This window comes from Argentina silus, assembly GCF_951799395.1.
Source record: "Argentina silus genome assembly, chromosome: X".
Lineage (NCBI taxonomy): Eukaryota > Metazoa > Chordata > Actinopteri > Argentiniformes > Argentinidae > Argentina > Argentina silus.
Window position 1 is genome coordinate 34895153 of NC_139653.1, and position 131737 is coordinate 35026889.

Below are 131737 nucleotides of genomic sequence, written 5' to 3' on the forward strand. Positions count from 1 at the left end.
GTAGGATGGGCAAAGTTGTGATACTGTAGTAGGCCTAAAATGAGTGTGGGTACAGGGTTTAGGATTTACAATAGGAGATTGGGAACATAGAGAAACTAATGTTAGAGTTTTTATATAGGGCAGGAACAGCTCGACCACTAGCTAGCAGCACCAAGTTCATCCACAGACCACCTATGCAGTGTCAGGCAATGTCTACCAACCTGAGTGTATCTCTGTGGTTCTGCTCCATTAACTCTGACTGTTTACACAGATTTCAACTATGAATGTCAAGATATTTATGTTTGATTCCAGTTTAATTTTCCTTGTGTCATTCAATGTTTAATCCTTTTAGCTCTGTTTCTCAGCATTGAGATGTCAGAAAACTCTCAGTCAGTTTGTGTTAACACTAAGCCAGAGAGTAGGAGTGAGCAATGTGTTGGTTGGTTGGTAAAATGGCTGTTTGAGTTTCTCTGCTGATTCCTGTCAAACACACTCTTTGATCTGTCTTCAGAGTGTCAGTCGGCAGCCATGTTTGTTTGGTCAGATAAGTAGCCCACCTGGGTCATTACCTCTAACGAAGTGACTTGTTTTGATTTGGCTTGAAATCTAATCCCATGGATGAGATGAGGAAATGTGTTTCTGTTTTGACTGTGGTGGGTTTTAGAAGGTGTGAGCTTGGAGGTAATTTAGACTTTGATAGGTGAGGCTGAGGTAGGGGAGGTTAATAGAGGTTTAAATCCCAAGGAGGTCTTTCTCTCCCAAACTGTGAGACTGCGTCTACAGACCTGCTCCATCGTAGCCCTTCCTCTGTTTTACACACACACACACACACACACACACACGCATGCACGCACACGCACACACACACACACAAACACACACACAACATTCCTCACTCTCTTATACATACACACACTGATTCTCTCTCTCTCCTCGCTCTCTCTGTCACACACACACACACACAAACACACAAACCATTCCTTACTCTCTCATACATACACACACCTATTCCCTCTCTCGTCTTATCTCTTTCTCTCTCCCTTTCTCTCTGTCTCATACACACACACACACACACACACACACACACACACACACACACACATATGCACACACATGCACACACTCCTGTGAGTCATTTAGGCACTGGCCCCGGTTCAAGAAAACCTCAAAGAGAGTCTTGTTGGCAGGAGGCTCCAGAGCTTCACCTCTCGGTAGAGGTTAGCAGGAACACATTGTGTCTCTCCTCTCCTCTTCTCTGCTCTGCTCCATCACAATGGTTAGATCATCTGTTGTTCTACACTGAGGACTAGGAGTGTAGCACAAAGTCCTCAACATTACAGTGGGAAACCAATAGGGTGTTCATGAACAGACTATTGTGGTGTTGTTACTTAAGTCCAGGGCTTGTTAAGGGAGCGATCGATTATAATAATGAGACAGGGGAGCAGTGGAGAGTGGCGGCTAAGCACTTCCCATAGGCTTCCTCTGGGTGATGAACACACAACGCCACCAAAATACACACCACCTTCCGCACTGGGCTAGTGAGAGAGGAGGTGGAAAAAGGGGGCAAGGGGAAAGGGGGGAGGGGGGAGGAGGGCGCTCCTGCTTCATAATTTTAGACAATGATCTGTATCATACAAAGTGAGGAAGCCACCCCCCTTTTAGCACATTCTCTCTCTCGCCTCTCTCTCTCTCACTGTCTGTGTATATGTGAGAGAGTTTATTGTGTGTGTGTTTGTGTGTGTGTGTGTGTGTGTGTGTGTATGTGTGTGTGTCTGTGTGTGTGTATATATGTGTGTGTGTGTGTGTGTGTGTGTGTGGTAGCCCGTCCCCCACTGTCGCCCGTCTCACACACACACATACACACACACACACACACACACACACATCCCTCCCAAAGCTTAATCCATGCGGGTGGGGAGGTAGAGGAGATGAAGGGGGTGGCCCCTGTTTATTTGCTCAATCCTCTCTCTTCTTTCGGGGAGGAACAAGAGCCACGTTTGAGGCACTGCATGAGGGCTGTGGGTACATCCTTCTTTTTCATCCCATCCCTCCATCCCCCCTTCTCCTGTCCTCCCCTTGCTCATAAGGATTCCATTCAGAGGAGGTTGTATTTTGTTGACGTATCCATGCAGGCCAAGATACAAATGATCCAGAGTAACCCAATGAGATCAAACTGGGAGAACCAGGGGGGGAACCCTCCCGTCAGCCTACCCAGTGCAGATGCATCGACATTGGGATGGACCGGGTGACCCTCCTCCCCTGATGAGCATATTTCTGTGAGTCCTATGCTCCCCTATTTAATGGTGAAATGCTTACAGACACATACAGTATACTCTCTCTCTCTCTCTCTCTCTCTCTCTCACACACACACACACACACACACACACACACACACACAGACACTCACTCACTCACTCACTCACTCACTGTGTGCGATGATGTCTTCATCTGTGTGTTAATGCCCCAGATAGTGATTCCTGCCCAAGATGACCCATCAGCTCAAGCACCACTACCACTAAACAAAGGTAATCAATTGTGAAGGTGATCCTCACGACTGTCCTTGACTTTACTTAATTATATTCCATCTCAACAAGTGTTGGGTCCTTAGTCTCTACTGAGATTTCATAAATTGATAATAATCAATAATAATTGACTGGATTTCTATATAGCGCTTTATGTGTATGTGGGGAAACTCACCTCATCCATTATCAATGTGTAGCAACTTACATTTCAAAAGGGGATATATTCAAACAATATGTCAAACAAGGGAGTTTAAAAGAGAGCTGTTTCCTCATCACTCATCACGGCATAATGTATTACCATATTATCATTAGGCCTATCTGTTCACAGTTATTCCACTGAGACAAAAACTCAGTGGAACTATACTTTGATGCATCATCCTCTGATGTAGTGTTATACTGTATATTCCTCACCATGCTCACCAGCACAAAGGTGTAGTGCATCAGGATTCCTCACAACCAGTCAAATGTTTGTGAGTACATCTTTTGATAATTTTGTCATTTGTAGAAGAGACTGCGTCAAATGCAAAAGAATAACATCAAACTAATGGCAGTTTTATATTGCCTATTGATTTGGGTCACCTCAAACATACTGTAAGCAGTGATAGAGCAATAGGCAATAAAGACCCACAGAAAAAGTGGTACTGTATAATATTCAAGAATTGCTTTCAGGTGAAACGGCAGATCATATTAATCAAAATTCTGTAATGGCGTTGGCGTTGGCTATGCAAGGTGTTATTATTATGATTATTAGGATGATGATGATGATGATTATTATTATCATTAATAATGATAATAATAATTCCTCATCATCAATATCATCATTCGTGAAATAAGCGTGACATTAAATCCTTAAATATCCTTTCATACAAAAATATAATTATGCATGATAACAATACATATTCGTTTTTCGTCATCCATTTCTTTCATTTTAAACTAGGCTGCTGCAAGTGACTGATTTCACTCCAAGTTGGGCTTTCACTCGGCGGGTTCGCCCCGGTCCCCGGCCTGACCTGGCGGATCTCGTCCTCCGCATTCCTCCCGCGCGCAACTATCATAAACATCCTCGCTTTGGACCGAGGGCAGGAAGTGCGCGAGGACAGGAATTTCACTCTTTCAAAGTGTATTAGAGCTGAGGGCCCGTTAGAGAGATGGTTCTGTCGTGTCCAGTTTATTATCCTATACACGTAGGCTATGTGCCACACACACACGCGCGCAATTACGCGTGTTCTGTCCAGTGTTGGTGTTATTGTTATTTCTCTGTATCATTATGGGTTATAATGGGGATAGTTTATTATCGTTGTTCAAATTATTATTCTGACTTCTACTTACAGAAAACTATAACAACCTCATGCATTTACAAGGCGATATCTCAATGTATCAGTACTATCATTAAAGTGTCTGCGAAACAGCCACACTGACTGCATACCGATGTCAGCTGTGGGGTTGTTTTACATTGTATCTTTTTATTACAGTAAGCGTTTATTCACCGATGATTGTTAGGGATCAAGCGAGAATTTGAGAGGGACTTTAGCGCGTGTGTATTTATCTAAGAACAAAACATACTCTAACTAGGCTACTCTATTCCTGTAAGTCTATCTCTCTTTCACTTGCGCACATGTCGATGTGCTGTCTATATGTTTAATGTTATTGTTATCTGAATTAGTACCAAATCCTGTAATAGGCTAGGCCTATTTTTAGGTTCATCAATACGCATCGTATATATAATGCTGAATAATTTCATACAACAGACATTTGCGTACGCACAACTAATCCGTTGTTTATGAAAATCAGGCCTTACATTAGAAACTTCACATCCATCATGGATTTATCTTTTTATTCTAGATATTTCCATTCCTCATGATCTGGCAATTAACTTATGGTCTATACGAGCCAGGTTCAGTTGTCAATGTCCCTCAACTCTCTCCTCTAGCCGATTCAGTTCTTTACCCTCTTATTTTGTCAACCAACACTTTACTTCGACCTCTTTTATCCAGTTTAAAATCTGATATAAAGAAAATAATGACAATCGAATTAACATTCCTTAGCGCCATTTTTAAGCTAAGATAGTTCGGGTTACACACTGGCCTCGCGCTCACGGTGTTTGCAGATTCTTAACATGTTTATTTACAGCTTGTTGTGACGTGACGCGCGTGACTGTGGTAGCTCTGGCCAGATGTCTTGCGCAGGTGAGCAAGGTGTGCCACTGCCCTGGAAAAAGGATACAATTCTTCTGCAGTCGCTTAGAGGAGTGATTCCAACGTCAAGACTTTATTTAGAAAAGGTATGTTTTAAATATTGTATAACCTAATGGGTTATTCCGAAAAATATGTGCAGGAAACCACGGGCTTTTGAGGGTTCCATATAGGCTACTTTAACAGTGGAGTCATTTTGTCAAGAGATTCCTTGAAATCAAACCGTTCTGACTTAGCAAAAATATGCAGGGCCGAGGTCTAATAAGAAATTGTTGTCATATAGGCTACAGTATATGCTGAATGATTTGTGGGAAAAGCCGAGCTAATAATAGGTTATTAAGATGTATATTTTTCTTTTTCTTAAAACAGTATTCATACAATATTTTAGCAATAGCGGCCTGCTATACTACAAAACTATTACCATTGTTATCACCAAAGATGATATAATAAGTAACACTAATAGTAATAAATAATGTTGTGATAATCTGTCTTTTCAATTACTGTGAGTTCAGCACGTATCTTGAGAGTTCAGCACGCATCTTATCCTCTTTTCTGATCCAGTGCAGCTCTACAAGTTATATATCCTAGTCCTCGTGGATTTGGGCGCAAGGGAACTTGAAGAGACCACAGACTTTCTCCGGACCAGTAAAGAAGACAAAACAACTCCCGAAATCACGAGGTATTACTAAACACACGCATATTGTCAGTCGGACCCAACAAAAGGGTTGATTTTTGTGGTGTCTTCTTTGTTTCCACTCACTTATAAACCACCTCACCGCATCTATGCCGCTTTATTTAAGCAACATGTAAATGAAGAATTAATCCACCTCTATTTTAAAACAAAATAAAACCAAGCAACAAAATATTTTTCTTGGCTTTTCAAATGTGTTTGTTGTCCAAATTAGTTTGTTTCTTTTCCTCAGTATAACCGAAAACTAGTTGGGCATTTTAATGAAGTTATGCCGTTTCATCACATGAAAGACTAAAGTGAAGCCCATCTCTAAACATTTGACATGCATTAATTGCGAAATAGGCCTAACATCAAAATAATTTAATTCATATGGTTCTTTCATTACGGTTTGTTGTATATTTTCAAATACACAAACTTCAGATGGTATTTGCCTATATATTGTTATAACCAACACGAATTGTACAGGTATTAATGCATTAGTGCATTGAACACTTTAATTAGACTAGTAATTCTAATTTTAGCAAATGCGCATAGACAGTCCAAACACAGGCCTATCTGAAATCCGGAGTCTGAAATCGTTCGATTTTTCCCACTCATGAGTTTAAAGTAATTGCACGCTGAGAGATGGTTGGCTCTCCTCGCGGTTCAGCTGTTCCCTTGCGAGCCGAGTCTTCTCTCCAGTGGGCCGGTTGCGGGCGATGACACACATGCCAGCGCTGTTCGACCTGCACCGGCACACATAGCACGGAAATACCCACCAGGAGAAAGCCGACGGGACCCGCATGGGTGGCCAGGGAAATGTATATCCCCTCCATACACCTCCCTCGCAATGCAAGCTAATTAAGCGGCACTATCAATCCTGGTTATCTGAGGCTGTGGACAAGCGGGCAGTAGCTAATGAGTCTTCAGCATGTAGGCTAGTCAAACTGAATACATTACCATAATGTGGTAAATCTGGTAAATCTGGGGGTCGGCCTTCAATTTGGGGCTTTTAACGTGCTACACTGACAAGTAGTTCTATAGCCTAATATTTATTTTTAAACGAAGAAAAAAATCATGGTTTTCATATCGAATTATGCAGGCAAAATATTATCATCCATGAACAATATTATTATTTTGTCGAAGGTAGCTAACCCAAAACATGTGACGCATAACTGGCTATTTCATCTCCACATCAGTGCTGTGCAGTTCCATGCAACATTGACACGTGCCTTGTTGCTCGAATGAAGGCATATACTGTAGGCTAAAACATTAAAAGAATTACCTTAAAGTTGTCTTGCTTTTAATCGTTTCTTTTTTATATGGCTGTCCCTACCTTCTCCTCTATTTTCTATTCACTTACAACGAGTCGTATTTTTATATCAAAATCGACAAATGTTATTATTAACGTGTGTAGTTATGAAAATTAATTTGATTTTATGACGTGTAGAGCGAGATTCTGATCCTAGGCGACTGTAGCGGAGGCGGAACTCGTGAAACGCGCACAAATCACAAAGCAGTACGTCGCGCAACGCACGGGAAACTACGACGCACTGATGTCTGCCTGTAGAAAAAAAGAGAAAAGGGTTGGGCTAGTGAGGAACCAAACCACAACCTGGGTTGCGCCTCCATCAGAAACCAGTGTAGAAGAAACTTTGCTCAACGAAGAGTGCATATCAAGTCCTGAACTGTGGCACAAACGACGGATTTCTCTGCCCGTTAAGCGATTTGGAGCCAGCTTTTGAGTCCTCTTGTGGGGTGCATCTCGGCGTGCTACGGTTATTGTTTTTCACCTATCCATGCTGTGCCGAAAGTGCATATAATCGCTTTCCTTTTCTGTATTTGTGCTGTATTTGTTTTTGCTTTAGTGTGCGTAATGATGGCCACTTACCAAAATGCCGAGGACGAGGCAATGGCCTTGATGGTCCACGACACCAATACGGCAAAGGAGAAAGAGCGACCTAAAGACGAACCGGTTCAGGACAAGAGTTCGGAGAAGACGGATCCGTCCCAGAAACCCCCGTACTCATATGTCGCTCTCATTGCCATGGCGATTCGGGAGAGCTCCGAAAAGCGCCTCACACTATCTGGTATTTACCAGTACATCATCACCAAGTTCCCTTTCTACGAGAAAAACAAGAAAGGTTGGCAAAACAGCATCCGACATAACCTAAGTCTAAACGAATGTTTCATCAAGGTGCCCCGGGAGGGAGGCGGCGAGAGGAAGGGGAATTACTGGACCCTCGACCCGGCGTGCGAGGACATGTTCGAGAAGGGGAACTACAGGAGGCGGCGTAGAATGAAGCGGCCGTTCAGACCTCCACCGACCCACTTCCAGCCGGGGAAGTCCCTCTTCGGCAGTGATGGGTACGGCTACCTGTCCCCTCCGAAGTACTTGCAGTCCAGCTTCATGAACAACTCATGGTCACTGGGCCAGCCGCCAACCCCGATGTCCTACACGTCCTGCCAGATGGCCAGTGGCAACGTGAGTCCCGTAAATGTGAAAGGACTGTCCGCTCCCTCTTCCTATAACCCGTACTCCCGAGTGCAGAGCATGACGCTGCCTATGGTGAACTCTTATAACGGTATGAGCCACCACCACCACCCGCACGCCCACCATCCTCAGCAACTGAGCCCCGCCACTGCGGCACCTCCCCCGGTCTCTTCCAGCAATGGAGCGGGCCTCCAGTTCGCCTGCTCCCGCCAGCCTGCCGAGCTCTCCATGATGCACTGTTCATACTGGGATCACGAGAGCAAACACTCTGCATTACACACGAGGATTGACATTTAGTTACTTGCAAATGGACTCAAGAGACTGAAAGAAGTCTATTTTTTCAAACCACAAGCGAAGCATTATTTAGACCATTTTGATTCAAATAATGGGCTGAAAGCATATTGGGAAAATATTCAAGAGTGGATGCTGAGAGAATTTTTAAAAACTGGAACAATTGAGGTAAAGGAGCCACTGGGACGCACGAGGTAGCAGAACTTTTTGAGGGCCATTTCGTGAACCCAGGTTTGCCTTGGACGGAAGGCCGTGCTTTTATATGGTAGTCTACATTTGTAAAAATCCGACTAATTCCCAATTCAGGGGGATAGCAATTCGACAACTAATTCGATTTGTGTGTGATGGGTATGCGTAATGAGTTATGTCAATTTTACGTGATGGCACAACTATATATGTACATGTATAATTGCCAATTGAAACATGAAAACAAAACGTCGCTCGTTTTGGAATTCAAAACACTGCCTAAGCATGTGATAATTGAATTACCACTTCAAACCAATAACGTGCACTGAGCGGACTTCAACAAGACAAGGTGAAATGATGATTGCTGTTACCTGTTTTTATATCGTGTCAAAGTTCTTACACGGGGTGCAGGTGGGGAGCACCGTCAGAGCAGATAAATGAAATATATTTTACATTGACATTTTAGGCATTGTGACCCACCAGTGATAGAGATGGTTTAGTTTTCAATAACATCAGCCAATGCCAGATTTTTTTTAACCTTTCTTATTTTTTATAAACGTAATTATTTTGTCTCTCATGTTGGGACCATGTTAAATTAGCACTTTCCCCTCCTTTCTAGTTTTGTGAATTTCTTAATAAACTGTATTTCTTTCAAAGTAATATATTGGTCGTGAAGTAATTTTTATTTGTTCGAACTTTATAAACCACTTTAGGATATCTATTCAATCAACTAAACGACAATATAATTTATATTGTCATAACTACTAAGGCCAAAGGCTCAATATGCATTATTACTATATTTGTGTCCGTGAAAGTGCTTCAACTTGTCATGCACAAAGTAAAACTCTAAATCGTGCAGAGGCTTCCCTTATAGATTATTATTATGCTATCGGGCATAATAACCTCTATTTGTTCGATATGGACATACATAATTGTTTTGTTGGAGTTGGTCGACGCGCAAAAACTATGATCCTTATAGCTCATATTGAATGAATACAACATACTATAGCCAAGGCCATATACAACTGGATTTGCATTGCATACGAACCATCCGCCAAAATGGAAATTAAGTGCCATATCAGAATACATACATTTTTCGAGTTTCCGCTGTGTCTATTTAGTTTGCCAGGAGAGTGTAAAACTGGAAAAGAGCAAAGAAGGGAAAAGCTGTGACGCTGTGAACTTCTTAGTTTTTAGTGTTGTTTGGCAGTCGTTGCTCAAGGGGTGAGTGCTTGCGAGAAATGGATGCTGCTGAAGTGAGCAGTCGCCATGACAATATTTCAGTAACCGAGTGCTTTCTGTGTAGCATATTGTGTGTTGCATACAAATACACAGTGCTTATTTCTTCATAAGCAATCCCTGGAATCTCTGTCATCTCTGGTCCAGAATGTTTTTTTGAGGTTGGAGGCGGTCAGGGATAAATTCAAAACGTCTCTTTTAAAAAAAAAGGTTTAAAAAAGATAATAGCCTGTATATTTAAGAAAATGCGTTCGCACTAAATTCGATGTTGATCACTGCAATAAATCTAAGGATTGGGGTAGACAGACGTGAATATTTTACAATGTGTTTGAGATGTTCGGCTTCCTAATATGTTGTTAAGTGCGTGCTTTGCCATACGCATTTAGTTTTGGGCCACCAATTCCTGATATTTCCAATATATATAAAGTTAGCATTCCAGCCACTAAAGAATACTATGCGGATGCATTAAATTTCAGACAATTTAAAATAGGCCTACGATCAAACAGTGGATATACAGTCACTTGGATATACCAACCACAACACAGAGCCATAAACAAAAAAGCTCCGCTTTTAAAACAATAATTTGAAATTAAGCTGACGGGGTACACCATTGAAGATTATGTTTTGTTTGAAACCACGGTAGATGTTATACGTGCACTTCCCCGTGATGCCCAGACGGGTCGTGCAGTCCCCGGGGGCAGTGACGCTCTTGAAAAGAGAGATGTGGTGACGAGTGAAACACCGACTATTCTCAACCCTCTTCCTCCTATTATCACTTTCACAACACATAGGCCCACACTAAGTGAGCGATTCGGTGACTCGTTATAAGGATTGATCATCCCATGGTAGGCCTATCATTTGCACTGTAGGTTATGTTTTGATCAGATACCACTTTGGTTTTGATTATTGTGAATATCATTCATATTTATATTACCATTGTTATTACAGTGCTGAGCCAATCAATGGCAGTAATTCTGCAATTTATTTCACTGGCACAGGACGATTTAACCTTTTGTTATTGATTATTTAATTAGCCTATAGCCATGCGTAAATCTTTCACGACCTGTTACGTCCACCCTCGAGGTTTGGTGCAGACTGTCAGTCCAGTCTCCTTACATGACGTGACTTCAGACCATACTGAAGCCATACCATTTACCTTGATCCACCCGCCACTCTATTACAACTGTCAAACAACGCCATATCATCCTCCCTTGGCCTCATATCCGTCTCATTTCTAGACATGCATATTAAGCATACAACCTATAATTGAAATGTTGGGTTTGTGGTGGGTCCTATATGCTACATTATACACATGGGAGGTCAATATGAGATTCGTGAATTAATATACAACGTTCTGTTCGCCACATTCACGACTGTTACGCATTAGGCCTTTTTTAAGACTCGGTCATAGGCGAATCATCTTGGCTTCTATAGAAGACAATATTTCAGTAACCGAGTGCTTTCTCCTAGCTACCATGTGAAAAGCCGAATAAGTGAAGTGAATAAGCTCCTTAACTGCTCGGTAACATGCTATGAGTATGTGATTAGAGTGATCTCTTGTCTTCCCCCTTATGTTCCAAGATAGATAGGGCAATGACGTATCCCAATCTTCTAACCTATGGCTAATTTCAAGTGAACCAACTCAAATGACTGTATTGGGAAAATGTTTGCTTTACGGTTTCGTGCGTAAAAGGCGTAGAAGAATAATTTCCTGGAAATTCGATGTTATCGAGCTTCTTTCTTTTATTCAAGCTGCTGTGGGCACCATTCGTTAAGCAAAGATGACAGTTTAATATCGTCAATGGATCACAGCCTATAAATGAAATGCATGACTTATCGAGTGTTGTTTCCAATTGTAGACGACGCCCTGAGACGACTGTAGACAAACTACCGATAAAAGGTGTAGCGTTTAGTGTGCAATTGGACTATACCAGTTAACGGTCCTTAATGTATTTTAGATAATCATACGAAAATATATCCTACGATTACATTTTGTTGAAAATCCATTACATTTTCCACAAGATGCCTATTATGGGCCGACACAAGTGGAGACTAGATAGAGTTAAACTACCGGTAAGCCTATAGGCTACGCCTTTTGCATCCCTCGACTATCATCAGGCCCATTATGACCAGTATTTCTTATGGTCTGGTAAATATCAAGCATTAAGAACTAGTCTACAGTCTTAATTAAAACTCCAAAAGAAAATAACGCATTGCATTTGACAAACTGAGGGGATAAATTACTTTGAGCATGTTTTCTAAGTTGCTATGCAGATGGTTTACAAGGCCTATTGTAAAATGTGGTTTGTCGACATTATGTCTGTTCCTTTAACATTTCTTGATTTAGCACATACTAATCCATTATAGGCCTGAAAAGTGTCTGCAGAATCTGCATAACATTATTACAATTGTGTGTAATTACTAAAACAATTATTGTATTTCGTTTGGGGAATAAAACTCACAGAGACAGAAAAAACATGGCGAAACGTTATGTAGTCATGTTCAGCGAAGTCAATTGGCGATCCGTCCCATCCACATGCCTTGTAGAGCGAACCGGAACAGCGCGTGTAGCACCTTTCACCACCGCGCGGCCGCATCGACTGACATCTCTATCCTCGGTGCGCGAGGGAATGACAATACAAGGTTGGAAAGTAGCTGTGTATATTTTCTGCTTCCTCACATTAATGTTTTGTAAACAACGAGGAGATAAGGGCCCGTTTGCAAGGGCAGTGTATTCTAAACAAGCTTCTAGGAATAATACATAGACATGTTTCACGAGAAATAAGGCATGTTTCAGCATGTTTGTTGTTGTCGATATGATTAGTCTATTGTTAGCCTATTATTATCATTAAAAGTGATAATAGGCTATTTAACACAATATATTTGTTTTAGAGGTGCAAGAACAGCTAGGCTACAATTACTACAGAGACTAGCTTATCTGTAAGATTCTGCGCACTTCTAAGTCAAGGTTTTTCAGGCAAGCCTACTATTTTTCGTTCTTGCGCCTGATTTATGCATTGCCTATACATGCGATGGTCAAGTTTCGTTTTGTGTATTTACGATCGTTGAAGTCATGTTTTAAGATAAACAATACACTTGAACAAAATGTTGCATTTTAAATAATATATTACAATAGGCATTTTTCTAAACAGGCACCCAAACAGATTTACGCACAGACATAGGCCTACACAAATACACACACACACACACACACACACACACACACACACACACACACACACACACACACACACACACACACACACACACATAGACGTGCGCTCTACATCTCTGTCTCCGCATGTCTTTGTTCAGTGGGAGTAAGGCAGGTGTGCATTTGAGCAGAAAGGTTGACAGTTCAGCCGGGCGGCCGGGAACAATGGGCCTGCATGCAGGATGTCCCCGGGGCTGCGGGAGATAAGACGAGCCCGAATCAGGAATTCCTCGCTACTCGAAAATGGTCAAAAATAGTCTGAGTGTCACACTACATATGGGGAACAGGAACAGAGGGACGGTCGTTGCTATGACTGGGTTGGAAAACAGTGTTGGCCTTTCACTGTATATTCTCCCCCTTTTAATGCAGTTACAGTTGCCTATTGAAAATTACCCATACATGCATATATTTTTAATATATGTCATACAACGTGTGTCGGCCTTTCCATTTATTTGTGAGAGTTTACCGTGCTTCCAGAAATCACAACCCTGAGGAAAAATATACTTAAGGCAGGCCATGCCCTTCTAAATATGAACAGTTGCCCAGGCCTGTTGGCCTACCCTCATGCAAAACTCAAAATGATCTCATCACTTTAATAGGCCTACCTGAGTCAATTTGCCTACATTTGGGTTTTTTTGTAATTCAATGAAGTCTGCATTCGCACATGGGAAAAGTGCAGAATCTATTGAAGTGCAGAGAGGGCATTAGGCTAAGCCTACTTATACTGGGCTGCAGTGATATCTCTGGGCACAGTGCACGCAACTGTGCCAAGCCTTTGCATAAAGTGTATCAGGGGTCAACTGTGTTTTACTATTGGAGAGACATTTTTTCTCTCTCTCAGCAAAATATTGATACGCTATTCATGATGAGATTATCATAGAAAAATACTCGGAGGACCGGCCAATAAAGAGTCCAAAGTGAATGTTTGCAGACTTCCGTTGAGGTCGTTGAAAATACGTCTTTTTGAGGTCACATTTCAAACCCATTTCAACATGTTATATTAATTACACTTTTATACAATTCTAACACCCCCCTTTCTATAGGCTATCTATCTGTATAGGCTACTCTAATATAGGCCTACTGCCCTACTCTTCTATCTGTAGGCCTACTCTACCACCATACACAATTGCATCAACACACAATGAAAATGCAGTCAATCCAAACTCAGTCAAGTTTGTGTTGAAACAATAACATGATTTTAAAAACGATTTCGACCAATGTCCTTCTGGAATCAACGGGTCTGCGAAATATCAACGCCTGAGGATCAAACAAGCAGCAAGATTTAGCAGGGCAAAGATGTAATCGCCATAGAGGCATAATGTTGTAAAGGCAAAGTATGTTTTAGCCTATCTGCTGCCTGCGTATCTTTAGCCGTATAGCATCCTCCTCTATACAGTCCTATGAACGGAAACAATCAGAGACTTTGTTATGTAGGCCCTATCAAAATAAAAATGATCCTGCCAATCCAGTTTGTAAAAAAAAAAAAAAAAAAAATCACTCTGATTGTTCCTCTGGTGGTTGTCTTCTTTGGCGGGCATAAAGCTTGCCAAATGCGCCTTCCAAAAAATAAATAAACGCACGTTTCAACTACTGGACGGGTATAGTATGAAGCGAGCTAAGGGAGTTTGCGAGCTAACTTTAGCTCCAACTCGGATTTGGTCAGTTAAATCGCTAACTTCCTTTACTTCAATTAGGCCTACTTTACAAGGAACATTTAGCAAGCTTAATGCCCGTCGAAAGGGACAACCTCCCGACAAACTATCAAAGACAGTGAAAGAATGATTATGTTACAAACTCTGTCTTGGCGGGGTCTGGACTCTATCTGTCCATAACGACTGTATAGAGGAGGATGCTATCTCGCTAGCACATCTCATGCTTTGATTAGGATTTCAACCTAGTATATGCGCGGTTTTGCAATCATATCCTATTTTCTCTGATTTTAGGTTATGGGACTTGACATATCTGCTTATCTAGCGAGGTAGCCTAACCTAGCCTTGTTTTCACAACGCCAGACGGCGTACTTTGGGCGTACTTGGTGGCTATCTTACTCTAGCTGGCTGTTGGCTGCCCTGTGAGCTCGCGTGATAAATGGTAGCGTAGGCTAATAAGATCGTCTTGACTAACAGCGTGAAAAGCGTGCGTATAGGCTGGTAAAGCGAATGTATCATAATAAAGAATACCATGACATTGAAGCTTCCTGGGGACAAACATAGCAAGTCTGTATTGGAAGCGCCATAGGAGACTAGTAAATAAAGCTATTTTAGCTAAACAATGTTTATCTTGGTAAAACATTTTTGTTTGATATTCAGAGACGTGTACTGGCAGTAATGTGGCTAACGTGACCAGTCGCTAATATACCTGAAAAACGATCTAAAATCACACTGTCTCCGTTTCTGGGATGATGGGCAAAGCGAAATAATTAACACAGTCAATTGTATTACAGTGGGATCAAGTTTGACAGCCAAATATCTGCATTATTCAGTGTTAGTTAGTCAGTGTTACAGCGATGCGCGGTTGTTTGGGTGTTTCCAGTGACGTTCCACTTTACTACCGTATTCCCTTTACTTGCATAGAAAGCAGCTAGATAATCCCTCTTTCGTTGTGTTTAAAATTTGAAAGATGCGAGTCGCGTGATCACTTCTCATAACAATAATAGATTTCAGCAAAGTTGTGCCACCTGACAGGAAGTTATAGCCAACCCCAAGCATGTTGATAGGTAGGTTCCCAGCAGACATATATGGTTCCCACAAGACATGTCCATGTTCCTAGTCCCCATTAAACATGTCCATTAAATACGTTTAAAACGTTTTGGAGATATATTTATCTAATTACTACATGTCTAAACACTTATTATATTGTTCATTCATGTTCATTCGATAGCCTGTTTTGTTCATTTTCGAAGACGCAGTGTGAATGTCGACATTAGGGCCAAATTAGGGCCCTCATCACGCTTATCTCAATGGTGTGCAGTTAACGACATGGACATCTCTACGTAAAGTCTAGGCTATTGGTTGGACAAATACATTGTTCCCAACAATCACATTATACTATGTGAATCTTTGAACAGACAAAATATAAGACATATTCTTCAATATGCACATTTTTCAATATAATGCTCTCAACTATAGGAACAATGTATACAAGAAACAAGCAACCCGATCTCCAAATTAATACGTTAATATCAGATCGTTTCTGTAGTCCAAATAATACGTTCTGTGTGAACGACGCTGGTTCGAATCACGCTTGTGTGTGTGTGTGTGTGTGTGTGTGTGTGTGTGTGTGTGTGTGTGTGTGTGTGCGTGCGTGTGTTGAGAATTGACGAGCAGGGGGAACATGCGTTACATTCAAAGTTATAAGTATGTATGGGGGGGGGGGTTCTATTATTTATTTATTATTTCATGATGAGGTGAAAAGGTTTAACATAGCCTACTGTGTGGTTTTGTTTTTACATGTCTTTCCGTTGCGCGCGCAGTGAATAACCGTGATTGTAATCCTTTGTTGGGCTCTCAGGGATGACAGATTATAATCAACAAGACGAACGAGGTCAAATCATTCTCACAGAACACATTTGACCCTCGCGTCCAACCCATCTCCACCCCTCCTCCGTCAGGCGTACCTGGACTCCGGCGGGAACGCGTTCGTGTGCCTTTCTCCGCATCGTGAGGTGTGCGACAGCTGCGCACGCTAGGGCACTGTCGAGGTGACCCGGCCGCCCGAGTCACACACAGGTTGCCGGTTTCCCAATGCTCGCACACAATTGAATTCCTGACATTCTTGTGAATGTTTGAGATTGAAGCGCAACCGTTTCCATTTGTACGCGGCGCACATCACCCCAACCCCATTGAAAAGGAGAGTGGGGTCACCACTGTTTGGTATACACCAGCTCGAAACAGGAAAATATGCAAAGATTTGATTCGCAGAAAATCCGGCAATTGTTAAAATCAACTTGAGTCACCCCAACCCCCCACCCCACCCCACCCCCTCTTTCAGCAGAAATATTAATTTGGTCCAAGCGCTTTGTCCTATTTGACTTTGGGAATCATCCTTTGGTAAATTTCCATTGAAACCTACTGTTTTTTTTATCTCAATGACAGCCCCGAGAAAGAACAGATTAAGCCTCCAGGAAATAATTATTCTATAAGACAAAATAATCATGACGTAGTGTTTTGATACACCAGGATAGTTTATAAATAGGAAAACACACACGCGTTTGTTGACAGGGCCCCTGGCCAAAAGAAGACAGAAGGTCATAAAATGTCTATAAATAAATTACTATAAATACGCAGGATGAGTTGTCATCCACTCACGGAGAATGGCTGACCGTCTGCCCAGAGTAACATCAGGCACCGACCTCTCTTTGCACCCCGCCACAATGGGGCCACCGAAATGTCACCACGCGTCATTGTCAAAGCACGGCACGCGTCTCTAAATAGGCCGCTGCAGAAATGCAAGGTAACGCTTAAAAGGAAGGTATGGATTTAAGTTAATAATAAAATTAAAAAATCATTTTTTTCTAAGCCATTTGCACTAATGGCTGCATGACATTAAATGGTGGAACTTCATTATTGTCAAATAGGCCGACAACTAGGCCTATGCATAGCCTTAGTTGTAAGGCCAGGCCCCTAACTAACACGGTTAAAGGCTCTTTAGTCCCTCGTGGCAGCTCCAGTGTTTCCCAAAAACCATTGTTCACTACGTGGTGGGTTAAAACTCGTACTCGAAGCATTATGTGAAGCATCCGTTAGACCTAACAAAGGTTCTTCTACGTTAAGCATTATTTCCACCTCCGTGTTGTTTTCTCTTCAGACATTATTTTGGCGTCTCGAAATGTGTTTGTGCAAGAGCCGCCCATCATTGACTTTTATAATATTACAGTTATTGTATTGCCACAATGTGATGATGATTATGGCTAATACTTTGTTAACAAATTGACATATGCTACTGATTTGTTTTATACCTACTTTGAATTACCCAATAGGCTTGCAGTAATCTATATCATAAATACAATCTATAATCAACACATAACCTTAGCCTACATAATACATATTTATGTGTAAAGACAGGGATGGCTTCATTGAAAATGTATTTATTATTTATGCATTGACCGATCTTGCCTTCTTGAATAATCGATTATTAATGTATTGAGTGCGCATCCTTGCAATCAACGAGACAGTAGTAACGATTGATCTTAGTGTGATCTCTACCGAGGTTGTTTGGGAAACACTTTGAGTTCAATCACGCTCATGTACGAACAATGTTAAATATGATCGATCTTTCTCGTTGTAGGGAAACGGGACCTTTATAGGGTAGCCTTATGATTTCTGCATGATATTTTAGGCAACGAGTTAAATTTAGTAACCTCATTGCTGTATAAACATAATGCGATAGACGATTAAGTGTTCACCTTTAGGCATCCTTTGGCAAGTACTTTACCTTTGAACAGCGTAATTGGCCCGGCTTGTTTGTGAATGAAAATGCGATAAAACCCAACGAAACCTTTTCCTTTCTCTTGATTATGAGCTCTAAATTGCTTTGTCGGTTTTTAGTTGTGAGTCCTTTTCCCATGGTGGCCGGTGATGGACTCTATTTTTAAACTCTTCCCCTCCTTGTGCTTCGGGTAAAAACTTCCGGTGAGTTGGCATGGAAGGCCTATACTGTAATTTCCACATTTACATTCATCAAATGTTACACCAGAGGCCGTTGGGGCCCATTAAAGCCCAACACAAGTACATTGTGATGTTATTGTTTATTTCTGCTATTTGTCCATATGCATCTGGATTGGGAACTATCACAAGTTACAGGAGGTACACAAATGTTTATCACTTTATATACATCTTGTTTCTGCATGGTGCCATCTTTGCCACAACAGCAATGTCATCCAGTTTCAACCAAGATACTAATGCATACTAATCCTTTAATGCAGACATATAAGTTTGTTGACTATAAGGCTAAAGTCTGGTAAGAGTTTTCACCTCACTCAGTATCCCTGAAGGAATGGAGGCTACATGTTTACATGCAGATTATGCCCATAGTCGTAGGGCACACTTCTGACATGTTGTAAATTGCCTCATTGTGTGTTGACAAGCTTTATTAAAGCTCTAGGCTCCAGCACATCTAGACCAGGGTTGGTCAATGACCTGAATGTAGAGACGTGGCACTAGGTAATTGGGCAAGTCAATAATGATAATGGGTATTCTAGCAGCATGTTGATTACAAGATTATTTACATATCATGACATGTTATGTCAGTTCTTATAGGTCCTTTATCTCAATATGCATAAGCTTCGTACCCTCAGAAAGAATGACGAAGTCTCTCAAGTGATTCAGTCTCTCAATTGGTCACATACTGGCACGAAACAGGAAGTTTGCCTTTGGCCTGACCTTGGGTCTCCGCCTTCCCAATCAAGCGTTTACCCCAACCTCGTCACATCTCAGATCTCAAACACACTACAATCCAATTTCAGCTCCAGAACGTATTCCTTTCAAGCAATTACATACCTCTTGGCAAGAGCTCACAATTAAACAAATGATTATATTTTGATACCCATAATTATACGCATTCGCATGAGGTCCCCTTTCAAGTTCAATGTGCTTTTTATTACACGCTTATCTCCCGTGATGAGATTATGTAGAGAGCAGGTTTGGATTGAGTTAGGGTACATTTAATCAAATAAAGAATAACTCTGTAATGGAAGCATGCTGGACTCAGTACTACACTTCTCAGGGCATTCCCTTTGAGCCCTGCTTATGTTAAGCAAATTTCAGACAATGAGGATATTATGAGGGGGGCTGGAAGGGAGTGCCCTACAACCCTGCCTGCCTATGTAGGCCATTTGACACATGACATATGACATACGTATAACACAGCCCTGACCTGCATCACAGAGGGACTCCTTTGAAACACAATCTATTTCATTAGTCATATTCTTTGCATGGCTTGTAGTAGAAGGCAATGGTTTGGAAACCCTTATGAGGGTAGAATATCACAATGAACTTTAAACTATATAGTTTAATTGGGGTGTGTAAGTAAGTAGAGCAGTCTCCAAAATTGTTCACCTTTTCATTAACCTATGTTATTTTTTTCAATACTTCCTGTGAAATCACTTTTAATGTAGATTCACTAAGTGAGAACTAGGGACACCTCTGGCTTTAATTGATCTATATGCCAAGGAAACGGGCCCCACCTGTATGAGTCTTTGAGTTCAAGGTTCATGCTGCAACTTTGCTGCCATATGAATGCTGTGTATGTACTGCCCTCATGTGGTATAATAATAGGTATTACACCTAATTATAACTTGAGCACTTGGTGACACGCCCAATATAATTCTAGTCCTCTTAAATGTGTCTTGCACTGTTCAAAACTACATATTTCAAATGCTTCATTGAGTGAGTGGTTCCGTTTCAAACTAAATACAGGATGGTGTTATCTCCTGGAACCCTCACTCTGCACTCAAGGGATCAAACTATCTAAGTCACTGTGTGTGTGTGTGTGTGTGTGTGTGTGTGTGTGTGTGTGTGTGTGTGCATCCAGTTGCATAATGCCCACACTTTGGAACATACTCCCTCCATACTTCACAGGCACAGAGACTCAAGGAACGTCTGGCACATACCACATATACAGAGACATGTTATTTGACCCTGATGCTGGGACAGGATAAAACAGAAGCTGAATCAGAACCAAACGTCAGTGTCCTGCTGTTTTACTGCAGCCCTTCATTGATAGGCTACCATTACACTATAGTGGCTTTAAGGAATAGTTCTCTTTTTACACCTATGTGTTACACCAGATAGATGGTTCCTTACCCTGGAAATCCATGGTTCAGAGTTGTAAATAGGCACTACTAATTTGAGCCACCGCGAAGAAAAAAATAATGGGAGTGATAGAGGCAAGTCAACTAAATTCAAAATGACATGGCCAATTCAACTCAAATCAACTCTTTGACTTGTTTGGGAATTACCTTGAGGTGACTAAGTAGACCTAGGCCAATTTTTAAACTCTTAAAGGCCCAATATGTAGGATTTAAGATTTTTTGACATTTTGTAAATCTAGGTTTAAAACTAGTCAGAATTGTGTTGCACCACCTAATTTTAAACCTGGTTTAGTAAATTTAAGATTAATGCATTCATCTATGATTAGTATGATGTTGTGCCCTCCATATGGAATACAAAATATAAACTAACAATTTAAAAAGTAATGAATAATTACAAGTAAGATGTCAAAGTTGTTGAAAATAATTGTTAAAAAAGCTGTCAAATACAGTATGTGCTTCCATGTCTCGTGGACTGGCTGATTTGATCATAAAATGTATTACTTTTAGCTGCTGTTTATTGCACCCATGCTTTATTGTTAGCCCAACCTTTCTATTTCCACTCCTTGGTGAAGTGGTACAGCACATCCTTGGTGAAGTGGTACAGCACATCCTTGGTGAAGTGGTACAGCACATCCTTGGTGAAGTGGTACAGCACATCCTTGGTGAAGTGGTACAGCACATCCTTGGTGAAGTGGTACAGCACATCCTTGGTGAAGTGGTACAGCACATCCTTGGTGAAGTGGTACAGCACATCCTTGGTGAAGTGGTACAGCACATCCTTGGTGAAGTGGTACAGCACATCCTTGGTGAAGTGGTACAGCACATCCTTGGTGAAGTGGTACAGCACATCCTTGGTGAAGTGGTACAGCACATCCTTGGTGAAGTGGTACAGCACATCCTTGGTGAAGTGGTACAGCACATCCTTGGTGAAGTGGTACAGCACATCCTTGGTGAAGTGGTACAGCACATCCTTGGTGAAGTGGTACAGCACATCCTTGGTGAAGTGGTACAGCACATCCTTGGTGAAGTGGTACAGCACATCCTTGGTGAAGTGGTACAGCACATCCTTGGTGAAGTGGTACAGCACATCCTTGGTGAAGTGGTACAGCACATCCTTGGTGAAGTGGTACAGCACATCCTTGGTGAAGTGGTACAGCACATCCTTGGTGAAGTGGTACAGCACATCCTTGGTGAAGTGGTACAGCACATCCTTGGTGAAGTGGTACAGCACATCCTTGGTGAAGTGGTACAGCACATCCTTGGTGAAGTGGTACAGCACATCCTTGGTGAAGTGGTACAGCACATCCTTGAGAACTATTTTCATGTTGCTCCCTCCACAGCAGATATGCTGCCATTTTATCATTTCAAACCCCCCTAAGTGGCAGTTTAGAATGACTCCTTCATGAAAGTTTAAATGTGTGATTAAAACAATGGAGCAACAATATTTTAATTGTTGGCTTAATTTGAAAAACAATCTAAGATTAGAGGAAGGATTATATTTAAACAAAGATTGAGTTAAAACTAAGTTTAAACTTTTGTGCAACCTGATTAATAGATAAACTTTATTTACTCCAGTTTAACAGTTAATCCATGTTGGTGCAACCCACATAATGTCCAAATTAATTACTTCTCAGATAACATGTTTAGAGATGCTTTTCTATTTCAAAATGAATAGGAGGAAATCTACAGTGATATCATATCCCTCAGTACATCAAAGCCTCCCTTGTCAACCAGAAGTTTTTTCCACAAAGGAATTCTCTTGCATACGTCTGAAATCATCAAGTAATAAAGTCATGAAATTAAATAAAGTGAAATGGAGCAAAATTCTGTATGGTTCCAGAAGAACATTTGTAGTGTCCTCATCTTCATCACCAGGGGGGGACAGAGCTCATCAATTAGTTGGACACAGTCGCCCTGCAATAACAGTTCATAACAAGTTCTGTTACTCTGAAGCCTTTTCTCAATTGTTATGAACACGACTCCTCGCGTCATCTCCTCCAACCCACACTCGTGGCTTACTAAAAACGCATTGGAGGAGAATATCTAGGTTCCTCCTCTTACATATTCTCCTCCGATTCTTTTTGAGGACGAAAGAGAGGACGCGAGTAGTCGTGTTCCTGACAATTGAGAAAGGGCTAAAGCCTTTGCGTTTGCTGTGTTATTAAGTTGTAGGCCTACCTGACCCATTGTAATGTTCTGAGAATCCGAGTAGGTTATAGTAGACTACGGCCATCGTATAGTGGGACAAAGATAATCATATAGTAGTTTAATCTATTTTCACAAACAGCTTGTCACATGCAAACAGTATTAGGACTATATTATCATTAGCCTATGCATTGAAGCCTAAAAGGCTACCCATGTAATATGTCGGTCTACCTAGTAGCCTAATCGTTCTCTCCCGAAATGGTAGTGAATAAATCTTCAAGGCTATCCTTGTATTTCGGTTACACATTTTACATACAGATACATTTATCAGAATATATTATGAGAACAGTGTCATAGCCTTGTCATCTCGGCATCTGTTGGCAACCAGGCACCAACAGGTACAGAAAGCCCTAACATAGAACGAGCTCAACACGCAACCCCCTCTGCTTTCCCAAAAGAATGCAGGCGCCTTCGGTAACATTGGAATGTTTCAAATTCCACTCGCTTCGCTTTCTTTTTCGTCTTAATTCGTTGGAGAGGTTATAGATTGAACTTTCTATTTCCGGGTGAAATCACGGCCCAGAAGTTTTATGCCGGGGATCTGTGGATAGGGGAAGCGAACCGCTGCTGCAAGAACTACGCGTTACGGGAGGGGGAGACAGGGAACGGACTGAGGGAAATAAAAAAAGAACAGCAGCAGAGCGGTGTGTTGTTCATCTTCTGAAAAACAGGAAGCATAGCTGATCTGCCCACCTGTGCCGCATTGTCCTGCGTGGAAGACGCCAGACTCACGGCTCTCCTTGTCAAACTATTCGGTCCAGTTTTTATTTATCCTGTAGGCCTTTGTGGATTCCACAGAAAGAAAAAAACCTCTGAACTATTTCCTCATTCGAATGGTCAATATATTACGATTCCTCGCAGGAGAGTAACTCAAGGTAAGTCCCTGGCTGGCACAATCGCTCACGACTTGACCGACAGCGTCGACCGAGGTGGACTTCGATGATAATGATGATGACAGGCCTGCCCTACATTATCGACACATCACAACAGGTTATAGAAATGATGCATTGATGCACTTGTCGGTTTATTTAGAGATACATATTAATATGCTAATTTCGATAACAAATGGCAACATTTTCCAAACGAAAGTAGTGATCCAGATTGTTGGCGTTTTGATAATTCAACTTGGCTAAATAGTTGAATCTGTGCTACTAGTTATTAGTGTTTCTCCTGGTGAATGCTGCCACTTGAAATTGGAATGCTAGGCTCCTTGATAATGCACCCTCTCACACTTCTGTAAACGTAGCCTACACGTGTATCCTACACTGCACCACTCGCACTTTAATGCTGCGTTGCCTAAAAAAACACGGGGAAATCAGACATCGTACCTTAATAGCTGGTAATATGATTGGAGAATGTTTACAGTTGGTCTAATTGCCACCTTTTATAGCATACTGTGGGCTAGAATGTCATATCAAGGTATGTTTTGTAACTTCTTGTTTCAGTAACAGTTCTCAAAGGGAGGGCAGTCTTGCCATGGTGGATGTTGAAGTAGCCTATACCACGGTGGAATATCGATGACAGTCGCTAAAATGGCATGGTGTAAGGACGTTGCCCTTGCGGTAGCGTATTCAACCCGACGTGGCGTTTGATAAACTGCCTGAACCGGGAAGTAGCCTAGGCCATGTAGAGAGAGGATAGGAGAGGGTCGAGGATTGCCAGTTTTACCTGGGAAGTCCGTCTCGGGGGTTCAGTTGTGACTGCTTAGTGACGTAGCATACCGCTGTCGCGCCATGACCTCGAGAATTGAATAGTAAATTCAAAATAAGGCTACCTACATTTTCCATCATATTTTGTTGCGAATTGACGTATGAATTAGACTACTCTTGCGTGAATGTTCAGAGATGGCACTACCTATGATTTCAATAGCCTATGTTTTTTGGTCATATCATTAGAAAAGCCTTATCCATGTAAATTAATTTACATTAACTCCAACCATCATAGAACCGGTTTCCCTTATATTTTATTAACCCTAAAACGAATGCATGTTTGAGCATGTCTGACATCTCTCCTTTCCCTCTTCTGATTTGTACATAGGCCTTCTTCTAATGGCTAGGCAGAAGATAATGGTTTAAAGTGGACATTAATCCTCACTGAGTTGGATGTGTGTGTCTGTGCATTTGTACATTTGTGGTCGACACAGCCTTGTGGGTTTTTACTCTCTCAAAAGGGCCCATCTTTCCTCTCCATTCAAGATAAGACAACGGAAATTACACTCACTACAACTCAGAGATGTCCGTGTGTGTGTGTGTGTGTGTGTCTGTGTTTGTGTGTGTCTGTGTGTCTGTGCCTGTGTGTCTTCCTTTTGCGCTGGTTTTGTGAATCAGTGCCTGGCTCAGACCCAAGCACCATGTGACAGTAAGTCAGTGGGGCTGGCCGGCGGGACGAGGGAGGCAATGATGTCACGGGTCAGGGGACCGGCAGGGACACAAACAGAGATGCAGTCACACTACTGTGTGTGTTTGTATGGCAAGTGTTGACCATTTAAACCCCCTACCCCCTGGAGCACTAATACACGGGGTCTGGGGGAGAGGTCGTGGTGGTGACTGGAGCCATGAATGGAGTGATTCTCTGTCATGTGAGAGGTCTCTGTGCCTCAGAATGTTTGCATATACACTAAATACACACTTCACTCACACACACACCACACACATATATGACTTGTGTAGTTTGTTTTCTGATCTCACATATAGACATGCAGTCATTGCTGGGCTGTAGGCAACACACAAACATATACACTTTCAAGTGTGCACCTGAGGGATGGACATGATTGCAGAACTAAGGGTGCAATATGTAACATTCAAGCTTTCTAATGGTTGTAATGACTATGTTTACTCAGTAGTGATCAGGGAATGAGATCCCTTGAAATAAGTGTTTCATTTACCAATGCTGTTTTGGTCCCGAAAAGCAATATCTAAAATGGAGTGTCTGGGATGCGACACTCGGTTTGTATGAAAAACATGTTGCTACTGTCCAGGGGAGTTGTAGGAGAGTGGATTACCAACTTTCTGTCTCTGGTGGCTGCCTGTTTCGAATCGTGCATGCATGCAGAAACACAACAGCAAATGTCTGACATGGAAGTCAATTTCAGGGGGTTATATTATTAATATATTATTAGGGAGGATGTTGCAGGTTTCCAACAGACTTACACCCTGCTCCTTTAATGCAATTCTTGCATTTATAAGTGCAAACAATTATGATTGTAGATGTAACCCCATTTTCTCAGATTTGCCCACCCCCTATAAATGAAGTGTGAAATTAAATATGAAGTGTCATAGTAAGGTATTGGATGCCATTATTGAGTTGATATGGTATACACATACACTCACCGGCCACTTTATTAGGTACACCTGTTCAACTGCTCGTTAACGCAAATATCTAATCAGCCATTCACATGGCAGCAACTCAATGCATTTAGGCATGTAGACATGGTCAAGACGACCTGCTCAGTTCAACCGAGCATCAGAATGGGGAAGAAAGGTGATTTAAGTGACTTTGAACGTGGCATGGTTGTTGGTGCCAGACAGGCTGGTCTGAGTATTTCAGAAACTGCTGATCTACTGGGATTTTCATGCACAACCATCTCTAGGGTTTACAGAGAATGGTCTGAAAAAGAGAAAATATCCAGTGAGCGGCAGTTCTCTGGGCGAAAATGCCTTCTTGATGCCAGAGGCCAGAGGAGAATGGCCAGACTGGTTCGAGATGATAGAAAGGCAACAGTAACTCAAATAACCACTTGTTACAACCAAGGTATGCAGAAGACCATCTCTGAACGCACAACACGTTGAACACGTCGCTGCAACATTCAGATGGTGGATCCATCCTGCCTTGTATCAACGGTTCAGGCTGGTGGTGGTGGTGTAATGGTGTGGGGGATATTTTCTTGGCACACGTTGGGCCCCTTAGTACCAATTGAGCATTGTTTCAATGCCACAGCCTACCTGAGTATTGTTGCTGACCATGTCCATCCCTTTATGACCACAGTGTACCCATCTTCTGATGGCTACTTCCAGCAGGATAACGCGCCATGTCACAAAGCTCACATCATCTTAAACTGGTTTCTTGAACATGACAATGAGTTCACTGTACTCCAATGGCCTCCACAGTCACCAGAGCTCAATCCAATAGAGCACCTTTGGGATGTGGTGGAACGGGAGATTCGCATCATGGATGTGCAGCCGAAAAATCTGCAGCAACTGCGTGATGCTATCATGTCAATATGGACCAAAATCTCTGAGGAATGTTTCCAGCACCTTGTTGAATCTATGCCACAAATAATTAAGGCAGTTCTGAAGGCAAAAGGGGGTCCAACCCGGTAGTAGCAAGGTGTACCTAATAAAGTGGCCGGTAAGTGTAGCTATGCACTAATACCAACCATTTAGCCTATTGTAACTTTATAGCTAAATTGAACAACTAAGGTCTACAAAACTAGATCCCTCCAACCACAGAATTAGTTTTTGCCCTTTAAAAAAAATAAAAATAAAGTGTGTGTGGCAGTATTGTATGCAACACAGTAGGTATTTTCTAATCAGACAACAAGCCAGTCTGCCCCATGTTGGGCGGGGTGGTTCTCAACCCCCTCTGAGGTAAGGGGAGGAACACTGATAACGCTGAATGACGTCAGTCCCTAGACAACTTAACAATGCAGCCCTTTACACAACCGTACATTTACTCCCAAACTGTGGCCTCTCCCAAGAAACTCCATGACGGAATGAATAGACTTATGAAAAGACCTGTGTCCTATCAAATGGTTGTGCTCCAATACTCTGAAATGACTCCCTGTACGGGCCTGCCCCCACTTCTAACACTAAAAGGCTCTCACTGTGTTTTCAACCATTAAGTCCTTATTGATCAGTGTGGTAGTGAAGGAAAGACAGCAAGTGAATGACATAAGTCAAGACAGTTGACAGAGCCATTGTGAGTGACCGGAGGGGAATTGATGTAGAAAGTGGAGTTGGATGGATTTAGAGAGACCAAAAAATCATCAAAGTAAAAGAATATCATATTAAGTAACAGAACATGGAAATATCCTTAGCTATCAAACTTATTCGCTGACCTATCGTGATTTGATCTACTTGAAGAGGTCGGGATGCCCTCTATCGGAAAGATGCTTGGCTAAATGTGACGTGTTGCTTCCCTTTGACTGCATAGCCTTGTAACAACTTTTGCTGTCATCATTGGCTCTATAAGCAAAGTAAGATTTCCCTTCTGGCATCCTTTTTATCAACAAGCTGGGGATGGCCAGCATCGATGCTTGAGACTTCCATCCTTCTCTTTCCTCCTGGCCAACGCCGCGTGTCTGATTGTTTAGCATTGTCTTTCCCAGCCACACACACCCACTATGCATGCAGAGTGCACTGCCCCCCGTAATCGTACTGCATCAGGCATTGATGATAAAAAAAGAATAGTCACACGCAGTCAACATTTTTTTCAAAGCAGGGTATCGTGATACTTTTGTAGAACCGGTACATTGTGCAACACTAGTATGTGTGCATGCATGAGTGTGACTATTCTAGACCCCAGCCTCCGTACCAGCTGGGTTTTGATTTACAAATCCCTCCACCTCCTCCAAGACACCTGCTCCCTCCTGGCTCTCTCTTTCTCTCCCTCTCTCTCTCCACACACACAGCTCCATGTAGTTCTGATGAGATGTGTGTGTGTGTGTGTGTGTGTGTGTGTGGGGGGGGGGGGGTCTGACACTCAGCTGGGGTTGTGTGCGCGTGTCTATCCATTAACAACACATCTAGGCCTTTGCCATACACACAGGCACTATGTATACTGTACACATATCCCTATTCACAAACTATTCACAGAGAGAGGGAGTACAGTAGTTGGTGTTCCTTTTTGAATGAGATACCTGCGTACTTTTAATAAACTGCTCCCACTCACCATCCCCCTCTTCTGCCCCCTCCCTTGCTCGTTCCCTCTCATACATTTCCTGCACAGTCACAGTTCTAAAGTAGTCACCCCTCTCACTGCTGTTGATGGCTTGTGTAACATCCTCTTCAAAGGCCAAAATCTAAAGGGAAGCCGTGTGTGTGTGTGTGTGTGTGTGTGGGGGGGGGGGTGGTCTGGTATATATGCAGAGATACTGTAGAAATGGTGAAGAATGGTTGCAGAATAAGTGAGTGGGAAAGAACAGCACATGGAATCCTCCACTTTCCTGCACAACAAGCCAAGACCTGCCAAGGAATCCAGGAGAGAAACCGAGGAAGGAGGAGCGATGAGCAGGGAGAGAAAGAGAGAGAGAGAGGTAAACTGGAGATACAGCTATGGAGGAATTACTTATGATATGAAAGCGAGGAGCACACAGGTAGAGAGAGGAAGAGAGGTAAACTGATTTATGTAGAGAATGTAGAGAAAATGAAATAAAAGAAACTGATAAAGGTAGGGAAAGGAGAAGGAAAGTGAAAGAGATGGATGTGTAATGAAAGGAGTTTTGAGTTGGAAGTAGAGACAGCAGAGACTGAAGTATTTTAGTGGAAACAGATGAAAGAGTGGAAGATAAGCAGACAAAGGTAGAAAAAGAGATAGATGGAGGTAGAAAAAGGGATGAGTTCACCTAGCCTGGAGGTTTAGACTCTGCTCTCTGTAACCTGAGCGGGAAAATCTCTCCCCTTCTCACAATGGTCATGCTTACTTCAGACTGGACACCCCTGTCTGTCTCTGCAATAGTTACACATACATACATACATACTGAAACTCTTTCTGATGCAGTTATACATGCAACTAACCAGAAACACATACAGTGCATTCGGAAAGTATTCAGACCCCTTCACTTTTTCCACATTTTGTTATGTTATTCTAAAATGGATACAATTATTTTTTTCCCTCATCAATCTTCACACAATACCCCATAATGACGAAGCCAAAACAGGTTTTTAGAAATGTTTGGCAATTTATTAAAAATAAAAAACTGATATCACATTTACATAAGTATTCAGACCCTTTACTCAGTACTTTGTTGAAGCACCTTTGGCAGCGATTACAGCCTCAAGTCTTCTTGTGTATGACGCTACAAGCCTGGCACACCTGTATTTGGGGAGTTTCTCCCATTCTTCTCTGCAGATCCTCTCAAGCTCTGTCAGGTTGGATGGGGAGTGTCGGTGCACAGCTATTTTAAGGTCTCTCCAGATATGTTCGATTGGGTTCAAGTCCGGGCTCTGGCTGGGCCACTGGAGGACATTCAGCGACTTGTCCCAAAGCCACTCCTGCGTTGTCTTGGCTGTGTGCTTAGGGTCGTTGTCCTGTTGGAAGGTGAACCTTTGCCCCAGTTTGAGGTCCTGAGCGCACTGGAGCAGGTTTTCATCAAGGATTTCTCTGTACTTTGCTCCGTTCATCTTTCCCTCGATCCTGACTAGTCTCCCTGTCCCTGCCGCTGAAAAACATCCCCGCAGCATGATGCTGCCACCACCATGCTTCACCGTAGGGATGGTATTGGCCAGGTGATGTGCGGTGCCTGGTTTCCTCCAGACGTGACGCTTGGCATTCAGGCCAAAGGGTTCAATCTTGGTTTCATCAGACCAGAGAATCTTGTTTCTCATGGTCAGAGTCCTTTAGGTGCCTTTTGGCAAACTCCAAGCGGGCTGTCATCTGCTTTTTACTGGGGAGTGGCTTCCGTCTGGCCACTTTACTATAAAGGCCTGATTGGTGGAGTGCTGCAGAGATGGTTGTCCTTCTGGAAGGTTCTTCCATCTCCACAGAGGAACTCTGGAGCTCTGTCAGAGTGACCATTGGGTTCTTGGTCATCTCCCTGACGATGGCCCTTCTCCCCCTATTGCTCAGTTTGCCCGGCGGCCAGCTCTAGGAAGAGTCTTGGAGGTTCAAAACCTTTTCCATTTAAGAATGATGGAGACTACTGTGTTTTTGAGGACCTGCAATACTGCAGAGATTTTTTTTGTACCCTTTCCCACATCTGTGCCTCCAGTAAGGCAGAGATTTACAGCATCCTGGGGAGCTCTGAGAACTCTATACATACACACTCACACACAGTCCTCCCACCTGAGGACAACCTCACAATGGGCCCTAAAAATAGAGAGAAACGGGTAAAGGCCACGGGCCATCTCACATACACCAGGGGATACAGAAACACACACCAACTGTGTAACGCGTGAGTATAAGGGAATACTAATGATCATAACTTGGATAATACTGATAATATTGATTGATAATGCCCTGAGTGACCTCTGTGTGTGGGCCAATGTCTATGTGTGCCTGGCTGTATAAATGTCCTGGTATGGGTGTGTGTATTGTGTTTGGTGCCCGATTGACTCCGTTCTTCCACCTCTGCTGGCCACTTGGCACCGCCACCTCTACTAGGACGTAGTGATCGCTCTGCTCAGTCACCGCTCTTCTCTGTCTTGGGAACTCAGTGGTGGAATGAGCTTCCCACCGCTGTCAGGACAGCGGAGTCACTACCTATCTTCCGCCTTAGACTAAAGACCCATCTCTTTAGGGTACAGCTGGGCTCTTCCTCCTCAGACCTCTCCACCCCCTAAAATAAAAAAAAGATTAATAAAAGTTTCTTCCTTTCTGTAGCACTGTCACTGCCGACGGCACTAGTTCTTATTAAAGGTTTTACTGACGATGACTGTTGTTATAGTTGATTCACTTACTTAGACAAATGTAGTTATTGTAAGTGTCTTTGGGAAAAAAATCGTCTGCTAAATGACTTAAATGTAAATGTACTGCTCTTTTGTTTACAGCGATGATGACGCAGGGCCCTCTGTTATGGTCCCTTGATGGGGCTGCGTGTGTGTTGCTGCATTCCTATGCTGTGCTTTTATGTTTGTGCTCTTTTTGGTCCTAAAACTTAGTTTATTTACTTGTATGTCAATGTGATCAATGTCAGTTAACTAGGGGAGCCACTGACTGAAAGGGCATTTAGAACTTCACCACTGACAGAGCAAGGCAGCGGAGCAACCACTGTAGTCTGAGAGCCACATGACTTTAGGATAGTGTCACTGCAGGGCTTTCTTCCTGGTCAACAGGCCCTTGTCATTGCACTGGCAGGGCCAGGTAGAAAGACTGTGCCACAGGGTCCTGTGGGGACTCTGTGGGAGTGCAGTTTTACAATGTAGTCCCTGGGCCCCAAAGCCCTTCTACCCATGTCCACTCTGAACAGGAGTAGTTGGCATATAAGATGGGGGGTGGTTGGAGCTCTGTAGGAATGTATTGGGGGATGTAGGGGAACATTTTCAGGGGTATGTAGGACCTCCTGCAATGGTGATAAGGGTTACAGTTGAAGGAGTGGGGGTGACAGGATAAGAATAAGAGGTGTTAGTGTGATGGGGTAAATTTGGGGCAGGGAGAGTTTGTCAGGGTTTATGGAGATGGGGGTGATTGGAGGTGGGGGTAGGAGAGTGACACGTGTCATTTTAAAATCCTGCATTCCCCGCATTTCAGAGAGGGGATGGGTGGGGGAGAGGGAGGTTGTGTGTGTTTGTTTGTATTGGGATTCGGAGTGGGTGAAAAGAGGGAGTGAGAGGGACTCTGTGCCTTGGTCTACCTTGCAGTAAACTGTTTGCACAGTGATAAGGATGGAACAGTTTACGAGTTTCGAAAGGTGGCAGATTTGGGGGGAGATTCTAGCATTTTGTTTGTGTGTGTGGGAGGGGGAATTACTGCTTTTGTGTGTCCATCTGGTTTGAGTTGGAGGCACTGTTACAAAGGTCTTTGTGTGTGTTGTGCTCTCTAGCCAGAGTCAAGAGCAATGTCATATGTAAGTACTGACATGCTCAATGTCGTGTGTGTGTGTGTGTGTGTGTGAAGGGTTTCTGTCTGCGTATGCTTATACGCTCTGAGCTCAATGTAGCACTGCTAGCCTGCGTCATCACCACTGCTTTGTGTATTGTGCTATGTCCAGCTAGCTTGGTTCAGCTAGCACCAGCAGCCTGCCCTGCTAGTGTGGTATTCAGTGGAGAGGGCTGTATTATTTCAGCCTGTGGATCACGCTTTATAAACAAGGCCTCTTTTCTGTGGTCTGAGGAGGCAGCTTAGACGCTGCTTCCAGGAATTCCAGTCAGATCTCCCTCTCCTCTCCTCGTCTCCAGTCCAGCGCTGTGCTGTTTCAGACATGGTTCAATACCTTTGGCCCTGGATAACATTTGCCTATGGCCTTAGTGTGCTGCTTAGCATTTAGCATTACAGCTCCCTGGTACAGCAAGGCAGACCAATACACACACACACACACACACACACACACACACACATGCACATGCACACACACACACACAAAAGGACACAAACATGGATGTGATACAAGCTTGAACTCTTTCACACACCAAGACATTACACACACACACACACACACACACACACAATACCTTTAGGACATGTGATACTTGTAGCTCCCAATGAATCCATCTAGTCAGTTAAACATTGACTCTCCAGACTTATAGATCTTATCACTGTGTCGAACGGCCAGACAGTTCCTGGAATGAGTGAGTGAGTGTGTGTGTTCAATCCTATATCCTTATCTGGAGAAACCCAGAATGGCTAGGAGGAGTAGAGAAGTATGTGTTTTTGAGTGTTGTTTTAGTTTCTGTCTCTCTTTTTTTCTCTCTGAAATGTTCCACCCCTGAACAGGTGTAGTTCATCTTGACCATGTGTCATTGAACACACACACTCGCACACAGAGTTAAACAATTAACAGAGGTAAAAAACGTTGTTTTCCTTGGCTTTAAAGGGTCACACCCTCGTAAACAAGATGGCACATCTTTGCCAGTGGGAAAACACAGGAAGCTACTGCAGCCCTCCCACTCAAGTTTGATTCCCTAGTGTGTGTTGCATGTCTTAAGTGTGTACGTTCAGACCGTGTGTGTATGCGAACAATGTGTTTATTTACCATACCACACTGTTTACTTGTCCATGTCTATAGTTCAGTGGATATTCTTTGAAGAGGGAGAAGCTGACGATACAATGCCTCGCCATTAAAATGTACTTTGTATCTGTGATGCACGTACATACTATACAGTACATACTATACAGTAGGCCGTGAACAGATTTTCAGACAGACTTCCAGTTATGGCACAGTGCTAAGCAGACTGTTGATTTTAAGTCTGCAACTACATTATTAAAAACACTGATACAAGATCACTAAAACCCTTCAACATAGTGTGTACTACTGTTATAACCTACAGTATGAGAACTGCTAAAAGTGTACAACCCTGCAGAGGTTTGCCATTTGAAGAGTTTTGGCCTGCAAGAGTTGTGAGAACACATCAACATAAGCTAAATCTCATCTGCTATTGTGGCATTAAAGGATAGTTCACCCCCCTAACTCAATATTTATCCAATGTTATGCTTTTCAACTTAAAAGCTATCCTAATTTTAAGTCCATATTCTTTGCCATCCATTCAGTAGATGCTGCTATACAGTACAATGTTATACATTAGCAGAAATCCGAAGGCTCCAATCTCAAATGAATGAAAAAGCATAATGGCATAATGTAATTGCATCTAATGGTTACATTCAATAAGTTAAATTAATAAAATGTGTATTACAACAATCACTTAACCCCGTCATATCTGGTATGTTATGAGAAACTCTGATGGGGTGTGTTTATCAGAGAGCAATGTGATTTGACAACAGTGGATTGTAGCTGTCTGTATGAGTGTTGAAGGTCTGACACCTTTTTGTTTAATTGCCACTGCTCTTGTAACCTGCACTCTCTAGCTCTGTGAGCAGACTCTTATGACAAATATATCTCCTCAGCCACAATTGAAAATGTGATATTCACCCTGACCTTGAGTGAAGGGTGAGAAATGGAGGTTCGGAGGGAAGAGAGAGAAAGCGAGAGCCGTCTCCTACTTGTAGAGATTGCACTTTCCGTTGTCTTATCTTGAATGGTGAAGAGACGGGGCCCCTTATGAGAGAGTAAGACCCCAGAAGAGTTGAAGGGTGATGCATTTACAGTCTCACAAGTACAGAGTAAAAGTCTGCCCTTCCCTCTCCCACTCCCCTGCTATCAAACATTCACACACCTTCGATTCATTCTATGCACCTGGTCTCTCACACAAGTCATTCATGCTCATTCACTCTCTTTCACTCACACACACACACACACATTCACACTCTCTTGATGTCTTTTCTTCTGTTTCCTCAGATGCAGTGCTTTTCCAGCTCCCCAGACACCCCTAGCATGGAGCAGAGGCACAGGGAATAAGAGCCTCCAGAAGACAGCAGGTAAAGGAGTGTGTGTGTCTGTGTATGTGTTTTATGGACCCTCCCCACCAAATAGGTGTGTGTGTGTGTGTGTGTGACTGACTGACTGACTGACTGTATCTGAGCTGGAATGTATTGCGTTGAGTGCGCTGGAATCTGGGACAGGTGTCCTGACAGGCGGAGAATGTTGGAGGTCTGCCGAAGTTTGGGGGGGAAAGCTTACAGATGAATGCGATGTAGCATAGCCAGTGTATAGCTTCTCTTTGCTGGGTAACTATCGATTATTGGCCCAGCTTGTTTGTGTTCCACAGCAGCTTTGTTGTTGTATAGAGTTGGTCATATGTTATTTTTCTCCAAAGCATTACCACATCTTGTCCCTAAATTGGGATATGACCGTGACTATGGAGAATCCAGCCTCATTCTCATTAAAAGCCCTGTTTCCGGTGCTTATTGTGTCTGGGTTCCTAAATACACTTCCTGTCAGGGCCCACCTGAGCAGATGGACACAGATGGTTTTGGACAGCAGTCAGTGTTTTTTGTATTGTTTTGAGTATGCGTGTGTGTGTGTGTGTGTGTGTGTGTGATACTATCTCCTTAGGTCTGTTGGGATGCCACCAACTTACTCAGGATAAACTCACTCATTAGTTTCATACAGAACATGAGAGCTACACAAATGGAGAGAATGAGACGTACAGTATTAATGAGAGTGAGAAGGCCCCCGTGTGTCTGTGTGTGTGTCTGTGTGCACTGTAAATAGAGCTGCTTGTATACACAGCAAAGTAGTGTTCACAAGTAAATGATGGTATTGCCTGTCTATATTTCTGTCTCTTAGCCAGAGGTACTAAACCAAATGAACTTTGATCAGTGTACTCAGTGATCAGTATCCTCATGAGAAAGATTATGTTGCCTGGAAGTGTGCATGCACATGTGCATGTTTAAAGTAGTTTTATTGTCATGCACACGTCTGCCTCTCTTTCTCATCCTCCTCCCTCTCTCCATCTCTGCAATCCAGCTGAGCCTAGGTAGCCACGCAGGTACATCCATCCATCTTTCAGCAACCTCCTAACCTGTTGTCAATCAATACACTCCCCCCCCCTCTCTCTCTCTCTCTCCTTCCCTCCCTCCCTCCCTCTCTCTCTCCCCCTCCCCCTCCCTCCCTCCCTCCCTCTCTCTCCAGCTGAGCTGTGCTCCTGCTCCAACTCGAAATGATGTGGAAAAAATAACCTGATTCAATTATCCACGGTTTGGCCTGTCTCTTTGATCCGGCCTCTCTTCCCACCTCTCCGCCATTACCGCTGAGCAGATGACATTTTTATGACATTACGAGGCCCGGCAACCTTTCTTTTCCGGCCAAGCACAGAGTTTTTTCTGAGCTTTAACAGTTAGTTAAGTTATTTTTCACAGTAATACTTGAGTGGCGTGTCATGAAGTGGCCTGTCATGAACCCTTCTCACACACAATCCTAGGAAGCCCTACCCTGGTGCCTATTCTGTTATGGTGGTATTAATGCTCCACTACAATGTCCCCTCTGCCCATGCCCAATGCAGTTTATTGTACTGCATGAGGTTAGCCAGTACTTTTACAGGACAATAGCTGATCTATTTATATAGCTATATGTATTGCGCAAAAAAGAACCCGTAGCAGATGCATGATATGGTTCTCAGTACAACTTAGGGTTAGGGACTCAATCCTCTGTTGTCCAGCAACAGTGAGGGTGGAAGAACAGTCCTTATAGGGTGCAAATGTATACTTGTCCAGATGACTGTATGACTGGTGCAGGACCCACTGCTGGTGCATGTTACTGTAATACAGCCTACGTATCCCATTGTACTGTCACAGACAGATAGTGATACTACAGGAAGAGAGTGAGTTCACAGAGGACTGGACAGCTGCAGAGAGACAGACGGATGAACGAAAGGATAGACAGATGTCCCAGTATCGCTTGCTAGAGCACAGTGTCCCTGGCAACCGAGTCACCTCTATGGAGAGACGACTGGAGCCAAGGCATCACGCACGCACGCACACACACACACACATGCACGCACGCACGCCCCTGTTTATAGTTTTACCTTTGTTTCAAGAGTGAGAGAGGTGTGTGTGTGTGTGTACTATATTCAAGATAGCTTGATGATATTTTTATACATTTGTTTCTAGCATTCTAAGTTCCTCTGTTACCGTATGTCACTAAGCATTATCATTAGGAGTGGAGACAGTTCCAGAGTTCTTGACTTACATTTTTGATCTTCCAATTAGAAGCCACTTCCAGCTAGTGTTGTGCTTTGACTGTGACCTTAGTATACATTTCTTTTTCATTATTAATCACACTGAACAACCTTGTTCCTGCCTTACTAGTTTTCACTTATTATATCAGTACTAGTCTTCATCTCCATACTGTGTCTCTCCTTTGTCCAATACTGTGTTTCTCCTTTGCTGGTGAAATGTCACTGATATGGAAAATTGTAAGCTGGTCAACCACCATACTGGTGGTGGTCAATAGCCAGACGTGTTGCCTCCCACGAATTGCATATGCTCCCGGCATACCGTCTGTGCCCTTGTTTTCTTCTGTGTTCTATAGACGAAACGGGAGGGACATGCACACAAAGGAAATCTGGCTATCGTTATTCCTCTGAGCCTCCTCCTGTGATCCCTCCATTTAATTCTGAACCCACCTAGCTAAACTGTGTGTCTGTCTGTAGAAGACCCACCCAGGAAGATTTTTTTCTTCCTTCTCAAACTTCTCAGATGCTTGATTTGTTGTTTCCAATAGTAGTACAGACGACTCAAGACTAGTGGCAAAGAGACTGTCTATCTATGCTTTGCTATGTCCCAATAGCCTAGAATGACTTCCTTTTTTGTCACCTGTCCTCTGCTATCAAAGGATTTGAAAGTTGATCACATCATGTTCCCAAATTTAGCCCTAGAGGTTATCTACCTTCTATATAGTTCAGACTCTGACTTTGAGATACACCCCATGTCACATTTCCTCTTTGGTTGTCATAGTTTCCACATTTTTCTCATTGAGGAGGCAAACTTCCTCAATTTAGTTTTTAAAAAAGCCTGTTGTGTCAGTGTTGAACCTGTTTTCTTAACCCCTTAAAATACCATCGTGAAGACGCAACCACGGTCACAGCAAAAACGGGAAGGCATCAGCCACTTCCAGTTAATGGGTGTCTGCTCAACTCTCATTGGGTGGTGAGAAGAGGCGGCACTGTACCTAAAACCACATTGAGTCTTGGTACTCAGAAGTTGTAGCGCCAGTTCTAGAGAGAGGGATAGGGAGACAGAAAAAGGGTGAAAAAAACGAGATTGGAACATGGTGTCTAGAGAGATGTCTGTTTCTTTTTTCTTCTTCTCCTGTTTTGTAATCTGATAAGGCCTGTCTACTTTGCATATGTGGTTTTTCCCTGGAGTGTGCGTGCGTGTATAGGAGCTTGCTTTGAATAATGATCTTTGACTTTGATAAAAAAGGGGAAAAAAAAGGAGTTCTCTTGAGTAACTGTCATTCCAGTTAAGTGGGGAGTCATTACTGATTCTCAGAAATCTATTTATTCTCCTCCTCCTCATTGGTCACAAGGATATTGTTTATTATTGTTTGGTGTGTCTGCGACCTCTGTGGTTATGTATGGCTGTGTAGGTCTAAGCTTCAGAAGGTGTGAATGGTATACCCCACTGTGTGTGTGTCACTTGTCGTGTGACCTCTTTGCCCTCTAGTCCCAGTGTTTTGCCGGGCTTCAATGCCCTGTTGGGCTTTTGTGGTCAAACTGTCGCTGTAGGGGTGTGTGATGAGGCAGGGTGGTGGTAAGGGATGGGGGGGGAAGGGGTGACACAAGGGCAGTGTTTGTGTGGGGCACGGGACTGCCCTCACTGATGCTTGCGCACACACACACACACACACACACTCAGGGACTGTGTAGATCTGACCAGAGACAGAGGCCTATTGTAGAGATCCAGCCCACCCGCCACAGACACACATTGTATCTCTGCCTCCCATTTCTCTCCCTTCTTTTTCTCTTTGTCTCTCACCATCTATCGCCAGATTTCCCTCTCCCTCTCAGTCTCTGACTTTTGCCCTCCTCCACTCACTCATCTCCTCTTCTGACCACTGTCATTCTTTCCCTCTATCCATAGCCATGTCGCTCTCCTCTTTGCACTTGTCTCTTCGCTTGACTCTCTCTCGCAATTTTATCTCTATTTCATCTCTTTTCTTCCGATTTCCTATTAAACAATTCTAATCTTGAGCTTGATGATTAATCTGATTAACACCCCTAGTGCCTCAAGAACATTGCTGTTCTTACACCTTTTAAGTTATGCACCAAACCAACTTAAAAATGTCCAGAAAACTCCAAATTAAACTATTCAACTTTTTGTAATTGCAAAATGTCATTTGTTTACGAGTTAAAAACAAAACTTAACTGAAATTGAAACTTGCCAATTTTGTGCCAACTTGCCATGGCGGCCATTTAATTGCTTAGCAACCAGTTGTAGATTAACATGAAATTTGTTTTATAAACTCAATTAAACAAATGTTTTCAAAATAACACTTGTAAATTCAATACCTCATGTTGCCTAAAGTCCTACAAATGCATTTTCACACCATTTGGAAGATATTAACTATCATGAGTGCTGGCTACCTACCTTGCTGGCTAGAAGGTTTCATGTCTCTAGCTAGCTAGCTCTGTGTTTGACGAATAGAGACTAGATAACATGCCGCCCATCAATCTAGAAATAGAATAAGTCAATAATGCCACAACATATTAAAACACTGAAGATGCAAGTTAATCAATACTGATTTTGGGTGTCTAACTTAAAAAATGCTATTTAAGTTATAAGTTATTTTGTTGCCTATATTTTCCTTGGCCTACCCTTGGGGGTCTATGATTTGGTGTTAGATCATATTGTTTGTATTGTATTTTTGTTTATATTGTTTAGTATTATTTAGTTGTGAAGCACTTTGTGACATTTGTCTATGTACAAAGCGCTATACAAATAAACTTGATTGACTGGTTAAACACTAGAAATTATGAACCCTGTAAAAATGACTTTGATACCTATTATACTTTTTAAACTGTTACACTTTTAACTCCAAAAGTCAAATTAATTTACATAGAGTTAAAACTGAACTTAACTGAAATTGGAAATTATCAAATTACAAGAAGTTTATGGCAGCCAGTAAACTGCTTAGCAACCAGTTGTAGATGAACAAGAAATATATTTTATAAGATGAATTACGCAAATGTTGTCAAAATAACACATGCAAATTCACTGATAAACCGCCAAAATAACTATAACTTTGGAAGATGACTAATATCACTAGTACTAACTAATATCACTGCAACTAATGTTGCAAGCTTGGTTTCATGTCTAGCTAGCTAGCTCTGTCTCTTACAAATAGAGTCTAGATAACATGTGGCCTATCAATCTAATCTAGAAATATAGTTAGGTCACTATCAAGCCAGGAGTACAAGCTAGTTTTCTCTGTGGGACACAGTAAAAACACGCAATTTTGCCCAGTGCTGACTAAATCCACCATTTCCAGTAGCCAACACTCAAGTCTCCATTGCTTAGGTAATGACGATGCCTTCTACCCCTACAGACCAAGTTCCACCTGTGACAAACTATTTAGCATACCCCGTAAAGTCTCTCTCACTTTTTCTTTCTTCAACAACTTAAGTATATAAATAACATTTACTGTTGAATTAGTTAAGTAATTTAAGGTTTAATTGACTGCTCTTACACTGTTGAAGCTACGAACATCAAACCAACTTCATCATTTTCAGAAAACTCTAAATTAAGAACCCTGAATAAATAGTTTTGATACTGTTCATATTGGAGAACAACATGGATTTTAATGGTCATCAAAAACTTATTGATCTTACTTGAAGATATCTCATAGAATTATATAAATATAATTAAACTCCACATATATACTTTTAGCCAGCTGAGCAAGCACATCAAGTTTCTGCTGAAACTTCTATTTCTAGTTAGAATTGCCGTGTGTTTCTCTTCTGACTGTGTAGTGAATCAGACTCCATGGAACATCCCACTGGCACATCTGACTCACTAGTTGCTGTCAATCACGCATACAAGTCAATCCCCCACATAAACTCTGACAGCATAAGAAATAGGCCTAGAAGATTAACTCAATGCCCCATCCCCATCTTAATTATATAGAGATAGTAGAATTTAATTAGCACCATGTTTATTTTTATAAACCAAGAATACATGATTTAGAACCTGTGTGTGCGTGCATGTGTCTCCTAGTTTATGAGTGGCTAAATGTGCCTACAGGGAGGGGTGGTGTGCCAGACTAGTAGCTCAGAACGGATATGACACACACACACACACATACACACACTCTCTCACACACACACACACACACATACACACACTCTCACACACACACATTCTAAAACAGCATGACTCTGTTTTCATTAAAACACAGTTTTTACACACACACATGCACACACAGTTTTGTGTTGAATACACCCCTCATTAATGCAGTGGTATGTTCTCTAATCTATGCTGTGTTATTCCTGCAATTATTGAACCCTTTCTTGACTCCCTTACTGCACTACATGAGGGAAGAGTAGATGTGTTTTATAGTAAGCTTGAGAGCTTAACAGGCAATCTACAGATCCCAAAACACTCAAAAGACAATACTCCCACTTACATACAGCCACTTCAACCAGTTACATAATTATGCTGAACATCTCTCCCCTCTTAACGTAAAGAACAATTTTTAAGACACCCAAATCAGTATTGATTAACGTATCTACAGTAACTCAATATGTCATCGCATTTCAGAGTATTTTGAGAATTTGAGTTTTAATCAATTTTATCAGGCTTTCAATGGTTCTCACCAAAATCAAACGCTGTAGGGTATATCACTCAAATACGTAATAAAAGGTGCACAAACACAAATTGCCAAGATCATGGCAAGCCACCAATCGAGGAGCAATAGATTACATGCTCTTTGCGTTAAAACACTCATCTCCATGTAGTTAGCTTTCTGGCTTGCTAGGTAAGTATAAAACAATGATTTTCTTACCTTTTCAATTATAATTGTAATGTTACCTGGTAAAGTAACTTCTGGCCAGCTAGTTTTCAGCAGATGCAAGTCAGGTACCTAGCTGTACCACAGCTGCTCTCGAAAGATCACTGGAAAACTTAGTGACTATTTACTGAATATGTTTGTAAAACTAAATAAACATGCATCATGAACTATTAGTGAAGTGTGCATCGCAAACAACATTGTTTGGGCTACACGGGATGCAGTGAAGTCCTGTCTCCTAAAGTTTAGCTTGCACTTAAATCTCACCCATGCACAAAAACTCTTGACTTTTCTTGTTCGAGTTTAAGCAACCAACACAAACACACAAATTGACCATCTTTCATGACAAGTTCTATGCTACACATCTTGATGCATTTCAATGACAAAATTTCAGTGACTTTTTCACTTGAGGTGGGCGTGGCTTACCGAATTGCCTCACTATTTCTGTCCTAGTGATCAGAAAAATTAAATACACTGATGTTTTCTTTTTTTAACTGTCATCCACAGCACACCACCATTAAATTTTTACAAAAAAAACTTGCTCTTTATCTGTAAAAAAAAATATATAAAAAAAGAAGAAAGTTGCCCTTTTTCTGTACACACACAACCTACACTGACACAGCACACACAAGCACACACTGCTACAGCTATACAACTATCACACGTATACAACTATCACAACTGCACCCGCTTTCTGCAACCTTCTTTCCCAGTCTCAATATGACTATGTATATAGGCCCATGCGCTTGCCACTGTAGCCATTAGTGAGTTATCGTCTGGAGGATTAAGCAGTGCACTCAGAGCAAGCTGTGCAGAGCATGAAAGGGATCTGTTGACATTTACTCCCCCACTCCCTGCATCCCTCCACCCGCAGGGCGGTAAGTGGCAGTGCCCATGCTCAACCATTAACCCAGCGACCCAGCACAGCATGCCAGCCCAGCCTAGCGCAGAATGAGGGAGCTCAAAACTGGCCCTCATGATGTCACAATATAGAGGTCATGGTGTCAATTGAATCTTTATGACGATGGATTCTTTATGATCACATTTGATGCTTTTCGATGTCACAGTGAGGGGTTTATCATGGTGCTGTCCCTCCCTCTCATCTCCTAATTGGAATAAGAGGATTGAGCTCTTGTGACTGGCTGTCCAGTCATAACCCAGTCTTTATGGCCATATAAGTGCCTGCTGACACACAGCAGAGAGTAAAGAGAGAGAGAGAGAGAGAGAGAGGTAGTAGAGAGAAAGAGACTATAGAGAGATAAGGGAGAAGGGGGAGAGAGGCCGAGAAAGAGTTCCAAATCTAATATCCTGCTCAGTGGGTTTACAGCCTAATGCCGCTCTCTCATATCTGTGCCACTTTCTCTCTTAATGGACACAGATCAGAAGATAGGGTGTGTGTGTGGGGGGGGGGGGTGTGTGCAAATAGTCAGCCTTGTACGTATGCTATCTCCAGCACATGTCCATGCAACCTCTAACGTATTCCGTATGCAGTACCCTGTACAGTCCTCTTGGGGTTATGTACAGGAGGTCAGTGCCATTCAGCTTTCAAGTGCAATGATTACGCTACAGTAATTTGTGAATTCCTGTATTGGGGATTTTCCCCCTGTTGGGGGATTTTCTGTTCCTTCCTTCCTTCCTTCCTTCCTTGCTGTTGTCATCACTTATGTCCTAAGCCACTGTACATCCAGAAGTGGAAGTCTATATTTCTGTCATACTTTAGCTGCAGTGAGGATGTGACTATCTCACCCACTAACAAACCCATCTCACACATGCAGCTGTTAGGTCAGCCCTCCCACTGAGTAGGAACCAGTGTCATTGTGAGTCAGAGACATCAGACCTGCCACTACTGTGTCAGTGCTCACACTCTGATCTTGATGCCAAACTGACCCGGGTTCAATAATTGCAAAGATTAACACAGCACAGATAAGGGAATATACCACTGCATTAATGAATGAGGGGTGTGTGTGTGTGTGTGTGAGAAAGAACTCATTAACACCACTACTGTATTTATTGAGGAGGGGGTTAGATCCCCTTTGTGAACTCATTGTGGTATTTTTAACATTGGGTGAGGGGGTGTCATAGGGTGCTTAGTCACAAAGTATGACCTCATATACCAGCACCCACCACCACCCTCAAGACACACACACACACACACACATACACACACACACACACACACACACACACACACACACACACACACAGCCCATGGTAGAAGATTAGAGACTGAGGGCAGAGAGCTTAAAAAGACAGCTGGGTAATATTTTATTGGCCATAATGAAACTGGCATGAAAGCTTTAGAGATGTCAATCTCAATCGAAGAATTGTGTGTTACCATGGCAACAGTCTTTCCCCTTTTCACTGACCATAATGGCGCTCACTCCAAAACTGTGGTACAGGAGGTCTGGTGGTTATTGAGGTATGAATGAAGGTGCTGATTTGGAATTGCATTTTTATGTGAGGGTTTAGGGATGTTCTATTTCTGTAGTGACTCTCATGCTGCTATCACATAATTCCCAGTCCCTCTCTACACGCAGGCTACACTCAAATCCCATCAGATTTCTCTCAAATGTTTTTACCTAAGGCAGAATCCTGACAAGATCCATATGTGAAACTCTCACATACATCATGCAGATGTTAATGGGAGAATTTGAGCTTTGTGTTTAAGCATTAAATTTAATGTTAAACTTAGCATTGATATTACCCTATTTCTTTCACACCTTCCCATACCCTCTAAAACATCTAAAAGTTAAAGAAAAGTGTGGCTGTATCTAACCCTTTAGCAGATACTGAGTGTGTTGTCTAGCCCAGCTAGTGGTAAACACATAGTTATAATATATGCCATTTAGTTGTGATGTGGTTCTTCAGGCTCCCCCTCGGGTTCGTCCTCTGTTCTCAGATCAGATCGACCACTCTCTCTGTGAAATCTGACACGGCATCAGACCTCTGGCTGCCTTCCAGCATGCATCCCATAACCCTGTGTGTGCGTGCACGTGCGCCACACACCGCAGGTGCAGACGCAAGTTGGTTGCCAAATATGTCGTTCTATCCTAACATTGCATTGTAATTGCAGTACAGGTCTACTGATGGTGAGCTCTGTGTGTCTCCTACCCAACCATGATCAGGTTAGCTGTCACCATGTCAGACTCAAACACTAGGGTGTCATATTTCCTTCTATGTGTGTAACTCTGAACCTCACACTCTCCTGCATTGTATGTCTGATAGTCATTTAACTGCGTGTTTGTCAGGGTTCTGCCACTCATGCGTCACAATGTGCCTGTGTCTTACCCCCGCGTCTGGCTCAGTATTAGTACTCTCCCTTTAAAGACACAATCTGGGATTTGCTCTGCTGTTCAATTGTCATTTAAATTCTTATAATTAAGGAAGGACTTTTTTACCTTTTTAAGATAGAATTAGATTGCTCAGTTCAAAGTCGTAGACTGTGTGCATTGGCATTGCTGATAATGGTAAGAGGCTAAGATTGAGGCGCATTAGATTGAGCCAAAATGGAGAACCATCTGCATCTCACTTAAAGCACTTAACATAGAGAGGAAAGACCATTAGTGGGAATGGGGTTGTAATGGCTCTGTGATATTGAGCCACAATGGAGGTTAAACTGTGGCCTGTGCCTGAGCACTTAACACACGCAGTTCAGGAATAGGTATTTAGAGGAAGGCAACCAGACCCTTGATGGTGCATTGTGGTGAGACAGAGCCAAAATGGAAACCAGGCTGTGGTTCTTGACCAGTGCTGCTGAAGCACTTACTAGAGATTATATTCGTGTGTGTGTGTGTGTGTGTGTGTGTGTGTGTGTGTATGAAATTACACTTTTCAAGGGACATTAAAAACCTGCCAATTTCTAAACAAATCTGTTTTGATGCACAGGAGGATTTGAAAAACACTATTTGATAATCGTTTAGGCGACGGCTGGAGGACCAAGAGAGGGGAGGAATTGGAGCAGGTTGTCAAGTGTGAGGGGAGGGGTTGGTGACCTTTTGTTCTTATGTTTGCTTAGGGGGCATTCCTCTGAGGACTGGCGCTCACCCAAGCATGGCCAGTCAGTGGCTCCAGAGAGGCCTCCCCCTGGGGGTGAAGATGGTGTACTACAGTCTCATGTACTAAACCTCAGATTAACCAACTGGGACACCTTCGTAAAGGCGATCAGACAATAATGTCTATGCTTAAGCAATGACAAACAAGAGGGTGTGGGTGAGGGTGTTTTTTGAGTGTAGCAGCATAAGGATGACAAAAACAACCATCAATGATCCATTACTGTCAGAATCCTTCCATTGATCTAGTAATGTTTTCATTATTGAAATAAACATTTTAAAAAAAGCTACAATATCCTGAAGAGTGTTTATGGCGTATGTTTACATCTTGCAAGTGAAAGTGATGAGGTAGCCGTGCCATTTATTGTGGACAACAGAACGGCTGGATTACTTCTCTGCCAATCACAATGCTTCATTTGATCAACCCGTCGTATAATCCTTCATCTGCAATGATCTGAAAACACATGATAGATGGTTGACAGGTAAAGTGGATGACAACTTGTAAATTAGCCTTTACCTGTTTCATCATTGTTTCTTGTGTGCAAAAGAAGGAAAAGAGAGGAGGAGATGACCCATTAGACTATTGGGATGCACACAATATGTGTTTTTACCAAATCTGAATGTTGCAGCTGGCACTCTTCCTCTTTTGTTGATCTGGAGTGTGGTCTCTACTCCTTACCCTATGTTGTGTGGTAATTCTGCACGGTCAGTTTTATAAACAGTCATGGTGGTGTTTGTTGCAGGTCCTTATGGTTGAGCTTGAGTGTGGTCCCTGCCATGCCTCCTGCCATGACGGACCTCCTGGACATGTGGGCAGCCCACTCACAGCTCTCAGGAGAGGACCTGGTCACTGTGGACTTCCTGCTCCCAACAGGCATCTACATCCAGATGGATGTCCCCCCAGAGGCCACCATCCAGCACATCAAACTGGTAAGTGTGTGTGTGTGTGTGTGTGTGTGTGTGTCTGTATGTGTGAGAGTGTAACTTCATCCCTTCTGGTTATTTTCTCTGTTCAATTTGAATGAACCCACAAGGGACAAAAAAAATTAACAAGTTTGATTAGTTTCAGATCTCAAATACAATTTTGATTTATTTGGCTGAGCTGTTGTTGTTCTGTGTCCCACGGCTGCATGACTGATGTCTCTGAGCTATTGTCAGTCAGTATCATAACAAACAGTTATGGGCTGCAGTCTCTGGCCAGACAGACTTGTCTAATGCTTGTTTTGCCAGAGTTGGCTGCTGCTGTTTGTTTGTGAGCACACTCACTGCATGCAAATAGCACATGACCTCATCCATGAGCCCTGGCTGCCAGGTGGACAGGGTGTGATGGAGGTTAGGGGCCATGGCACTTACATGTAGTATTAATTCAACAAAGATTTGAGTTGTTATTGTATTTTGGTTGGGGAATTAAGTTTTAATAATGCAAATGTCCTATATGGTGGATGATAATTGTTTTCGCTGTGGGGCTGTGCCTGGGGTATGGACCTCTAACCATCTCTCAGCTTGTATTTTCTTCTCATATCACACACACACAGACACAAACACAACCACAAACAAACACAAACAAACTGTTTTTCCTTATACAGGCTTTGTTAAACTGTGCCTGGAGTTTTTTTAGACGGTTCTGTAAGAGTGTGAAAAAAACAGTATGTAATGTTTGCTGTTCTCATAATCACTATTGGCTCAAGTGTTCCTCCACATAGCCCGACGAATGCTTCTATTCACAGAAGTGTTTATCAATATTGGGCACACAGACTGTAGCCGTTGACATATGATTGAGCTCCTATATCTTTTTTCTCAGAATCCGTCTCATCCTGGTATTTGCCACTAGGCTGCAGTCTGGTTACCTGTTGGGGAGCTGTGTGGTGGGGCGATTCATTGGAAAAATACTTCCTTTGTGCCAGGTTAGAGAGGAGAAATGGAGAAAGCGTCATACAAGTTATAAACTGTCCACATGTGGGATAGAACCAGAGAGGGAGAGGGGAGAGACAGGAAGTTAGAGAGGGGAAGACATATATAAGCTGTAAGATGTCTATCTTAAGCTTAAGGAAGCAAGTAGCCCCCTGATAGAGGTCCTGCCCGCCTGCAGGCCACCCACAACACTGTCTGCGGTCTACTCCTAACACAGACCCTGAGTTATGACTGCTTATGTGCAGTGGTAGGGTGGAGGAGTAACAAGATGTCTCCCCTGCACTGACAGAACATGGGCATGATATTAACAACTGGGCAAAATAACACCCAACCCCACACTTCCATGAAACAGTTCCCTCTTTCACTTATTTATGAAGATGTGGAAGGATAGAACCCTCTCTAGCTCAGTTATTTAAAAAAAAAAGTTTATTCCAAAAAAGTTTATTCCAAAAAATACTCAACATGGACGTTTGGTCCATGCTGGCCATCATGCCGTCTCCCCCTTTTTTTAATTAAAATAAATACTGATTTGACTTCCGTTCAAATTCAGTTCAGGACCTGTTGTAACCTGTGCTGGTGTTCTGGCTTGAAAGAGGGGATGCCATTCTAGAGACGGGTAGTAATGTGGATTATGGCAATAGCAATATATTGAAATGTGTTTGCTAGTATGTAATACAACTGTTGTAGTACAAACTACAGTCATCTGTCATATGAATATAGTACAGCCAAGTAATCCAATCTATAGTTCAGTGAAAACTAAATGCCAGCTTTGAGTGTTTTGTTTTGCCTTGACTTTGACAGTCTCTTCTTTGAGAAGACAACATATGATTTTATGGTCTGTAAGTTGGTTATGATTAGCTACTGTTTGTCAGAAGGATCAAGTTGTTTTCTAAAGTGAGAGGTTGCATGACTCCTTGTAGCCTGTCCCCCTCTTTATCTTTCTAGACTCATTTAGCCTCAAGCTCTCTCTCTGTCTCTCTCTCTCACACACAACCACACACACACACACACCCTGTGACTGGTCCATGGGATGTGATTCATACCACGATTGGTTTGTGAAAACATGGTTCACATCCTGATTGGTTCATCCAGAACCTGTGTCATCCTGTTTGTTCCTAGTCATGCAATGCTGACATCATATGACAGGGTGCACTGTTGTTTTTGGCTGAGGAAAATGTGGCCCTCTGTAAGCGCATTTTCAGCAACAGTGTGCTCTTTCACTCCCGATTCCCGCTCTCCAGCGTAATTTCACAGCCTCTCTACCACCTAGCCACTCTGGTGATGATTATTCCCTGTGGTAATCAAAGTTGTATCCATACAGCCTATTAATGATGTTGGTCACTGCTACTATAGCTGTTAAATTGTCTCTTCTTTTGTAACATTTAGAACAATTGCTTGCAGTGAGGTCTGTGCACTCGTTTCCTACCCCATGAACTGAAAAGAGAGAAAGATGCCCACAGCAGAGATGTGTACTAAACTGCCTGTCGTTACTTGACTAAAGTGCAACAGCACATTTGTCTTGTTGTTTTCCCCAAGTGGTAGGGCTGCTAATTCGCCATTTCAGTAATTATCATCAATGTAAAACAAGTCCCAAGATCCCCATGGCACTGCAGCCACCCCGTCGTAGGGGTCTCAGAAGAGCAACACGCATACCGCCAAGGGCTGTGAGGGCCCAGGGAGCAGTTTGGCTCCCCCAACCTAGACACTGTTCTCTGGTCGGGGGATATCCCGTCACACAGGCACACTGTTTGTTCCAGGTGTAGCTCACAAGCCCCCAAGCCCTGTTAGCCCCTTAGTGGGCACGGGCCAGTGGTAAGAGAAGCTTCTGCAAAACAATCAATTGGTCTCCAGGCCACATGCCCCGTTTTGGGACTTGTCGCTGGTTCTCGTGCGCTTACAAATGCTTAATTGAGCCTTTGGTGACTGTCAACTTTGAGTCTTTGTCTTATAAGACGGCTTTGTTGCTAGCCTTGACCACGGTCAAGCGTGGGAGCGCTCTCCATGCGCTCTTACTTTATCCTTCATGCAGTCAGTTTTCCCCTGGCGACTCTAGGGTTACGATACGCCATGTTCATTCCTGATGTAATTTCTGACATACAGCAGTCGCTGCTTCTCTAGATGATGAGCATCTGAACACTCTGCTCGGTGCGCTCACTACGCATTTACAAGGACAGATCTGAGGCGTTCAGGGGAATTCTAGAGGAATTGCTATGTCTTGGGCTCTGTTTAAGGGCATCTCTGTTTCAGAGTTGGATTTCCCCTCGCACTTTCCTGAGATTCTACCGTTTGGATTTCACTATACTATACCTTCTTTTGGGCATACGGCCCTTGGCGCTGGAGTAGAGTGAACTGGGTACATTTCCATGTACTCACTCAGGTTTTCTGTCCGGGCTTTGGCCATAAAGGCATTGTGCAAATGTCCTGATATTGTGCATATGTCGAACCGAGTTGTCTGAAAGAGGACATTAGGTTATGGTATATAGGGTTTGCATGGGTGCGTGTCCCTGTTACGTCCCTTGTGTTGTAGGCGAGTGGGTTCTCCTGTCGTGCTGTGTTTTGTGTTCCCGTCTGTCTCCTCCTCTCACTCTCATACAGGTGTCCGTCCACGATTGGCTTGTCAGTCCTATCCGTCATCATTCGTGCTCCTGTTCCGGACCAGTCAACCGCCCGTCCGTCTATTTAAAACCCCTCCTGTCCTCTGTTCGGAAGTCGTTGTCTGTCGTGTGTGTCTATTGTTGAAAGTGAAGTACCCAAGCCACGTGCATATTTAGCTGTTTCTTGTTACGGTTTAAAACTATACACGGTATAGTGTTTTGGTTTTCACGCGAAGGGACAAAGGGGCTAGCTAAGCTGCCCAAGGGTTTACTTTGCATCACATAGCCGCATCTCTTTTATAAACATTAGGCTAGGAACGGGTGTCCCTCGTGTTTTTTTTTTTTTTTTTTGTAGATCTTGTGTGGTAAGGTAGCTAGGACTTTTTTAATCAGCTCTTTTCTTTGGCACCGTACACACATCCCTTATTCCCTTGTGGCGATCATTTTTTCAAACAATAAATATTTTTTTCATTTTAGTGCCGGTTCATAGCATTTGTGTTGCAACGCAACGCACAGCAGTCTCGCTGTGTCATGTTAGTCCCTTAGTTTACTCTAGACAGAAGGGTCGTAACATAAATGGGGGCTCGTCCGCCTTGATAGATTTATTGTTTAGGCAGAGGTGTTGTGTGGTGGCATTGCGCTACGAACGTTTTCTATGGTGGTGTGCAGGGTGACTGCTGGTTGGTTTTGTTTGGTGCATAGTTTCCATTAGGTTAGTTTTCCGCTGTTGTAGAAATGGCTTCTTTTGATTTGAGTATTTTTTTGGAAGATCCATCTCTGGATCGGCTTAAAGCCTGTCGAAAGGCTGACTTATTCGTCATAGCGACACACTTTGATTTAGTTGTGCCGAAGACAATTGTTAAGAGCACGTTTGTTGAGCTTGTAGTGGGCGGGTAGGTAGACAGGCAGGTGTTTGGTGGAGGTGAGTGTGCTACTGCTGTTCCCCTCTTATTAGGGATGAAACAGGATGTTGAGGTTGTTTCTGCGGAGGATGATAAGCCCCCTGCTACCTTGGCCCGACTTTTTCTGGTCCAAGTGGTGATTCTCGCCTTTTAAAATACGTCTTGCCAGTTTACAGATTGAGGTGCAGGAGAGACAGAACCAGGCTGAGTACAGTCACCGGCTAGAGGTCCGCAAAATGGAGATTGAGGCAGAGAAACAGGTAAATCTACGTAGAGTAGAATTAGAAGCTGCCAATGTGGAGCGTTCTACGCCTGCTCACTCAGACACTCTGAGAGTTTCTGACAGTTTTGATGCGAGTAAGCACATAGCTTTAGTACCCCAGTTTCGGGAAACTGAGGTTGATTCATACTTTGCCACATTTGAACGTATCACAACCTCTCTGAGGTGGCCTGAAGATGTTTGGGCTCTTTTGCTGGAGTGCAAATTGACTGGTAAAGCTCAAGACGATTTGTCTTCTTTATCCTTGGAGGATGGTTTGCGTTACGAGGTGGTTAAGAGTACTTGATGCGTATGAGCTAGTGCCTGAGGCGTATAGGCAGAAGTTTCGCAATCACAAAAAGTTGGCGAATAGGACTTTTATGGAGTTTGCCTGTGAGAAGGAAACCCTGTTTGGTTGCTGGTGCAAAGCTTCAGACTTTAGCTCCATGTGTGAGTTAATCCTACTGGAGAAGTTTAAGAACAGCTTGCCTGAATGTTTAGTGATGTATATAAACGAGCAAAAGGTTGTGTCATTAGCACAAGCACCTGTGCTTGTCGATGAGATTGTATTGACACACAAGCAGGCATTTGTATATCCCCGTTCTGACGGGGATATACAAATGCCTGCTTGTGTGTCAATACAAATGCTAGGACGCAGTCTAGTCCGCCGCGACCGTTGTCTCCACGCTCCAAAGAGGAGCGGGAGTGTTTTTATTATCATCAAACTGGACATGTCATTGCTGGCTGTTATATGTTAAAGCGCGGGCAGACCCAGCCCGTTGAGCGACCAAAGGAGGTTGGTTCAGTGCAGATGTTGTTGAATCCAGTGACAATGATACCTGAAGTGGCTAGTGTGGATGACTCTTTGAATCCCAGTTACAAGCCATTTATGCTTGATAGAATGGTTTCCCTAAGTGGAGAGTTGTTGGACGTCCAGTCTATCATAAGGGATACTGGAGCTGCACAGTCTTTTATTCTGTCCAATGTATTACCTTTCTCTGATGACTCATTGTGTGGGTCTAGTGTGCGCCCGGCTCTACCTAGAAAAGGTGTCACATTTAGGTGTGTTTCAGGTCGTTGTGCCTACACGAATACCGTCAGTCTGTTTTATCATTGGGTCGTGATCATCTTTAGTCTGGTCACTTAGGGGTTACAAAAACCTACAATCGAATTCTGACACATTTCTCTTGGCCAGGATTAAAGAAAGACATAGCCAGATTCTGTCGCACATGCCATATCTGTCAAGTCACTGGAAAACCAAATCAGGTTATTCCACCTGCCCCACTTCACCCAATCCCGGTTATGGGTGAGCCGTTTGAGCATGTACTGGTAGATTGTGTTGGTCCTTTACCAAAAACCTGGTAATCTGGTAACCAATTCTTGCTAACAATAATGTGTGTTGCTACACGGTACCCCAAAGGTATTTGGGACCTCTTAGGAAATTAACCTCACAGTCTGTAGTAAAAGCCCTGATCAAGTTTTTTGCTACTTTTGGTCTCCCAAAGATACTACAGACAGATCTATGCCAGCATATGCACTCACTGCAATGTAAGTCGCTTTGGATAAAAGCGTCAGCTAAATGGCATATATTAAGGCAGTGTTTTTCAACCTTTTTTGAGCCACGGCACATTTTTTACATTGGAAGAATCTTGCGGCACACCACCAACCAAAAATGTTACAAAATGACACTCTGTAGCCTGATACAATAATATCCGTAGACTCATCAAGTTGCAACGCAAATTTCCTAATGATGTGTATCTTTCCCAAAACATGACTTTCGATGTCTGTAGACATGTCATCAATACGCCTGGCAATTGTGTTATCTGAGAGCGGGACTTTAGCTCTGTCTTTAACCGCGTCAGGGCCGAGCATCTCGTTGACAATGGCTTTGCAGGCAGGTAGTATTAATGTCTCTGCCACAGAGTGGGACTTTTTTGATTTAGTTACGAGTTCAGCAACTAGGTAACTAGCTTTGAGGGCTTTCTCATTTACCTTTGTGGTTTTTCTCATAAAAGTTGCCTGTTTCTCTGTGTTTTCACGCAGGCAAACAAAATAGTCCATCGGCTTGTTTTGAAGCGACGGGTGTTTCGTTTGGAGATGGCGTTTAAGCTTGCTTGGCACCATGGCGCTGTTGGACAGCTTCTCGCCCACACACCAAGCATAATGGAGTCGGTCTCATCCCCGGTGAAAGTAAATCCGAACGAAAGATAGCTTTCGCTGTATTGCCTCGAGCTCACCTCTTTGCTTTCTTTTTACCACCACTCATACTAGGGCCTTCACCTGGGTCAGAATCTTGTCCAGGGCCCAGTTCGGAGTTTGCATTTTTCCTTTTTAAAAACTTCTCCATCACTGTCACCACGACCTGTCTCATGCGTCACTAATTCCCTTGTCTCTAAGAAGGAATGAGGCAATTAGCTACCTGCTGCCACCCGGACGAATATTACATTACTCTGCCAGTCACTATATTACAGCACAGACACTCGACAATGGCATATTATTTGCAGATAATAATTAATAAATGTTAATTTAAAAAAAGTGAAATTGGATAATTTCTCACGGCACACCCAACGATCTCTCACGGCACACTAGTGTGCCGCGGCACAGCGGTTGAGAAAAGCTGTATTAAGGTACTAACTTCCTTTCGGGCATATATGAACAGGTATTGAAGTGTCTGTCCATTACCCACAGAAGCTCAAGTGCTTACCACCCTGAGACCCAGGGGGCGCTCGAACGTTGACATCAGACGTTTCAGTCTTTGCTGCGAAAATATTGTACAGTCATGAGAAAAAGTTAGGACACCCCCCAAAATATTAAGTTATTCTCTTAAAAATATGGACATATCAATATGTTATCTTCTTTCTAACAATGTCTATAGATAAAGGGGATGTAATTGAACAAAAAACTATGAAAATGTAACTTTGTAATCATTTATTTAACGAAAAATTAACAATAATGCCAATTCCTACTGAGGAAAAAGTTAGGACACCCTATGCCCTAATAGCTAGTATTGCTCCCCTTGGCTGAAATAACCTCAATTAGACGTTTCTTATAACTGTCTACAGGTCTCTGACATCAATTGGGAGAAAGTTTTTCCCACTCCTCCTTGCAGAATTCTTTCAGCTGTGTGATGTTCGAGGGGTGTCTTGCATGCACAGCCAGTTTCAAATCAATCCACAGCATCTCAATAAGATTAAGATCCGGGCTTTGACTTGACCATTCCAGAACTCTCAATTTATTTTTCTTGAGTCATTCCTTGGTAGATTTACTGGAATGTTTTGGGTCATTGTCATGTTGCATGGTCCACATCTGCTTCAGCTTCAACTTTCGAACAGATGGTCTCATATTTTCCTCAAGCACCCTCTGATACAATACAAAATTCATAGTGGATTCTATGATGGTGAGCTGACCAGGCCCTGCTGCAGAAAAGCAGCCCCAAACCATGACATTTCCACCCCCATGCTTCACAGTTGGTATGAGGTTCTTGTTCTCAAATGCTGTCTTGGTTTTGCGCCAAACATGTCTACTCTTACTGTGCCCAAATAGTTCAACGTTGGATTCATCTGTCCAAAGCACATTGTTCCAGAAGTTCTGGTCTTTCTCTAGGTGTTCTCTGGCAAACTTTAGTCTTGCCCTGATGTTTTTTTTTGACAGCAGGGGTTTCCTCCTTGCACACCTCCCATGTAATGCAAACTTGTTCAGTCTCTTTCTTATGGTGGATGCATGTACTTTGACATCAATTGTGGCAAGAGATACCTGTAGGTCTCGTGATGACATTCTGGGATTGTTGGAGACTTCTTTAAGCATCTTTCGGTCAGCTCTTAGGCTGAACTTGCTTGGGCGGCCTGACCTGGCCATGTTGGTGGTGGTTTTAAATGTTCTCCACTTGTAAATTATTTTCCGGACAGTGGAATGGCCAATTTCGAATAGTTTGGAGATCTTTTTATATCCCTTCCCAGACTCATATGCATCTACAATTTTTCTTCTGAAGGCCTCAGAGAGCTCTTTTGATCTCGCCATGGTGATGCAACTCACTTCAACAATCAAGAGCAAACCAAACTAAATATCTGAGGTTTAAATAGGACAGGCTCCTCCAAAATCCTCTGTAATGATGTTCTAATCATTTGCACCTGATGTGGTGCTCTTTATTATAATTTTAGGCATTTTAAGTGGAACTAAATGTAGGGGTGTCCTAACTTTTTCCTCACAAGAAGATTGCATTTCTATTAATTACATTTTACCAATAATTTTTTAAATAATTTGTTTCAGTTGTATTTGTTTAGTTATATTACCTCAATTTTTCAATATTGTTCAAATGAATATCAAATGTCCATATGTTTGAATATGTTGAAGAAGACAAAGGTTTTCATAGGGTGTCCTAATTTTTTCTCATGACTGTATAGAGACAGGTAGAGATTGGGATGATGGTGTTACCCTAGCGCTGTTCGAGTCCCTAGGTTTCAGCCCAGCTGAGCTTGTATTTGGGAACACAGTAAGAGGGCCTTTGAAAGTTTTAAAGGATCAGCTTGTGTGTGAAAGTTTGGCCTTGAAAAAAAATGTGTTTCCGTGAATTCCATGAGATACATGGGGCTTGCAGCGTTGCTAAAGAAAGTCTCTCCACTTTCCAAACGAAGATGAAGCGTCAGATCGATCGTAAAACAGTGGCAGTGGTTTTCCAGTGACTTGACAGATATGGCATGTGCGACAGAATCTGGCTACGTCTTTCTTTAATGCTGGCCAAAAGAAATGTCTCAGAATTCGATTGTAGGTTTTTGTGGGGAGTTCAGAGAACCAGGGTTGCATACCGTAACCCCAAGTTTTTAACTTCTCTCTGGTCTCTCTCCTTCATTCTGTCCTTTTTTGGCTGCGTCTTGTCAATGTTGGTAGATAGAGAGGCTTATTTCCTTATGAAAAGCCACACGTTTCTAAACAATAAAAAAGCTATCAGGACAGCTTACACCTGTTCGTGCCAGATGTCCAATGCGGCATAAAATGGCTAGATTGCAGGGCTACCTACAAGCACACATTCCTTATTTTCTTGATTATTGACATTCATTTAACAAATCCTTGAATACAGACCAAAGTTAATTAATTTAATTTAATTTAATTAATTTTGCACTGAATATAATTTACTCAGGATTTAATTTAACTCCACCCATGCACCCACCTAGGGCTGGGCGATATTGCCTGAATATCATATATATATCACACATCACATTTTGTTTCTTAATAATATAGTTCTAAATATGTTTCATGAGTATGCATAACTTGACTCAATGCATAGCTCACTTCAAAACATTACCAACAGATACATGGTATACCCCTAAGCATTTAAACAAGAACATGTGCCTCTTAAGATGCCATCTTCAGACAGTCACAGGGTCCTATAATAGGTTGAGCCGACACTGCCTAATGGTGCACAGTGTCAACCCTGTTGATACATGAACTGAGTCCTATTGCTCTTACAGATTTTAGCCATAATCTCTGTGTGTCTCTTTGTGTAGTTCTTATGTGAGTCATAAAATTGAATAACTTTTTTTTGGGCCATTTGGGGAGTTTTTCAGTCTCTCTTTGTAGATCCTGTATCACTGTCAATTGTCAGCCATATCTCATGCATTTTTTAACTGTATTCTGTCAGTCTCACCCACCTGGGTTGTCCATGGCATCAATTTTGTGCCAGACTGACCCCACAAGCCTCTTTGTAACTGAGCCCCATTTTTCTCTGTAGCTTCTTAACAAACTTATCGGTCAAACTTATCTCTCCCTAGCTACTATGGAAACAGGCGCAGTCATACCCTCTGTTCCCTTCGCTGGGGGAGATGGAGGGCCACATGTTTGAGTGTGTGAACCAGGCAGCGGTGCATGAGGAGCTGGAGGACGAGACGCGGCGCCTATGTGACGTCCGACCCTTCCTGCCCGTGCTCAAGCTGGTGACACGCAACTGTGGCCGTGCTGAGCGCCTGCTCGACTCCAAGATCGGCGTGCTCATTGGAAAAGGTGACACACACAAACACACACACACACACACTTTTGACTTATATGACCCTCCCAAGATAGTATAGAGTTTTAAGTCGAATTTTAGTATGGCGTTTTGAACCCCACTGCTAAGCACTTACAGATGGCCCTCTTTCCATTGTGTGTGTGTGTGTGTGTATATATATATATATATATATATATATATATATATATATATATATATATATATATATATATATATATATATATATATATATATATATATATATAAACAATCTCACACACAGACACACCACCACAACCACCACCACTTTAGCACTGTCTCCAATATATATTGATATACTCTTTGTCTTAAATATCAGATCACGCACCATATCAGTTGTCTTGTGTCATCAGCATTCTCAGACCCAGATCTGATGGGTCTGAATAGACAGGCTTCTGATGTCTGTTACATCACACATCATCTGACATTATCTCTGCTGGTGATACAGCCTGTGTTGAGTGGAGGAGGCAAGCCAGACCACCACTGTAGAGAAAAGACCCCCTGGGTGGAGCTGTCAGTCAGTTGAGTTGACACACACACATACACAGACACATACACTCTTGTCCTCTTGGCCTGAGGCACTGAGCGGGTGAGGACAGAGATAGTGGGGGGGGGTTATTGAGGTCCACTAGGCTCCTGGCCAGACAGGCCTCTTCAGAGGGAAAGCAGGTGGTGATAGTAATCGAAGGGGACCCATCCGATATTGATATTCTCCCTCTCGGCTCCACTTTTGTCAGATGTGATCTTTTAAAGGCTTTTGTCAGTAAGCGGTTCTCAAAAAGGAGCCCTGAGGCCTAGGCTGGCCAGCCACGTACACACACACACACAAATGCATTCCAGAGGCATCCTTTGAGAGCTGAGGGTCATATAAATGGTTTTAAATGTCAACATGTTGTTTTCATTATCTAGAGCATTGTGTAGCTCCAAAAATAAAGGGCTCGTTCGCACACTGAGTTAGTGAGCAAATGAATTTATGAACTACATTTAATACCAATGGCCTTTAGAATTTAGAAGAGCACAAGAGGAAAAACTTCAGATTGGGTTGTTATTGGTAATCCCTTATAAACATCCATTGCCACAACAAGCATCAAATGTCACAGAGGTTGTGCATTTTACATGATAGCCGTAGGCCTCACTCCTCACTTTTACAGCAGTGATGTTAGAATATTCATGGAGTCTTTACGTAGTGCTTGTAAAGTGATTATGAATGTTAATGGACTGTCTCAGCAGGGCACCCGGAGTAGGACACACAGTTGGACCATGGTCCAAAATGGCTGTGTAGACTCATAAGATGTCATGAGCACTTATGTATTACAAGTTTTGTGGCTCACTGTTGGTGAAAAAAGAGATTGACTGAGGAGTTCAGCTGAATGTGTAGTGTGCCCTCTAATTAAGCCTTTACACAGTGCTTATGAAGCTTCTGCTCCTTGCTGGCAGGTCTCCATGAACTGGACGCGCTGCCGGACCAGGAGGTGAAGGACTTCCGCAGTAAGATGTTCCGCATCTGTGAGGAGAAGATGCAGCGGGTGCAGATGATGACGTGGAGCGAGTGGCTGCAGGCCTGCTTCTCCCCGCAGCTGGAGACAGGGGGAGGAGTCAGCCCAGCCCCAGATGGACTCAATGACAGGCAGACAGAAGTCAGCCTCAAGGTCACCATGCACTTCGACCAATCCCAGGTAAGTACAGACTTTGTCTAGATCTGTCTAGATCTGTGTATCTGTCTGTATTCTATATGCATATGGAAAAATTAAATCAAGAAAATATATGTAGAATATGCACACAAGCACACACGCACTCTCATATATTAAATTATGTATACTCACACATACCTCTGTGTACATCCTACCTGCACTAATACACACACATGCTGTGCTTATGCACACAAACAGACCCCACTCATACAGGTGTGGACACAAGCACCTGGATATGCATTCTTTTTCCTCTGCTCCGAGTTCTTCTAATAGTAGTGTGTCACATGACTGAGCCAAATGGACTGGCGGAGTGACAGCCCTAAGTGGGTCACCATCCACCACAGTCCTGTCATCGTCACTGAAACTCAGGATCTCACACACACACACACACACACACACATACACTGAGACAATTGGTGGCATCCCAACAGACTTCAGCAGATCAGCATCACACACACACACATGCATACTCAACACAAAAAAACACTGACTGCTGTCCTACTACCAAAACCGTCTGTGTCCATCTGCTCAGGTGGGCCCTGACAGGAAGTATATTTAGGAACCCAGACACAATAAGCCATAATAAGCACAGGAAACATGGCTTTTAATGAGAATGAGGCTAGATTCTCTGGTCAACCACATTGGTTGGTTGGCCTGGCTTTCAGTTGATTTCATAACATAATAGCTTCATTGTACCAGGTATTTGTCAAGAAGTTGCATGGTAATTGTATGCATTCACTTGATTACTTGATAATGCAGTTGTGTTGAATTCTTAAAGGTAAATATGGTAAGTACCCATTTTACCATATCATTTTTTATTACTCCAGGGTCAACACTAGCTGAAATTGAATAGTGAAATTAAGCATTACCAGTGTCATTTTGGCTTGATCACTCTGGACTGTGTCATGATGGTGCAGTAGGTAGTTATGACACCCTGAATGGGCACTGGTTGCTGTAACAGGCAAGTAGGGTGGTCCACTGCAAGGCAGGCTGGGAAGGGGTGGGTACAGAGAGTGAGGAATGGAGAACCGAGCTGGCTTAGTGTTTTGCTGGTGCTCCAGAAGTAATGGAAGCTGTTGTATGAACTCAGTGACACCAGTTGGGTGTCTGTTAGTCTGTTTGTTTGTCTCTCTGTCTGCGTTGGGATTCTCTGTTAAGCCCTGTCTGTGTAGCAGCGGACACACACTGCAGGATAATCCCTCTGCTTGCTGCCTTTTTTTTTCTTTCTCTCTCCATTACACTCTATCTATCTATCTATCTATCTATCTATCTATTTATTTATCATTCTTATCTCTATCTCTTCCTATTGAGGTAGAAAGTGATGTCTATAGTTGTAATAACAGTGTAGCCTCACCCCCGTCCCCTTTGTCAGGACACGGCCAGTCTGAAGGTGTCTCCCAGCACCACGCCCAGTGAACTGATGGAGCAGGCGTTGAGGAAGTGGCTGACCACCCACGGGCCCGAGGAGGAGGGCCGCCGGGGACAGTACGTGCTGCGGGTCAGCGGCAAACTGGAATTCCTCTGTGGAGAGCACCCCCTTGCCCAATATAAGGTGGGTGTCTATGAACTATGGCCACTTGTTGTAGCCATTACATCACACGGCCCTCATCTATTACAGAGTACACCACTGAGCACCACTGATGAACTCAACTCAAGTACGACTTGTACCCTGTGGTGGTGACCTTAGATCTCCATTGAAACAGAAACATTGTATTCAGTACCTTAACCATCCCTGAATGATTAAAGTCATAAATAGTGAACTCCTCCGGACCGGAACGGTTAAAGCTCCACATCCCAGCCAGTGTCATGTTCCAAGGTCAAATCATCTGTTAGAAGCAGTCATGTTAGGGTCTAGGAATGTCTCATGTTTAACCGTAAACTTGACTCGGTGGACCAGAAACAGTCAGCTGATGTCCATATAGCCTTATTAATAATAGTCACTGTTCCTGGAACACAGTTTTGCAACTCGCTGAGGTGTGCGTGTGCGTGTGCGTGTGCGTGTGCGTGTGTGTGTGTGTGTGAGAAAGTGTTAAGAAGCAGGAATCTTGTGATCCAAAGGCTCAAAGCTATTAACACACACAGCATGTCTCTACATTATTTTCCATGATTTGTGTGTGTTTATCCAGGTCTTTCATTTTGTGTGTGTAGTCTCTGTAATAACAGTACATGCTGTCCTCTCCTATCTCTCCAGTACATCCGGGCATGTGTGCAGGCTAAGGAGTGTCCCCACCTGACCCTGGTTCACGTCAGCTCAGTCCAGGCTATGTTTGACAAGGAGATCTCAGCCATCGGAGCTGTGGTCAACCGCAAGAGCTCCAACCCCCCCTTACCCCTGCCCCCCAAGAGGAGGGGACCCTCGGTCAGTGTGTGTGTGTGTGTGTGTGTGTGTGTGTGTGTGCGCGCGCGCGCGTGTGTGTGTGTTTGTGTTTGCATGCTCTTTGAGGAACTCAACGTACATGTACCATCAACCGTGTGCGCTTTCTCCTCAGCACACGCTTTTGTGTGGTAGCATCCTTGGTGTGTTTGGCTGGGTCTGCCCTGTACTCTACCCTCCTGTCGTCAAACATCTCTAGCCGCTCCCAGTAGGTGCCCCGTTTGATCTGCCATCTCGTTCTAAAGGTCAGGTGGAGTCGAATTGGTGGGTGCTTGTTAGAAAGGTCAGCTATGGGGCCTAATTGCTTAGTGTGCTTGGCCACAGCAGGGGCGTTGGGTTTTATATAACAGGTGTCAATCATCAACACTTTAAACCTATTTTAACTGCATTGAAAACATAGGACAGGTGAAAGCAATATGGTGGATGAATAATTGGAATATGATTTCACCAGTCCAGGTGTTTCATGTCTGTGCAGAAGGAAGAGGAAGTCACTTGATGCTATTGAGATACTCTTTTAAAGACTGAGGGCTCCAATTTGCATGTGAAAATGGGTAGAATGTGAGCAAAGTCGGCCATCTTTACCTTAATATTTCTAATAGACATAATCCAATGGGAGCTTTGAATACCGCAACTAGCCTTTCCATGGTTATGCAAATTAATTTTCAGACTGTTTACTAAAACTCTGGTTGAATAATTAGTTTTCTCAAAAACATTGTTAAAGACAAGGTACAGTAAAAATTGTGCTGCAGAATATTCTTGCCTTGAGAGATGAGGAGGGAGGGACATTGAGGGGGATGGAAAAAGGGAAAGAGAGATGGCAACAGGGGAAGGGAAAGAAGGAGAGGGAGAGAGGGGTTGGCCACATTGTCTCATGTCAGAGAGCACAACTCCGTCTACACTGATTGTTAGTGTCATTGATTGTCTGTTGAGGCTCAGAGCGCAGCGCAGGAATGACGCCACCTGTTGTAAGACATTGGGGTTGAGAGAGAAAGACTTGAACACAGAGAGATGATGAGGATGGGGGAGGGGGATAATGATACATATGGAGGAATATGAAGAGAGAGACAGTGAAAGAGAAACAGTGGTCAGACATCTTGTGGTAGTGGGACGATGGTTAGAGAAGTGAGATTTATGTTCAGTAAAAGACGTACGATCCAGTTTTAATGAAGCAGACATCCTTGGTCAGAGCATAGTGACAGCCAGACAGAAGAGAGGATGGGAGAAGGACAGACTGTTCTTGTGGTGGTACAGTAGGAAGCACATGGTGTTACCATCATACTGTAGGGTTCTGAGTCTTGATGGGTGTGATGATACAGAGAACAAACGACACTTGAATCCAATTCAGGATTTATTAACAACCGGTCGGGACAAGCCGTATACAAGCTTTAACAAATTACATGACTTCCACACACAGTTACGTATATACTGACGGAGAGAGGGAGTCTTCCCCATCTCAACCTATTGAAATCATGCATAAGGATTAGGAACCTTTTAAGGCACACCATAAAGAACCCAAATGTATATAATGATTAATGTGTCACAATAACGTAGACCAGATGTGGTCATTCAGAGGACAGGCTATACTATACTGAATACCACATAAGTATACAAAGGCACAGATGAGGAAACATATTTATACTGACTAGTAGGGTCCAAGTATCAAGAGGACCCAGAGGCTTGAGTGGAGAAACATATTCACCAGGCTACACTCATTTCCAACAATACACACACACACACACACACACACACACACACACAAACTCACACACCCTAAAACACACTTACACATACTCTTGCATACATAAAAAACATACTTGTACTCATACACACACGCACGCGCACATAAATGCTCACATAAATGCTCAAACTCTCTTACACACATATGCACGCACACACATACTTGAACTGTATTACACACACACACACACACAAATGGTCAAACTCTAACACACACACACACACATGCACACACAAACACCCAGTGAGCAGCAGGAAGTGTGCTAGTTAGTCATGTTTGTGGGCTGTAGCTGAGGGCAAGTCATGTGATGATGTTTTTCCTGCCGAGTGCTGACCCAGGCAAATCCACTCAGCTATCCAATCACCCATTTGACCCACCCAACCTTCGTGTGTGTGTGTGTGCGTGTCTGTGTGTCTGTGTGTCTGTGTGTGTGTGTTCTTCCTGTAGATTGTCGCTCTACTTTGCTTGCTTATGTTCTTTCTTCTTACCCCCCCCCCCCTTTATGTCTCCCTGTAGCAAATGCACCAATGTGTGTGGGAGGTGGCCACTCAGTTTAAGATTGTCCTTCTGAAAGGAAGCAAGGTGAATGCAGAGGAGACGGCCAAGGTAAGTTCATCAGCATTGACCTTTAATCTCCTGTCTGTACTGGGGTCAGGAACTATCACTATGGACTGAATCTAGGACCTCAGTCTGCATATACATGCACAGAAATAGAAGTGGTTTACCACACTGCAATTGATCTAGTATGGTATGTCCCATTTAAATACTTAAAAAAATCTATCTCTCTTTCCTTTCACCCCTCCAAGAAGCAATCACTGATCTAACATCACTGATACCTCTGATGAAAACTGGGGAGTGTCCTGCTGATTGTCAAGAGATTTATCGTCGTTGAATGGGGAGACCACTCACCTGCAGTTAAAACTCATATTAGTGGTACTGTACTGTAGCCCTCATAGTCACCTCCTAAACTAATGCTCTCCCTCCCCCCTCCCCCCTCTCCAGGTGCAGGTGCGAGCGGGGTTGTTCCATGGTACGGAGTTGCTGTGTAAGCCAGCAGTGAGCAGCGAGAGCAGTGGTCGCTCTGAGCATGTGTGGAACGGCTCGCTGGATTTTGAGATCGCTGTGAGTGACCTGCCACGCATGGCCCGCCTCTGCTTTGCTGTCTACGCCGTCATGGACAAAGTCAAGAAGCAGAAGTCCACCAAGAATGCCCACCCCAACAAGTACCAGACCATCCGCAAGGCCGGCAAAGTGGTAGGCCGATGAAACACACACACACACACTCACTCTATTCTCAAGGTCAGTGTGTACTTGGTGTGTACTCTCAGCCCTAATACACAGTTTGTCCATTCTTTTGTCCTTCTCTCCAGCACTACCCCATAGCCTGGGTGAACACTATGGTCTTTGACTACAAAGGACAGCTGAAGACTGGAGACATCAACCTCCACAGCTGGTCTTCATTTCCTGGTGAAGATCACATGCACGCACACACACACACTTGTACATATTCCCATACACTTAAATTAACTTCAATTCTAAATCTTTATTTATTCAACAAGGGGCAATTATGTAGATAGGAGTGCAAGCACACAGAAACAACATACAACAGTTTACACAGGACAGAACACAACAGCAACACACCTATATTATCAGACATTACAAACATGATGAGCATTTGATAAAAGCAGTTAGGTAAAAAAGCAGATAGTAAATATATAGCGACTCTGCTCTTCTGTGCAGTGTCTAGCAGTTATTGACCAGTTTAATGGCTTCAGGGACAAAGTGGAACTTCCCGTCCTGTTTCTTTCCAGAGTTTTGTGCCAGCACATAGAAGAGAAGGTTAAATACTTTCAATACAACAGCTGTAAAATGTGGATAAAATGTTATTGTTGATTCCAAACGAGTTAAGCTTCCTCTAGTCTCATTCCCAGACAAATGCACAAAAGGTCTGGTAGACCAACACATCAAATTTGGCCTTCATTAAGCCAATAGAGAGAGAGTTGAAAACAGATGGCGCATAGCCTTTGGCTTTACTTCATATCAATCAATCTCCCAGCACTTCCCACCTAGTGCTTGCACACCACACAAGTCTGATTCGGAGCTACGCCTCGCAGCCATGTGATTAACTGAAATCAAATAATAATGAATACTTTACTCACTAAATTCACTCCCACTAAGGCCAGGTTTCAGTCATTATTCGTTATTCCAGGCTTATATGCGCTGTGCGTAATGGCCTGGGTCCATGTGTCTGTCCAGGCCGAGGGAGGAGGGACACTTTAACTGTGTCCTATGCAAACTTGACAATGTGGTGGTTTTCTTGGCTACTATGACGGTCATCTGTATATTGAATAAATAACAAGGGGGACAGGACACACCCTTGTGGTGAACCGGTGGAAGTGCACAGAGTGACTGGTGATGTGCCATTAATAGACACTTTTTGTGATCTCTTAGTCAGGAAGTTGATCATCCACAGAATTAGCTACAGTTGAAATGGGTTAGCCATTCATAACTGTAAGGTAAATTTCAGAAACCCGCCAGACACACACACACACGGGACAGTTTGTCTCATCCACTCTCCACATCCATTCTCCACATCATTACGCATTCATTGACTGTCCACTTTCAGTTTTGTTAGCAACATCACTGGCCTTTATGCAGACACACATACTGTAGCCTGCATACACACATGTGAGAAAATATCATAACTCACTGAAAACAAGGTCTAAATAGACTGACAGAAAAACTGTCTCTTTTTCAGAGACAGGGTGTGCAGTGGCAGAGTTATTTTATAATAGTGTCACATTGTGCCTGTGGACGTGAATATATAAAGAAGAATATATAATTTTCATAGACATGTCATATTGGGTTTAAGAGCTAAAGAATAAAAACATTTGAATAATAAAAGGTGTGGATTTTTCTTGATCCACCCCTAATTAAAAATATATACATTTCATAGACGCGTCACACTGGGTTTAAGAGCTATTGAACAGTGAAGTCCAAAACTATATAAAAAAATCAAAACATTTTGAATAATAAAAGGTGTGGATTTTTCTCGATCCACCCCTAATTAAAAATATATATATATCATAGATGTGTCACATTGGGTTTAAGAGCTATTGAACAGTGAAGTCCGAAACCATACTAGAAAAGGAAAAAAATAAAAGGTGTGAATTGTTTCCATCCTCCCCTGACTCAGAATATATAATTTTCTTAGATATGTCACGCTGGGTTTAAGAGTTATTGAAGAGAGAAAAACAAGGTCATTTGCATGTGGATAGATGAATACCAGCACAAACAAAAGCTGTGGGAATACTCATGGTAAATAGATGGACCAGAGGGAGACAGCTAATCGCTCTGTCAGATTCTCATCATTGATCGAGTGATCAGTCTTACACCTTACTCTTATTCTCATAGAGACATACCCGCCCCCTTGTTCCTTGCTGGAGTTTGTCCCTGTCCATGCGAATCAGAGTGTCAAAACCATGAATGAGTAAATCCTTGTCCTCAACACGGCTCTCCAGCGATGTTTCAATGAAGGCAAGGATAGGTGCGTTCCTGTACTCCTGCAGGTAACCTAGACAGAGCGCACATTTCCCAGTTTTACAGAGGTCAGGAGCTTCTGTCTGTTTGACTGCTTCCGTTTTTTGTCTCAGGCCACCCTTCATTCGTTTCCTTTTGTCCTTTTTCCTGGTATTATTTTCTTGGGGCTCCGAGTGTGGGTATTTGCGCTGTAATTCCAGGGGTATATTCCAAAAAGGGATTAACGAGGCTCATCCATTCTGCAGGCTTAGAATAAACTGTCTTCTTAGGTCAGGTAAACACCTGCCATAGTCCCAGACATAGAATGAATGTAACCCCACTATACAGCCAAACAGTACAGCGATCAGAAGTCTCTAAGAGTTCATTTTAAGAGTTTGGTTGTGAGAAAATATCCAGTAGTTGAAAAATACACAAGGGCACAAACAATTGTCAGTCCATTAGCCAAAATCAAACGAGCGAAACAATTTGCACTAGCAAGCCCACGAGTCTGCCACAGGAGCAGCGACCTGGAAGTTGATGCATGTTTTAAATTAACTTGCAATGGACACAATTTGCATATATGCTGTTTCAATGATGTGTGTGTTTGTGTGTGCGCCTCAGATGAACTTGAAGAGATGCTGAACCCCATAGGGACCATCCAGACCAACCCGTACACTGAGAACGCTACAGCCCTGCACATCCACTTCCCAGAATACTCTGCAAACCCCATCATATTCCCCCCCTTCGACAAGGTCAGAACTCACCCTTACAGCTGCTTACACACCCAGAGAAACACAATCACATGAACTCACATTCCCATGTTTTAACACGGTTGTCATGGAGACTAATATTAATTAACGTTCGTGTCCAGGCAGCTAGGTCTTATTAAAGATGGCTTAAAAGCCCCCATAATGCCCTTATGGCATGATAAAGTACAATAACTTGAGATATAGTATTTCAAATGCAGCATGTCAAGTACTGATGTGTGTGCGCGTGTGTGATCCTCCCCTGCAGATTCTGGAGAAAGCCGCAGAGATCGCCCGAGCGAGTGACTGTGCGCCCATGGTAGTGAGTTTTATCCATAGACACGCACAGGCTCGTAAACCTTGCTTACACACAGGCATACTCTCTCTCTCTCTCTCTCTCACACACACACATACACACACACAAACTTGTGGCTCTCTCTCTCTCTCACACACACTTGCTCACATACGCATAGTCTCTCACGCGCACACACACACACACATGCTCCTTTATTTCAGATCAGCAGGCATCAGATGACATATTTTGTGGGACAAAGACACCAAATGCGTCAAATATTTCCATGCTTGGTTTCCAGGGAAACCCAGTGCTGTGTGGTTTGGCAGTATGTAGTGTCACAATGTGCCTCCCAGAGAAATCAGTGTCTAAGATCAGATCTGTCCTACTGTTCCTCTCACCCCGTTGATGCCCCATGTGGAACGGGATGGATATGCTTCTGTAACACCATGTGATGTTGAGGAATTGCCAGAGCATGCGTGTGTGCGCGTGCGTGCTGGTCTGTACATTGATGGACCTGTTGCTATTGGAGTTCTTGTTAGCCCCCTTACCACAATGATATTGCCCCATAGACACTGATATATAATTGTTGTGTTTTACCCCCTATTGGTCAAGGTTAGGATTGAGGTTAGGGTAAGCCTAGATATGTGCCTGTGGCTATGGCCAACTTCTGTCTCTAGCACCCCCTTGCTGCTCCTTGCATGTGTGTTTTCTTGCCATTTGCTACCCTCTGGTGGTTATTGTTACTGCACCTCGACAGGGGCGGGGTGGTAAGAAGTTCCACATCGAGCTGAAGGAGATCATGGAGCGGGACCCCCTGTCTCAGCTGTGTGAGAATGAGAAGGACCTCATCTGGACACTACGCTACGACTGTCGTGAGAACTTCCCCCAGTCGCTGCCCAAGCTGCTTCTCTCCGTCAAGTGGAGCAAACATGAGGATATGGCCCAGGTACATTACCTACCTACCTACTCAAAAGCCTCTTTGTACCTCCTCAAGGATGTGAAAAGACTAGGACTAGCTCAGCTCTATTGTTTTACACTCATGAACACTTTATTAGGAACACTATACTAATACTGGGTAGGGCCTCCCTTTGCTTTCAAAACAGCCTCAATTCTTTGTGGCATTGATTCCACAAGATGTTGGAAACATTCCTTTGAGATTCTGGTCCATGATGACATAATTGCATCATGCAATTCCTGCAGATTTTTCAGGTGCACTTTCAAGCTGTGAATGTCCCGTTCTACCACCTCCCAAAGGTGTTCTATTGGATTCAGATCCAGTGACTGGGAAGGCCACTGAAGAACACTGAAGTCATTGTCATGTTCATGAAACCAGTTTGAGATGACTTTTGCTTTGTCACATGATGCATTATCATGCTGGAAGTAGCCATTAGCAGATGGGTAAATTGTGGCCATGAAGGGATGCACATGGTCAGCAACAATACTCAAATAGTCTGTGGAGTTCAAGCAATGATTGATTGGTATTAACGGGCCCAAAGTGTGCCAAGAAAACGTTCCCCCACACCATTACACCACCTCCACCATGAGAAGGTGTACAGGTGTTCCTAATAAAGTGCTCAGTGAATGTATAATATTAGAAGCATGCTCTAATATCCCCTAATATGTACCTCCCCCTCTAATGCGCACACACACACAGCTTCAGGCCTTGCTACAGATCTGGCCCAAGCTGAGTCCACGAGACGCTCTGGAGCTGCTCGACTTCAACTACCCAGACCAGTACGTCAGAGAATATGCTGTGGGCTGCCTGAGAGATATGAGGTACCTACTTCTACACACATGCGCGTATGTATGTGTATATACAGTGCACTGCGTAAGTAATTGGACAGTGAAGCATTTTTTCTTCTTTTGGCACTACACTCCAAAAGGTTTGATTTTAAATCAAGCAATTACTGAGGTTAAATAAGATATATCTAATATCTATAAGATATTCTCAGCTTTTATTTGACGGTATTTGTGTACATATTGGTTTCACCATTCACAAATTACATTTGCATTACATTTTTGGCATTTAGCAGACGCCTTTATACAAAGCGGCTTACAACAAATACATTTGTCTAAGTAAGTGAATCATCTATCCATCAGTCATCATAACAAAAAGTAATACATGCTAGGACCAGTGGCTATTGGCTGTCACAATGCTAGAATGGAAGATTTATTAATTTATTTACAGTAAAGAAACTGTACAGGGGGTAGTGGGGATGAAGAGGTCCTTAGGAGGGACAGTTAAGATGTAGCCTGAAGAGATGGGTCTTCAATCTACAGCGGAAGATAGGTAGTGACTCTGCAGTCCTGACAGCAATGGGAAGCTCATTCCACCAGCGGGGCACCAGGACAGTGAAAAGCCGTGACCGAGTAGCATGACTGCTGCATCCACGTAGAGGCGGCAGAGCCAGACGGCCAGCCGAAGTGGAAGAGCGGAGTGATCAGGCAGCCAGTGAAGGGTGCGAAGGAGGAGGGTGACATGGGAGAATTTGGGGAGATTGAACACCAGACGGGCGGCAGCATTCTGGATGAGCTTTAGAGGTCTTATGGCAGAGGCGAGGAGCCCGGCTAAGAGGTGCGTTGCAGTAGTCAAGGCGAAATATCACAAGTGTCTGGACCAAGAGTTGTGTTGCTTCTCTGGTGAGGAATGGACATATCCTTCTGATGTTGTAGAGGAAGAATCTACAGGAGCGTGCTGTCGCTGTGATGTTCGCCTCACAGGATAAGTGGTTGTCAAGGATCACCCCAAGGTTCTTAGCTGTCTAGGAGGTCACAGTAGAATTCTCTACTGTGATGGAGAAGTCTTGGAGAGGGCAGGCTTTCCCAGGGAGGAAGAGCAGCTCAGAATTACAACACTTTTTATGCATAGTCCCCCTATTTTAGGTTACCCAAAAGTAATGGGACAATTGGCTTGACAGGTGTGTTCCATCACATAATTTGTGCAGGCATAAGAGAGCTGTTAATGTCTAGTATTGATTCTAGGCTTTGCATTTGCATTCAGAGTTTTCTATTGGTGTCTGTCAACATGAGGACCAAATAAGCATCAATGAAAGTCAAGGAAGCCATTATTATGCTGAAAATCCCTCAAAAATATCAGAAACATCAAAACCTTAGGCTTAGGCTTGGAACATCATTAAAAAGAAAAAAAAAGCAGTAATCACAAACGGGCTGGTAGGCCAAGGAAGACTTGAAGACAGTCGATGACCGAAGATTGCTCCCCATAATTAAGAAAAATCCCAAAACAACTGTCCCAAAGATCAGGAACACTATTCAAGACAAAGACTGTTTATTGGCCATGCAATCAATTCTCATCAATTGTTGGAATGTAATTTTTTGCGCACACCCCCCTGAGATAACACACACGCACTGCACACCCCCCCCCCTCCGAGACAACACACGTGCACACCCCCTAGGGAGAACAGAGCTGTGGGCTCTGGGCACAGGGTCAGCCATATTCCTGCGCCCCTGGAGGTAGGTGTGAATGTGTCAGAGACTACCATTTGCAGAATACGTCACCAGCCAAACTACAGACGCTTCACTGCAAGGTGCAAACCGCTAGTTATCCTCAAGAACAATGGTCAGGTTACAGTTTGCTAAAAAGTACCTAAAAAGCCAGCAGAGGTCTGGAAACAGGTGTTGTGGACAGATAAGGATAATATTATCATGTACCAGAATGATTGCAAGAGGAGAAAAAAGGACCTGCCCAAGATTCACAGCATACCACCTCATCTGTGAAACATGGTGCAGGGGTGTTAGGTTTGGACGTATAGCTGCCACTAGAGCTTGTCTTAATTGATGATTGTAACTGCTGACAGCAGCAGCAGAATGTAGGCAGTTATTGCATGTTGACCAAATACTAAACATGAATGCTTAATTTTTATAAATCCCATTACTTTTGGGTACCCTAAAATAGGGTGACTATGCATAAAAAGTGTTGTACTTTCGAATGGTGAAACCAATATATATACAATATATACAAATACCATTTAAGAAAATCTGAAAATCTCTACTTTAACATAATATTACTTGTTTGATTTAAGAAGAAAAAATTCCTTCAATAAGTATTCACCCCTCTGGACTTTTTCTCCATTTTGCTGTGTTACAACCTGACTTTTAAATAGATTTAATTGAGATATTTTGACAATGATCTACACAAAATATCCCATAATGTCAAAGTAAAAAAATTAAATTAAATTTTTTCAAATGAATAAAAAATAAAATGATGAAATGCCAGTCTGTAGACTTTCTATAGACCCATTTTGATTGACTGTGTGTATGTTATTCTATTTTTTTCCCCCTCTGAGCCATTCAACTTGTTTAGATTGTTTTGTATGTCTCCTCAGGCCTCAGTGTAGCATTTCTGAGCAGTTTTTTCTGTCTCCATTCACTTGTAGTGACAACCTGATCCACACAGTGTGTAATTGATTCCTATTCAAATCGGTGACCCTACAAAAGCAATGATTTTCATTCCAAAATCACATAAACTATTATCCTTGCACTCAGATGGACTCAATTCAACTTATTGAGTAACTTGTTGAAGAAAGTTTTGCAACTGATGTAATTTTAGGAGTCATATCAAAGCAATCATAGCAAAGTGGGTGAGTACTTATTGACTCGAGACATTTCAGCTTTTCATTTTTTATGAATTTTTAAACATTTCTAAAAATCTTTTTTCACTTTGACATTATGGGGTATTTTGTGTAGATCAGTGTCAAAACATCTAAATTAAATCGAAATAAATATTGAAATTCCCCACCCCTCTCTCTCTCCCTCAGTGACGATGAGTTGTCCCAGTATCTGCTCCAGCTGGTGCAGGTGCTGCGTTATGAGCCCTACTACGACTGTGCCCTCACACGCTTCCTACTAGAGCGATCCCAGGGCAACCGCAAGATAGGACACTTCCTCTTCTGGCACCTTAGGTGTGTGTGTGTGTGTTACTCCAGGATTAAAGGGAAACAACTGCAAATTTAGGGAATTTGTCTGTGACTTCATCTCTCTGACTCAGTGAAGTCAGCGTGCACACCTCTCACTCAGGGAGAGCAGAGCTAGAGTTAAAACAAGAGCAACGTCACAGGGTTACACTCCTAGTCTCTCACTGCAACTCTAGATGCCACAGACTATATTCAGGAAGTCCTATCGATTCTGAGGTATGGCATATGTGAGAGTGAGAGATGTGTGCCAGACAGTCCTCGAGTCAGAGAGGTTAAGGCACACAGACAGATTTTCCAAATTTGAGTTGTTCTCCTTTAACGGTAACAGTTGCTGTCCCCTTCAGGTCAGAGATGCACATGCCAGCTGTCTCGGTCCAGTTTTCCCTTATCCTGGAGGCTTACTGTCGTGGCAGCATCCCTCACATTGAGGTCCTTAAGAAACAGGTACAACCTCAACACACACACACACACACACACACACATACACATACACATACACATTGGTCCTGCATGAGCCTTGAGTCACCCATGTCCTCTCAATCAAATCACTTTTCTTCCTTAACAGCTCAAAATGGGTCAGTAAATAATCAGTGGTCTACACACTGTCATTTCTAACAATAATTTTCTTAGTTTCTTGGTTCAGAGAGTCTAGAGACCGAGGGCTTGACACACAAAGGGCCTAAGTGACATTTTCCAAATTTTACAGGAGAGCCAAAACAACATGTTGATTCTTAGCCAATTGTATTGTGATGGGTCCTTGTTTATACATTCTGTTTCAATGCAGTTATGGATCTAAATTAGCTCCTTTCACCACTTGATAGATCACATCAAGAGATTTCTATTCATATATATATAACTCATTTTGGCCCAAACTGTCACAGGCTCTTTGCGCCAAGACCTCAATTGGAACTGCAACACCGTCCTCTCTGACAGTTCAGAATATGGCTATTTTTAGGGAGACTGAGTGATAGCAGTGTACCCTTTACCCCCTTACCCCTGACCTCTACTGTGTTAGCTCTGACAGCCGCTCCCCTGGTCACTTCCTCCCTTCCTCTCCATCTCTGTCCGCCAGCCCTCTACTTCCTGTTTTGGAGAGCATACTGTGGGGATATCACAGAAAGTAGAACTAATGTTCTTGTTCAGAGAGGTTGACCTGAGCTCAACGATGCACAGATTTGTTAATCTTTTGATTGTATGGATCTGCCAATGCACAGGTTATCTGAAAGTTGAGATGATTTGAAGAGTGAATGAACTGTAGCCTACAGGAAGTAGCTCAGGACAACCCTCATAGATTGATTATGTTTACTTGTACACTCTATGTATAGGGCTTGTCATATGCATGGCCATTACGTTGTTTCTAAGTTGGTTCTACGTAGAGTTGTAACAAGGTCATCTCCCGCCTCAGGTGGAAGCTCTGAGCAAGCTGAAGTCTGTGAATGAGCTGATCAAGCTGGGCTCCATCAAGAACGCCCGCAGTAAGACCAAGGAGGCCATGCTGACCAAAGAGGCCATGATGACTTGTCTGAGACAGAGTGGCTATACAGAGACCCTATCGGACCTGCACTCCCCACTCAACCCCAGTGTCCTGCTCTCTGGCATCAAGTAAGATATGGGGGGGTAGAGGGGAGGGGAACTTGATGGGTGACTTTCGAGTAGCTTGTTTTTCACTTGCTCTTAAACACGTCTCTCTCTCTCTCTCTCTCTCTCTCTTTCTCTCTCTCAGTGTTGAGAAGTGTCGGTACATGGACTCCAAGATGAAGCCCCTCTGGATCGTTTACAACAACAAGCTTCTGGGGGGAGATACCCTGGGCATCATCTTCAAGAATGGAGATGGTATGAGATGGGTGGGCGGGGGGGGGGGGGAGCAATGGATGGAGGTTGGGGGAGAGGAAAAGTGCTAGGCCATAACGGAGGGATGTGTGTAAGAAGAGGTTGAGGATGGAAGAATGGACGACAGATTGTATGTGTTATTTTTTGTTATTCTCTCTTTCTCTCTCTCTCTCTCCCTGTTCAGACCTGAGACAAGATATGTTGACCCTCCAGATCTTGAGGTTGATGGACCTGCTATGGAAGGAGGCTAATCTGGACCTTAGGTGTGTGTGTGTGTGTGTGTGTGTGTGTGTGTGTGTGTGTGTGTGTGTGTGTGTGTGTCCTCAGGCTGACTTTGTGTCAGGCTTGTTTGTTTCTGCTCTCTGCAGGGAAGGGGAAGCTCTCTTGTGAGGTACAGGGAATGGGGTCTTCTAAATCATCCCCTGCTAGCCTGACCTCCAACAACTCAACACCCCACATCCATATATACCCCCTCTCTGCTTCTCATCTTAACCACACACACACACACACACACACACTCCTTTGGAGAGGATTGTTTTGACAGTTGAGCAAGGAAGGAGGAAGGCCTTAGGTTACAAGGACAAAAGGTTTAGAGCTCCGTGATCATGATGAGAATAGTAACAATAGTGAGGACATATTACTCCCATTGCGTCATAATCCCTGGGTTTAAGATATTTCACTAGATAAAACTATGAGACTGAAACCAAGTGAATAGCCAGTTCAGCCAGTGCCACTTTCATTATTTCACAAAGAGACAATAATATCACTGATGGTGAGAAGGATTAGGAACACATGAATGTAGGAAACCATTTCATCATTTTCCATCATAACCATGTCTGTACAGAATCGTGCCTTACGGCTGCCTAGCTACGGGGGACCGCTCAGGGCTGATCGAGGTGGTGTCGTCGGCAGACACCATCGCCAACATTCAGTTGACCAGCAGCAACGTGGCAGCAGCTGCAGCCTTCAACAAAGATGCCCTCCTCAACTGGCTCAAAGAAAAGAACTCTGGGTAAGGTAATACCTTGGTACTATGCATTAGGCAAACCTACCAAAAAAAATTGAAACCAAAGTCTGTGCTCTAAGGTAGTGCCGTCTCCATTTTTTGTTTTCTCTTGCTTCGTGCCTAATGGTCACAACCCTGGCCAGCAGGTTTGTTCCACCAGTGACTGTCCTCCCATTTGCTGAAGGGCAATATTTTACTGTCTCTGTGTTGGTTGTCTATAGTGATGCTCTGGAGCGGGCCATAGAGGAATTCACGTTGTCGTGTGCAGGCTACTGCGTGGCCACCTATGTCCTGGGCATCGGAGACCGCCACAGTGACAACATCATGGTCCGCAGCACAGGACAGGTAAGTACAGTCTGTGGTTCCATACAGTACAGTACATCCTAGTACACCCTATATCCTAGACTGGGGCCAGTTGTATCCATCGATCATATTCATTCATTTTGTTAACGAATATCCAAGTTTATAATCCAGTATTCCTCCGCGCTGCATCCGCTAGGCAGCCCTGAGTGCAAAAATAGAGAAAAATTTATAGGAAATGTGTTGATTGTTACTCAGAAAGGTCTATTTCAGCAATTATCCTATTAAAAGAGACCTATCTCAGTTTGGATTTGAAATCAAACCATTACCATTTAGAAATTACAACCCTAAAAAGTACCTAAAAGAGCCTGCAGAGTTATGGAATAAAGTCTTGTGGACAGATGAGACAAAGATGAACAAAACATGTACCAGAGTGATGGCAAGTGTGAAGAAAAAAAGAAACTGCCCAAAATCCCCAGCATAACACCTTAATTGTGAAATATGGTGGTGGGGGTGTTATGGCTTGGGTGTGTATGGCTGCTACTGGAACTGGCTCACTTGTCTTCATTGATTATGTAACTGCTGACGGCAACTGCTGACAGCAGCAGAATTAATTCTGAAGTGTGCAGAAACATCTTGTCTGCTGAAGTATGAGCAAATGCTTCCAATCTCATTAGACGGCGCTTTATCATACAGCAAGACAATGACCCAAAATATACTGCCATAGCAACTAGGCAGTTTTTCAGGGCCAAAAAGTGGAATGTTCTAGAGTGGCCAAGTCATTTTCCAGATTTAAATCCAATTGAACATGCATTTCATTTGCTGAAGAAGGAACTTAAGGCAAAAAGACCTCAAAAACAAACAACAACTGAAAATGTCTGCAGGCCTGGCAGAGCATTACCAGAGAATATATTCAGCGTCAATACTTTTGGAACACTGAAATAGGGGGAGTATGTTTAAAAATTTTGTACTTTCTAGATGGTGAAACCAATCAGAAAAAAAACTGAATTGAATTATAGCTGAATTATCCCATAGTAACTGTTTGATTTAAAATCCGAACTGTTGGAGTATAGAGCTAAAAGAAGACAAAAATGCTTCCTCTTTCCAATACTTACGGAGTGCACTGTAGATTGGTCTCTATGTTTCTGCTGTGCTCATTGTCTTTGCATTTCAGCTCTTCCATATAGACTTTGGGCATATCCTGGGTAACTTCAAGTCTAAGTTTGGGATCAAGAGGGAACGTGTACCTTTCATCCTCACTCATGACTTCATCCACGTCATCCAACAGGGGAAAACGGGGAACACAGAGAAATTTGGCAGGTGAGTTTCTGCTCCCTCTGGTTGGAAGTGGATGAGTGATAAAAACAATTGGTTGCCTAGCAGCTGACAGTTGCCTTGATAAAATATAATTTCTTTGAATTTTATTCTCTACTGTGTATGCGTGTGTGTCCACCCTAGTTTCCGTCAGTACTGTGAGGAGGCCTATCTGATCCTGAGAAGGAACGGGAATCTCTTTATCACACTGTTTGCTCTCATGCTGACTGCTGGACTGCCTGAGCTCACCTCTGTCAAAGACATCCAGTACCTAAAGGCAAGACACACACATACTCACGCTCTCTTTCAACCAAGCCATACAAGTACCACAGTTACCTAAGAATACAGATGATGCATTTGATTTCATATTTATTAATTTGAGTCTTTTCAGTGATAATAGTTTTCATGCCATGAGGAGAACTGTAATGCATCTCTGAATTTCTGCATTGACTGAATTAAAATGTAATTGTCCCAAACCCCTAGAAAACATAGCAGTTGATGAGGGTGTCCTATGGGCTGCAGTTTACATATGCCACAGAGAGATTATGGAGGGTCCAAAGTCATGTATGGGGTGATGTTTGTTGTGATAAGAGTGCCCCTTCTCCCTCCCCCTCACTGTGCAGGATTCTCTGGCCCTGGGGAAGACCGACGATGAGGCACTGAAACAGTTCCGCCAGAAGTTTGATGAGGCCCTGAGAGAGAGTTGGACCACCAAAGTCAACTGGATGGCCCACAACGTGGTCAAAGACAACCGCTCATAGAGAAGACACCACATCCTGCAGGGCCAGGGTCAAAGGTCAGGAAGGTTGGGGTTACCTCGGGCTGGAACACACTGAAGGTGAGGGGTTGAAGTGTGCCAAGTTGTGGGAACTGACAACCAGGATTGTTCCTGGGCCCTAAAGAAGAGAACCTAGAGGACTATCCCAAATCCCATACACACACACACACACACACACACACACACACACACACACTCTTACAGGCTTTCAATGACCCCACAACCTCTCACACACCTTCCCCCTTCTTGCCTTGTCTCTTGAAGCTGCTCCTAGCCTGCCCAGCAGTCCTGTAGCGTCTCCCCTATCATGTGACATATCTGTGGATTTGTGGGTAATGTGGTTGCAATTTTTGCACGCGCTCTGTGGGAGTTGGAGCACAGCACCTGAGGAAGGGTGTGGCCTCCAACCCCCACTGTAAATGGACCGTCCCCATGGAGCCTGGACTGGACTGAACCAAAGGGGATGGGGGAAGGGGTGATTTCGCCCACGTACTACTGTATCAGCAGGACTTCTGATATGCCTTGGAATGGAAAGTTTGACAGACAGTACAGATTAAGAGTGGGTGTTTAATGACTGAAGACAAAAGTGTCTCACCCTGTGTCTTAAAATGACGCTAAAGCGTGCACATGCCCAGAGGATAAGCGTCTTATTTGAGTATTTCTCGCGATGCCTCCTGCTTATCTTAGAAAGTGTGCCTCAAAACATCGGGAAGATTGTATTTTGTTTTGTTTTGTTTTTGTATTTTTATTTTATTGCCGTTTAAGATTTTATTCTATCTGAGATGTATATGTGCCAGACTACTTTACTACTTTAAAGAGTGTGTGACAGAGGGATGAAAGAAAGAGACATATGCCCTGAACCTCTGGTCCAAGGTTTTGAGTGAAGGGGCCAATTGGACTATTAAACACTGGAACCATTTTAAATATGAAGAGGTTTTTTTTTTTTTTTTTTTTTTTTTTTAAACTAAACCTTCACTTTATTTTCCTGCTATGGAATGTCACTGTAACGTTCCTCTGTTCAATTTTATCAAATCACTGTCATTGTTGGACAAACAGAATCATTTCAAAATGTTATTATCACATGCGGTTTGTGTCTTAAACCTGGACTTGCCTAAGGATGTCCGACTTGGTCTTTCAAAGCAACAACTGCTCACACAATAATAACATCAACAAATAAACTCACTGAGAAATAACCGAAGCATGTAACATGTGCTTTAGAACCAAACAAAGAGTCCTTTCATTTGTTTTTTGTTTTTTTCTGTGTTTTTAATCATCTGTTCAGAATTTTAAATTGAATGTCTGTGCGAATAATGTGCAGCTCTTTTAAGTGTATTTGTTTTTATATCAGCAGGTGTTGGGGGGAGTTTAGGACCTGTGGGAGGGGTTTGCCAGCAGAGGGCGTTACACTACTTCCTGGTTTCGTCATGAGTTGCTCTTCCAGCATTTGTGTTTGATTTTGTGCAATATCCGTATATGAGTGTATGTAATATATATATATATATATATATATATATATATATATATATATATATATATATATATATATATATATATATATATATATATATATATATACACACACACACACACACACACACACACACACAAGTATATGAACCCTTGGGCCACCAAGCCTGAGTCTATAATGGTTGTCACTGTGGGTTTCTGTGTGATGCTGCTGTATTTCGCACCGCTAGCCTTCAAAAGTCCTTCAGACACTGAATATTGTACAGGCTTTTATTGTTTTTCTGGTTTTGTTTTCATAGGAATTTTATTAAAGTTATTTTCCATCGAAAAGCATTTTCCCTTTTGTATTTCATTCTGTGTGTGGTTACATGCAGTGCCAGTTCGCCTCTGTCCCTGAAAGATGTGGTGTATAACTATTTGCCTTACTACTTGCCAGGGCACTATGACGAGTGCAGATTTGCTTCCTGTGGCTTACTGTTATGAATGCAGATTGATTCCAGGCTCTACATTCTTTCCTATGTGTGTGGGCCAAAATGTCATAGTGCTGGTGGTAGTGTGCGCCATAGAGTTATATCTCTAGAGAAGGCACATGCCATCTTCTCCATTAATTACATTTGTGACAACATGAGGGGTGCCATGTACTCAACTGGGTTCGGACTTCCAATGAGCTGGGGAGACGTCAGCCAATTGGATCAAGCCTCTTATTCGATAGGTTTATTTAGATTGTCAGGTGCATGATGCCATCTACTGGTGCCAAGTTGAACACCCCATGTAATCACAGGTAATTTAGGGGAGTACGCAGAGCCGGCTCTTCCTATATGCAGAGTACGTATTTAAATTGAATGTTGAACTGAGTAGCTTCTAGGTTCTCACGGTTGCATGGGCTTCTAAGGCATGGTGAATCACTGTGGTGATTATTCTTCTATCCTTATCTCACACTTTCTGATTTAGATTGGATGACTTTGTTTACCCACTTCATACACTTAGTTTGATAGAGATAGCAGAGGAACTCCATTTTAATTCTCGAGTAATAGTGCTTGTATCCCTACCCTTCAATGTCCTGCTTTCTGTAATGCCTACCACTGACGATTCCGACAAACCGATGTTCATCATCGAGGAGGGAAACCTATGACCAGATGCCGGTCATCCAATCTCCGGCTCCTGCGCCGCAATAAACATCTTCCTTCCTCTAGTGCACAAACGGTGTGTTTTCTCAGACGTGGGATTTTCAGTGAATAAGTGGATGTTATACTGGAATTGTGCTTCTTACAGCTTTTACGGGTTTCTTAGGCGTGGTGAATACACTACTCAGTAGTACCGTTTTCTTTCCGGCCTATGATCTCACACTCACTGATTAGGAAATGGATTATCACTTGTTTTACAATCACTCTCAAACATTCTATGAACGGCGGTTCGGTAGACTTTGGTAGGAACTACCATTGTTATTTCTCAAACTAATACTGCTTTGACCTCTTTCTTCAATGTCTCTACGGGCAAGTCTACCGAACCGCTGTTCATAACGGAAAGGGAAACCCATCACCCGAGGATGGTTCGCTGCCTGTCTCCAGTTCCTGTGCCAACATTGTGGACTGTCCCCGGACATATACACACCTCACTCCTTCCGCATTGGTGCGGTGACCTCAGCAGCTTCAACCACTGACATATCAACTGCCACTTTGATGAAGATGGGTCGTTGGTTCTCAGCTGCTTATGAACGTTACATTAGGTTGAATTCAGAATAAATTGTTAAAGCTCAAAAGGCACTGAGTAGTGTTGCTTAGCTCGCATGGCAATGGTGCATATTCAGTACTATGTATAGGAGTATGTGATGAACAGTTATTCTAGCTGCCGGTGGTTGGGACTGATTTGTGTCGTGACAGGTGTTCTCTTGTTTCTATGGTAGGTCGTAGACATGCTGTTTCTAACACAGCTTCTACATGGGATATAGTTTAGTTGAGGTCACATTAATGTTAGAATGACCCCCATCTGATCCAGGTTGTCAAGCCCGTCCCTGCACGTGCGTGCGGGGGGACATCGGGTGGGTCACCCTGCTAAGCAGGTACCGGTTGTTAAATTGGACACACAGTTTTAATTCACATAGTACTAGAATGACCCCCGTCTGATCCAGGTTGGTCCAGCCCGTCCCCGCACGTGCATGCAGGGGACACTGGGTGGGTCACCCTGCTAAGCAGGTACCGGTTTCAGATAGGACACACAATCTTAGTCGTATCGGGGGTTAGAATTTTATGGGCTCCCCGCTATGTATATTATTTGTATTATAAAGTTGTTTAATTCAAGCACAGGAGCTATAATCTAATTTTACATTTCATTAAAACTATTTACATTAACAACTTTCGTGTCCTGACTGAATTGAAGTATCACCTAGGTTCAGTCAGGCATGGCAAGGAAGACGCAGCTGAATGTCAGGGATGGACAGCTGTTTTCACTTTTTCTGATCATGTCACATGTTCATGGGACAGGCTATAAGAGCTAATCATGTTAGTTCCACCAGAGCTGAGCAGTCTTTCATATTGCCCGTTCATTTGAGCTTCCCACAACCACCCCAGCTTCCACCTGCAGGTTAGCGCTGTTATTACCTACCTAGGGTGTGTTTGAATGTCATGTTCTCCCCGCTTTGTATTTTATTTGTATTTCAATATTGTTTATTTCAAGCGGGGGGTTAGAAGTGTATAGACTCCCCGCTATGTACACTGCTCAAAAAAATTAAGGGAACACTTAAGGGACACATCAGATCTTGATGAACGAATTATTCAAGTTGAAAATCTTTACTGATGTACATTGTATCATTTGTTGAGAACAAAATGACGTAACAACGGTCAATGGAAACCAAAATCATCAACCCATTGAGGGCTGGATTCAAAATCACCGAAAATCAAAGTAAAAAATTCAAATCACAGGCTGATCCAACTTGTGTGAATTTTATCACGGCAACTCATGATGTGATTTAGTAGTGTGTATGGCCCCCGCGTGCCTGTACGCACTCCCGACAACGTCTGGGCATGCTCCTGATGAGTCGGCGGATGGTGTCCTGGGGGATCTCCTCCCAGACCTGGATCAGGGCATCAGTGAGCTCCTGGACAGTCTGTGGCGGTACTTGGTGGCGTCGGATGCACCGATACATAACGTCCCATAGGTGCTCAATTGGATTTAGGTCAGGGGAACGAGAGGGCCATTCAATGGTATCAATGCCTTCTTCATCCAGGAACTGCCTACACACTCTGGCCACATGAGGCCGGGCATTGTTCTGCACTAGAAGGAACCCAGGGCCCACTGCACCAGCGTAAGGTCTGACAATGGGTCTGAGGATCTCATCCCAGTACCTAACAGCAGTCAGGGTACCGTTGGCTATGACATGGAGGTCTGTGCGACCCTCCAAGGATATGCCTCCCCAGACCATCACTGACCCACCGCCAAACCGGTCATGCTGGATGATGTTACAGGCAGCATTACGTTCACCACGGCGTCTCCAGACTCTTTCACGCCTGTCACATGTGCTCAGTGTGAACCTGCTCTCATCTGTGAAGAGAACAGGACGCCAATAGCAATTCTGGTGTTCTCTCGCGAATGCCAATCGAGCTGCACGGTGCTGGGCAGTGAGCACAGGTCCCACTAGAGGATGTCGGGCCCTCATGCCACCCTCATGGAGTCTGTTTTTGACAGTTTGGTCAGACACATGCACACCAGTAGCTTGCTGGAGGTCATTTTGTAGGGCTCTGGCAGTGCTCCTCCTGTTCCTTCTCGCACAAAGGAGCAGATACCGGTCCTGCTGTTGTGTTGATGCCCTTCTACGACCCTGTCCAGCTCTCCTCGTGTAACGGCCGGTCTCCTGGTATCTCCTCCATGCTCTTGAGACTGTGCTGGGAGACACAGCAAACCTTCTTGCGACCGCATGTATGGATGTGCCGTCCTGGAGGAGCTGGACTACCTGTGCAACCTGAGTGGGCTGCAGGTACCGCCTCATGCTACCAGTAGTGACAAGGACACTAGCAGAACACAAAACTAGAGAAGAATCAGTCAGGAAGGATAAGGAGAGAGCAATTGTCTGTGGCCACCACATGCAAAACCATTACCTTTTTGGGGGTTGTCTTGCTTTTGCCTCTCCAGTGCACCTGTTGTCACTTTCATTTGCACCAAAGCAGGTGAAATTGATTCACAATCACTTGTCCTTCCTAAATGGGCAGATTGATATCCCTGAAGTTTAACTGACTTGGTGTTACACTGTGACGATTAAGTATTCCCTTAATTTTTTTGAGCAGTGTATATTATTTGTATTGTAATGTTTAATTCAAGAAGGGAACTATATCAGAGCAGAGCCGTCCTTTACGCCAAATCTAATTGTACATTTCATTAAAACAATTTACTTTAACGACTTAAGTGTCCTCACTGAACTGTGCGTAGTAGTAAGGGGAAGTTATTTTTATGACTTAGATCTTTTCGTGTAATCTTTCGACTCATTTCATTAATTTGATTCAGTAATACCCAGAGCACGCAGGACCCCTACCAGTGAACGATGAACTGAAAACTCCAAAGAGTCATGACTACAAGCCTCTCATTCACCATAGGGGAACGCAGGTTTATTCCTTTAGAGCTGTCACTTATAAAAGTGTGCTTCAAAAACAGTTAATTTGTGATTGCTAGGCATACAAATATAAACATGTATTTTTGCTGCCTGCAGCAGGACCTATTTTCTGCACACACATGGAATTAGATAGTTGGTGGTTGGAGCACGTCTCCGAGCCGCTGAATAATTGCGATCAGAAGCGGTTGCAAGGTGCGGGGGGGTCCGACATCTTACGACAAAAGTAGGTTGTAGTAACCCATAATAGGTTGAACCGACTCTGGGAGTACGCCATTTAGTCGTTGTAACTCTACATGCTGCCCTCACTAATGGAGTAGGCAACCATATTTCCAGTCACATGTACGCGCCATCATGAAATAGCTTAGCTGTAAATTTGTCAGAGGCTTTGTGTAACTGCAGCTCTCTTTGACGTGTTTTCAGCAATCACTGGAGCTCACTGACAGCTTATTTGTGATTAATATGTCCAGTCGACGTATGAGTTTTTTCCTGTTACTAATAACCCAATTACATTTGGTGCTCAAGCATAGCTAACCGTCACCATAGCTTTTCAATACACCTTAACATTTAAAATGTCATTGAAAATTAGGATTCTGTGCAAAATAGTTTTTTTTTTTGCGCATTTACGCAATCATTGCCATTGTCACAGCATTGCCTTAGGTTAGTATTATTTTATTATTATTATTGTTGTTTATCTCGTCCATTACTCTGGATCCAAAGAGAGAGTGGGTGGGTCTTTTCTATTGCCTTCCATTCACAATGAAAAGTATTTTGCGCGTTTGCCTCCTATACTCTGTATGCAAGTGAAAATAACGATTTGTTTTCTCTTTGTTGTGGTAAATGGTGGTTGAGTCAGGATCTTTTATCCCTCTTGGGTTGAAGTGCTCATTGTAGCCAGATTCACTTGATTTGAACTTTCCTCATGTATTCACCACTATAACACAGTGGGTCAGTGTGATGCTGTATGTGGTTGTTCCTCCCTTCTGACATGTGATTACAGTTTTAGGGATTGTGTAATACAAAAGCGGTAGTGTAAAATGACTGAATAGTTGCCCTTTTGCTAAGATTAACAGACTACTTCCGTTTCCTCATCACTCTTGGGCTTAAATCAAACAGGTTTGATTGTACAATGTTTGGTTAGATTTGCTTGTGATGAAAGGATGACCAATTTTTGGAACAATATCTTCATGATGTTATCTCAGGATTCAGTTGGTGGGCCATACAAATGATGCTAACATAAGGTTTCCAGAACAGACTCCTGTAAGTGTACATTGTTTATCTAGTGTATAATCCTTGTTCCATGTCAATGAAGCCAGTGTCTCAAATGAAGCCATCAGCTCACATGAGCTACTTGAATTATCTGGGCTTGCAATCAATTACTTCTCAAAGAAGAAAAAAAACAGTGTCACAGAGTTCCTGAGTAGGTTTACATTAACACATCCTTGAGTCAGAGCCTCTTGATGTCACTGAATAACAGGTGGTTGATTGTAGCAGGACATGAATTTATAATAAAAAAAGGTCACAGCAACAGGTGCCAATGAAAAACCAGGAGATGTGCGTTTGTGGCGATGGGCCAGTGACGCATCCTTGACACCAATTTTCTTTTCACTTTCCTCCGTGTTCATAATGGGTTGTATAGTTGCATGCTATCCCGTGTTGAATGGTAATGAGTTTAGGGCCTCAATTTCAAGTGTGAAAGCTCAATGTGATTGGCTGAGATTATGCCTTCTGTTGCTGCATCATTAATGTAGATCTACACTCACTGAGCACTTTATTAGGAACCTGTACACCTTCTCATGGTGGAGGTGGTGTAATGGTGTGGGGGAATGTTTTTTTGGCACACTTTGGGCCTGTTATTACCAATCAATTATCACTTGAATGCCACAGTTAATTTGAGTATTGTTGCTGACCGTGTGCATCCCTACATGGCCACAATTTACCCATCTTCTAATGGCTACTTCCAGCATGATAATGCACCATGTCACAAAGCAAAAGTCGTCTCAAACTGGTTTCATGAATATGATAATGAGTTCAGTGTTCTTCAGTGGCCTTCCCAGTCACCGGATCTGAATCCAATAGAAACTTTTGGGATGTGGTAGAACGGGAGATTCATAGCTTGAAAGTGCACCTGAAAAATCTGCAGGAATTGCGTGATGCAATTATGGCATCATGGACCAGAATCTCAAAGGAATGTTTCCAACATCTTGTGGAAGAATTTAGGCTGTTTTGAGAGCAAAGGGAGGCCCTTCCCAGTATTAGTATAGTGTTCCTAATAAAGTGTTCAGTGCGTGTATATTACTGGCATTAACTTGACGTAGTTATTTCACTTAGCTATTTCCATTTAATGTCCAAATGGAACCATAATATCAATTCTATTTGCCTTGTTGTCATGTTCAAGAGCAGAAAAGCTTGCAAGTTGATCATGGCATCAAATATAAGGGTACCAATTGTTATTACTCATAGTCAAGTTTTTTGAAAAACTCTGAATCTACAAATTGTTGTTATTTTGATTTCAGGCCCTATATACATACGTCCAACAGAGGGAGCCCTACTACTACATGTTTATGTTGCATAAGGACCTCTGTTAGAGCGACAGAAAGTCAGTCAGTTCCATCCAAGTCAGATTTTAACCATTTCTTCCCTGTAACCCTAAACTTTACCAAAATCAACAACCAATGGCATTTCTGACATTGTGTCATTCTTGTGATATTCCAGGATAATCTGCATACCAAAGGAAATGAAAGTAGATCAAATGCTCATGGCAATTGGTTAGTTTGTCCCCATATAGTATCCTTTGGGAATTCCTGATTTATTAGTAAGTAAGCCATCTTTCCAGAGGCAAACTTAACACTTTTACTGTGTGATATGATTCTCAGATGGTAGGTGGGACTGTAGTCTTGGTTTGGGTGTTAAGGGTCCCAAAGGTGCAAACCCACAAGATTAAATGTCCACTTGTGACCTTTTCACTTGTTGGCTGGCATCAGATAATGTTGTGGGGCCAGCTGAGCATGCTTTTAACAACCCAAACTGTGCTGAAAAATGTAATGTAAAAGGAAAACATATGGGCCAGCACAATACGGCTTGGTCTGGCCTGGTAATCTGAAAACGACGTTGAATATACTTCACTGTTTGTTGGTTTGAAGGGTCATTGAAAATTTCTCCACTGAAAACATACTAGAGTGAAATACACTAGAGTCTAATGAACCATGTCATATTTGGCAAGGGCTTCATTTGCTACAGCATCAAACTATGATGATAGTAATACTATGGGTGTACTATGTGAAATAATCTGTGCCGTCCTTTCTATTTAAGTACTGATGTGCTATAAATGGACAGGATTTCTGGTAAAATAAATCTATTCACTTGCTAAGGGCACTTCCGCCTTGACTCACCACATCCTATGCTTATATAATTCCATCCACCCTTGGAGTCCACTCTGTCCTAGTCTAGAACAGCGTGCGTGTGTGCGTGGGCATGAGCGTGGAGTGAAGCATGCTCAGCAGAACCCTGTTCTCACACCACATCACCTGGCATCACCCCAGCAGACAACAAAAGTGTTAGTGTTAACCCTATAACCTCATATTATCTTCTATGTAGACACATTTCACAATAAACCAATACAAAATGGTTGTAAGCGATTGTAATTGGTGTCTTGGGTTCCCAAACGAAAAACAAGTATAATTTTTGTATTTTAAGTATACTAAAGTATGCATTAATTTATGATGTACTTATGTGTTATTTTGGAACCACTAAAGTTGTACTTAAATATATTAAAGTAGTGTCTAGTAATATTCAAAGAGTAATAAGTATACTTAAGTGTCTTAAAATCTAAGTGGAATTGAAAGCTATTGTCAAATAGTATTAAAGGCCCAAATCAGTCAATTTGACCTTTTTAATTTACAGTATTTTAATATATTACATCCTGGGGCTGCACAATGTTATTGCACGATTCAAGTCCAAAAATTGCCATTTAGGTCAAATGTGTATTTGGGGCAATACATTTTCTTAGCTCCTCCCTAAACGATTTCCCACTTGCCGTGACGTATGACATTTCAGACAGTTCTGTATATAACGTGGCTAGCCTATTTGTAAAGTTAGCGCACAGAGTTAAATATAACCCTCCAAACCGCTTTCACCGGCTTTTTTGCGGACAAGCTAATTTGATGGAGAATTGCTCCTAGCTATATTTATCGTTACTTTTGCAAATAGCTCTGTGAATGACTAACATCACCACTCGGTGCTTCCGTTCTATGACTATATTTTTCAGGAAAAAACAGGAAGCAAAATTGGTTGACATGGGGCTTTAAGTATAATAGAAGTGTGTTAATGTGTCATTGGCATACAGTGCCTTCGGAAAGTATTCAGACCCCTTCACTTTTTCCACATTTTGTTATGTTATAGACTCAATTTAATGGATTAAATTCACACACAATACCCCAGAATGACCAAGCGAAAACAGGTTTTTTGAAATTTCAGTAAATTTATTAAAATTTAAATACAGAAATACCTCATGTACATAAGTATTCAGACCCTTTGCTATGACACTCTTAGCTAAAATGTCACCAACAAATCTCTCTAAGTTGAATTGAGTTCATCTTAATGCAAGGATAATAGTTCATGCAATTTAAGTTATACATTTTGTTATACTACAGCCTTATTCTAAAATGGATTAAATTATTTTTTTTCCCTCATCAATCTACACACAATACCCCATAATGACAAAGCCAAAACAGGTTTTTAGGAATGTTTGCTAATTTATTAAAAATAAAAAATACTCAGTGCTTTGTTGAAGCATCTTTGGCAGCGATTACAGCCTCAAGTCATCTTGGGTATGACGCTACAAGCTTGGTACACCTGTATTTGGGGAGTTTCTCCCATTCTTCTCTGCAGATCCTTTCAGGCTCTGTCAGGTTGGATGGGGAGCGTCGGTGCACAGCTATTTTAAGGTCTCTCCAGAGATGTTCGATTGGGTTCAAGTCCGGGCTCTGGCTGGGCCACTCAAAGACATTCAGAGACTTGTCCCGAAGCCACTCCTGCGTTGTCTTGGCTGTGTGCTTAGGGTTGTTGTCCTGTTGGAAGGTGAACCTTTGTCCCAGTCTGAGGTCCTGAGCACTCTGGAACAGGTTTTCATCAAGGATCTCTCTCTGTACTTTTAACTCTGCTCCATCCATCTTTCCCTCGATCCTGACTAGTCTCCCAGTCCCTGCCGCTGAAAAACATCCCCACAGCATGATGCTGCCACCACCATGCTTCACCGTAGGCATTCAAGATTCAAGATTCAAGATTCTTTATTTGCCACGTGCATATAAGTATACAGTGAAATGCAAAAGTGACAGTGCCACAGAGTAGTGCAACAATACAATAGTTTTAAAATACAATAAAATAAAAATAGAAGTACTAAAAAATATACAGTATGGACAGTATAAACAATATGAACAGTATAACCAGTAAGCAATATAAATAGCAGATGGATGATTATGTGTGTGCATATGTGTTAAGATGACAGTGCATGTGTGAGTGACTTGAGGGGGGCACTGGTGGGGTCATCATTGACGATTCTGATGGCGTGGGGGAAGAAACTCAGCCTTAGCCTCTCTGTTCTTGCTGCATGACAGCGGAGGCGTTTTCCTGACCGCAGCGGCTGGAACAGTCCATGTTTCGGGTGGTGAGGGTCCTTCATAATCCTGTAGGCTCTGGTCCTACACCTCCTGGTGTACAGGACATGGAGTGGGGGGGTTGGAGCTCCCATGGTTTTTTCTGCCAGGCGTACCACCCTTTGCAGAGCTCGCCTGTCCTGGGCCGGGCTGTTACCATACCAGACGGTGATGTTGCCAGCCAGGATGCTCTCCACAGCTCCAGAGTAGAAGGACTGAAGGATCCTCCGGGAGACTCTGAATTTCCTCAGCTGCCTGAGATGGAACAGGCGCTGCCTTGCCTTTCCCACCAGATAACTGATGTGGGTAGTCCAGGTCAGGTCTTCTGAGATGTGGACTCCCAGGTATTTAAAACTGCTCACCCTGTCCACAGCAGTTCCTCCGATGTCCAGCGGTGTGTAGGCCCTTAGTTTTTGTGCTCTCCCGAAGTCCACAATCAGCTCTTTTGTCTTGGAGACATTCAGGATGAGACTGTTCTCCTGACACCAGAGTGACAGGTCCGCCACCTCGTCCAGGTAGCCTTTCTCATTGTTATCTGAGATCAGCCCCACCACGACCGTGTCATCCGCAAACTTGATGATGGAGTTTTCGCTGGACTTAGCCACACCGTCGTGGGTGTACAGGGAGTAGAGGAGGGGACTAAGGACACAGCCCTGGGGGGACCCAGTGCTCAGTGTGAGTGAGCTGGAGGTGTGTCTACCCACCCTGACCACCTGTGGCCTGGCTGTCAGAAAGTCCAGGATCCAGGCACACAGGGGAATGTTCAGTCCTAGACCAATCATCTTATCAGCCAGTCTGGTGGGGACTATGGTATTGAACGCTGAGGCATGGTATTGGCCAGGTAATGAGCGGTGCCTGGTTTCCGCCAGACGTGACGCTTGGCATTCAGGCCAAAGAGTTAAATCTTGGTTTCATCAGACCAGGGAATCTTGTTTCTCATGGTCTGAGAGTCCTTTAGGTGCCTTTTGGCAAACTCCAAGTGGGCTGTCGTGGTTTTTACTGAGGAGGGGCTTCCGCCTGGCTACTCTACCATAAAGGCCTGATTGGTGGAGTGCTGCAGAAATGGTTGTCCTTCTGGAAGGTTCTCCCATCTCCACAGAGGATCTCTGGAGCTCTGTCAGAGTGACCATTGGGTTCTTGGTCACCTCCCTGACGATGGTCCTTCTCCCCCTATTGCTCAGTTTGGCCAGCCGGCCAGCTCTAGGAAGAGTCTTGGTGGTTCCAAACTTCTTCCATTTAAGAATAATGGAGGCTACTGTGTTCTTTGGGACCTTCAATACTGCAGAAATGTTTTTTTTACCATTCCCCGGATTTGTGCTTCGACACAATCCTGTCTTGGAGGTCTATGGACAATTCCTTCGACCTCATGACCTGGTTTTTGCTCTGACATGCACTGTCAGCTGTGGGACCTTATATAGACAGGTGTGTGTCGTTCCAAATCATGTCCTGTTAATTGAATTTACCACAGGGGGACTCCAATCAAGTCGTAGAAACATCTCAAGGATGATCAATGGAAACAGGATGCACCTGAGCTTAATTTCAAGTGTCATAGTAAATGGTCTGAATACTTATGGAAATGTGATATTTCAGTTTTTTATTTTTAATAAATTAGCAAACATTTCTAAAAACCTGTTTTCGCTTTGTCATTATGGGATATTGTGTGTAGATTGATGAGGGGAAAAATTAATTGAATCCATTTTAGAATAAGGCTATAACATAACAAAATGTGGAAAAAGTTAAGGGGTCTGAATACTTTCTGAATGCACTGTATATAATAAAAGTACACTTCAGTTAGAAATGCATGGGTATGTATGTTTTTTAAACATTTCATATTCATATCATAATGTTGATACATTCAAACATTTCAGAAACATATCATATTGTTGATGCAACTCAGTAACCCTTGCAGCAGGTCAACCACCAAGCAAAGAGGCCCATGGGCTTCATACTTTTACATGGGACTGAATGGCATACCCTTTCTTGGCCTTCATTATTTAAAGTTATGGTTAGCAACTAAATATACATAATTGAGGGATAGCATGCAACTATACAAACTGAAAGGTAGCACAGTTCATCTATAATCCAATCATACAATGAGCATTGAATCAAATAAATTGTAACTGTAACAACTTACAAATTGTAAGTGTTATTGTTTATCAAAACTTAAATTTCAGGCAGGAATGCTGGGTAATATGTAAATTACATTACTTATGTAAGTGCCCTGCATAAGTAATGGGACAGTGAAGCATTTGTTTCTTCTTTTGGCTCTACACTCCAAAAGTTTTGATTTGAAAACAAGTAGAGATGCTCAGCTTTTATTTGATGGTATTTTTGTACATTGGTTTCACCATTCAGAAATTACAACACTTTTTATGCATAGTCCCCCCTTCAGGTACCCAAAAGTAATGGGACTATTGGCATGACAGTTAAAATATCTGAAAAAATAAATCTGAAACATAGACAAAACCTACTAAATTCAACAGTTTGGAACATCATTATAAGGAAAGAAAGTACTGGTGAGCTCCACAACAACTGTCTCACAGATCAGGAACACTCTCCAGGAGGTAGATGTGAATGTGTCAGAGACTACCATCCACAGAAGGTTTCACCAGCAGAACCACAGAAGGTTTCACCAGCAGAACTACAGAAGGTTTCACCAGCAGAACCACAGAAGGTTTCACCAGCAGAACTACAGAAGGTTTCACCAGCAGAACCACAGAAGGTTTCACCAGCAGAACCACAGAAGGTTTCACCAGCAGAACTACAGAAGGTTTCACCAGCAGAACTACAGAAGGTTTCACCAGCAGAACCACAGAAGGTTTCACCAGCAGAACTACAGAAGGTTTCACCAGCAGAACCACAGAAGGTTTCACCAGCAGAACTACAGAAGGTTTCACCAGCAGAACCACAGAAGGTTTCACCAGCAGAACTACAGAAGGTTTCACCAGCAGAACTACAGAAGGTGCAAACCACTAGTCCACAAAAAAGGATGATCACTTACCGTTTGCTAAAGAACCTAAAACCTAAAGTACCTTGTGGACTGCTAAGATTAATAATGTCATGTACCAGAGTGATTTCAAGTGGAAAGTTTGGAGAAAAAAGGATCTGCCCAACATTTACAGCATACCACTTGATCTGTAAAACATAGTGGAAGGGGGGTGTTAATGTTAGAGTGTGTATAGCTGTCATTAGAAGTGGCTAACTTCAGAATGTATTCTGTAGTGTACAAAAGATTTTGTCTGCTCAAGTACAAGCAAATGCCTCCAAATTCATTGGATGGCACTTCATCATACAGTAAAACAATGACCCAAAACATACTGCCATAGCAACTAGAGTTTTTCAAGGCCAAAAAGTTCTTGATTAGCCAAATTCAATATTCAGATTTAAATCCAACGTAACATGCATTTAATTTCCTGATGATAAGATTTTAGCAAAAATAACTTAAAACAACTGATGATGGCTGCAGTACAGGCTTGGCAGAGCATCACCAGAGAAAACACCCAGCGCCTTGTGGGATCAATGGGTAGCAGACTTCAGGCAGTTATTGCATGCAAAGGATTGTCGACTAAATACTAAACATGAATGCTTAATTTGGACATTTGATAAATCTGTCCAATCATTTTTGGGTACACTGAAACAGGGGGACTATGCATAAACAAGTATTGTAATTTCTGAATGGTGAAACCAATATGTACACAAATACCATCAAATAAAAGCTGATAATTTCTACTTTAACCTTGTTTCATTTCAAATCCAAACCTTTTGAGTGTACAGCAAAAAGAATAAAAAATGTTTCACTGTCCCATTACCTATGCAGAGCACTGTAGTTAAGGACATGACAATAAAGTATACTTTTTGTAAGCATACTAAAGTGTAGATTAAGGACATTACAATGAAAGTATACTTTTTATAAGTTTACTAGAGCATAAAATTAAAGTATACTTAAAGTATACAAAGTCAGTACAACTTTAGTGTACTTTAAGTAAGTATAGACAAACATGTAGATATTCTAAGCACATTATTGATATTTATCTATTTTCACTTAAGTGTACTGTTGATTGGCCTTGCTTATACAACAGAAAATGTGATATAAAAACGTTGTATAACAAAAACAAAAAAGCTTGACTCAACTACAGTCGTACACAAAATTGACTTAGTGCTGAATGTGAAAGGTCTGTAGATGGATAAAATCATATTGCCAAAAAATGTGCACCATGTTAACGTTTGTTGGTTGGTAAAATCAAGAGAGTGAAACCTACTTACTCTCTTTGGTAAAACTAAAGGACCATAAGTCATCCCTTCCTGCAGCACAGGAGCCAGTAGGCCTAAAAGTGATGTGCGTGGGTACTGGCTTCGCAACAGCTGCAGCTGTTATGCAACTTTCAATTAATACGTAACGTTTATGACAAGAATGACGACCAACACCACCAACCCCTTCCATTAAGGAAGCAGTTGCCATTTGAGGCGTCATTTTGTTGAAATTGGTTTAGAAGTAGGCTACTTATTCAATCGAATTGCTTTGCTTTAATATATTTATATATTAATAAACATTCGAGGGGATGCATGCCTGAGACGACAAACCTGAGTGACAATGTAGATATGTCCATCCCATTGGTTAACCTATACAAGAAGAATGTAACAACTCCTCAAAAAGTAGGCTGGTTACAAAAAAATTATACAATGGCTGTGTTCTAAAATGCGTTCCTACACTCTGTCTAGAGCGTATACCGTATACGCTCTAGAATCTAGACATTGCAAGAACGCATTTCGGAACAAAGCCAATGTTTAAAGAGCCGGTGAACAAATGTAGGCTAGCCTTCTGTTCTGGAAAGCTACTTTGGAGGATGCTGTAAACCGAATTAAGCCCATCATGTAGCCTATGATATCTACATCATCTTTAATTCGGCTTTATCCTTTTCAAGTATGCCTATACTATACTCAGAGACACAATTTACACGTCTCTGTTTGTGTAATTGCGCGTGCACCATCCCCACAACCACCGCGCCCGCATAGCGAACAACATGGGATTCCACGTGAGGAGGATGGTATTTTTATATAAAGAGACTGGCGGTGTATTGGACCAATGAGTTCAAATGTATGTGTTGTCGTAATGTTTTCCATGGAAACCCCAAGCTTGTAGCCAATAAGGAAGGGGCAGATGAGCAGTCAGTATTGAGGTCACGTGTTGAGCTCGTGGATTCGATACGACTGTAGGCCAGCAAGAAGTAAGCCGAGGGTCGTAGAGCAGTGTGTCATACTGTCTTCTGTGCCAGACGAGGTGGAATATTGGCGATAGAAGTTGATGAAATAATATACCAGTCGTGTGTATTCACGATCAGTCTAGGGATATATTGAAAAAAGACTGCGCGGATTTGCTTCAAGTGCACAGGTTTGCTTTTGTATTACTTTAATGAATATTGACTGGGCGCAAAACATATATTGTATAACAAATAGGGTACTTTCGGAGCATCCTTTGAGATTTATGTTTGATCTACTGAAATGTACACTGAATGTAAAACGAACTTAAGTAAATAACACATTTTGTCTTAATGTTTCAACCGTTTGCGGTTGTATTGTGAGTTTTTAAATGAATGAATGACATTTGCATACGTGTGTCAGTGTACCGGTGTTATAAGTTTTGAGACAGTGCGGCTAAAACGATTGAGCACTTGAACGGAATTCAGCAAAGCCGGTTGGCATGTCACATTATTATCGGATCACATTTTCTCGGAGACATTACATAGTTTATTCTGTGTGTCTCTGCTGCTGCCGCTCTACAAGCAGAAATTGATTTATATTATTAGAAATCATGTCATTGTATTAAGTTGTCATTCAAAATACATGATGATTAACCATTGAATGTAAATTAGAGTTATACAGCCATTGAAACGTACTGCCGGTCCGATTCCACTAAACGCTGTTCAGTTGTAAAGTATGGAGTCATTCATTTTGCGCTCTGTATGATAATTTAGACAAACAAATCGTTTGTTGATTTCAACTGAGTTAACAGTGCTTGTGCGGCGATCAGCCTATTTTGGACAATCCACGGAATATCTAGAGACCACATCCAAACAAGATACTGTAGATCAGCAGGATTGTGGAGAGGGAAGTGTGTGTGGACAGGGAAGTGTGTGTATACATATTTGCGGCTGTCCTATCATAGGAAGGCTGAGTTAAAAGAGAAGCACACAGTTACTTTATTTTTTTCCCCTTTTTTTTATCTTAGGTATCTCATTCATGAAAAGTTGATGTGAACCTGAGTTACCTACTGTGTTGCTTGCAAGTGTTTTGGTATAATAATTAGGCACAGCTCCTTCTTCACATGCACACATAATGTACACATTTATATCTCAAATAAAATATGGGATATTTGTATATTATGTTAATCAATTGTTGATAAATTACCTTAATGCATGCATATTATGTGACTAATGGATTTCAGGATTGGTTTAATTAGGGGCAGTAAAAGGACCTTCAAAATTTAAAATTCATCAGAGCATATCAAATTGGATGTCACATAAAACCTAAGAGTGTATATTTTGGGAGAATTATACCAAATAGATATTTAACAACTCTGTGAGGATATGGTATAAAGCTCTGCCATTCACAAGCAACCGCCAGAGTGGCAGGTGATGACTGCGAGATTAACCCGCCACAAGGAAAATGTAGGCCTATCCGCATTTAGCGCAGGTGTTAATTTCGAACCCTGCAAGTTGTGTGGCAATTAGGATATTGTATCTATGATACAGCATTATACAGAGCGGAGGCTTTCGCCAAAGCAGCACAAAATGTCTAGTAAGAAAATATATTTAGCTTTTCTCTCATGATCTGCAGTGCCTTATAATTTGTATAGACAGTCCTTAACTCTCTGTGTGGATAGTTGTTTAAAAGCCTAATTTAACATTTTCTCTCCATTCGATATACCTATGACTTGTCTTGACCTATACTGTCAGTGTTGCATGGAAGTGCATTCTCCCGCATGCAATAGCGATGTCATTATCATATTTTGTCATATCAAAGAATAGGCGATGTAGCATGTAATGCGTTTCTGTATGCGTTTGTAAATAGTAAGACCATTGACATAAGAGGAATGTTTAGCACACACATAGCACAATTGCACATTTTCTATTGCGTGACAAACTATTGTTGCGACCAAATCATGTACTGGTGTCAAATCAAAAACGTTAGCTTATTCTGGAGCCCAGAACTTCCTCACCTCATGCTCCAATAAATGGAGACTGCATTGCTGTTGAGTACAGTGGGGAAAGCCACAAATCATACAAATTGCAGAGGCTATCTGAGGCAAACTAGGAACAGATTGGGTGTTTCTGTGTGTGTCTACACAACATGACATAGGCCTACTTATATGCTGCTAAATGTAGTGTTTCTACCTTTGTTTCCCTATTTTGAATGACATTCAAATCCTGAAGTTATGCATTTCTGTAGGAGACCCATTTAGTCATTCTGTTGCCGTTATTCTGTTGCCGGATATAAGTCCACTTCTCTTACTGCAGCTCAACAAGAAAAATATTTTTTTTCAAACTCAAGGTATTATATCATACCCAACACCACACTCTTTCTGTAGACATATTTTAATCTTAATACACAACAGATATTTGAGTTTAGGGGAAACATGGTTACATAAAAACGCAGGGAGATTTTAGGGTTATTCTATTACCGAACTTTGAAGCTGCACAGTTCTTAAAACCCTCAGGAATCTAAGACTCATTTTTAGTTTTTCAAAATTCCCCCCCTTTTTTCATAATTTCATCTTTTATAACAATCCAATAAACTGAGCAATCAAGTGCAATTCATTTTATTTTTCAGGACAGGGAATTTTAGTAATATAGGTTGTATATGTTTTTATGAAAGTTGAGAAAATAGCATGTTACATCAATCATATCATAGAAATTACTTTTTTCACCAATCCATCTTACAATACATGTCATACACAAAAATACAGCACAACACAGATCCAGATATGACAATGTGCTACGTTTTAGGCTGTGAAGCTTGCACAGGCATGATTCGCATATTGGCAGAGCTGTCTTGCGGTTCTAAACACAGAACAGAGGCAGATTTTGGGCAGTGAAGTGGAGGATGGCAGCAATGAAAATAGAAAACAGGGTGGGTGCAATGATGCAGCCCTCTTTAAATCCAGTGTTCACTTTTAAAGGTTCTGTTTCAGCGCCACTTACTGAGCAATGTAGCTGACATGCAGCAGTTGCAGTATTCTGGTTCATTCGTCAGGGCAGACGATTTTTGACAGAATCAACCAGAGGGAATGACGGATTATAGAGTCAAAGGCTTTTGTAAGGTCTATAAAGTACATATATAGTGGAAGATGTGAAAACGTGTTCTTTATTTGAAGGAGAAGACAAACTACTTCTTACTTTTAGCTATTTATTTATATGTCAGAATTCTAGGCTTGTACAAGGACCACTTTTGGCGAAGAAAATCACAGTCAGCAAGCTGTTAACTGTAACCAACCTTCCAAAAATGGATGCATTCAAACAGTCAAACAAAGCATTTACAGTCAACAAAATGATTGTGATTGGCTATTTGGTTGGGGAGGAACCGTGGTTTAGACTTGGCACATCCCTTGTTCTTCACGGGCTGGTCACACCATTGTCCCATCTGCGGAGTCAGCACCCTGTTAGAGATAAGATACCTACTCTGGTATGTCATCCCTAGCCTGGTACTTTCCACTATAGCTCTTTGTGTAAGCGTGTGTTGCAACATCTTTCTTGATGACCTGGCTTAACCTCTCCATGTATTAATCCAACGTACTATGGGACTAATGCTTGATCCATCTCATTTATCAACAGGCCATCACATTAGCCTATACTCCATTTTGGAGGTGTACTACATAGCAAAGCTTTCGCACAATCAAAAGGATGTTGGCAGTCCTTAGACCACGCAATTGAGACATAGGGGCTCTGCAGACTAGTCAGTGGGGCAACAACAGAGGAAAAATTCAGACAGAACCCACAATAGTACCCAGCCATATCTAAAAAGTGGCGCACCTCACACAGGGTGGTGGGAACTGGGAAGGTAGTGATAGCGGCCACTTTAGCTTCCACAGGACACACTTCATCTCCTTCAACCTGTTTACCAAGGTAAGTAACAGTAGCCTAACTCGCATTTAGCTAAATTCAGCGTCAGGGAAGCCTCCGCTAAGTGCTGAAACACGGTTCTTAAAGTGGTCACATGGGCAGCCCAATCTGGGGAATACACCACTACATCATCAAGGTATGCAGTATAGTATGGGACATCAGCTAAAACAATATTTACTAAGCGCTGGAATGTGGCAGGTGTGTTGCGCATTGCAAACGCCATAACAGAATATTGTTGAAAACTGTCGGGGGTAACAAATGCAGAAATGGCAGAAGCACAAGCGGTAAGAGGGACTTGCCAGTAGCCCTTTAATAAATGCAACTTTGTTACAAAACAGGCAGACCTGATGGTGTCTACACAATCAAGACATGGCAAAGGATACGAGTCTGAAACCGTAACATTGTTCACTTTTTGGTAATCTCTGCAGAAACAAAATGTGCCATCTGGCTTGGGAACCTAGAGACAGGGTGAACTCCAAGGACTAGAGCTGGAAGTTGCCAGATTATTATCAATTAAATAAGCAACCTCCTGTTCATGACAGAACTTTTCATAGAGTTAACAGGGTATGGATGCTGCTTGTGCCATGATATAGATGCCTCCCACATCTATATCATGCTCAAGAACGGTGGTTTGAATAGGAACATCACCGAATAGACAAGGGAACCCTTGTATCAAGGTTATGATGCTGGCTTTCTGATCACTATCCAGATACTTCAAATGCGAGTCAAGAGCCAACAGCTTCTCAGAGTTGAGTAACCGAGGGGTCTGTTGGGGAGCATTACACAACTCCAAGCCATCCTCGTCACTAACAAGAACATTACTTGAGCCAGGAACCAATGCAGCAGGAACAGTAGATTTGACGGCGGGCCCAGCAGTCTCATCTGGGGTTTCCTGCTGAGGTTTGCCTCTAGCATGATATAACTTTAGCATGTTAATGTGGCAAACTCGAGACTTGCGTCTCCGATCAGGAGTCTGGATAACGTAATCGGTGTTACTCACCTTCCGTATGAACCTGAGATACGGGCAGAGAGAGAGGAACCTGGAATAGTTAATAGAACTAAAACCTGGTCAGCTGGTTGCTATGAACGTAGGTCTGCCTTCTCATCAAAGTGACGCTTCATCCGTTTCTGTGAGGAGGAGAGAGCATCTTTAGCGAGAGCACACGCACTGTGTAACCACTCACGAAACCTGCTCACATAAGCTTTGTGAAGAAGTACTATCAGAGCTAAGCTGATCTTTTAGAACTCTGAGAGGTCCGCATACCGTATGTCCGAAGACAAGGTCAGCCGGACTAAATCCTAAAGACTCCTGAACAATCTCACAAACTGCAAACAAAGCAAAAGGAACACCCTCATCCCAGTCGTTTCCAGTCTCAAAACAGTACTTCCACAGCATGGATTTGAAAGTTTGATGCCACCGTTCAAGTGCACCCTGCGGCTCAGGATGGTAGGCACAAACTTGGTGTGTAATAGACAGAGACGTCAACACTTGCCTAAACACATTTAAAAGAAAATTGGAACCCTGATCCTTTTGTACAATTTTCGGGAGTCCAAATGTCGAAAAAATCTTAATCACGGCCTTGACAACTGACTGAGCAGCGATTTTCCTAAGAGGAATACCCTCTGGATATCGCATAGCCACGCACGTAATTGTCAATAAAAACTGGTTACCAGTCTTAGACTTGGGTAACGGGCAAACACAGTCTACCAGCACATGCTCAAAAGGCTCACCTAGCACAGGTATTGGACAGAGGGGAGCAGGAGGGCAAACCTGATTTGGTTTCCCTGTCATCTGACAGGTGTGGCAGGTATGACAGAAATGAGCGACATCTCGTTTTAGACCTGGCCTAAAGAAATGGCTAAGAATTCTATCGTAGGTCTTCGTGATACCTAATTGGCCAGACCATAGGTGATCATGAGCCAGAGATAAAACATGCTGTCGGTATGCCATGGGTACAACAATCTGATAGACTGATTGCTCCAGTCATGTTCTGAATCAAGACGGGAAGTCCACTTACGCATGAGAAGGTCATTGTCTATGAAGTACACTACATTCTTTTCGTTAACTCCCTCCGGAGAAACAGCATTCACATAGCATTTCTTGAGGGTAGGATCTATTTTCTGTGCAGTTACCAGCTTACCACGAATGATGAGACAATTTCAATGTGTCAATGCTGGGGCCAGCGCACTCTCTGGCACGGTCTTTATCAGGGTGTGGAGGGGGTAGAGCTAACAAATTCATCCAAGGGTAGAGCTAATGAATTCATCCATTGCCAATATTGTGCCAAGAATGGAGTCAGACAAGTCCACCGCGTCACTCAACTTTCGGGACTGAGCTCGCGTGACAGCACATGCTGGGAAAGCCTCTGGGAAACTCACGGCCAAGTCATTGGTCTGAGCTTCTGCTGGGCATTCCAACAGCTCTAAAACAGGCAGAACTTTACCTCCAGCAATATCATTACCCAGAATGAAATTAATGCCTTTCACCGGCAGGGTAGGACTTACACCAACTCTGAAAACTCCACTGACCAAGTCACATTGTAAATGTACCTGGTGTAATGGGACTGGCACAAACCCCATTTCTATGCCCTGAACCAAGACGCTAGGACCACAGAACTAATAATTTAACAATGGTAGCATGTCAGACAGGATGATGTCTCAAAGAATCTTAATTTTTCACTGGTCCTTCAGATCGCCGCTGGTTAGTGACACTAAACCATTAAGAATGAATGGGTCGTAGCAGGGGTCGGGAGAGTCAAAATCACCCACAGGAGGCCTACTAGGCACGACTGTCACAGGAGGAGGTACTGTTCGAATCAATCCAACCCCTTTGGGTTGCTTAACGGGCTTTGGCTGTTTATTCTTCAGAATTAAACAATGACATGGCCAGGTTTACGCCAATAAAAACATTCCTGTTCCTCCTTAAAGCGTAAGGAAAGCCCTATTGACTGACCAGACTGAGCAGTGGGAGAGGACGTATCAGTAGCAGTTCTACCCCCAGCTGGTGGAAAAGGCGAGGTGGAGGTTACAGCTTCAAGTTCTAGTCTCCGTAGACTCACCTCCTTATCTGCCTCAATTTCCAGCCTGCGGATCTCCAACCAGAGATTGTACTCAGCCTGCCTCTCTTTGTCTTGCGCCTCCATCTGCAGACGGGCCAGGTGTACCTTGAGGCGGGCACCAGCACCTGTTACAGCATACTAGCAGGGGAAAATGGCTCGAAACGTGGCAAGGTGGCTGGTGGCTTAGCCTCTACATCGGACTCCCTGTCCGCTCCAGTGCTAATCTCCACCACCACCGAATGTTCGGCCGTCACTATGGGCGAAAACGAAGGAGGGAGTGGATCTGCAGTTGCAGCCTCACCCGCACCAAGCATCTTCCTATCTACCACCATACCCACGACAAGTTCCTTCAGTTTGGCCTTTACTAAGGACCTCTGAACGGCAAACCTGAAATGATCCACTATGGTATATAAATCAATCTTTCTACATTGGTTAAGGAGATCTATAGACGGATCCACCAAAAAGACATCCAAATCAAAAGAAGCCATAGCTACCTAACACAAACAAGTAAGCACACGCCTACACAAATCCAAATCCGACTGCAACTAGGCATTAAAAAAACAAACACCTGCGCGTACACAACACCTAGTTGTGGTCAGAAGTTTACATACACTTGTAAAGAACATGTATGTCATGGCAGTCTTAAGTTTCCAATCATTTCTACAACTCTTATTTTTCTGTGATGGATTGATTGGAGCACATACTTCTTTGTCACAAAAAACATTCATGAGGTTTGGTTCTTTTATGAATTTATTATGGGTCTTCTGAAAAGGTGACAAAATCTTCTGGGTCAAAAATATACATACAGCAATGCTAATATTTGGTTAAATGTCCCTTGGCCATTTTGGTGCAGTTTACAAAATGCCACATTTACAGGAATTGTGATGGTACAGTGAAAATATTGGTGTGGGCCCCCAACTTAGCTGTACCAACCCTAAATTATGCTTTAATGGTCCTATTGAAGTTTTGCAGTGTTTGTGAGGGATCTGTTTGCTTAGCCTTCCTTAGTGTAGGTGTCCTAATGGGGGTGTTGAGAGCCCTGGATTCCCCACAAAGCATCTCAATAACATGTGTCTTGGTTGTTAATTGATTTATTTCTAGTCAAGCAGAAATGTTAATTAATGCCTCATGCTAATGTGTCTGCTTTCTGGTTACTCTACAGCAGGAAAAAGAGAGTGAGTGGAAGGAAGAAAGAAAAAGAAAAGGGGCACCTTTTAAGAGTAAGAGAAAAACAGTCAACTTAAAAGTGATATTTAGAGAGAGTGAACTGTACATTGTTGGTAGCCTTGCCTACAATGGTTAGGGGGATGAAACTAAATGGGTTATGGAGACCTGTGTGTGATACTCTGTGTGTGAGTGCCCTTCGACTGCTTTCAACTCAGTGTTTTTCTGTTTCCCCTTCCAGTCTACAGCCATCTCTGGAGGCATGAACACCTCTCACATCCCAGAGCTGTGATTACCATGGCAACCCCATATGGAAGATAACCTAACCTACTGTAACATAACACTTTTGCCCATTGACCTCGCAATTACCCTTTCAATGTCTGAAGACGCTAATCCCAAGAGGTACCTGTACTCTGCCCTAGAAGGGCGCAAGAGGGATCGGGACATGGAAAGCAGCGGGTTCCAAGTGGAAGAAGAGGAAGAGCACAGCTCCCCCTGTGGCTCAATGTCGCAACCGCACCACATGGCTAGCTTTGGAGAGGGACAGGGGCGGAATGGGGTCGAACTCGAGCCTGAGCTGGGATTGGCCTCCGATGGTAGTGACAGCAGCCACGACCACCCAGCCTCATCTTGCTTGCCTCACGAAGACAGGAAGCGGCCACGGCCACCTCTGCATGAGGACGTGGAAATGGGCGGCATTGGCTCCAGCGGAAGTGGGACCGAATCCCATGGCAACGAGTCCCATGGTAACGAGTCTCACGGCAACGAGTCGGTGGGCAGCTCCAATGGCAACGACAAAGACTCGGCCCTGCTGGAGTCTTCGGGGAGCAACAAGAGGTGAGCCCTGACCATGCATTTTTTAAGTAATAACACACAACAGCACTCTTGTGTCTTTGACTGCAGCGCAGCGGTGCTCAAACCATGATAAAGCACACCCACATGTGTTATTGCTTTTATATAATGTTTTTACACCGACAGCAAGAATTATGACAATACACATTGGCCCTGGAGCTTCTTTTCATGATTGTATTGATTCCTGCCCTCCACCTTCAACTCAAAATTGGAATCATTGTAACCATCAAATGGGTTTGTTGCGCTGGTGCAGTTCACAAATCACAAATCATGCTGGTGATGTAGAAAGCAAAGTAAAATCAGCTTCTTTATTTACGAAAGTGCATTTTCTTAAATAAGCATGGGAAGGGAGAAATTGTATGCAATGATCATTCAAATAGAACAGTAAAGAGGATTTGCCGTTGTTTAACGTTATTTGAACATGGCTGGAATGCACTTTTAACCAATCAGGTTGTGCCTATTGTTGCAGTCCATTAGAGAGAGCATCTGAAACTGAACACTATCATGCCGGCCTAAATCTTTTATGTGAGTACAACTTGTGAGTAGGGCTCGCTCTAAATAGGTTCTGCCTACTTTTTTTTCTCATATAGTTTATTGCAACTGGCCCCAGACATGTTTAGTAAGACAGTTTAATTCACTTTTATAGAAGCAGAGAGGAAAGTGAAAAGAAGATTATGGTCTTTAAACTACTTCTAACTGAAACAATGAATCTGTCAATCATTTTCATGTTCTTATCCAGCGAATATCTTAGTTACATGACTTTGAAACTAACAAAGGACCTGCTGGGTTCTCCCTATGATTTTGAATAGCATGGCATTGGACTCGCATTTATTCATGTCAAAATGCACAAAAAATACAGCTAAAATGCTGAATTCACTGAGGAACATCCTAACGCTTTCACTTCCTCATTTTTAATTACTTTCTTTGTTGTTGGCCATCAAAGATAGAGTAACTATCATTACTAAATATATAGTTTAATTTGCTTTGAAATGTTTACATAGTGACGCCGCCAAGTTTACAGCATGGCGCAGCACCACTCTTACATTCTTTGGGGAGAACCCTCACCTATGTGGTTGAAATGCAGTCGTTATTTAGTTTGGAAATGTTTGTGGAAACATAAACACGGAAATTAGCTAGCCAGCAGAGACAATCACATTTGCTAAAGTTAACCCATCATCAGAATACATGTTACAAACTTATTTGCAGACAAAGGCTTCCTTTGCTTAGGTCGGCTTCCATCACTGAGAAATGCTTGCCACTCCCAGGCAGTACAGTAGGCAGTCAATGAGCCACACACACGCAAGAAAGAAACGTCTCAAATATTTTGGAAAAGCAAATTCAATAAGAAGGGCAGGGTCTTGGCAGATGCACACACTGTCACAAACAGCCAATGGATCATGATTCAGCAAGTAATGATTCAGTGTGGTTATTTAATGACATTTTCAAAGGGAAAACGCTACATATTGTACCTTAAATTAAATAAAACAGAACTAATATAATTTGGGATTACCAAAAAATTACTTTTGTCACCAATCCTTCTTACAATACATGATCAATTCAAATATCCACAAGAACATCCATATGACAATTTCCTGTATCTCAGGTTGTGAAGCTTGCACATGCGTGACTTGCTTATTACCAGAGGCATCTTGCGCTTCTAAACACAGTGGAAAAAACTGCTTGTCTCTCAGTGAAGCTGTTCCTCTGATTTGCCTACTTGACTTTGGAGGTCCATAACTCCCTCCCTGGTTGGCCCATCAGAATGTTGCTAAGTCAAAGTGGTAGTGTTTGGCAGTTACATCTGTACATCCTAGTGAAAAAACGAAAACATTTTTACAAAGGGTAGGGTGGTCAGATTCAAATCAAAAGACCTGGCGCCACAGCAATTCTCTCGGTTCACCCGCAAACTGGTGGACTTGGGAGGGTTTTTAATTAATAGTGGCATACCACTTTGTCCAAAATGAGCCACTGTTTAGGTGGTGTAATTAAACAATAACACATGAGAGGGTGTGCTATATCGTGGATATCAGAATGGCTGTGATGCGGTCACACGAGGTGCAGCCAAGTGCCATCGACCTCACAACTGTTCCAATATCTTAAATATAGCGCACCTTTGGGTGTTTTATTGCTTTTATACAACAGGTTTATACCGACAGCAACAATTCTGACTACAAGCAATGGTGCTAGTGGGTTTTATTCATGGTATATTGTATTGGTTTATGACCTCTGCCTATAAAACTAGTTAATACAACTATTACCGTAGTTAGGGACACAGGTTGGTTGATAGTTCTGGTATGCATGTTCTAATATGATTGGCATGGCAACCCAGTATACAAATCTCTACCTGGTTGGCTTATAAACTAGCTCGCTAACCAGTTTGGTTTTTGAGGAGTGTAGCAGCATAAGAATGACAAAAACAACCATGCATGATCCATTATTATCAAATTCCTTCCATTGGTCTAGAAACGTTTTAGTTGTTTTAATTTTTTTTTTTTTTAAATAAATGTAAAGCTACAATATCCTCTTTACTCTAAGAGACTGAATCTTTGACTGGTCCATTGTTGTACTGTATGCTCCATACTCCTGAACAATTATTGATGTTCATCACTTTATCGCCTTATTTCTATATGTCTTGTAGTGCTGCTGCTCTTTCTCACTTGTTGCTGACTGAACCACAGATTCTTTTAGGTTTCTTATTACTGTCTCTAGCCACACTTACCTGTTTCTCATCTGTTGCTTGTTGGTTTCTCGTTGCAGCTCAAACTCTCACAGCCCCTCACCCCCGAGCAGCTCAAATGCCTTCAGTCTGGTGAGCTCAGAGCAGGACAACCCCTCCACTAGTGGCTGCAGGTCAATACTGTTCTCCGAGCCCCACTCCTCTCCTAACCACAAACACTGCCAAGTTTCAAGACCAAGCTAGAGACACTGAATTAATGCAATCCATTTCAATGTGTTGTTATAAACCTGAATCCTATAATTTAATCCAGACCTCTATAGTAATTTGGTTTACCCCTTTATGATTATTTGGTACTGAACTGCAGAACTCTTAGAGTGGTGAATGCAGTCTGAGCTGCTGGTCAAACACACTTCTGTCTGTCATGTGCCCCCTGCAGTAGTGAACAGTCGGCCAAAGCCAAGACGCAAAAAGAGCTCTTGAAGACCCTCAAGGAGCTGAAGATGCACTTGCCATCGGAGAAGCGGAGCAAGGGCAAGGCCAGTACACTCAACACGCTCAAATATACCCTGCGCTGTGTCAAACAGGTCAAAGGTGAGATGCCCACATGCACACCATTACTGAAATGTGTCAGAAATGTATGCTTACATTCCATAGTTTTGATTGGAAATTGTGTCTCTCTTACAATTTTTTTTATTGATATTTGACTGGGTAATATACCATCATTGATGCAACATAATTGTGTTTACAAATGATGTTGAAATAATATCTGTGTGTGTGTGTGTCTGTGTCTGTGTCTGTGTCTGTGTGTTAATATGTGTGTTCTGTCCTGGCAGCCAATGAGGAGTACTACCAAATGCTGATGATCAACGACAGCCAGCCGCCAGGACTAGATGTATCCTCCTATACTATAGAGGAAATCAATAGCATCACATCTGAGTACACCCTCAAAAACAATGTAAGTACTTTATCAGATACACTGTAGGTACATCCACTTACACCCTAAAATACAGCGTACACACACTGCTTGATTAGACCTGGCATGAATTACTATGTGCAGTGTACATTTGAGTTGTGGAATCTTCTGTCTTCAGGATTGTCTGAGTAAAATTTCTTCTATATTTGAATTAAGTGTAATTTACTTTTCCAGTTTTGGGTAGAATGTGGGATTGGTTAGTCTGTCATTTTCTGGCTAGTATCTGGCTAGTTTCTGTTGAAAAGCACTTATTATTGTTTTGAATAGATTGGCCATCTGGCTGTGTTTCAAAGTGTTGATTGGTAGTTTGTGGGCTAATTACTGTCTGGAGGACTGCTGATAGTTTGGAGGGCCTTACACCTCTGCTAGGCAATCAGCAATTTATGAATTGATCTGACAGCGCCAGCTGTAGCGTCAGCCTCTTCTTCTCAGCCTCTTCTTCTCAGCCTCTTCTTCTCTGTGCACAAAGACAAGGTAGTCTATCTGTGGGAGTCAAGGGAGTCAATATGTGGAAGTCCATCGAGGAAGCACAGAGAAGGGCCACATGGCTGAGTATTTGTTTTTGGTATTGTTGTCATCAGTGCTAGCTATATTCCTTTTTTCTTTAGAATTCCTCAATCGAATGTTTTCTCCCTATCCCTGCTATTTCACCTTTCAGTAGGGTACTTAGACAAGGCACTCCACCTCGCCACAACAACCAATCCAATCTGGTGTACCCCACACACTCAAGATGTCTTGATCTCGCTGTTACCTGAGGACTCTGGAACTGCCAGTCAGCAGTCAGGAAAGCTGAGGCTCTTGCATCCTTTGCCTCCTTTAAATCGCTCCACTTCCTGGCTCTCATTGAGATATGGATCACATCAGTGAACACAGCCACTCCAGCAGTATTCTCCTTTGCCTATTCCTTTTCTCACATCCCTAGAATGTCTGATTGATGGGGTGGCACAAGGCTCCTCATCTCACCTAAGTGGTCATTTAATGTTCTTTCTCTCACATCTGTTCATTTCCTTATTTGAATTCCATGCTGTTTCTGTTACTTTCCCTGTCAAACCTCACATTTTGTTATCTATCGCCCCCCAGGTCAACTAGATGAGAGGGATGTCCTTCTCAGCTTCTTCCCTTAGGATGGCACAACGCTCACTCTCCTGGGTGACTTCAACATCAAATCAGAGAAGTTTCACTGTTCTGGATTTCTTAACTTTATCTCCTCATTTGACCTTACCCTGTCTCACTCTCCCCCGACTCATAAGACAGGCAATCAGTTTGACCTTGTCTTCACCAGATCCTGCTCCACCTCCAACCTTACTGTTACCCCTCTTCCAGTTTCTGACCATCACTTTGTGTCCTTCTCCCTTCCCTTTAAATCGATCCATTCAACCCTCTATCCCAACTCTCTCTCTTCCTCTGTTCTATCGTCCTTAACTGAAACCTTCTCCCTTTTGCCTACTGACGCTGCCTCCTCCATCCTCATATCCACTTTCTCGACATCTTTTGACTGTCCACTCTCCTCTAGGTCAGCAAGATCCTCTCCTCCCTCACCATGGCTGTCTGAATTCCTGCGAGCTAGTAGAACAGGCCTTCGAGCAGCTGAGAGGAAATGGAGGAAAACTGTCCATCCTGACGACCTAACATCACTCTCTCCTCCTGAAGTTCTCCTCCTCTGTGACTGCTGCCAAAGCCTCATTCTACTATTCTAAAATTCAAACGTCTGCCTCTGACCCAAAGAAACAGCTTTCCACATTCTCCTTACCCCTCAACCCACCTTCCCCTCCGCCTCCCTCCTCCCTCTCTGCAGATGACTTTGTCACCTACTTTGTAAAGAAGGCTGATGACATTAGCAGCTCTTTCACACAACCTTGTGCTGTCACTATTACCACTAGTAGATTTGGCTGTGGTTTACCATCTCTTTCCCCTCTCTCCCTTGATGATGTCCTAAAACTTGTCTCATCCAATTGGGCAAACACCTGCCCTCTCGATCCCATCCCCTCACCCCTTCTCCAATCCATCTCAAACAACATCCTTCCTTTCCTTACCACCCTCATCTATTCTTCCCTGACCACTGGCTCTGTCCCGGCTGCCTTTAAGACAGCCAGAGTCAAACCTCTTCTCAAGATACCATCGCTTGACCCATCTGTTGTCCAAAACTACAGACCAGTATCCCTTCTTTCATTCTTATCACAAACTCTTGAACATGCTATTTGTAACCGACTCATGCATTATCTCTTTCAGAACAATCTCCTTGACCGACATCAATCCGGCTTCAAGGCTGCTCACTCTACTGAGACTGCTCTCCTTGCTATCACGGAGATGCTAGCAGCTCCTATGTTCTCATTCTTCTGGACTTGCCTGCTGCATTTGACACAGTAAACCACCAGATCCTTCTCTCCAACCTCTCAGAGCTGGACATCTCAGGCTCTGCACTCTCCTGGTTTGTGTCCTACCTGGCCAATCACTCATGCCAGGTAACGTGGAGAGGGTCGCTGTCCACATCACGCACCCTCACCACTGGTGTCCCCTAGGGCTCTGTCCTAGGACCCTGTCCTAGGACCCTTATTGTTCTCTCTGTATACCAAATGATGGTCCCCTCCCTATCTTGACTCCTGGACTCGGCCCCAACCCTTCCATGGACCTAGCCCCTCGTCTCCACAGTCCCAACCCTTCCATGGACCTAGCCCCTCGTCTCCTCAGTCCCAACCCTTCCATGGACCTAGCCCCTCGTCTCCTCAGTCCCAACCCTTCCATGGACCTAGCCCCTCGTCTCCTCAGTCCCAACCCTTCCATGGACCTAGCCCCTCGTCTCCACAGTCCCAACCCTTCCATGGACCTAGCCCCTCGTCTCCTCAGTCCCAACCCTTCCATGGACCTAGCCCCTCGTCTCCTCGGCCCCAACCCTTCCATGGACCTAGCCCCTCGTCTCCACAGCCCCGACCCTTCCATGGACCTAGCCCCTCGTCTCCACAGCCCCGACCCTTCCATGGACCTAGCCCCTCGTCTCCACAGCCCCGACCCTTCCATGGACCTAGCCCCTCGTCTCCTCAGTCCCAACCCTTCCATGGACCTAGCCCCTCGTCTCCTTGGCCCCAACCCTTCCATGGACCTAGCCCCTCGTCTCCACAGCCCCGACCCTTCCATGGACCTAGCCCCTCGTCTCCTCAGTCCCAACCCTTCCACGGACCTAGCCCCTCGTCTCCTCAGTCCCAACCCTTCCACGGACCTAGCCCCTCGTCTCCTCAGTCCCAACCCTTCCACGGACCTAGCCCCTCGTCTCCTCGGCTCCTCTGGACCTCCCTCCTATCGACCTTGGACCAGCCCTCGACCATTCTCTTTTGAATTACGGATTACCCTACCTTGGTTATTATAATTCATTACTATTCCTTTTATTAAATACATCCACTAGGCTAAACGTTCCTACACCTCTTGTGACGTCTTTGGTTCCACCAGTTGTTCACTGCGTAACACATGACTTATAAAATGACCTCTGTGGCTCAGATGGCGCTAACAACGCTAACATCCCAACAACTGCTGGGACCATATATACTGGAAAAATGTATGCACTCACTGCAATGTAAGTTGTTTTGGATAAAAGCGTCAGCTAAATGGCATATATTATTATATACTGTATATACTATAAAAAGACACATACCTCATTCATGTACAGACGCATTGCCCTTGACGTACCGAGCATTAAACCTTAAGCTTCAAGAAATGTAGAAACTGACTGATGATTCCAAGAAAATTAAATAGTTTGCATGTTTCAATTATTATATTTTCTGTCCAATAGGATATTTTCGCTGTTGTGGTCTCACTGATCACGGGGAAGATTGTTTACATCTCGGACCAGGCAGCGACCATCTTGAACTGCGATCGGGACATGTTCACCAACGCCAAGTTTGTGGAGTTCCTGACTCCCCAGGATGTTAGTGTGTTCTACAGCTTCACCACACCCTACCGCCTGCCCTCTTGGAGTATGTGCACAGGAGCAGGTACCTACGACTCCTCCTTGCCTGCTTATTAACAATTTTGAACAGTTGACTCCTGGTACAGTATGTAATAGTTGCATAAGTTGGTGCATGCAAATAGTATGAATAGGATATTTGAATTTGGACTGGTGAAGCAGTGCACTTCAACTCTCATACCATTGTCTTACGACAGATGGAGTAATTCCTATGCAACACTCGGAGCCTCGACCATCCTGTCTTGTAGGACATGGAACCAATCTTCAGATCTGAAGAATAGAATGCAGCCGCAATGAAATAGATCCTAATTTGTGAGATTCATGCACCCTCCCATTGCTTTCTATGGGACTGCTGCTTATGTTACAAAACCATGAAAACTCAATATACATTGTTAGTTACTGTTGTTTGAAGTCACCTTTAGAATAATGTACATTTACCAAACACTTTATTAGTAATACTATACAAATACTGGGTAGGGCTCCCTTTGCTCTCAAAACAGCCTCAATTCTTCATGGTATTGATTCCACAAGATGTTGGAAACATTCCTTTGAAATTCTGGTCCATGATGACATGATTGCATCACGCAATTCCTGCAGATTTTTCAGGTTCACTTTCAAGCTGTGAATCTTCCGTTCTACCACATCCCAAAGGTGTTCTATTAGATTCAGATCTGGTGACTGGCAAGGCCACTGAAGAACACTGAACTCATTGTCATGTTCATGAAACCAGTTTGGGATGACTTTTGCTTTGTGACATGGTGCATTAACATGCTGGAAGTAACCATTAGAAGATGGGTAAATTGAGGCCATGAAGGGATGCACATGGTCAGCAACAATACTCAAATAGGCTGTGGCATTCAAGTGATGATTGATTGCTATTAACAGGCCCAAAGCGTGCCAAAAAAACATTCCCCACACCATTACACCACCTCCACCATGAGTTGTTGTTCCTAATAAAGTGTTTAGTGAGTGTATATGCACTGTTATGTTTGCACAGCTGTGGGTAAAGCACTGGTTTTGTTGACTGAGTTACTGAACAATCTATTCTAGTTTTCATGTACATTTCCAAATTAAATAACGGTCCTTTGATAATAAAGTCCTTTGCTAATTGTAAGGTCAAGTAACTAAGAAATTCGCTGAAGAAAAACATGAAAATAATTGACAGATTTATTGTTTCAGTTACGAGTAGTCTACGCATTGTAATCAAGTAATGATATGACAGTACATTTTAGCCAGGCTACTTTTGATCCCATGACAGTTTACAAGATACGAGACAGATCAGTGCAGACAGTCACGCTATTTGACATGAGACAGTGCTCTCATACGATATTGGTATGTAGATTTGGACTGGTAAACTGTAATGCAGCTTTCTCATATCGAGTCAACTGTACCCATAGTCGGGTGTAACATGTCAACAGCAAGCGTTTACTTGCATGATGGCAGCGCATCAGGCACATGCACTTATGGGTACATGGAGTATCCACACTGCCTCCCACACCCAACCTTCACACTCTGACACTTGGCTCTTGCATTTACAACCCTTTTAGTACACACACATACACACGAAAAAAACACCAGCATACACTCATATCCTGTTGAATATGTCTCTCTCTCTCCTCTCACAGAGTCGTCTCCAACAGAATTCATGCAGGAGAAATCCTTTTTTTGTCGTATCAGGTGAGTGACATTGAAAGGTTGACCTGTCTGATCAATTGTTTTCTGTTCAGTAATAAGAGTCTGCCTCATAGATAGGCAGAGAGGTGGAGAGAGGAAAGGGGTGAGGGGAGGGAGTCTGTTCCTCTCAGCTTTGGATGTCTGTCATCATCTAGTGGTCAGGACACAGCAAGCTGAGTAATATGGGTTGATTCTGTTCTTTGTAAACTTGAACTTGTTGACATCTTTTTCACAGTTAGGGCACTGTATAATACTGTATTATGTATTTTACATTGAAGAAAAGCCTTGTTGTGAGCATTGATTGTACCAACCCATGACAGTGTGAATGTAAGTGAAATTACTTGATGCTTTGTGTGTGATGTAGTGGGCAGAAGGAGCAAGAGGGGGACCTGCAGTACTACCCCTTTCGTATGACACCTTACCTGATGAAGGTGCAGGAGGCTGAGCTGGCAGAAGAACAGTTTTGCTGCCTACTACTGGCTGAGAGGGTACACTCTGGCTATGAGGGTAAGACACACACACACACACACACACAGTTATACACATTTATAAACACAATGTCAAAACAAACTCTCTCATAGCAATACTTGCCTGATTATAGTGGTCTCTCTCACGCAGATACAAAAGCATAGTACATTTACACCCTTTCACACACATTTCTCACACAAGTTCAATATGGTCATTTCTAAATGTTGGAAAACCCCTGAACCCTCACAGCCCCCAGAATTCCTCCAGACAAGCGCATCTTCACCACGACACACACACCCAACTGTGTGTTCCAGGATGTTGACGAGAGGTCAGTGTGTGTTTGAGGTGAACACAATCATACAAAACCCCAGTCATTTACCTCTGTTGACAGTATGCACAGGTTTTATTTTATTTTTTTAAAAATGTTTCTGTATATCTCTCTCAGTTTACGTATGTCTCTCTCATGTTATTGTGTGACTTTTTCCTATGTGTCGCTCAGGGCTGTTCCACTGTTGGGGTACCTCCCCCAGGACCTGATCGGTACTCCCGTTCTGCTGCACGTCCACCCCAGTGACCGGCCCCGCATGCTGGCCATTCACCGCAAGAGTGAGACTCTTTGATTGACAGATCTGATTGGTTGATTGGTATAATACTTTCAAAAAGACATATCCTAATAAAGTAAGTTTAGAAAAGATAAGCATCACTAATGATATACGTGTCCAAGAATTTTGAAGCAGAGGGGCTGGAGTCAATTCTTTTTGAAGTCAGATTGCTTAAAATGTGATTCAGGAACTGAAAAATCTTCATTGAGAGCAATGAGAGATTTTTTTATTCACAACTTGAATTTCTATTGTTCTACTGAGCTGGAATGAAGTGGACCCCAACCTTGCGAAGGAGCCAAGTCATACAAAGGAAGAAAGCCTCCAATTTATTATGCTATGTCTCACTTTCTCCCTCCCTTTGTCTCTTTTAAAGTTATGCAGTATGTGGGGCAGCCCATCGACCACTCCTCCATCCGATTCTGTGCGAGGAATGGAGAGTATGTTACCATAGATACCAGCTGGTCCAGCTTTGTCAACCCCTGGAGTCGCAAGGTGTCCTTTGTTATCGGGAGGCACAAAGTCTGCATGTGAGTAGTGACACACACACATTTACACACTCACACACTCACTCACACTGATATAATGTGTGTATTGACAGATCTGATTGGTTGATTGGTGTGTGTGTGTGTTTTGACAGATCTGATTGGTTGATTGGTATGTTTGTGTGTTGACAGATCTGATTGGGTGATTGTTATAATGCGTGTGTTGACAGATCTGATTGGTATGTGTTGACAGATTTGATTGGTATGTGTGTGTATTGACAGATCTGATTTGGTATGTGTTGACAGATCTGATTGGTTGATTGGAATGTGTTGACAGATCTGATTGGTTGATTGGTATGATGTTGCAGGGGTCCGGTGAATGAGGATGTGTTTGCAGCCCCCACCTTCACAGAGGGGAAGATCATGGACTCAGACATCCAGGAAATCACTGAGCAGATCCACAGACTCCTATTGCTGGTCAGCACTGACACACAAACACACACACACGTCAAGCCTTACCCCTCTGTGTTTCTATAACAACATCCCTGTCCCACTACAGCCTGTCCACAACCTGGGCTCCAGTGGTTACGGTAGTCATGGCAGCAATGGTTCCCATGAGCAACTCCTTGTCGTGGGATCGTCCAGTGAGAGTAATGGGAACGGGAACGGCAATGGGAATATGGCTGAGAAGGAGGGCAAAGCCAAGCAGGTGAGTTAAGACCAGGGGGTATTCCTCTCTATCTTCAACAATTGCCCCCTTCTCTGTCTATGACAAAAGGTCATGACCGGTTCTGTTTGAATAATTCCCTAGTGGATCCCTCCTTCCTGGCTCTAGGTAATCACTGACTTGACCAGGTTTGATTAGTGAAAGTGATTGAAACCCTGTTTCGCAGACAAGGAAACAATCAATTGGGATTCACTCACTCTGGTTATTTCTTTCTCCAGAGAACATTCCAGGAGATCTGTAAAGGGGTCCACATGTTGAAGAGTCAGGACCAGCAGGTCTGTCTGCCTTCTTCTTCTCCCTCTCCATCCCCATTGCCATCAAAACCTGAACAGAGGAGAAGCACAGAAAGTAAGTGGGACTGGGTACATTTATGTCTTTGTGTCTGTTTGTGTGTCTGTACTGTGGCCCTGACATGTTTCTCTCTCCAGCAGGAGCCCAGAGGAGTCCTGTGGTACGTCTCAGAGACTCAGTGCCCCCTCTGCTGGTGAAAGACAGTACTGCTGCCAGTGTGGAGGACCTCACCTGCAAAGACCAGACTGTCTACTCCTACCAGCAAATCAGCTGTCTGGACAGTGTCATCAGGTCAGAAATCTGTTTGTGCACAAAATGTTGTTTTTAGTGTGGGTGGATGTGTTAGTTAATCCCCCTCTCTCTTTACCAGGTACCTGGACAGTTGTAACATTCCCATCACAGTGAAGAGGAAATACCAGTCCTACTCCAACACCACATCCTCCAATTCAGACGATGACAAGAAGGGGTCTGAAAGCAGCATACAGGTTCCCCAAGGTAAACCTCAAATAGTCTTTTGGACTAAATCCTGAGGCATTCAGAATACTCTACTGCCAACTATTTAGTAGGCATTTTGTGTATGCCAGATTAAGAACGTTTCACAGGATGCGAAATACAGTATGATTGAAGTGATTGAAATGTCTGGATGGTCTACGAACTCAACCGAAATGTTAGGTATGATATCACTGTACACTCTTCTGAATAAAGATAGTGATTTCTAGCCAACAAGTCTGCAACTTTGCGCTGCACAGTTTCTATAGAGACAAGCAAGTTGTTTCCGGTCAGACAGAAATGTTTGAAGAAACATGGCGGCCAACATACCAATGACTGATGTTGTGGTGTTTAAAATCTGTTGTTTTCTCTACTATACTCATAACCCCAGTAATATATTTTGAGGTTGTTGATGTTGACATTTTTGTTCATACTGCAATTTCACATACTAAATAGGACCTACTAAACAATACGCAGTATGGTTAGTATATACTTTAAGTAGACAGGACGCAGATTGAGTATTCAGACACTCATTCATGTTACCAAGATTTTGTACTTGAATCATTGCCTCTCAACGTTCACTCTTATTTGGTCATGCTTAGTTGGTGTCTCGTGTTACTCTCCCCTCCAGACTCTCTGATGTTGGAAGCACAACCTGGCTTGTCCTCTATGAAGGCTCCTAAGAAGTCTCCCTCTGGCCCAGCCCCAGTGGTTGGAGGCCAACTGGCACCTCTGAACCTGCCCAGCAAGGCTGAGAGCGTGGTGTCCATCACCAGCCTGTGTAGCTACAGCAGCACCATTGTCCACGTTGGAGACAAGAAACCCCAGCCTGAGTCAGGTGAGTGCAGACAAACTCACTCACTCACATACAGGCACACATAGAACACTCATTCACAGGATCATAGAGCACAGTGAAACACACATACCTCTCTCATGCAGACATCTCAGCTTCACACTTCGAAACAAAATTCCTACACAGTGGCACACAATAATACACACAACTGTGTTTGTTTGGCTAATCTACAGCATTTGTTGGCAGTCAGTAATGATTATGATTGTTAGGTGACCATTACTTGCTCTTAGGCTGCATTGTGATTGCTTGTGACTTTGACTGACATCCACAGAGATCATTGAAGATGTGGCAGAGAGTTCCGCACACCCAGCACTACCCATCAGCATAGTGTCCCCGCCCACCCAGGAGAAGGAGGCCTATAAGTGGCTGGGTCTGACCAAGCAGGTGCTGGCGGCGCACACTCAGAAGGAGGAGCAAGCCTTCCTCACCCGCTGCCGAAAGCCCTGCTATGCCAGAACCTTCCAGAAGGACTGCTCTACCTACCTGCACAAACAGAGAGGCCAAGCCAACACTGCAGGTACGGAACCAGCATACCACTACAGCCACACACACACACACTTAAAGCTCATAGTGTATATGGTGCATATACAGTGTCCTGTGTAAGTAATGGGGCAGTGAAGCATTTTTTATGTTTTTGGCCCTGTACTCAAAAAGTTTGGATATGAAATCAAAGAATGACTATGAGGTTAAAGTATAGATTCTCAGTTTTTATTTGATGGCAATTGTGTACATATTGGTTTCACCATTTAGAAATGACAACACCTTTTATACATAGTGCCCCTATTTCAGGGCGCCAACATAACCAGTATAGAGCCAAAGGAGAAATAGTGCTTCACTGTCCCATTACTTATGCAGAGCACAGTAGATTAATGTGTAAATAGGTGAGCATGTTTGTAGCAAGTGTGAACATGTGCCACATGTTCTCCAGATCTCACATAAATGTAGGGAATTATGAGGTGTATTCAAGCGTAGAGAGTCCAGATACAGATACCTGTATTTTACTATTAGGTAACCCCAATAAGAAGGTTATTTGTATCTGCCTGACTTAATTCTTTTGCTGTGGAGCAATGTAAGGAGTAAGGAGTGACTTTGAGACAGCAGCTCCCTGGGGGGGTGTTGTATGAATGATCACTCCAAAACTTCCTAACGTGTGTGTGTGCGTGTGTGTGTGTGCGTGTGTGTGTGTGCGTGTGCGTGTGCGTGTGCGTGTGCGTGTGCGTGTGTGTGTGTGTGTGTGTGTGTGTGTGTGTGTGCGCATGCGCATGCCATCTCCCCTTAGAAGCATCCAGTGCCCAGGGTGCCACCAAACAGGGTGTGGTCAGGCCCGAACCCAACACCAAGAAAGGCGGCCGCAACAGGAAGTCCAAAAAACCTTGTATGAAGCGTCTTGATTCGTCTGACAGTGCTGACTCTCACCGCAAACCCCGCCCCCCACTCCAGGGCCTTAACCAGACGTCCTGGTCTCCCTCTGAAGCATCTCAGTCGGCCTTCTCTGTGCCCTACCCTGCCATGGTGCCAGGGTACTCACTGTCAGTGTACGCTACTGCCCCCACTGCTCCAGCCCAACCCCCCTGCTCTAACCCCTGCCTTGCAACAGGCCTCATGGAGACCCAGAGCAGCCAAGCTCCACCCACTGCCACTCCATACCCTGCCGCCATCGTCACTCCTGTGGTGGCATTGGTTTTACCCAATTACCTGTTCCCCCCAATGGGCCAGATGGGTGCAGCACCTAGACCACCTTTTTTCCCCGAGCAGCCCACCTGCCAGACCCAACCCGCCTACAGTACACAGCAGCCATTCCAAACTCAAGCCGCCTACACTACCCAGCAGCCTTTCCCTGCCCAAACACCCTACACCACCCAGCAGTCCTTCCAAGCACTTCAGGCAGCCTACACTACCCAGCAGCCCTTCCAAACTCAAGCCAATTACACGACTCAGCAGCCATTTCCTGCCCAAACACCCTATACAACTCAGCAGCCATTCCAAGTCCATCAGACAGCCTACACTACCCGGCAGCCTTTCCCTTCCCAGCCGTCCTTCCCGGTCCAGGCTCAGTTTGTCCCCCAGGCCCCCTATCCCACTCAGGCCTTCCCATATGGCCTCCCCACGGAGCCTCCCAAAACCCCTGCCATGGAGCCCCAAGAGGGGGCAGTGACCCGCTCCTCCACCCCCACCTCGGTGGGCCGGGAGCCAACCGTGTCCCCGCCACTGTTTGAGTCCCGCTGCAGCTCGCCCCTGCAGCTCAACCTGCTGCAGCTTGAGGAGACACAGCGCTCAGTGGAGAGGCAGGACAGCACAGTGCCCTCTGTAGGAGCACCAGGGAGCAGTGCTGCAGCAGCAACACAAGAGAAGACTGGTGCTGCCTCCAACCCTGAGCAGGACCTACAACAGGTGAGACTAAGTGCTAATGATACAACCTCACCCCTGATGGAATGCATTTTGTGTTTATGCCCAAAGGTTATAAATGTGTGTAAAGTTAAGATATAAGAATGTGAAACTAAAACATGCCCAAGCTTTCCACATATACAAGATGCATGTGTGTGGTGTCATAGGTGTGTATTAGAAGGTGTGTCTGTGCTGATGGTGATTGTGGTGTATCTCAGGTGGAGTCTCTGTGCGATGGGACCCACAGTGATGGCCACTCGTCCTCCAGTGACTTGTTGGAAATCCTGCTGCAGGAGGAGACGGGCTCGGCCACCTCGGGCTCCATGGGCTCTGGCAGCGGCTCAGGCTACAACGGCTGTGGCACCTCGGTCAGCGGCGTATCTGGCTGCAGGACTGGTCAGTACAAACCAGTGTAGTGCTCGGCTAGGTAACCCTTTGTCTACAACTCACACTACCCAACCAAGTACACCAGCAACTCAACCTACCTCATCTAAAGGTCTGAAGAGATCAGATGGTTGTGTGCAATGATGATGACTCCACCTTGGCCTCCAATGGGCTAAGCCAAAACAATTAATGTTTTATTGCTTACACTGGTTCCAATTTAGATCTGCAACTTCTGTAATAATAGACATTAGAAGAGGCTAGGGCTTATTTTTACATTACCACATCTTCATTTCCCTCTCTCAATGCTCGCATTTGTTATTTTCTGACCCCAGTCTGGTCTCTTTGCTCCCTTCCCCCTGTAGGGAGCAGTAACACCAGTAAGTACTTTGGCAGCGTGGATTCTCTGGAAAATGACCCCAAGGCCAAGGCACGGGCACAGGCAAAGGCGGAGTGTGAGGTGGGGCAGGGCCAAGGCCAGAGGGAAGGGGAACATTTCATCGAGTATGTGCTCCAGGAGCCCCTCAGGCTGCTCATGGCCAATGCCAACGAGAACGTCATGATGAATTATCAGATGCCTTCATGGTGAGTGAGTCACAGGCTGGTAGGCCTATAGCAGAATAATATCACTGCTACCCTGTTCTGTGATGAATTTTAAAGTGTAATATAAATGTCATTCAAAGTGTAATATTCATGAAATAATAATAATGGTACAATGACACAGGAGCTGACAGAGAATTGCTCTTTGCTGTGCAGGGATATACAGAAAATGCTGAGGGATGACAAGGAGAGGCTCAGACAGATGCAGAAGAGCCAGCCGCGCTTCTCCTCCGACCAGCGGAGGGAGTTAGTGGAAGAGCACCCCTGGATGAGGAGGGGGGTCTTGCCCAAAGCCATTGACATAAAGGTCAGTCACTCACCTCACACACAGGTGTGGGGGGGTTGAACCAATGTCTAAAAGAATGGACACATTGAAGTCTAACGATCCATTTCAATAGTAGTAGCATGTGTCGCTAATCTGCCAACAAAATGTGTACTTAACTTGTCCCCATTTTGGTATGTCCGCCCACAGAATGTGTACTTAACTTGTCCCCATTTTGGTATGTCCGCCCACAGAATGTGCTCAGTATTCGCTCTTGCTTAGTATAACGTAAGAAGAAAGTGTGAGCTAAAGGCAGCCTCAGACAGGCTTCTGCCAATCAAGCATGCGCACTAGGTTACCAAGACATGCAACCAATGCCAGCAACAGAGAAAAACAGGCAGAGCACATTATTCAGCTGATAAAACAATACCCCGTATAGAGGTTGGCTTTTATAGAGGTTGGCTAAAGCACATAAAGATAAAATGCAGTAACCTGAATGGGTAGCAATTATTGATCGCATTTATTATGCCTTGGCTGGCATAGGCGCTACCATATGACATCAGCACTTTATAGAAGTAAGAGAAATGCTTCTACCGTCCAATCTGGGCTGTAAAAAATGTAAGTTGGCCAAGGCGTGATTTTGTATATTTGAAAGTAATTGTAGAACATAAATGTCACACTGGAATCGGCCTCATGTGACGAGGAACAATACCAACTCTGCCATTGGTATTACATTGGGAATTGTCTTTTGGGGCAGAACTATAAGTAAGAACTACAACGTTACCGCGATTGGCCACTAGGTTTTGCTGCGTGCCCGCCAGACGGCTGATTGATCCCCTGGGTTGAACACATGTTTAATGTGTATGATAAAGACTGGTAATTGATGTGTGTGTGCGTGCATGTGTGCCCTTGGACCATGCAGATGTACCCTGGATTTAATAGTACAGTACATGCTTGGGTCCTCCATGCAAAAGGCCTGAGCTTGTACCTCGTCTATCAGTGTGACCACCTGTGGGCTCTCTGTGTATACATGTAGTGTATATTACCAGTGTTTGTTTTTGTCATCAGGAGTGTGTGTACTGTGAAGATGACACCTCGGCCCCTATAGAGGAGGACCTACCTGACATGGAAATGGGGGCTCAGGGAGTGGAAACCAACCAAGAGGGAAAGAGTCCCCAAACTCAGACAGAGAGGTCCTACGCTAGCCCAGACCATGTGTCCTAACACCTCCTGACCAGCAGAGGATGATGAAACACCACTCAGAATGGACCTTTACACAGTGTGAAGACATATACAAAAACACACACACACGCTCTCACTGTGGATGTGCACTGACTCTGAACAGCTGTGTGCTGAACTCACACAAACACTTTTTTCGCCCTGTCATTTGCAACGACCAACCAGAACTCTATTGCCAGGGTCTGATGACCAAGCTTCTCTAGAGTGCATGTGTGTAGGAGTGTGTGTGTGTGTAGGAGTGTGTGTGTGTGTAGGAGTGTGTGTTCACCAGAGGGCATGTGTGTGTTAGTGAAAGACCCCACATGATGATTGTGCACTACACACATATATAAACAGGTCTGAGGCCAACATGATTGGTTGACAACCTTTTCCCTTCCAGGAGTTCAGCTGTACCCCTGCCCCCCATACTGTATATGGCACAGGGGCAATCTTTTGATGGCAAACAAGACAACTTTTGATCAGCAAGTATTCAGACTGTGACATTCATATGTCCAGTTTCATATTTTTGCCATAAAGGCTACCCTTTATTTATTTATTTATTTTGTTTTATTTTATAATAAATACATGTTAGATGTTTTTGATAAACCACAGCCAAATAAGTGCATTCACCCAGACTCAATAAACACAAGCTTATTTCTTATTCTCATTTATTCCAGAATCGATCTCAGTCTGTGAGTGTCCTGTAGAACAGGCCTTGAACAGGCCTTGTGTTAGTGTCTTTAAGTTTCACCTAATAGAAATGTGGGCTTAGTTTTAGGAACTGGTTGGATGCCTAATTCACAAAGGCCGTTTTAGACCAGACATTCATCACAGTAGGTAACAATCTGCTGAGGATTCAATGAAAACTTCTGCATTGCCATCTAGCGTATTTCAATGCTATCATATGGACACACACAGAGGGCAAATATAGCAGATTTCTAATATCCATTTTACAGTCAGTCTGCTTATCATACAGAAGTTTTCTCTCTGCTAATGGTTCCAAAATACTGACCTCATGAATAACCGTTATTTTACAATGCACATTTGAAAAACATTTGTCACTGCCAGAGATGTTGTCTTTGTTGTCATTTTGTTTGTATAAGTGGCATTCTTAAATATCTATTATATTTTTGGGGTCCAAAAGTTGGACTTAAATCTCAGTCTTCAACCTCTACCTCTTCTATGTGAGAAGTTGGTTAGTGTTGTGGAATCCTGACATTATTATCTAACTTTGCTATAGTGTTATAAGTGATAAGGAAAGAGGTATTTTTCATGATTTTTCATGCTATCTATGGAAGGAATCAAAACTGAGTGTCACATCAGCACTGTATGAACAATCGATAGAGCGAACTATACCAGCCCTTTGTACGTGCAGTACAACCTTGGATGATTATAACCATACTAGTGTTATACAGTATACATACAGTAAATCGGAAACTGGGAACCATGCTAGCATTTTTGTTTTATTCTATAAAGTACTGACAACATTTCTCCCAAATTCCAAATAAAAATACAGTCATTTATAGCATTTATTTGCAGAAAATGACAACTGGTCAAAATAACAAAAAAGATGCAGTGTTTTCAGATCTTGAATAATGCAAAGAAAAGTTCATATTCATTTTTAAACAACACAATACTAATGTTTTAACTTAGGAAGAGTTCAGAAATCAATATTTGATTGTTTCACTTGCATTGAGAGCTCCTTTGATTGCATGTTGTGAGTTCACAACAAAAGCTTCCAAATGCAAATGCCACGAAGGAATAGCCCACACATGTCCATGAAACAGCTTTTGAGTCAATTGTCCAATTACTTTTGGTCCCTTGAAAAAGAGGGGGCTACATATAAAAGAGCTGTACTTACTAAACCCTTCCTTCAATGTGGATGTGAATACCCTCAAATCAAAGCTGAGAGTCTGCACTTTAAGCCCATATTCATATATAACTGTAACAAATGAATATGTTTTGGTAAACAGCTAAAATATCCGAACACTTTATTAGGAACACTAGACTAATATTGGGTAGGGCCTCCCTTTGCTCTTAAAACAGCTTCAATTCTTCATGGCATTGATTCCACAAGATGTTGGAAACATTCCTTTGAGATCCTGGTCCATGATGACATGATTGCATCATGCAATTCTTGCAGATTTTTCAGGTGCACTTTCAAGCTGTGAATCTCCCGTTCTACCACATCCCAAAGGTGTTCTATTGGATTCAGATCCGGTGACTGGGAAGGCCACTGAAGAACACTGAACTCATTGTCATGTTCATGAAACCAGTTTGAGACGACTTTTGCTTTGTGACATGGTGCATTATCATGCTGGAAGTAACAATTAGATGATGGGTAAATTGTGGCCATGAAGGGATGCACATGGTCAGCAGCAATACTCAAATAGGTGATTGATTGGTATTAACGGGCCCAAAGTGTGCCAAGAAAACATTCCCCACACCATTACACCACCTCCACCATGAGAAGGTGTACAGGTGTTCCTAATAAAGTGTTCATAGGGAACTGGAAGTTCCCCAGCAGTAATAGATATAAACTGTATTGGATATTGGGCTGTGAATGTATAAGAGGAAACTGAATGTATAGGAGGAAACTGAATGTATAAGAGGAAACTGAATGTATAAGAGGAAACTGAATGTATAAGAGGAAACTGAATGTATAAGAGGAAACTGAATGTATAGGAGGAAACTGAATGTATAAGAGGAAACTGAATGTATAAGAGGAAACTGAATGTATAGGAGGAAACTGAATGTATAAGAGGAAACTGAATGTATAAGAGGAAACTGAATGTATAGGAGGAAACTATTTGGACCAAGAGGATGGCTCGGTTTATTCTTTTTTCATTAATATATTTTTCTATTTTAATTTCTTGTCCGTTTTTGTCAGACGAGAGCATGTCACTGGTTTAATTATTGTGGTTGTGTTCTTTTTTTGTTATCATTTCCTGTATGTTTTATTGGCAAGAGCTTGAGTATCATTGGGACCTGCCTCTGAAAAAAACAAGTAATGATTAACCAGAATGGATGTACAGTATGTGGGGCTAAAAGCAATGAATGGGGTATAGAGTTTTGTACAGAGTTTCGAAGGAGTTTCTGCCTTGGTCTCCTGTCTCTTTCTCTGTTTTCGGTCCCTATAAGAATTAATGGACAGAGAGCCCTCAGCACCAGTATAAGTCTGTCTGTTTTTTTCTTTGTTATATTTTTTTGTGAAAAATATAAGATCACCCTTTCTATGACCCACATGTATGTTAAGGATTTTGTATTTATACTGGCTGGTATTAGGAACATCAGCTGGTAAAAGTGCAAGTCACAATGCACTACACCACCTGTGGGGCATGTATGCATTTATCAAACCTAAAACTTACTATTAACTCTAGGAATTAACTATGGGAGTGAGAGTAGTCCCTTTAAAGTCATGTACAATGCATTGGAGGCATGTGGATCATAGAAAGTACTTTTGTGCCAGCACCATATAATGGATGTGTATGGTGATGTATATTTCACATTACCACTGTGAGAACCTGTGGTATTTCAGCGTTTTTGTATGTGAGAAAATGTGTTGTGTGAGACATTCAGATGATATTATAATAAACATTTGCTATGAGTGAATCTCTGCTCACTTGTCACTTATATTTGCAAGCATCTAGCTTCTTTTTTTGTTTAATTATATTAATATAATATTGCAAAATAGAAGCTATTCAACAATATTCGTGTTGTTACAGTTGTTCTGGACTAGCTGCTAGAGAGGACTCGGAACGTGAGAATAAAGGCAGTATATGTAGCCCACTTTCGAGAGGGCTTTTCTTTGCTTTTCATCGAAGTGCATTGAAATGGTAATGATCTACCTAGTAGCCTACATTGGCCTCGTATGTCAATTAGGACAGGTGTGCAAATCTTATCTTGGTTTCTGTTATGCAGTATAGGCCATGGGCTTGTTTGAATTTAAAATGTTTTTTTTTGCATTTTATCTGTGCAGTTGGGCAATGAAGGGCAATTTTGAATGCAAGGCAGTGACAAAATGACGGCTATTGAAATCCTCAATGATACGTCATTTGAATTCCCTTTGAATAATCACCACATAACACAACCATCAACTAAACATATATGTGCAATCAATATTTCTCAAATGCCATAATGATTTATATCCTACCATATACTACACTTCGCGGCATATATGGCTTTTCCTGTCAGAAAAACATTCATGATTGGTCATGAAAAGTGCCTCACACAATGAAGGCTTTGCCATGTCATGCAGTCTGTGAGAAGTAACTGCGGCTCTAAAATGTGTGAACCTCGATCTCGGGACTCTTAAATCTCAATCAGCCGAGAAATCAGACAGATTTTATCCCCACCATGCAACAGGTATTGAAAGGCGCCGATCAGCACTGGTCGGCAACTGCTCAAAATCGATCTTTTCGAACACGGTCATAGACAGTTGAGAGGTGCCCAAGGATTGAGATCGTAGGGGATCCGTATCAATGCCATATGCTCCCGTCCAACGTTTGAATGCTCTCATACCAACTGGCACCGACCGCTAAACCTTTGACTCCGAATTAGAACGCACCGTCACGAATCCACAGCTGATGATGGCGAGACGTTAAAAGGAATATCGTAGCCTATATGACAGACATGGCATCATCATAAATTAAGACTTCGTGATGCGCCTTCGTGAAATGTCGATTCGATAACGCGCAGATGCACGCGTAAACTCATCAATCATGTCTTGCGTGTTGAGTGTTAAGGAGGAAAACTCGGGTAGCCTATGAATAAACCAAAGTAAGGATTTAGGAAGATGTATTTTTGATGAAGATTAGGCCTATGCGTGGCATCTCTGAGAAATGTTTGCTATGTCTTTGTGTTGGTGTAGCCTTATAGGCAACACGTCCGTCAAATGGTTGCATGCAGAACTAAAAGCTTTGATCATTGTATCCTCTTCCAATTCCACGTCTCGGCCGACTTTCGCACCTCGTTCGATTTGTAGCCAAGGACAGGTGTGAACTGCTTCAAGCCCCCTGCAACTCGCACAACGCTAATCCGGCTTGATAGCTATTTCTTCATCAAAAGCTGACAACAGTCTGTGATTTTTTAAATATATATATATATATATATATTGGAGACATTTGGAGATGATGATGATTAAGGCATATATACTATTTAAAGTCAGTATGTTGTACCATAAAGTGGTGGTGGTGGTTTATATTACCTTGGACAGGATCTCACATTCCTCTGGTGAATATGGCTATTGCACCTGACGTGTTACTAGTGACACTTGGTGGCGGCAGGGCCATCAGGGGTGCGACTTTAGCCAGCTATTTGCGTCGCTTTCAACCTCTGGCGGAACCATTTCATGTGCGCATCGGACGCACAGAGTGCCTTATATTTGGAGAGGGCGAGTAGAAAGTGAAGGTGTAAACTGATGATAACTTATTCAAAGTGAAGATACGATGGAATAGGCTACTAGTTATTATTTAAAAGTCCAAGACTATAGGCCTACACCGTTTTGTTTTAATAGGCCTATAATTGGTAGCCATTACAAGCTATAGCCTACTCTATGCAGTTCTTTTTGCCTATAATTGCACCATCAATGTTTGCTACAGGAAGATATCTAAAGGACACAGATGCAAATAGTTAGTAGCCTATAGATTGTTTTTTTGGTATTAGCTGGGTTATTTGTTGCAAAAGAGTGTTTGGCACTTGATCCTGGCTCCAAATTCTGAAAGTGTGCTCCATTGTGAATTTGGGAGGTACAGGTGAGGTGTGGCACTGTCTTTCATCATATTGTTTCAATGCGTTTGTTCTTTCTGACCATTGTATTCAACGCTTTCAGTGACCTAGTTTGCAGATATTCCCAGGCCACAAAGAGTGTCTTAAATTATATTTGTCTATCTGGATTGTCTGTTTGGTGTTTGGGGCAATGCAACAGGTCAGTGGGTCATCAAGTCATTCTAACATGGAAGGATTATAAGCCAATGAATTCTGTAGGCCTATATCAAGATGTAATATGTTAAACAAAAGATGCTGGTCATTCTTTTTGATGTTACAATAAGGGCACAAGGAGACATCCAAAAACAATTTTCATTAACTTATTTTATTAGTCAAATTGACATTTTAAGAACAAAACAGACTACAAATGATTACAGCGTCAAGTGGTTCGGTAATGATGTGCTTAAGCCTTTCTCTTTAATGAGGTTACTGGTCAAATAAACTACAAGCCTTAGAAGGAAGGGCCCCTTCTTAACGAATCACCAGTGATTTTTTTTTTGAAGCTCAGCCTATATTTTAGACATTGCTTAAGTCTGTTTTCTAAAAGAGCTTTATACGAATCCTCTATACATCTTATGATATTTACAAAAACAAGCAGTATTCCCCTATTTCCATTGGGCAATGAGAGTTAGTGAATTTTGGTGACAATATCCTTGCGCTCTCCAGGTCGTAGAGCGAATGGCACAACCTGGGTCTCAGGTAGACTCCAAACTATTCTAATAAATCCCAACGATGAGACGCGTGCCACTTATATGATACACTACCAGGGCCTCCACATGGATTTGGAGTAGGTGACAATGGGCATATTTTGGCCCTCCTGGTTCTCCAAAGCCTCGGTAGAGCTCTGGTTGTGCTCGCTGTCTGTCTCGTCCAAGTCAGAGCACAGGTCCTCGCTAGACGTAGGGGACGTGGCGGAGGAGAGGGCCGAGGAGGAGCCGCTGGATATACTCCTGCCTCCAGGCGAGGCTGGCGTAGCGCACAGCGCTTCGCCGGTCGGCCAAGTGCTCCCGTTGTTGCTGGAAGTGTCCGTTATTAAATCCATAAGCATGTCCTGGAAATGGTCCTCGTTCAAGGGCATACATTCCAACAGGTGGTTTAGGAGCTCCGCAGCCACCGTTGCATCTATCCCAGGACAGTTGGACACGAACATATGGACTTCGTGCATGCACTGGATGTAACCAGCTGCGAATCTCTCACTGGCCTCCCGGTTCATCGTGTCGGTCTCTGTGGACGAAAGGAAGAAAGGGAAATTAGAGTTATAACAAACTGATACAGGCGCACTCTTATAGAAGGCCTATCTGTGTGCTTCATTGCTTACCTTGAGAGCGGTTCTGAAGAATGTGTTCTACTCTTTTAACCGTCATCTCCAAAACCTCTGCATTCTCCATCTTCGACTGAAACTGCGGGGACAAGTAGAGGACAGTGGGTGTCATTGGTTTTCATGCTTTTCGACACAGAGAGGCTCCGTTTAGGACAATACGCGCAGCAGCGCAGGTGAGAATGTAGCGGGCGATGTGCGCCAAACTCACGTCTGTGTCTGCGAACAAGGTCCGGAGCTCCTGCAAACTCTCGTTGATGCGAGCACGCCTCTTCTTCTCCACCAGAGGTTTTCTCGCCTGTAATAACAGCCGATAAACATTGTGTAACAACGTAACAAATGCGTTACTAACGGTTCAGAGTGGCTGCAACAACGTTAAACCAAAGACGCCCATACCTTTCTGTCGCCTTTGTTAATACCGTAGTAGTCATCTTCATCCATGCCAAGTCCGTTCTCGCTGGGTCGAGACGAGGGGGCCATGTTGGTTTGAGCCCGAGCGGTACAGAGATCGCTGTTCGTATTCCACTACTATTTTTCCAATCCGTAAAAGAGGGCAGCTGGCAATCGGACCCGGTCAGAGAGAATCAATACACTACAGGCCAGTCGCCCTGTACTTATCGTGCAATCTTAACGAGAAGTGCTGCTGGCTCTGAGGGCTGTCGTAAGTATTTATAGGGGCTAATTTGCATATGAATGCAAGGTTTGTCTCCACCAGCCAGGGGACAACAGAGCGTACACCGTGAGAGCCAATCAGCGCTCGGCCCTTTGTCTCGGCCAGCCCTGGTGGATCTGTAGTGGTAATAATAATTTATATTTTGGGTTGAGTAACCGACAACAGCCTTTTTTTTGTACCACTTAGTAGGCTACATCCTTACGGTGTTTTCAATGTAGCCTATGTATCTCCGAATTTCCGATTTTGGATAATCCAATATTTGTAAGATCAGTGTGAACAGTGTTTTAGCAATGCACAGCAACAGCAGTGTATGAATGTGATGAGCTTTTCCATTATCTCTCCAAACTGATACACTCTAGGGAGAAAGTATGCTACCAATGTGTAGATTTACTGCGGTTTTAGTTGTAAGGCAGTTACAGTGTTAACATAGGCTACATATTTTCTGCTATCTGCGTTCTAGGTCTAATTGCTTTGTAGGCCTAATTGAATTATAGCCTAATGTGGAATAGAGATTGATCTTATTTCTGTAGGCTATGGAATCAGCCTACCTGAGTATTGTTGCTGAACATGTCCATCCCTTTATGACCACAGTGTACCCATCTTCTGATGGCTACTTCCAGCACGATAACGTGCCATGTCACAAAGCTCACATCATCTCAAACTGGTTTCTTGAACATGACAATGAGTTCACTGTACTCCAATGGCCTCCACAGTCACCAGATCTCAATCCAATAGAGCACCTTTGGGATGTGGTGGAACGGGAGATTCGCATCATGGATGTGCAGCCGACAAATCTGCAGCAATGATGCTATCATGTCAATATAGACCAAAATCCCTGAGGAATGTTTCCAGCACCTTGTTGAATTTCTGCCACAAAGAATTAAGGCAGTTCTGAAGGCAAAAGGGGGTCCAACCCGGTACTAGCAAGGTGTACCTAATAAAGTGGCCGGTGAGTGTATATCATATAATGGAATCATTAAATAGCCTAATATAATGTAATGAGTATATGTAATAAACATATTATTTTCATTACAACCACTCTGCATTATCCAAACACACAACTATTTTGGTAGTCTTGTTTTTTGCCCTACCTTGCCCTATTTTTCTTGTGTCACCCTTCATTGCTCTGAGGATTTTCTCTGCGCGGGTTCGCCGATGTAAGGCGATGCCTTCAGTTGGCAGCTGCTGGCGGCGGCCCCTTGGCCTAAACTGAATCAGCCGGGGGAATTAAGGGCCCTTCTCCAAAGAAAGCGACAGGTGTTAGCCTGCGCCTCGTTTGTTCTCTCCGTTGTTTAGTGACTTCTGATTTGTGTGCAACAGCTCTAGGCCTACAGTCCCTCTATGCAGTTCACCTCGCATAGTCCCTTCAAGCATAGTTTAGATATTTCTCAATGCCTGATATCATGTTTTACTTGAAGCGAACACATTCTGTCAACATCATTTACTTGGCCAGAAACGAATAGCTTCAGGCTTATGTTGAAGATTTGGACTTACTTTTTATCCATATGCCAAATATTCGTCTACATAAACTATAGTTTTTATTTGGCGCACAATTGTCTGTTTTTTTATGTACTGTACAAGTGCCCATCCCTTTGCCCTCGTTGCGTGTGTTGTGTTGTGCGTGAAGCGCATTGTCATGCAAATGCTCCACTACAATGGCGTATTTGTGTCTATTCGAAAATCAGAACGGGTCCCTGTCATTTTCTACATGCAGGTAAACAAAATGAGCCCATTAAGAATCTCTTTTACGCACGGTGTTTCCG

The 131737-nt window shown here is 43.1% G+C and overlaps 4 protein-coding genes across 6 annotated transcripts; 3 read left to right on the forward strand and 1 right to left on the reverse strand.

Moving 5' to 3' along the window:
- The first annotated feature begins 4646 nt into the window (after nucleotides 1–4646).
- Nucleotides 4647–8885, forward strand: foxl2a (forkhead box L2a). 2 transcript variants are annotated; one of them, XM_083695175.1, is made up of 3 exons: nucleotides 4647–4782; nucleotides 5260–5372; nucleotides 7232–8885. In XM_083695175.1, exon 3 carries the CDS (start codon nucleotides 7240–7242, stop codon nucleotides 8152–8154), a length of 915 nt encoding a protein of 304 aa, XP_083551301.1. In that variant the 5' UTR covers nucleotides 4647–4782; nucleotides 5260–5372; nucleotides 7232–7239; the 3' UTR covers nucleotides 8155–8885. The 2 variants fall into 2 exon arrangements, with proteins under 2 accessions (XP_083551301.1, XP_083551300.1); XM_083695174.1 differs by having other exon boundaries at nucleotides 4651–4782; nucleotides 5255–5372.
- Nucleotides 8886–23488: 14603 nt separating this feature from the next.
- pik3cb (phosphatidylinositol-4,5-bisphosphate 3-kinase, catalytic subunit beta) lies at nucleotides 23489–79790 on the forward strand. Of its 2 annotated transcripts, none has more exons than XM_083695392.1 (24): nucleotides 23489–23677; nucleotides 34909–34988; nucleotides 46811–46997; nucleotides 57499–57727; nucleotides 59187–59425; nucleotides 60813–60992; nucleotides 61632–61799; nucleotides 64069–64158; nucleotides 64555–64806; nucleotides 64923–65019; nucleotides 67693–67823; nucleotides 68086–68139; nucleotides 68870–69058; nucleotides 69767–69888; nucleotides 72888–73031; nucleotides 73388–73487; nucleotides 74449–74645; nucleotides 74767–74876; nucleotides 75058–75136; nucleotides 75718–75885; nucleotides 76101–76224; nucleotides 77354–77499; nucleotides 77638–77770; nucleotides 78117–79790. In XM_083695392.1, exons 3-24 carry the CDS (start codon nucleotides 46845–46847, stop codon nucleotides 78252–78254), a joined length of 3243 nt encoding a protein of 1080 aa, XP_083551518.1. In that variant the 5' UTR covers nucleotides 23489–23677; nucleotides 34909–34988; nucleotides 46811–46844; the 3' UTR covers nucleotides 78255–79790. The 2 variants fall into 2 exon arrangements, with proteins under 2 accessions (XP_083551518.1, XP_083551519.1); XM_083695393.1 differs by having other exon boundaries at nucleotides 68086–68136.
- Nucleotides 79791–103704: 23914 nt separating this feature from the next.
- Nucleotides 103705–125680, forward strand: LOC310823418 (period circadian protein homolog 2-like; the record flags this gene model as incomplete). Its single annotated transcript, XM_083696273.1, has 22 exons — nucleotides 103705–104165; nucleotides 106938–107030; nucleotides 107294–107448; nucleotides 107691–107812; nucleotides 111612–111813; nucleotides 113411–113462; nucleotides 113824–113966; nucleotides 114177–114255; nucleotides 114427–114533; nucleotides 114903–115056; nucleotides 115380–115488; nucleotides 115571–115720; nucleotides 115957–116086; nucleotides 116167–116320; nucleotides 116400–116524; nucleotides 117150–117356; nucleotides 117643–117888; nucleotides 118651–119762; nucleotides 119975–120152; nucleotides 120503–120722; nucleotides 120894–121044; nucleotides 122068–125680. The coding sequence occupies 22 exons, from the start codon at nucleotides 103705–103707 to the stop codon at nucleotides 122221–122223; spliced, it is 4506 nt and encodes a 1501-aa protein (XP_083552399.1). The 3' UTR covers nucleotides 122224–125680.
- A 2671-nt stretch (nucleotides 125681–128351) lies between these two features.
- Nucleotides 128352–129919, reverse strand: her13 (hairy-related 13). Its single transcript, XM_083695237.1, has 4 exons — nucleotides 129698–129919; nucleotides 129513–129599; nucleotides 129302–129383; nucleotides 128352–129207 (listed from the first exon to the last, which is right to left on the reverse strand). Exons 1-4 carry the CDS (start codon nucleotides 129779–129781, stop codon nucleotides 128744–128746), a joined length of 717 nt encoding a protein of 238 aa, XP_083551363.1. The 5' UTR covers nucleotides 129782–129919; the 3' UTR covers nucleotides 128352–128743.
- Between the last annotated feature and the right edge of the window lie 1818 nt (nucleotides 129920–131737).

What these genes read in the sequence shown, in the direction of transcription:
- foxl2a (XM_083695175.1), top strand. Translation starts at nt 7,240, where the DNA reads ATGATGGCCACTTACCAAAATGCCGAGGACGAGGCAATGGCCTTGATG.
- pik3cb (XM_083695392.1), top strand. Translation starts at nt 46,845, where the DNA reads ATGCCTCCTGCCATGACGGACCTCCTGGACATGTGGGCAGCCCACTCA. An exon ending in ACCCCCTTGCCCAATATAAG is followed by an intron (nt 60,993 to 61,631) that starts GTGGGTGTCTAT and finishes CTATCTCTCCAG; the next exon opens with TACATCCGGGCATGTGTGCA. An exon ending in TTGAGGTCCTTAAGAAACAG is followed by an intron (nt 73,488 to 74,448) that starts GTACAACCTCAA and finishes CTCCCGCCTCAG; the next exon opens with GTGGAAGCTCTGAGCAAGCT.
- her13 (XM_083695237.1), bottom strand. Translation starts at nt 129,781, where the DNA reads ATGGCCCCCTCGTCTCGACCCAGCGAGAACGGACTTGGCATGGATGAA. An exon ending in TTAACAAAGGCGACAGAAAG is followed by an intron (nt 129,600 to 129,697) that starts GTATGGGCGTCT and finishes CTGTTATTACAG; the next exon opens with GCGAGAAAACCTCTGGTGGA. An exon ending in TCTTCAGAACCGCTCTCAAG is followed by an intron (nt 129,208 to 129,301) that starts GTAAGCAATGAA and finishes TTTCGTCCACAG; the next exon opens with AGACCGACACGATGAACCGG.